Consider the following 137463-nt stretch of genomic DNA (forward strand, 5'->3'; position numbering starts at 1 on the left):
CTACTGTCCAGGGTGCCTGTGTATGGCTTCATGAGCCAGGGCATTAAGGGTAGGCTGGGTCCCCAAGGATAACTATAGGCATTTCAACATCCCCAACAGTTATTTTCTGGTCTGGGAAGTAAATCCCTTCCTGCAGCCGTTTAAACAGACCAGAGTTCCTGAAGACGTTAGCGTCATGAACCTTTCCCGGCCATCCCATGTTGATGTTGGTGAAATGTTCCTTGTGATCCACCAGTGCTTGCAGCACCATTTAAAAGTACTCCTTGTGGTTTATGTACTGGCTGCCCTGGTGGTCCGGTCCCAAGATAGGGATATGCGTTCCGTCTATAGCCCCACCACAGTTACGGAATCCCATTGCAACAAAGCCATCTAGTATGACCTGCACATTTCCCAGAGTCACTAACTTTGATAGCAGCAGCTCAGTGATTGCGTTGGCTACTTGCATCACAGCAACCCCCACAGTAGATTTGCCCACTCCAAATTGATTCCTGACTGACCGGTAGCTGTCTGGCGTTGCAAGTTTCCACAGGGCTATTGCCACTCGCTTGTGAACTGTGCGGGCTGCTCTCATCTTGGTATTCTTGTGCTTCAGGGAAAGCAAGTCACAAAGTTCCATGAAACTGCCCTTATGCATGCGAAAGTTTCGGAGCCACTGGGAATCATCCCAGACCTGCAACACTATGTGGTCCCATCACTCTGTGCTTGTTTCCTGGGCCCGGAATCGGCATTCCATGGCATGAGCCTGCCCCATTAACACCATTATCTCCAAATTGCGGGGGAACGCGGTTTGAGAGAAAAGTGTGTTCATGTCCTCATCACCGTGCTGCTGTCGCCTCCTCACCTGGTTTTTCAGGTGCTGGTTCTGCATACGCTGCACGATAATGCTCAAGGAGTTTACAATGATCATAACTGCTGTGGTGAGCTGAATGGGCTCCATGCTTGCTGTGCAATGGTGTCTGCTCCTGCTCGGGCAATCCAGGGAAAAGGGTGCAAAACAATTGTTTGCCGTTGGTCTGGCGGAGGGAGGGGCAACTGACAACATGGCTTACAGGGTTGTCTTACAGGGAATTAAAATCAACAAAGGGGGTGGCTTGGCGAGAAACAGAATGGCCCCCTCAAGGATAGAACTCAAAACTGGGTTTAGCAGGCTGTTGATTTCACGGAGGGAGGGAGGAGAAAATGAATACAAAACAAATCTGGTCTATTTCTAGTTTTGAGCTACTTCATCTATCTTTATACATCTTGCTGGCAGCAGTCTATGCAGTACGACCGCTAGCCATCATCATCTCCTGGGTGCTCGGCAGAAGACGATGCAGTATGACTGCTGGCCGTCGTCTTCTGCTGGCTGCAGATTAAAAGACAGTGCACTGCCGGTAGGACTGAGTTGCCATGAGATGAAACTTAAAAGGGAAATGACCTGGCTGAGTCACTCCCATGTTTGCCTAGGTGCCCATGATCTCATCGAGGTTGGGTAAAAGAGCACCCAGGACTACGTTGACGACGGCTACCAGTCATACTGCACTGTCTGCTGCCAAAAGGCAATAAACTGCTGCTGTATAGCAATGCAGTACCACGTCTGCCAGCACCCAGGAGACATACGGTGACGGTTAGCTGAGTGGGTTCCTTGCTGTGGTATGGTGTCTGCACAGGTAACTCAAGAAAAAAGGCGCAAAACAATTGTCTGCCCTTGCTTTCACAGAGGGAGGGAGGGGGGCCTGACGATATGTACCCAGAACTACCCACGACAATGTTTTAGCCCCATCAGGCACTGGGATTTCTACCTAGAATTCAATGGGTGGCGGAGACTGCGGGAACTGTGGGATAGCTACCCACAGTGCAACACTCCAGAAGTCGACGGTTGCCTCGGTACTGTGGACACACTCCACCGACTACATGCACTTAGAGCACTTGTGTGGGGACACACACAATCGACTGTATAAAAACGCTTTCAACAAAACCGACTTTTATAAATTCGACCTAATTTCGTAGTGTAGACAAGGCCAAAGGGACATATTAAACCATCAGGTAAATTTTTCAGTTTTTCTTGCCTTTTCTTTGCTGTAAACCAAGGCGTTGGGGTAGACAGTATCGTTCTGTTTTCTGAATCATTCCTGTTCATTTAGTGATAATAGCACATAAAACAGCCTGTACAGTGTCACAGTTCAGCACGGTCAAGCAAGCATAATTTCACAAAGCTCAAGATTATGGATGCCATGAATGAAACAGGGGTGCCAGCAAGAGAATGTTAATCATAAAGGAGAATGCTTCTGTTCACCTGTCAGTAGTCTGGCAATCGGTAGTGTTGGGAAAGGGAAAAAGTGATGAGTTTAATGGGGGGGGGGGGGTAAAAGCAGCTGGGGCTGCTGCCCCTTGTCCCTATCCCGCTCCTTGCTGTAACTTGAGAGGCTACGAATAACTGCCGGCAGGTGGCGCCCGTAGCTCAGCAGCCTGGACTCCGGGCTATTTATATCCCATGATTACAGTGCAGGGGCTCAGCTTTTCCAGCGACTTCGAAGGGGGTGGGGGGTAGAGAGGAAAACACCACCCCAGCCTCACTGTGTCCCTTCTGTCGCCATATTCTCCATGCAGATCTCCAGCAAGCAAGCACCCCGGCTCAGGGCAGCACGAAACTTCAACATCCCCTAAAAAATCCAGGCTTTAGTAAGGGGAGCACCTTCTAGGAGCTGCAGGGCAAGATGACTAACGTGTCCTATCACATCTCTAACCTCCTGGAGAAGATGACATCCACTGACAAAGATTTTAGGTAGGATCCCAGCTGCTGTTTGAGATTAGTTTGGGGGAGATCTCGTTAATCGCAACTCACTAGTTAGGGGTAGCAAGGTGCGTATCTGCAAACCCATACAAGGGAGAGATCTTGTTGACTGCAGCTAGTTCAACCCTCCTAGAGTAGAGAGGGGTTGTTTTATTAATTGCAGCTAGTACAAAACCCGAAAAAAGAGGAGGTGTCAATTGCAAAGTTCCTTAAGGGTCAGCTGCAATCAGTGCAATCTCCCCGCCCCCCAAAGGGTGAGGAATCTGCTGTATGTTCTGGGATTGATTAGTAAACACATGAATGCCCAAACGAAGGGCTCCGTGGTTGGTGGTGGGGAAACAAGCTAAGTTTTTTTTAGTTTATCTTACAAGTGGTTAGAGATTTTGCTCTTATTTTATAGAACTCTCTCCCTCTCAACCTCCACCCCCCCATGCCCGAATTGGGGCCTGAGGGGCACTGGACAGCAGCAGCTAGGGGAGAAAAAATCCTAATCAGCTGCTATTATCTGGGAAAATATCTGCTGTGTGTTCTGTGCTGTTCAAGAAAAATAAAAAGGCATATGAGGCCTTCTTTTAAAAGTAGTTGGATGGTGGTGGTCCCTCATCACTGGTTTATTTGTATGTGTTTGGAGGGGGGTGAACAAACCCACTTGGAGTTCAAATAAAGTAATAGTGTAGGACAGTGAATCATCAGTCATAAGCCACAAAAGTGAAGGGGAAAGTTGGTATGGAGTAACACATGTAGCTTTTATTGGCCTGAATAAATGATTAAGTAAAAGGGTAAGATATCCCAACCTGTTAAAGAGGAACTAAGGGTTACTATTATCAGGTAGTTAGGGGCCCAAAATACAGATTTTTTTTTATGTTAAAAACAGAATTTATTATTTTTTAAAATATGCGTCTACAACTTAAACATTGCAGCATTGTGCTAGAGAACCCTAAGTGAAGCTGACTAGAAGGAAACACGCAATTGTCTCTTTTAATTGTCCAAAAAGAGAGAAATACCTAAACTGAACAAATAGTTTAATAATGAGATAAGCAAATTAAAACAACTTCTATTTTAATAACCTCAGGGCCAAAACTATGCCGTAAGTGACTTCTGTTGGCATCAGTGGGATTTGTTCTAGAGTATCAAAGAGCAGATCTTAAAATAGAATTTGATCCTAAAATATTATTAGTAGCTTGTTCAGATTTTTAAAATGATTTTATTTTAATTAAAGGTCCTTTTAAATTAAGTAGTAATTGTCCTGTGTGTGTATCCTCTTACCATCCATTCATGCAGTTGGATTTTGAAATACTTCTTTAAGGAGTACTTTAATTTTATTGGTCATGGTTTTGTCATGTTTTATGTGCAGCATTTTGCCTTTGAAAAGTGTTTTATGGAACTGCAGTAAAGTGTAGCACATGTACCCAAGGATATGGATACAGTATTACAGGTTTTCGCTGTGCTCAAATCCTTTATTTTTAAACTATATTGGCATGTTGAGGAAATATTTTGTTTCCACTAAAATACTTCTCTAAATGGACCAAGATGCTCAGCTGCTTTTATTCTTTTGGGTATATATGTTTCTGGAAAGGCAAATAAACCTTGTTAGACTTTGGAGTCAGTGGTATTCAAGGTGCTCTATAAATAAAATGTAATAGGTGTGTTTAAAAAATGTGCTGATTCACTATGAAAGATTTTTACTCTATTGCAATTCTGCCAACTGTACCCCTGCCCCCAGCCAGAATGGGTAATGTTTATGCCAGATAGGAAGGTTTGAGGTACTTCATAAGAGAGAGGTTTTTTATTTTTATTTATAGTAGTATAACTTCTAGAAGACATGTCTACGTTTTTTGATGATAAAATGGATTTTTTTTTTCCCCCCAATGAAGCTGATGATAGAGCAGCTTCATTAGCTCTTATTCAGGATCTTTACATGTGTTGTCATGCTTTGTGCAGACTTCCAATTTAAAATGGAGCTAAATAGTCCTTGCTTAATCAAAAATAAAGTCAAATATTGTTTAAATTGTAGATCAGTAATTCCTTTAATTCTCTCATCTTCAATTTCTGGCTGGTGATCTAAGAGTCTCTTATCCCAGATGTAGTTATTTTGCTACTCAAGCACAGGCTTACACACCAAAGACATGGCAAAACTATTGCGGTAGCATTTTTAAATGCTGAACATGCTGATTGGAAGCTTGATTTTTAAAATGTAGCTTAAGCAGCTTGTGAAATGAAAGGGAGTTATTTCCATTTAGTCCCTTTTGGATATTTATCCATGTTATAAAATTACACTCACTAATAGGGAGCTGCAATTCTAAGGATTTTCTGAACCTGGAGGCCAAATATTTGGTTTCATTTGTGAAAAGATGTGCATCTGAAAGTCATCCATCTAGCTGAACGTTAAATCTAAATAACTAGTGGCAATAAGGAATAAAGTCATCATGAATGGCTGCTTCTCACATGTGGGATATGAGAAGGATCAGTATTGGGAACTGTGATGTAGATATTGATGATTTGGGGTACAGGTAGCCTGGAAAAATGTGTCTCTTGCACTAGTGCAGCTTCACTAGTGCGAGCAACAGTAGAAGCTGTAGCCTAGGTAGAGTGCCTTGTATCTCATAACCCGGGATGGTAAAAGAGCCTACATCCTGACTACAGTACAGCTTTCAATATTAGTAGCATTGGTGGGGCTACAGTGGTGCAGAAAAACACATTTTTTCAGTATAGATAAGGCCTCTAAGGAGGAAGTAAACAAGAGAGGAGGTTAAATTTTTTGATGATACAACAAACCATTCAGATTTTTGAAGAATAGAAGACACTCCAGAAGGAAATAAACAAACTGAGTGACTAGACTGAACAATAGAAGTTTAAATATAGCCTAGATCAGTATTTCTCAGTGACTGGCCCATGCGGCGCCAGTCCCTGGGATCTCCCTGGCACATTTTAGGAAGGCAACAAGCTGGTCCCTGGTATCAAAAAGGTTGAGAAACACTAGCCTAGATAACTTTAAAGTGCACTTCTAGTCTGAGGACTATTTTCCACTGAATGCATCCGACGAAGTGAGCTGTAGCCCACGACAGCTTATGCTCAAATAAATTGGTTAGTCTCTAAAGGTGCTACAAATCCTCCTTTTCTTTTTGCGGATACAGACTAACACGGCTGCTACGCTGAATGCTAGTCTGAGGAGTGATTATGTAAAAGTGGCACTTTCTTTCTCAAGAGATTTTCTCTCTGTGTAATCAGCATACTATCCGCTTGTTTGCGTGATTAAAATAAGTTTTTACTCTGTCAACTTTGCAAGAGAGTGAGCTAGCTTTTATTTTGTCTCCTGCATTATCAACAGAATTGTTAGCAAAGGTACAGTTGTCGGACCATCTTCTGCCCTCAGTTTTATAGTTGTGCCTCAGTGAAACTGAAGGCAGAATCTGGCTGTCAGAAGTTTTATGACTAGTAATGATGAGTAAGCTAGAAAGAGCCTATCTGGATTTTCAGATCCCAGGCTGACTTTTGCAGGACTGGCAATTAGAAAACACATTTTGTTCTCGTAACCCGAGACCATTCCATCTGGAAACATTGAGACAAAGTACATGTGGAATGCCACAATACCATTTTTGTAGAGTCATGTTTCAGAGCAGATCTGAGGGGAGAGAATAACTTAAAATTCTCCTGTGTCTTGTCTCACTTTGTTCTGAACTAGCTGAATTCTTTGCCACCAATTCCTTCTGCCTGAGTTCCCCCACTTGTCCAAACGGGGGATGGAGGAACTACTTTCTTAACTAATTCACAGGAGGGTTGTGAGGATTAATTAGTTAGTGTTTAAGTGCTTTCCATATTTGTGCCATGTGAATACTAAATTTTATCCTCTGCACTGATCTCTGTGAAATGTATCTGTGTTTACATACCGGTCAACCTATTGTTGATATTCTTTGTTTCAGATTTATGGCCACCAATGACCTGATGATGGAACTGCAGAAAGATTCCATAAAGCTGGATGAAGACAGTGAGAAGAAAGTTGTGAAAATGCTTTTAAAATTGCTTGAGGACAAAAACGGGGAGGTGCAGAACTTGGCTGTCAAGTGGTAAGAGCCTCTATATGGAGTAACACACATACTAGTAGCAATGAAACTGTCAAATAATCCAGAAAATTCTTTAGAATAGAGCCCTAGGTATACAGTGTCTTATAGCTTCCTTTCAGAGTAGCAGCCACGTTAGTCGTATTCGCAAAAAGAAAAGGAGGACTTGTGGCACCTTAGAGACTAACCAATTTATTTGCGCATAAGCTTTCGTGAGCTACAGCTCACTTCATCGGATGCATACTGTGGAAAGCATAGAAGATCTTTTTATACACCCATTTTTTTCATGCTTTGTGTGTATAAAAAGATCTCCTCTACTTTCCACAGTATACATCCGATGAAGTGAGCTGTAGCTCACGAAAGCTCATGCTCAGATAAATTGGTTAGTCAATAAGGTGCCACAAGTCCTCCTTTTCTTTTTGCGAATACAAACTAACATGGCTGTTACTCTGAACACTATAACAAGAGAGTGATCATTTAAGGTGAGCTATTACCAGCAGGAGAACGGGGTGGAGGTGGGGGAGCGGGAAACGTTTTGTAGTGATAATCAAGGTGGGCCATTTCCAGCAGTTGACAAGAACGTCTGAGGAACAGTGGGGGGTGGAGGGGGGGAATAAACATTGGGAAATAGTTTTACTTTGTGTAATGACCCATCCACTCCCAGTCTTTATTCGAGCCTAAGTTAATTGTATCCAGTTTGCAAATTAATTCCAATTCAGCAGTCTCTCGTTGGAGTCTGTTTTTGAAGTTTTTTTTGTTGAAGAATTGCAACTTTTAGGTCTGTAATCGAGTGACCAAAGAGATTGAAGTGTTCTCCAACTGGTTTATGAATGTTATAATTCTTGACGTCTGATTTGTGTCCATTTATTCTTTTACGTAGAGACTGTCCAGTTTGACCAATGTACATGGCAGAGGGGCATTGCTGGCACATGATGGCATATATCACATTGGTAGATGTGCAGGTGAACGAGTCTCTACATGCAACTACAGCATTTGCTCAAGAAACTTCCTGAAAAAGCACAAGATCAAATCCGTACAGACACACCCCTGGAACCCCGACCTGGGATATTCTATCTACTACCCAAGATCCATAAACCTGGAAATCCTGGGCGCCCCATCATCTCAGGCATTGGCACCCTGACAGCAGGATTGTCTGGCTATGTAGACTCCCTCCTCAGGCCCTACACTACCAGCACTCCCAGCTACCTTCGAGACACCACTGATTTCCTGAGGAAACTTCAATCCATCGGTGATCTTCCTGATAACACCATCCTGGCCGCTATGGATGTAGAAGCCCTCTACACCAACATTCCACACAAAGATGGACTACAAGCCGTCAAGAACACTATCCCCGATAATGTCACGGCTAACCTGGTGGCTGAACTTTGTGACTTTGTCCTTACCCATAACTATTTTACATTTGGGGACAATGTATACCTTCAGATCAGCGGCACTGCTATGGGTACCCGCATGGCCCCACAGTATGCCAACATTTTTATAGCTGATTTAGAACAACGCTTCCTCAGCTCTCGTCCCCTAAAGCCCCTACTCTACTTGCGCTATATTGATGACATCTTCATCATCTGGACCCATGGAAAAGAAGCCCTTGAGGAATTCCACCATGATTTCAACAATTTCCATCCCACCATCAACCTCAGCCTGGTCCAGTCCACACAAGAGATCCACTTTCTGGACACTACAGTGCTAATAAACAATGGTCACATAAACACCACCCTATACCGGAAACCTACTGACCGCTATTCCTACCTACGTGCCTCCAGCTTTCACCCTGACCATACCACACGATCCATCGTCTACAGCCAAGCTCTGCGATACAACCGCATTTGCTCCAACCCCTCAGACAGAGACAAACACCTACAAGATCTCTGTCAAGCTTTCTTACAACTACAATACCCACCTGCGGAAGTGAAGAAACAGATTGATAGAGCCAGAAGAGTTCCCAGAAGTTACCTACTACAGGACAGGCCTAACAAAGAAAATAACAGAACGCCACTAGCCGTCACCTTCAGCCCCCAACTAAAACCCCTCCAACGCATTATCAAGGATCTACAACCTATCCTAAAGGATGACCCAACACTCTCACAAATCTTGGGAGACAGGCCAGTCCTTGCCTACAGACAGCCCCGCAACCTGAAGCAAATACTCACCAACAACCACATACCACGCAACAGAACCACTAACCCAGGAACTTATCCTTGCAACAAAGCCCGTTGCCAATTGTGCCCACATATCTATTCAGGGGACACCATCACAGGGCCTAATAACATCAGCCACACTATCAGAGGCTCATTCACCTGCACATCCACCAATGTGATATATGCCATCATGTGCCAGCAATGCCCCTCTGCCATTTACATTGGTCAAACTGGACAGTCTCTACGTAAAAGAATAAATGGACACAAATCAGATGTCAAGAATTATAACATTCATAAACCAGTCGGAGAACACTTCAGTCTCTCTGGTCACGCAATCACAGACATGAAGGTCGCTATCTTAAAACAAAAAAACTTCAAATCCAGACTCCAGCGAGAAACTGCTGAATTGGAATTCATTTGCAAATTGGATACTATTAATTTAGGCTTAAATAGAGACTGGGAGTGGCTAAGTCATTATGCAAGGTAGCCTATTTCCCCTTGTTTTTTCCTACCCTCCCCCCCCCCCCCCAGACGTTCTGGTTAAACTTGGATTTAAACTTGGAGAGTGGTCAGTTTGGATGAGCTATTGCCAGCAGGAGAGTGAGTTTGTGTGTGTGTGTGTGTGTGTGTCCCCGGGAAAAAAAAAGGGGGGGGCGGGGGTGAGAGAGCCTGGATTTGTGCTGGAAATGGCCCACCTTGATTACCATGCACATTGTAGGGAGAGTGGTCACTTTGGATGAGCTATTGCCAGCAGGAGAGTGAGTTTGTGTGTGTGTTTTTTGGAGGGGGATGAGGGGGTGAGAGAACCTTGATTTGTGCAGGAAATGGCCCACCTTGATTATCATGCACATTGTGTAGAGAGTTGTCACTTTGGATGGGCTATTACCAGCAGGAGAGTGAGTTTGTGTGTGTGTGTGTGGGGGGGGGGGGTTGAGGGTGAGAAAACCTAGATTTGTGCTGGAAATGGCTCAACTTGATGATCACTTTAGATAAGCTATTACCAGCAGGACAGTGGGGTGGGAGGAGGTATTGTTTCATGTTCTCTGTGTGTATATAAAGTCTGCTGCAGTTTCCACGGTATGCATCCAATGAAGTGAGCTGTAGCTCACGAAAGCTCATGCTCAAATAAATTGGTTAGTCTCTAAGGTGCCACAAGTACTCCTTTTCTTTTTGAGTCTCTGAGAGTGTGACTGATGTGATTAGGCCCTATGATGGTGTCCCCTGAATAGATATGTGGACACATTTGGCAACGGGCTTTGTTGCAAGGATAGGTTCCTGGGTTAGTGGTTCTGTTGTGTGGTGTGTGGTTGCTGGTGAGCATTTGCTTCAGGTTTGGGGGCTGTCTGTAAGCAAGGACTGGCCTGTCTCCCAAGATCTGTGAGAGTGATGGGTCGTCCTTCAGGATAGGTTGTAGATTGAATCTTCCGTATGAATGCTTTCTGTCTGATAAAAGGCAGCGACAGTCTCTAGTTATGGTGAGAGATGTGTGGGTAGGGATGAATGTATAATAGTTTTGTAGGAACAGTAGATGAAACTATCGAAAGGCTTATATTGTAGATTTTGCCATATCTAAACTTGCATCTTTAAAATTTTATTTCTTCAGAGAGGGGTCCAGATAAAAAAAAAAAAAAAGTTTGCAAATGATACCAAGCTTGGAGGGGTTGCAAGTGCTTTGGAGGATAGGATTAAAATGACTTCCTAGGGAGGAGTACTGTAGAAAGGGATCTGGGGGGTCACAGTGGATCACAAGCTAAATATGAGTCAACAGTGTAACACTGTTGCAAAAAAAGAAAACATTCTGGGATGCATTAGCATAGGGGTTCTCAAACTGGGGATCGGGACCCCTCGGGGTGGTGAGGTTATTACATGGGGGAGGGAGGTCGCGATCTGTCAGCCTCTACCCCAAACTCCACTTTGCCTCCCGCATTTATAATGGTGTTAAATATATTTAAAAGTGTTTTTAATTTATAAGTGGGGGTCTGTCAAGGTTCCTCCCCCACTCTGAACTCTAGGGTACAGATGTGGGGACCTGCATGAAAAACCTCCTAAGCTTATCTTTACCAGCTTAGGTCAAAACTTCCCCAAGGTACAAAATATTCCACCCGTCGTCCTTGTACTGGCCGCTACCACCACCAAACTAATACTGGTTACTGGGGAAGAGCTGTTTGGATGCGTCCTTCCCCCCAAAATACTTCCCAAAACCTTGCACCCCACTTCCTGGACAAGGTTTGGTAAAAAGCCTCACCAATTTGCCTAGGTGACTACAGACCCAGACCCTTGGATCTTAAGAACAATGAACAATCCTCCCAACACTTGCACCCCCCCTTAAAAGCATTCAGTTTTTTACAAGACTTTTAATAAAAAATAGAAGTAAATAGGAATAAAGAAATCCCCCCTGTAAAATCAGGATGGTAGATATCTTACAGGGTAATTAGATTCGAAAACATAGAGAACCCCTCTAGGCAAAACCTTAAGTTACAAAAAAGATACACAGACAGAAATAGTTATTCTATTCAGCACAATTCTTTTCTCAGCCATTTAAAGAAATCATAATCGAACACATACCTAGCTAGATTACTTACTAAAAGTTCTAAGACTCCATTCCTGGTCTATCCCCGGCAAAGACCCAGCAGACAGACAGACACAGACCCTTTGTTTCTCTCTCTCCTCCCAGCTTTTGAAAGTATCTTGTCTCCTCATTGGTCATTTTGGTCAGGTGCCAGCGAGGTTACCTTTAGCTTCTTAACCCTTACAGGTGAGAGGAGCTTTCCCCTGGCCAGGAGGGATTTCAAAGGGGTTTACCCTTCCCTTTATATTTATGACAGGGTCGTACTCAGAGGCTTACTATGTGAAAGGGGTCACCAGTACAAAAGTTTGAGAACCACTGTATTAACAGGGGTGTTGTAAGCAAGACACAAGAAGTAATACTTCCACTCTACTCTGAACTGATTAGGTCTCAGCTGGAGTATTGTGTCCAATTCTGGGTGACACATTTCAGGAAAGATGTAGACAAATTGGAGTAAGTCCATAGAAGAGCAAAAAAATGATTAAAGGTCTAGAAAACATGAGCTATGAAGGACAATTGAAAAAATTGGGTTTGTTTTGTCTGGGGAAGAGAAGACTGATGGGGAACATAACAATTTTCAAGTACATAGAAGGTTGCTAACCTGGAGGAGGGAGAAAAATTGTTCTCGTTAATCTCTGAGGATAGGACAAGAAGCAGTGGTCTTAAACTGTAGCAAGGGCAGTTCAGGTTGGACATTAGGTTCCACCATTGGTTTTGTTCTTACAGGGTAGTTAAGCCCTGGAATAAATTGCTTAAGGAGGTTGTGGAATCTCTGTCACTGGAGATTTTAAAGAGCAGGTTAGACAAACACCTGTCAGGGATGGTCTAAATCTGTGATTCTCAACAAGGGGTACATGTACCCCTGCGGGTACGCGGAGGTCTTCCAGGAAGTACATCAGCTCATTTAGATTTTTGCCTAGGCCACATAAAAGCACTAGCAAAGTCAGTTCAAACTAAAATTTTATGCAGACAGTGATTTGTTTATACTTTTATGTATACTATATCAGCATGTCTCTCAGACTGTGGGCGAGTTCATTTTAATGGGGTCGCCAGTGTTAGACTCACTGGTGCCCAGGGCAGAAAGCCAAAGCCTGAGCCCTGCCATGCGGGGCTGAAGCCCAAGTTTTTAAGTGAGGTGAAACTTGGGGTACGCAAGACAGATCAGACTCCTGAAAGGGGTACAGTAGTCTGGAAAGGTTGAGAGCCCCTGGTCTAGATCCTACTTAGTCCTGCCTTGAGTACAGGGGACTGAACTAGAAGACTGCTCAAGGTCTCTTCCAGTCCTACGATTCTAGGATTCTGTGGTCAGTATCTTTAACAAGAGATTCCTTCGGATGCTGACAGTCTGGTTAGGCCCAACATCTGATCTGTGTGGCCTATACAGGGCACAGGACTGGGTTTCAGGAGACCTCTTGTCTCTTCCTGGATAGTCCGTGAGCTTTTTGTTTGATCCAGGCAAATCATGTAATTTCTGTGTCTTGGTTTCCCTATATGTAAAATAGGGATAACCGGTACTGTGAGATTCATGGACAAAAAGCGCTTACATTAGTGCTTATATTACTTTTCAAACTTTCGTATTTCAGAAGACTCATTTGGCTTCTAAATAGCTATTTTTGCCTCGATCACTGAATTAAAAAAAAAAAAAGTTCCTACCAAAAAACAGGCTACATGTGAGCTCACAGTGTTAACTTTAACAAATGCTTTATTCTGTCAGCAGGTCCATGCCCCACTCTGTCATGGTTCTGATACACCAAAAAGGAAATACATGTAGGTTCATACAGATTCTGCACAATTAGCATCACAACAAGGAAAAATACAAGGTTTGCCAAATAGACAAGGATAAAACACTGTAGGTAAAGATACTTTTTGTTTTTAGGCTTTCAGGGAATTTTATCTGCTATGGACAGTCACAAATATTGTAACAAAATACATAACAGTGACACTTTCTAATGTAAACATTCTTAATAGTCAGATTGTTTACATGATGAATTCTTAATCGAAGGGTCCCATTCAGTTGCCTTTGAAATCAAAGGGAATGTTACTTTTGCTTCAGTGGGAACCAGATCTGGCTCCACTTGTGTATCTGAATAAACTTTAGTAAGATTGGGATATGTTGATGGAGGCTACATGGTGCTGCGCAGGGTTTTGGACTCTCCGGAACAATTGGCACTCTTTCTTTATGAGCTAGATTCACAGCTGACTTTGATAAGAGTCCCAAGGAAACGGCAGTCATACGGTTTTACCATAATACAATGCAGGATACTAAGCCTAAAATTCCAGTCCCAGTTCATGTGAAGCATTACTATTCTTGAAAAATGAGTTTGTCTTACAAGTATTATCGACAGTAGCAAAAAGTGTGGCAAAGTAATCCTCTTTCTCTCACCATGTGCACGTAGTCATGTTTGTAGCCAATTGAGAGAATACTATTGCTGAGTGTTAAATCTCTGGGGGCTGGTCATCTATGTATTTTTACCTTGGAATAACATCTTGGCAGTGTTTCTTTAGAACCCTGTTGAGCAAGATGGCTGTACTGCACATCAACCTCCCCCTCCCCTGGCCAGCTGCTAAATTCTGATAAGTTTTGCACATGGAAAGCGCAAGGTATGTTTTACTCAGATTGGATGCCTGACTTTATAATAGAGGAAAGAGACCAAGTCTAGTCTCTGTATGGAAGATGGTGAGCACAAACAAGCACAGTGACCCCCTCTAACATTCTGCATCTGAACTGGAATTCAAAATGGCAGCAGCTGTTCTTGCATCAGACTGGGAGACTCCTTCACATTTAAAGATGCATACACAGAAAACAGTATGACCTCATCTTTCATGTACTACAGATTTCTTAATTGATAAACAGGTTACACAAAGGGGCATGTTATGGATTAAGTCCCCATACTATGCCCACAGGAAATACTAGAAAGTAGTTGGAGAACCTGATAGTTTAGCTTGTATTCAGGCCAAACTCCCATTGAAGTCCTTCCCCAAATAAAGCCTGCAGCATCTGGCTCATGGTGTTTCTCTGTAAACAAGATGCTCAATTCTGTGAGTTACTTTCCCAGTGAGTCCTGTGGAAGGTGGAAGAATGGCCTTGCAATTAAGGCACAGGACTAGGGGGTTCTCTTACTGATACTGCTGCTGACTTGTGTGAGCTTGAGCAAATCACTTACGCTATAAGAAGTACAATGTATTATTACTATTAGAGTTGGGCTAAACATATTTTCTGTGAATGTTCATTTCAATAAAAAATTGAATTTTCTTTGTTTGCATTCCTTTCTGTTTGTATTTTCTGAATGTTCTCTAAACCAGATTTGTTAGTGGAATGTTTGTGGAAACAACTAATTGTCATGACATAGTATAAAATATTCATGGAAGATGAATAATTTTAAATTCAGAAACTTGAAATCTGATTTGAAGAGTTACCTTCATCTGATTAGAGAACTGAGACGTTACCATGTTACTTGTCTAATCAAAACTAACTAACACAGCTCAAACTTTGAATATAAAATATTTGCAACTAACTGCTCGTAAACACCCTACTGGCAATTATTGCACATGTAATTTTGAATAGTGGATTCATTAGAGACAATCTCATGTTGTTACTGACATAAGAGAGGAAAATGAATACTGGATTTGGTTAATCAGCTCTTGTTCTTACACTGTACAGAGGCAGAGTTCTCAGTCCGCATAGCAGTGGGCAACAGGAGGTAAATTACACATGGAAATATTAATGTTATTTTTAGACTGGTCAGTTTTGGCACCTTTTAAAACATGACTATAGATTTCAGTGTTAAAAGAACTAACATGGCTGCCTTGTCATAATTCAGTCTATTAGCTATTAAACTGCACATTCAATTAAGAAAATCTTATTTGGTATAAATAACTTGCCCTCCCCCTCCATATTTCCAATAGACTAATTGATGTTCTCCACTATGGATCTGATAATGACTTTAATGGGTCTTTAGTGATTTAGTTGGTGTTGGTCCTGCTTTGAGCAGGGGGTTGGACTAGATGACCTCTCTCTCTCTTCCAATCCTAATCTTTTATGATTCCATTGACTTCAGTGGGCTTTGGATCAGACCCTATCTGATGTGCTAACTAGCTAGGAATATGAAGTATGATGAGTAGATTTCTGACAGACCATCTGACATCAGTTTTTGATTTTAAACATGTTTCAATAATGATGGTAGTGTTTGTGACATTAGATCTGGTGCCCCCCTTATCTTAAAGAAATCTGAAGGACTACATCTGAAATCCAACACCAACCAGATCATCCTTCCTTTTGACATGAAGTGTGGTTTCTAGACAATGGTTTTCTTCACATTTGGTCTGTCTTCTTTTTTCCTTCTGTAGTTTGGGCCCTTTGGTCAGCAAAGTGAAAGAATATCAGGTAGAAACTATTGTGGACTCTCTGTGTACAAACATGTTATCAGACAAGGAACAACTTCGGGATATCTCCAGCATTGGTCTGAAAACGGTCATTTCAGAGCTGCCTCCAGCGTCTACCGGTAAAATTCTTCCCTGAAATATGGTAAAATCTACTACAGCCTTTAGGAAGCAGAGTTCAGAACCTGTAGTTTTATGGGATTCCCTCTCCCCCAGCCCAGTGCTGTTAGTAATGGTGGGCACAGGCATAGGGAATTACAATGTAATGAATAAAGAGTTGAAGATGCTAATAAAATTGATTAAAGACAGGACTTGAAACAAAACCCTAGATCTGATCACCCGCAAAATGGGGGTGCTTGAAATGTGAACCTTCATCTTCTAACGTTTGCAACTGACCCCTGTCTGCATAATAGTCCGAAATCATAAACCCTGGATTCAAATGTTGTTGCTTGGGACCATCACTGAGAGAGTCTATACTAAAGTCTAGCAGGGCTGCTCACGGTCTGGTTCCCACAAATGGTGAATCTGATGTCTTCTGGATCTTAGCAGCACTGATATATTCACTACCTTTATGTACAGTCTGTTTCACTGCCTGTGTCTTTTTACTATTGACAGCCTCTCCAGGCTGCCTCTTTTGCCCAGTTTCTTTAGCCATGGCACAAAAAAAGCATACTGGGCTGGGTTTCCAGTAAACACAATAGTAGTTCTTCAATAATATATCTCTTAAGTGCACAGAGATTTGTGCTGTCTCTTCAGCAGTCTCTGTGCTTTGATGCCATCTCTCATGCATCTGGCAACTCCAAACACCCCCCCCACCCCCACTCTGCATAGCAGGAGCCAAAGCGGCATTGCTGTCTTTGACTTTGAGCTGGCAGTTGTACTGGATGGAATTATTTTTCATGCAGATAGCTTTCAAGCTCTGTTTACAAACGCTGCTAAATTTTAAATACTTGAGAGCCATAGTTTTAGAGACCTTTCATTTGTGTATGTCACACGAACTGAAATAGTCTTACTGTAGTAACTGGGAATAGATTACCTGAGCCTTCTTCCCAAGGGTTGGGCCCGGTACTCCATGTGCGGGGACAGAAGAGGGAGGAGGGGAGACTTCATCGCTTGCTGCTTTCACCTCTGACCCCACTGACATTGGTGCTCAAGTGTCGGATTGGGGTGGGGAGGTGATTGGGGCTGGAAAAAGTGGAGCCAGGAAGCAGGTCTTCCTGCAGCATGCTGCTCTCTAAACATACCCTCTCCATGCAGAAATTAATGATGTTCCTAGCAGCATTTACTTCTGTTCTGGGCCTGCACCCAACTGAGGGAGGTCATGGTATTTCCTGGGCAGAGGAACCAATGGGAGCATTGCTTTTCAGGCAGCCGTGTTACTTGGAGATGGAGGAGCCCAGGCATCACCAGGGAGAAGCAGCCTCCCTTTCCCACAAGGGTAGCATTAGTTGACCATTCCACTCCCTTAGTCTTCCTCTGGTGACTTTTTTTGACTGGGAGAGACCATTATGGCCAATAGTAACTTAGCCACCTGCTGTGGACGAGTCCACATGTATGCTGCTGTGCATTATAACCTCTGAGTATCAGGGAGGAAAAAGTGGTTTTGAAAACAAAAAGTTGACCAAAGGTCATCTCTTTTCTTAGGTTCCACAATGACAGCCAATGTGTGCAAAAAGATCACGGCCCAGCTAACTGGAGCCATTGGGAAACAAGAGGATGTATCTGTGCAGTTAGAGGCTCTTGACATCCTGTCAGATATGTTGAGCAGGTATGAAAGGATTTCCTCCAAGCAGCTGTGTATGGCAGGGGGGCTGCACAGTGTGTTTGCTTGTGATTTTTGTGTTACTTGGAGGACTAAAACATTAAAGGATTGGGATTGGTGCCAGTTGGGAAGTGTCTGGGCAGGTCTTATCACCTAGCTGAGCTAAGAGAATGTACATATGTATCCTTTTACACTTGGAAGGATACTGGTAACATTGCAGGATCATAAGAAACTTCTGGGGAGGTAGGAAGGAGAAGGGCAGAAAGAAGAAAAATTCTATTTTGGAACGTGTGATCTGGTCACACGGTTTCTTTAGCTAGCGGTTTCTCTTATTACATAACACAAGCATAATTCAGAATGACAGCACAGTGGGTAAACTTGTCAGCTGCAGTCAGGATTTTATCACCAAAAACACTGGGCCATGCAAAGACATGTTGTCAAAATCAAAATCTTGTTTCAGGGACAGGGGAAAAATGGATCCTCCCTGTCTTAGCCAGAGCAACTTTAGATTTAATCTAGAACACGCTGTTTGTTTTTTGCTAGAAATGTGCTTGTCCTCATTTATGTAGCTTTCTTTTTTTGCATTTCAGTTACGCCAGCTAAGGAGCCTTCATGCTGAAGATCTAATTTCTTGTGTGTGTGTTGCCTCTGTATTGCAGGTTAGGGGGGATGCTTTACACTTTTCATTCCTCTATCCTGAACTGCCTCCTTCCTCAGCTCAGGAGCCCCAGACTGGCTGTGCGTAAGAGAGCCATCATTGCTCTAGGCTATCTGGTCTTGACGTGCAATGGGAATATCTTCTCAGAACTCATGGAGCACTTGCTAGCTGAACTGAAGAGGAATGAGTCTACTTCTACCACTAGAACGTACATTCAGTGTATCGCGGGTATCAGCAGGCAGGCTGGGCACCGCACAGGTAGGTCCAGTAGCTTGGAATGATAGCTACAAAGACACATGCACACACATTACATTTTAAAACTGTTCCTATTTAGATATAAAAAGAAATATACTTATTTGTTTTTCTAGTGCACTAGTAGTTAGCACTCTGCAATTCGTTGCAGGGTTCCCACTTCTGGTTCTCAGATCTCCACCCAGACCTCAGGGGAGGGCACACTGGATCTCAGTGCTTGGCTGTGCTTCTATAGGGTCTTTCATTTCAAGATCTTGCAGGAGCACTTCCAAAACACTAATTAATTAATCCTCACAGCACCCCTTTTTGGAAGCTCAGCATTATTAACCTCATTTTACACATGACGAAATGGAGGCACAGAGTATTTGAGTGACTTGCCAGAGGTGCTATCCCATCTGGGATTACACCCCCAGAGTTCCTCAGACCATTAGATCATCTCTGTCTCTCCATAACTCCTTTGTATGAAAATGGGGTGGTTCTTCTGTTGAAATTGTTTGGCAGGCTGTTCACGACGCATAACCAGCGAGATCCAGGTAAAGAATGCTCTGCCTGGAACTGGCTGGCTGGTAACTAGGCTCTCACTTTACCAGTCAGCTCAAGTGGGAGCAATTTCCCCTGCTGTTTACTTTGTCTCTTTCAGGAGAGTATCTGGAGAAGATCATCCCATTAGTTGTTCGGTACTGTAACGTGGAGGATGATGAGCTGAGGGAATACTGCTTTCAGGCCTTCGAGTCTTTTGTGAGAAGGTGTGTGCCCTCGAGTAATCTGTGCTTTATTTCTATTTCATTGCCCTTCTCTGGGAAGTGCATGTGCAAAGGGGTCTGAGGAAAAACTAAGCTGAGTGGAATATTTTCCTAAATGCATTATTGTGGGAGACAAAGAGATACAATATCAGTCCAGTAACAAAATCCATCCTTACAAAGTTGGGCTATTCATATATCATCTTGAATGTACGAGGTATTTTACCAAATATGTGAGAGAATCGGTTCTTGACCCAGGAGTTTACAATGATATTTATAAATGATACGGGTATCGTAAGTGGCAGTTTAATACCCACTGTGACTGAACTTCACTTACTGCCGGTTCTTGGAGGACGTTTGAGTCCTTCAGATGACTGGGAAGGAGTTGGCTCAGACTTTTGATGTCCGTAGAAGGGGTGAGAGGTGGGAATGGTGCTTCTTGAGAAGGGACTGCTGTGCAGCAATCTTCATACACTAATTCTGGTGAGAAGGTTGGCCTTGAGGAGATGTGTTAGAGAGCTGCCTACATTTTCCTCCTCTCGGGGAAGGGGGTGGTGGACTGAACTTGTGGGGGGCATTGTTTTTTTGTTCTAAAGGGAGAACCTCTCAGGTAGTGGAGAATGAGAGTCTGAAGCTCACTTCTTGGAGTCTCACATGGGTACATGACCCTGCTTCATGCACTATGATGAAAGGGAAAATTTACTGTTGAATGCATTTCAATAATATGTGTGTATAGTTGTGTGAAACACTTTGGGATCTTGTGGGATGAATTATGGTGATGGATATAAAAATTACTTACCTCCCATTAATCTTAGGCTTTGTTTTTGTCTTGCTAGGTGTCCAAAGGAAATTGGCCCTCACATCCCTAGTGTGATGGGATTGTGCCTGAAGTACATTACTTATGACCCAAATTACAACTATGACAATGAGGAGGAGGAGGAAGAGGAGGAAATGATGGAAACTGAAAATGGGGAGGATGAAGAGCAAGGTGCCTGCTTGTGAGGATGACTATGATTAGTAGAACTGTTGACATAGTATCCAAGGGGTCCAGTTCTCCCCTCCGCACTCGCACTATGTGGCATTACCTTCTTCCCCACGATATCTGCATTGACCCAAACTAGTGTACAGCTGCTTAGTTCTGTCAGTGGCGTAATTCTAATGATTTCCAAACGTGGGACTTTACAGTTGTGTCTTTCCTGATCCACGTGTCACTGGCATCTCTTGTCATGGAAGGATGGCATTTGCTAGAACGGACACCATAAGCTAGCCTGGCAGAGAGCAAGACTGAAGAGCTGCTGCCTCTGGTGTTTGTGAGTGAATGCAGGTGTCTGTCACGGCATGCCCACAGTCCACCAGCCCTACCACTGGTGTATCTCGATTAGCTCCTGCTCTGCCGCTGTGATTGCCCAAATTCAAAACAATCCCCCCACCAAATGCCAGTGCTGGTTGCAGTCTGCTAAATGGTGCTCAGACTTCCGTTTCCTGCCTTTTGAGTGAGGCTATTTTATATGCATACTACAAGCAGGCAGGTGTCAACTCTATGTCTACACAGCAGCTGGGAGGGAACTTCCCAGCATGGATAGACAGACAATGCTAGCTCTGCTTGTGTGCTAAACATAGCAGTGTGACAGTGGTGGCGTAGGCAGCAGCTCAGGCTGGCCGCCTGAGTACATGCCCAGGAGGTCAGCTGGGATTGTATTCGGGTGGCTAGCCTCAGCCACCACTTGCATTGCTGCAGCCACACTGCAATTTTGAGGTGCTAGCTGAAGCAGAACTAGTGTGTATCTGTCTACCTGAGTTGGGAAGCACCCTCCCAGCTGCGTTGTAGACATTTCCTGGGGCTCTTGGACCCTCTCCTGATGGTCTTTTATTTATCTGGTGGAACTGGCGACTTTAATGCAGCTGCGTGTCTGTATTCCTACCTCGAGGGATTGTTTAGTGCTAGCAGCTCTGTCATGTGTGAAGAGGGGAACTCCTAGTAGCCAATATACAGATTTTGAATGCATCCTGCTGAGGCACTGCGTGCCAAACTCATACCCAAACAGTGCAGTGTAAAATAGTGAAACTAAATCCTAAAAATAAACAAGACCTTGCTACCTTTGGGCTGACCTTGGTTACAACTGACACTGCCTCTGATCCAGGTCTTTTTCAGTAGCTTCTTTTTAAAGGAGTGAGGTGAGGGATAGATTGAGGTGGGAGAGAATCAGTTTCATGCTCTAGGCTCAGGTCATATCAGTTGTACACTTAGTCCATTTCAGGTATTGAATGAGTTCCACAATGTGCCAGTTCTCTCACTGCACAGGGTGTCATGACTCAGAGCAGAAGCTAGAATAATTCAAATGGAAAGTAAGGCACGATTCAAATGTGTAATGGTGAGGGGAGTTAACCATTGGAACAGCATCCAAAGGGATATGATATCTTTTCGTTGCTTGGAGGCTTTGGATTGAGATTGGATGTCTTTCTAAAAGAGCTTCTCCTGCTCATCCACAAGTCATGGGGTAAAATGCAGAAATTGTGGAGTAAAGTGCTGTGACCTCTATTATGTATCATTATGGATGGGCCTAATGGTCACTTCTGGCCTTAAAATAAATGGAACTTGGGACCTTATCCCTCCTTCAAAACACAAGCCCTTACAACATGAGCTAAAGTGGACTCTCCAGTAGCTGTAGTTAACATTAGTGAGACCTTCAGGCACTAGAGGTCTACGGGATTGGATACGTAGTGAATCAATTAGACATTTTATCCACCACAAGGCAGCAGTGACACATACGAGCCACTATAATGCACTGGGTTCTGATGACTATCTGTGGAAATTGTCCAGAATAACCCAAATCTGATTTTTCCCAGAAACATTTTAATTATTGGCATCTGTTTATCTCATGTTAACTTTTGAGCTCGATAGGAGGAGAAATGACATGTGAGAGGGAAAGTCGGGGGCATGTGGTGATTCCCTACTTGTGTTTCTCTTGTAACTGGGTGTTTTTTTTCCCCCCACTGACTGTTTCCAGAGAGCGACGATGAGTACAGCGATGACGATGACATTAGCTGGAAAGTTCGCAGGTCTGCGGCTAAGTGCCTGGAAGCCATTGTCAGTACCCGGCACGACCTCCTTCAGGATTTCTACAAGACTCTGTCCCCGGTTTTGATAGGCAGATTCAAGGAAAGAGAGGAGAATGTCAAAGCTGACATCTTCTGTGCTTATATCGCTTTGCTGAAGCAAACGCTGCCCATACAAAGCTGGCTACATGCTTCAGATGCAGGAGGCAAGGAAGAGATACCCCTCACCATGCTTCAGAACCAGGTGAGTGAGAAAGTGGTAATAGGCCAGATTAAGTTGAATAGGAGTGAAAAGAACTGGAAGAAGTGCCATCAATAAATGTGTGCAATAGCTCAGCCAGGGAACATGGCTATCAGAAGGATCTTGACTCTTAGTAAGAGTAGTATAAGGAAGATGGAAAGCTTTCTCACCCCGCTTGCTTGATTCTTGGATTTATAGCCACATTTCAGAAGATCTGCTGTTTTCAGGTCATGTGTCCACTCCAGCTTTTCAGTAAGGTTGTAAAATTGTTGATGTCACATGGTCTGTGTCTACACACGGAATGGTTATGTGTTTTCTACTCTACCACTGGCAGAACGGTAACGCAATTTTCAAGCTGTAACTGAGTTCTGGAGTGGTAGTCTTGTTGTTTAGCTGGGATGGCCTAACTGTGACTGCATAAAGGGGTTAGCCAGTCCTCTTACCTCTCGGGTCATTGTGTGGGAGAACATTCCAAAGTGTATTATGCCATGTGAAATATTGACAGTCCTCTGTTCGTTGTGCCAAAAAACAGAGGCAGAATGGGATATCTGCCCAGGTTTACCCAGAATGGGCTCGTATTGTGCAGGATGGTAGGAGGGGACAGGCTCATAGGGTTGCGCCAGGAAAAATACATCTGTTTAATGTGTGGAGTCACGCGCACAAGCTGTAACCATGAACATGTCCCATCCTGGTTATACCTAATGTATCCCAGTTCTGTCTGTAGCATCTACTGTAGGCTACAGTTGAAATCATGCTAGCAACCGGGCTATACTGGGTGTTGAATTCGGTTCAAGCACTGTTCCAGCTAAACTGGTTTCAGACACTGTCTGGCCAGTGCCAACAGGGAGAGACTTTTTTAAACAATTGAGTTATCTAGAATTGTACTTAAGCATGGATGAAAGATCCATTTTACAACAGGGCTGTATCTACATTAACTGGTTTTGAGAAATCTCCCTCTGGTGCAGGTCCCCAGGTGACAGTAAGAGTGGGAGTGCAAGTGGAGTTGGTGCAATGGTTCAGAGCAGGTCTAGAAAACAGTGTGATCAAAATGCCAAAGCCTCATCAAGAATAGTTCTCTCACTGTTTTCTCATGAGTGGCAGTGCAATGGTGGAAGGTTTCCCAAGAAAAATCTAGAGTAGATGAGGTCTTGGAGGAGGGGGCAAACCCTGGTGTAACCAGATTTTTAGACCAAACAAAAATGTGCTGAAACAATTTTTCACTGACTGCATGGTTCTACAGTTTGGCTCTGGCCACTCAGCCCAGAATTATAGCACCTTTGAACCCCATAATGTCAGCTTCTTAACAGTTATTAAATTTGGTTAATTTCATAGTGTAGATAGGACCACAATGTTTAAATGGCTGATGCTAGTGTGCTCAGGGACAGTTTCCTTGACCATTGTAGACAGCTTTCCTTGCACATGAGGGAAAGGTCCCTATCTGATTCACCTACCTTCCCCACGCCCACCCTATGATTCTCTCACAAAAATATCAATCCATGCCAGACAGGGAAGCCATGCTAGAACTATTGTACCAACAGCCATTTCAACTGTGTTTCAGCAGGATGGTTAACACTAAGCTAATCATAGTGATTAGTGATGACCATGACTGTTGACTGCGCACAGGACGATAATGTGCTGTTAACTCTTGAAATGTGTACTTTAAAATTAGCCATAGCTGTAGCACGGTGACATGTTTATAATTGTTTGACTCCTGTAGCAGCAACAATAAACCAAAAGAGTGTCCTGAAGTGAACCAAGGGCCACTGAGTGGGATAATCTGTGCCAGTCATACCTGCAAACTGCTGCGAAGGGCTTTGCAGACACCAGTGTACCACCTCAGTCATTGTGTAAAATCCATCGTCTGTTGTGGCAATTGCTTCAGTTAAGCAGACATGTCCTTGTTCAGGAACTCATTGAATAAATTATTGCATAAACATATCAGATTTAGGCTATTAGAAGTCAGATAAATTTCGGATACAATGTATAGGTGTGGCAGAGCATTAACACTGTATCGGCTCTGATCATTACAGGAGCCATTAGCTAGTGTTTCATAATGTCTTTGTATGCTTGTGTTCTTGTAATTATGCAGGGTACATACTTCACTGTTAATTGAACTAAATAAATGTTAGAAGCAATGGCTTTTTTAAACCTATTTTTTAAATTCTGAAATACACTAATGGGGTATTGTCAACATAATTTCGCAACCTAGGAATCCCCAGACCAGACCAGGGCTCTATCTAGCCAGTATCCTGTCTCTGATTAATGGCCAGTCCCAGGTGCTTCAGAGGAAGATAAAAGAAACACGTAGTCAACTATTATGGTATAAGGTGCTCATGAGAAAACGCCTTGCTAGCCCACGTCAGTTAGCGGTTGTCTTTTACCCTGAAGCAGATGGATTTATATCCTTTCCAAAATGTAGTTTTCTGCCCATTTAATGTAACTGATGTAAATAAATTCTATATTTAAAAAAGAAAATATCAGTGTGGCTAATAACTTGTACCCAGTCCTGTAATTGGTTCTGTGTGGGTGGGCTTTGCTGGAGCTCTGCAGGAGTCCACTTGTTCAGATCTAATTGCAGGATCAGGTCCTTAAATTTATTTCAGGTTTAATATCTAACTTTTAACCTACTTTTCATCAGTTTGTTTAATTTTGCCTTTTGTTCAACTCAGACAGTTGAAACTTGACTGGTCAGTTTCACTTCCTTCTCCTTGTTAGAGAAGCATCCAAGCTGATCACTAAGCAATGCTGCTATGTTTTGAGGTTGTGGCACTAGAGGAGAAGCTTTGCCTTAAAATATTTTCATAGAATTAAAAAAAAAAACACTTAAAATATATGAATAGAAGAGTTTAAATAGCTACCCTATCACTCCACTCTCTCTCTCTCTCAGCCCCTAATTTACTCTCCAGAGTCTCCCTTTAATAAACCATTGAACGTATTCATTTTTGATTGCTCTCTCTTCTCACCCTGAATTATTAATGTGTGTAGCTAAGCTGGGTAAACTACTTTGCTAGTATAGCTCTGTGTCAAAAAGGCCATGGTTACCTATGAGGCTTTTTTTTTTTTTCTTTCCCTTCTTGCTTTCTAAAACTGCAGGTTCCAAACATAATCAAGGCCTTGCACAAGCAACTCAAGGAGAAAAGCATCAAATCAAGGCAAGGGTGCTTCAGTCTCCTTACAGAATTGGCCAATGTTCTTCCTGGATGCCTGGCAGATCACATCCCTGCATTAATGCCTGGTAAAACTGGTTTGTTGGCTGGGAAGTGGTAGGGAGTGGTTGTCTTAGTTTAAAGTTTCCACTTCCAGTGCTATAAGGTTTCTAAATGACGTGTGTTTCTCCTTCCTGCTTTTTTTTTTTTTTTTTTTTTAATTTCTGGATGTTTATAAACACTAAAAAGGCACAAAGAAAAGGAGGACTTGTGGCACCGTAGAGACTAACAAATTTATTTGAGCATAAGCTTTCATGAGCTACAGCTCACTTCATCGGATGCACAGTGTCTGTTCCTGCTGCTACTGAAACCAATTGACTTTGAGCTCAGGATTGGGGTCATAGTGGTGACATTTTCTATTTCTCTGTTAATCTCCTAGAACTTTTTAAAAATGTTTATTGGGGGAGGGTTTTATCTGCAGGCCCACAAGTTTTTTCACCTAACTTTCCTTCCTTGTAAATTAGTGAAGGGTGCACATCCAAGAATGTTGACATATTCATAACACTGAGGCCCTCCAAGACCTTGGGCTTGTCCTTACTGTAAATGTATGGGGAAACTGCCTTTTCAATATCCCCTGGCCCTGAGCATCCCATGACCTTCAATTCCTGTATGTTTACAAGAAACAACAGAAAATATGAACAATAAATTGCATTGGGGGTGGCGAGTGGGAGTCTTAGAAATACCTTACTAATGGCTCATCTGAAAAACAATTTTCAGACTATATCATAGAAGTTAGATATGGAAAAGACCCATTAGTGCATCCAGTCTATCTCCCTGCCAATGCAGGATTATTCTCTAAAGTACATTTTTCTAATATTTTTGTCCAGTCTAATTTGCAAAACCCAAGCAGTTGAGCTTCCACTCTTTTCTTTGAGACTTTCCACAGCTAGATGTCTCACTGGCAGGAGTTCCTGGTGTTCAGCCTAGATTTTCCATTTTCTTAATTTAATCTTATTACTTCTAGTTATAACGCTGTGTACCACACTAAATAATTCCTCCCCAGATCACCCTACAAATACTGACAGGTGGTTTTATAGCTATCCAGTTAAAGTGCTTGTAAAATACTTTTGTAGCTCTCCAGTGCAGCCACATGGCCTGGCTATATTCTGACTTGCCACTTGGCTGAAAACATAAACAGCTACTGCGAGAATGCGGGTATATCCAGTTATGGCTACACTAGGAGCTTTTGCCAGCAGAACTCTGTTGGTCAGGGGTGTGATGAGGTATAATCCCTTACTGACCTCGCTATGCTTCTACCAGTACAGATTGTTTTTCTTGTCGGGGGTGGCTTTACTATACTGGTACAAAGCATAGCTTTGCTGGTATAACTGCATCTACAGTAATAATGCTTTGTCAATATAGTATATTGGGATTCCTGTATTGGGGAAGCACTCCTAGTGTAGACATGACCTCAGTGGGGTGGAGCAAAGGAAATTATTTGGATTTGTATCCAACGATTTTAGAATTTTGTTTTTTAATCTTTGTGGAAATCATTTGAAGAAATAAGATAATATATGTTAATGTCTCCCCTGAACAGGTATTATTTTCTCCTTGGCCGATAAATCCAGCTCCTCCAACATGAGGATTGATACACTGTCTTTCCTTCATGTTCTTCTCTGCAATCACCAGCCAGAAGTATTTCATCCCCATATTAAGGCACTGCTACCTCCAGTTGTGTCCTGTATTGGGGACCCCTTTTATAAGATCACATCAGAAGCTTTGCTGGTCACTCAGCAGCTTGTGAAAGTTATTCGGCCCTTGGACAAATCTTGTACATTTGATGTCAAGCCGTTTGTGAAAGACCTTTTTTCTGGTACTCTGAAGAGACTGAAAGCTGCTGATATTGATCAGGAGGTGAAAGAACGGGCTATTTCTTGCATGGGACAGATCGTCTGCAATCTTGGAGACCATTTAAGTGGTGATCTCCCGCCAACTTTGAAGATTTTTCTAGAAAGGCTCAAAAATGAAATAACCAGACTAACAACAGTCAAAGCATTAACCTTAATTGCTAGTTCTCCACTGAAGATAGACTTAAGACCTATTCTAGGGGAAGGATTCCCCATTTTAGCTTCCTTCTTGCGAAAGAATCAACGTGCCTTGAAACTGAGTACTCTGACAGCTCTGGACATATTAATTAAGAACTACAGCGATAGCCTCAAGCCTGCCATGGTTGAGTCTGTGCTGACAGAGCTTCCTGCTTTAATTAGTGAGAATGATTTGCATGTTTCTCAGGTGGCTATCGTGTTCCTTACTACCTTAGCTAAGGTTTATCCATCTTCCTTATCCAAGATAAGTGGTTCAGTTCTTTCTGAACTCTTTCAGCTTGTCCACTCCCCTTTGCTACAAGGAGGAGCACTGAATGCCATAATAGACTTCTTTCAAGCTTTGGTTATAACAAAGACTGCTAACATGGGTTATGCAGAGCTGATGAAACAGCTAACAAGCCCCATACACTCAAGTCCTGGTGGGGCATCTGTGACCCTACATAAACAAGCCTATTACTCTGTAGCAAAGTGTGTGGCAGCCCTTTCATCAGCATGCCCAAAAGAAGCCACCAGGGTAGCAAGCCAGTTTATTCAAGATGTGAAGAACCCCAAGTCCAGTGCTGCTGTTAAAATGCTAGCCTTCCTTTCGCTGGCAGAGATGGGTCGCACCATGAACCTAAGTGCTCAGAAGGAGCTCAAAACAGTAATACTGGAAGCATTTGCCTCTCCCAGCGAAGAGGTGAAATCAGCAGCTTCCTATGCTCTGGGGAACATCAGTGCTGGAAATCTTAAGGAATATCTTCCCTTTATGCTGAAGGAAATTGGAAGTCAGCCCAAGAGACAATACTTACTACTCCATTCTCTAAAAGAAGTCATCAGCTCCTCCCCAGCAGATGGCCTCAAACCTTATGTGGAAGATATTTGGGCTCTGCTTTTCAACCATTGCGAGTGCACAGAGGAGGGGACACGAAATGTGGTTGCCGAATGCTTGGGGAAACTGGCCCTAGTGAATCCGTCCCAGCTGCTGCCCAGGCTGAAAAAGCAGCTGTCATCAGGTAATGGGAAGGACAAGGATTAGAATGGTAAAAGGCCTAGGGAAATGTTTTTGTTCGCTGCGTAAACATCTTCTACAGTCCTATCTTTTAATATCTTAATGTAGTATAGCTGTAGCTGGAGGGAGCAAAGCCAGGCTGGAGAGAAGATCAGCCAAAGATTAACCAAAAGAAGTGTTTCTGAAGAAGTGCAGAGTTGTGTGGTGCATGGTATTAATAAGGATGCTACAAGAATAGGAGGGCTGCGTGACAAGAGAATGCTTTGGAGGCCAGATTTGGACATGTGATGTGATGTGATCTGATCCAATATGGCATTCTCTATTCCTTTAGCTCTTGTACAAAAATAATCTTTCTTACATTTCCATTGAGCAGCATATTTTCTAACCCAAACACATGTAAAGAGTAGGGCTGTCAAGCAATTAAAAAAATTAATTGTGCGATTAAATAATAATAGAATACCATTTATAGAAATAGTTTTCGATATTTTCTACATATTTAAATATATTGATTTCCCTTACAACACAGAATACAAAGTGTACAGTGCTCACTTTATATTTATTTTTGATTACAAATTTTTGCACTGTAGAAAAACAAAAGTACTGTAATGGTATTTTTCAGTTCACCTAATACAAGTACTGTAGTGCAATTTCTTTATCATGAAAGTTGAACTTACAAATGTAGAATTAAGTACCAAAAAAACTGCATTCAAAAATAAAACAATGTAAAATTTTAGAGTCAACAAGTCCATTCAGTCCTACTTCTTGTTCAGCCAATCACTCAGACAAACACGTTTGTTAACATTTGCAGGAGAGAATGCTTCCTGCTTCTTGTTCACAATATCGCCTGAGAACAGGCATTTGCATGGTACTGTTGTAGCCAACATTGCAAGATATTTGTGCCAGATGCACTAAAGATTCATATGTCCCTTCATGCTTCATCTGCCATTCCAGAGGACATGCCTCCATGCTGATAACGGGTTCTGCCTGGTAACCATCCAAAGCAGTGCAGACTGACACATGTTAATTCTCATCATCTGAGTCAGATGCCACAAACAGAAGGTTGATTTTCTTTTTTGGTGGTTCGGGTTCTGTAGTTTTCCCATCAAAGTGTTGCTCTTTTAAGACTTCTGAAAGCATGCTCCACACCTCGTCCCTCTCAGATTTTGGAAGGCACTTCGGATTCTTAAACCTTGGGTCGAGTGCTGTAGCTATCTTTAGAAATCTCACACTGGTACCTTCTTTGCGTTTTGTCAAATCTGCAGTGAAAGCGTTCTTAAAACGAAAATGCTGGGTCATCATCCGAGACTGCTATAACATGAAATATATGGCAGAATGCAGGTAGAACAGAGCAGGAGACATACAATTCTCCCGCAAGGAGCTCAGCCACAAATTTAATTAATGCATTATTTTTTTAACAAGCATCATCAGCATGGAGTGGTGGCTGAAGCATGAAGGGGCATATGAATGTTTAGCATATCTGGCACGTAAATACCTTGGAATGCAAGTTACAAAAGTGCCATGCGAACGTCTCATCTCACTTTTAGGTGACATTGTAAATATGAAGCCGGCAGCATTATCTCTCATAAATGTAGACAAACTTGTTTGTCTTAGAGATTGGCTGAACAAGACGTAGGACTGAATGGACTTGTAGGCTCTAAAGCTTCACATTATTTTGTTTTTGAATGAAGTTATATAACAAAAACATCTACACTTTTAAGTTGCACTTTCACAATAAAGAGATTGCACTGCAGGACTTGATTGAGGTGAACTGAAAAAATACTATTTCTTTTGTTTGCCATTTTTACAATGCAAATATTTGTAATAAAAAATAACAATATAAAGTGAGCACTGTCTTTGTGTACTATTGTAATTGAAATCAATATATTTGAAAATGTAGAAAAACATTCAAAAATATTAAATTTCAATTGGTATTCTATTGTTTAACAGTATGATTAAAAGTCTGATTAATCATGATTTTTTAAAATCACGATTAATTGTTGTGAGTTAACTGCAATTAATCGACAGCCCTAGTAAAGAGCATACTGTGTAAATGTATACACCATTTTTTTTATGTTCCCTCTTTGTTGCAGGTTCCCCGCATGCACGAAGTACTGTAGTAACTGCAATCAAATTCACAATTTCTGATCAGCCACAGCCTATTGACGTACTTCTTAAAGGTTGCATAGGTGAGTTTCAATTCCTATAGAAATCTTGTGAGCTCTACGCATGAGGTCTGGTACACTATCAATGGCCCTACAACTGTCCTATTTTGTATTGCAAGTAAGATTTTTTTCAAATTGATTTGAGACTACATTTCTCTGGGGTTAAATTAGATGGAAAAAGATCTAGAGTTCCATGCTGAGGTTGCAGAGTGAGTGTTAGTAAATGTTCTGGTCTTCCTCCTTCAGGTATGTGTGTCACTCATGAATTTAGTGGAGAATTTAGTGATTCTGGCTTCAGACAAATGTCTTGTAAAATATTTCTTAGGTTGGACACCCAGATCCCTGTATCTCAGAGCTATTAAAGAGAAACTGCAAAAACTCTGCTTCCGAGACGTCTAGGCTGAGCATTGAAAAGAAACTCCTTCTAAAAATACTAAGGTTTCTACTTGGACTCTCAGATGAAGTCACTGGTGGCTTGCATCACACTGGTATTTCTGTACCCCTAATGTAACCTGTTGCCTCAAATAGTTTAAATCCTATCCCAAAAAAAGGAAGGGAAAATAGATCTAAATGCATCACTCTGTATAGGCTTTGCTTCTAGAGTTGCTTTTAATCATTGTGTATAAGATTTCTTCATATCCTGGCTCCTTCAAATATCTTATGTTACTCTGAGGATCAGCTGTAGGTAGATCTTGAAGAACTACAAAAACATTGCATTTAATGCTGTCAAACAAATTTTATGCTATTGTCCTGCAGGTGACTTCTTAAAGACTCTTCAGGATCCTGACTTGAATGTTCGACGTGTTGCTTTAGCCATGTTTAATTCTGCTGCTCACAATAAGCCTTCTTTAATCCGAGACATGCTGAACACTATCCTACCCCACTTATACAATGAAACTAAGATCAGAAGGGAACTGATACGGGAGGTATGTTACTAGTGCTGCTGCTTCATGACTTCTGCATGTCAATGTCTTGGTCAACATGGAATGGACATGAATATGCTGCGATGCTCTCATTAGCAAATAGTTGGGTGGAACCCCGGGGGCGTAGGTGGGTCGGAGAAGAACATGTATTAGGCATTAAGTTGGTCGCCCAGATGTGGCAGCGGGGAGCCTTCCCCACTGACAGCGTGACCAGGTGTATCATTTTTTCCTTTTAAGGTAGAAATGGGGCCATTCAAGCACACAGTGGATGATGGCCTTGATGTAAGGAAAGCTGCCTTTGAGTGCATGTACTCACTGTTGGAAAGCTGCCTTGACCGACTGGACATCTATGAATACTTGAACCACGTGGAGGATGGACTTAAGGATCATTATGACATTAGGGTAACTTCCTCTCCTTATCTGGTCAAGAGTAGTGGAAGTAACTGGTTTTGATCGTATTTACTACAGTGAAGGCCAGGGCTCAGATTGTGTCAATGTGTGGTGCTGCAGCACCCGGCACCTTTTTTATGCTGCCTTTTTGTTCTCTAGTATTTAGGCTTACTCTTATTTATTTATTTTTTTAAAAAGTTACTAGTTGTTACGGTTGCTGCACTGGCCTTGAAAACATAACTCACATGTAACCGATGTACTGATGTCTGCATCAGTTTGCAAAACCTGAAACAATGTGCTCTGAAAGGTGTGACGTGCCACACTCAAGGAAGGCCATATTGGTTTAAAAAACTGATCTGGTTTAGAGGGGAAGTGAAAGCAGCTATGAAATATAATATATAACAAATGGAAGAAAGGGGAATTTGATAGTAATGCATATAAATCAGAAGCTAGGAATTGTAGAAAATGTATAAGGGAAGCAAAGGGGCAGGAGAAATCTATTGCCAGCAGAATTAAGGACCATAAGAGAGAGTATTTTAAGTATATGAGGAACAAAAATAATTCTGACAATAGTACTGGTCCATTACTAGGCGGAAATGATAGTTCTCAATAATATTGCAGAAAAGACAGAAGTGTTTAATAAATATTTCTGTTCTGTATCTGAGGGGGAAAAAACAGATTGCCTCATCATACGATGGTGACGCTCTCTTCCTCTAGTATCTCTGGAGGATGTTAAACAGCAGCTTCTAAAGTCAGACATTTTGAAATCAGCAGGCCCAGATAACTTGTAAAGAGTTTTAAAGAGCTGGCTGTGGAGCTCACTGGATGGTAATGTTGATTTTCAATAAGCCTTGGAACACTGGGGAAGTTCCAGAAGACTGGAAAAAATACTAATGTTGTTCCAATTTTTCAAAAGGGTAAACAAGATGACCTGGGTAATTATGGGCCTGGCTCAAATTAAATGGACTGATAGGTCTTAAAATCTTACTGTAAACAGGGAATTGGCGAGTGGGTTTGTTTCCAGTGGGAGGTCCCAGAGGGGTCTGTTCTTGGCCCTACTCTACTTAACATTTTTATCAGTGACCTGAGAGAAAACCTAAAATTATCACTGATGAAGTTTGCAGATGACATTCGAAGGAGCGGTAAATAATGAAGAGGATAGGTCACTGATTCAGAGTGATCTGGATTGCTTGGTAAACTAGACACAAGCAAACAACATGTATTTTTAATACGGTTAAATGTATACACCTAGGGACAAAGAATGTGGGCCTTACTTATAGGGTGGAAGACCCTATCTTGGGAAGCAGTGACTCAGTAAAAGATTTGGAGGTCATGGTAGATCAGCTGAACGTGAGCTGCAAGTGTGAAGCTGTTGCTAAAAGAGCTAATGTGATCCTTGGATACATAAACGGGAATCTTGAGTAGGAGTAGAGAGGTTGTTTTATCTCTGTATTTGTCACTGGTGTGACCAGCTGCTGAAATACTGTGTTCTGTTCTGGCACTCACAGTTCAGGAAGGATGCTGAAAAATTGGACATGGTTCAGAGAAGAGCCACGAGAATGATTAAAAGATTAGAAAACATGCCTATAGTGATACAGACTCAAGGAGTTCAATCTATTTAGTTTAACAAAGAGAGGGTTAATGGGTGACTTGATTACAGTCTATAAGTACCTACATGGGGAACAAATATTTGATAATGGACTCTTCAATCTAGAAAAGTACACCTTTATCCTAATATAATGCGGGTTCGCATACAGCGTAGTAAAGCTCCAACACGCTGCTCTGAGCAGCATGTTAAGGGTGTCCAGGGGCTCTTCCCCCTTCCCCTCCAGGGTCTGGGAGGCAGGAGCTGTGGGAGGGCACATTTGGGAGCCCTGCAGTCCCAGAGTAGCCCGGGGGAGTAGTGGGGGGCCGGGAGTAGCCCGCTCCGCTTCCCTCGCCCGGCCCCAGCCGTCTCGCTCGGGGGAGAGGGCTTGGGGGAAGGGATTCCCTCTACCACCACCACTCACTGGCAGCGGAGCAACCCAGCCCCAGCCCGCTCCACTCCGTCAGCTCCCAGTCACGGCACTCCACTTCCAGCCACGTGTGGGGGGCGTCCTTTCCCCAACCTCCCCGCACTCACCAGTGGCAGGAAGCTGAGGGCTGCGGCTGGGAGGTGACGGAGTGGAGTGGGCTGGGGCTACGTTGCTCCGCTTTCCGCCATTGCCAGTGAGTGTCTGTCAGGGGATGGGGGGTGTGGATAGGGGTTGGCGCAGTCAGGGGACAGGGAGCAGGGTGGTGGAGTACTGGGGTGATTAGGGATGGGGGTCTCTGGAGGGGGCAGTCAGGGAACAAGGAACAGGGGAGCCAAAGCAAGTTCGATATAAAGCGGTCTCACCTATAATGCGGTGAGATTTTTTTTTTTTTTGTCTCCCGAGCACCATGATATATCGGGATAGAGGTGTATAATGCGATCCAGTGGCTGAAAGTTGAAGCTAGACAAATTCAGACTAGAAATAAGGCATACATTTTTAACAATGAGAGTAACCATTGGAACAATTTACCCAGGGTTGTGGTGGATTCTCTATCAATGACCATTTTAAATCCAAATTGTATGTCTTTTCTAAAAGATACACTTTAGGAATTATTTTGGGTAAGTTCTATGGTCTATGTTATACAGGAAGTCAGAGTAGATGATCACAGTGGTCCCTTCCTGCTTTGAAATCTGTGAATTTTGTGTGGATGCAATTGTACTAGAATAAAATGTTCAGACTGGTACAGCTTTTTAGAAATAAGCTACGCTTATGTAAACAGCTCTGTCCTCATTAGTTTTACCATTTGAACGATATGTAGTTCAAGCCGTACATATGAACATCTGAACAGTTTTTGATCCTTCTGTTATTCTTTTAGGGCTGGTCTACTCTCAATTTACTATCACTGGTATCTCTTATAGGCAAAGTGTGTAAGAGTACGACTATCTTTTCCCTCTGGCCCCCTTCAAATTTGACTTCTGCTGAGGGACAGATCCTGTAGTACTCAGTGGGGCAAAACACCCACTGATGTAAAAAGATTTTGCATGAGAGAAGTCTTAAGGGTTGCAGGATTTGACCTCTGTTTTTAAATACTCAGAAGGGCCCTGTGTATTCTGTAATGCTTTGGAATTTGATGCATACTTATTTTCTAGAATCGAAGCCTTTCTTTTGTCTAAAAGACATACCCCTTATGAGTGCAAAGAAAACTGTCCAACAGAGAACAATGCAACGTGATGCAGTGATTTCTGCCTGAAATTGTTGCAGTAGAGTACATGGGGACTCGATAGAAGGGTTCTGGGTTCGATGGGGATCTGAGAAATTTTAAATCAACCTTTTAAAAAAATCCTCTAGATGTTGACTTTCATCATGCTGGCTCGACTGTCCACGCTGTGTCCTAATGCAGTTCTACAAAGGCTAGAGCGATTGATTGAACCCCTGCGGGCAACCTGTTCTACTAAGGTAAGATTAAATGAAAGCTTCAGTTATCAGATATGTTGAGTGTCTGCAATTTTGGAAAAAAGTCAGTACTATGCTTGTGTGTGCAATAGAGATTTTCCAAGATCTCGAAAGTCTACAGCACCATTGCTTTGGCACTGTAGTCTGGGTCTTAATACCTGGTAAAAGCAAGAATTTCACATTTGTAATAAAACAAGAATTAAATGTTTCTGAAAGGTATGGTGCCTTAGACCATTTGTCAGAACTTGCTGAAAATGAGCCAATTTGGGGCATGCAATATCTAAAATATTTGTTATGGAATAGAATTTGTCAGAAGTTCTTAAAAACTAGAACTTTGCAGAAAATATTTAAAATAATAAATTGTACTGTGGTCTTGAGGTTAAGTTCAACCTACTTAAATCACAGTTTGCTTATTTCCATACTTGCAGTAAATAGCACTCAAGATCACTTTAGTTTTGAGACTTCAATTGTGGTTCTGCTCTTTAAAAAATGACTAAAAATAATGTGATGTTCCATGTTTATGGGCTTTGAAATATTTTCTAGATCAGACTTGCTCAGTTATTAAATAAAAGGATGGGTTTTCAAACCGCCATCCCTGCAAAGTCACTCTGGTCCTTTCAACTTGCATGTTGCAAACCGTAACTCCTATTCTACAATAGGAACTCTAACAGCTCTGCTGATGTGCAAGCCACAATAGAATCCCGCTCCCTCTCCCATAACTGTGTTGGCTTTGCAGGTGTAAAAAGAACTAATATAGAGCAAATTTATTTTCAGGAAAGTATTCAGCATGCATATAGCAGAGTGATGTTTAGTTGCCCTTTTTACCTAACTATAGACTTTACGGTGAAGAAACATTAAAACCAAGCAGTGAAACAGTAACCACAGCTACTAGATTTCATGTAATAGTATTAACTTCACATATAGGTGGAGCAATTATAATTGAGGTCACGAATACCTAGTCACATGGGCTGCCAATAGGAAATTTAGTTTTGTTGATTAGTTTGTCCAGGTGTATTGTACTGTACCTAGAATTTATTATTTTAGATGTGTAACTTAAACTGATGTATCTATATAGCACTTGCTAATGGAGGTGTGTAGGTATCAAGGCAGAAATAGCCTTTTGTGAATACACGTTCATAATCATAATGATAAAGTACAACTACTGTGGGCATTTTCAACAATGCTCATTGTCAGTTTAATTCTGATCTCTCTCAAATCAGTTATGTCCACATGGATTGCTTTTGAAAAACACCATGAATTCCTCTCCAGTTAGAAAATATCCCACCTGTCTCTCACTTTGACTGTGTACAGTCCTCGTGTGTATGTTCATCCTTTTCCAGACCCCATTTAAGGGCAGTGTTTTAAATTTTTTAGGTAAAAGCTGGTTCGGTGAAACAGGAATTTGAAAAGCAGGATGAACTGAAACGGTCAGCGATGAGGGCAGTAGCTGCTCTACTAACCATCCCTGAAGTAGAGAAAAGTCCAGTGATGGCTGAATTTGCTTCTCAAATCAGAGCCAATCCTGAAATGGCTTCACTCTATGAAAGCATTCAGAAGGATTCAGCTTCATTACCTACCACAGAATCAATGGATATGAATTAAAGTCCTCTGTATCCTTTCCCATATCACTCTCCTCCCCCCACAACAAGAATTGAAACAGATGCTGCATAGGCAGGAAGAAGAATGTCTCAAAGCTGGCCTAGCTTAAAAAAAAGGTGATGTGTTTTAAGAAAATGACAGCTAGTTCAGCTACAAGAGTCAGACTTCTGATTAAATTATAAGTTGGCAATGAGACTAAGGTTAAAAGGGCTGTGTGCTGCAAAGGGAGTGAAAAACAAGTATTAAATTATTCAGCATGTTATTAAAGGGCTTAAGTGAGGCTATCTACACTTATTACAATTCTTTACTAAAAAAATAGAAACTGTCTCTTGGAAGTTTCCCCCTGTTGTAGGACTTCTTGCACTATCATTTTGAATAAGGACAGTAGTTTAAAGGCAATTTAGTTTTCATTTTTTGCCATTACACATGCATTTCTATCCAAAATAACTTGTCTGCAGAAGGTCTATCCTTTTCACTAGACAACATTAGTTAAAAATTTAAGAGCAAATGTCCTGAAACTCAGAACGAGTTAAGTGGCAGTACCCCTGCCCTGTTTTTCAAAATTGAAAGATACCCTACACTAAGATATTAACTGTGTTTACTATAAACTGCACTTGAGCAGAATTTATCTTTCAAGCTTTACAGGTTTTCATTGTAGCTAAATTCTATTTTATTGATATTCTAATTTATGGCAGCAAAAGGCAAAGCAAGAACTTTGTACTGTACAAAGTAACAAAAGTCTTCCAAAATAGAATGGCATGTTTTAAATTTTCCACAAAAAGTATTTAATTTTTATATATGCACCAGTCTTTTCCTGCATTAAGTTACCAGCAGCGTTCCACTGGGTAACTAGACTCTTGGCTGTGACTGTCAGACACCAAAGCATTGATGTATTCCGAATTATAGTCAGTAGAACTGAAGAAATACAGCATACTGCTGTAGAAGAGACCTGCCTTCAGTATTCTGGTATCAGATATCTAGTGAAATAGTATAGGGCAACTATGAAGTTGCATGAATGTAAATTAGCTCTTTTGCACACCATACAAGAACTTATTGTCATTAGTTGTCTTGCTCAAATCCTGCCCTGCACAGGGAAAATTCTGTAACAGGAATAACAGATGGAGTAATGGCAAACCAGAGAATGAAGCCATAATACTTCTTGCAGCCATGGATTTGTAATCTTTCATTTCCTGTTTTTGACCGAGTGGTTAGTGTGAAACATTTTAACTGTCCTATTCACAGTGCAGAGTGAGACCTTTCCACTTGGTACAAGTGGCATCCTAGGAAAATAAAGATGTATTTTTGAAGCTGTATCTGCTCCTCTACTTCAATATTTAATAGAAGTAAAACACATTTAGTCAACCACAGCATTTTAGCTATGCTGCTCTTAGTCCCTGCCCCTCAAACTAGTGTAGGGATATGTATTCAGGTGACATTTCAGAAGACCATTAAAAAGGCTTATTCCTTTACTATTATTAAGTAAACGCAAAATGAGTGATGTCCCCTACATTCAGGAAGAGGAAATAATTCTCTGAAGATTGCATTCCAGATGCTATGCTCCAACACTGCAAGCTTCAGGTGCAGGTATCCCATCTTGTAGTTAGAGCAGAATCTTTACTTTGCTCTAAAGCATTAGGTGTATTCACTCTACTAGCAAAGAATAATACCTGTTAATGGATGCAAGTCATCTATACACAGTATAGAGTTGCAGCATCACTCAATTTAAAAAAAAAAAAGCTATACACTTTTTTGAATGCATACTTCCAAACTTCTTAACTACAAGAACTTGCTAAGATTGCAGGCAAGTGCCCAAATCAGGAATATTTATACTAGTCTTAACCATACAGCATGGTGTACTACTATACTTCCTGGAATATTAGTGTTCCTTAACAGAAGGAGCAGTGGGGCAATTCAAGGGGTGCTGTGCTCCCATTCCCTTTTCAGCTTCTTACTGTATTTAAATTCAACATGCTCAGCATAGTTTCTCCACCCCCCATGGAACAGGAAGTGAACTGGCAGTTTAGAAATGCTCTAGCCAAAGTGTAACAGTACTGAGTATAGTAGCCCCTCCCCCCACATTAGCAGCCTCATTTTGAAGTCAATAAGCTTTCTACACTTACACTATGAAAAAGACTAATTCAGTACCAGTGCAACTTCACACCATAGTTATAGTGCAGTTCCTTCCCTCCATCTTTTTAAGAACAGCACCAAGGGAAAACTGACACACTCAGTCTGCCTTTAATCTCACTTTTTCACTAGTATTTTATAGGGAGATCAGCTTTATTGATATCTGGTCTGATAAAGACTTAATACAACCATTCAACACACACCACCACATTGTGGATTTTTGTATTTTATTAAATACAGTTACACAAAGGAGGAGCCCATTTATTCATTTTCCTCACTGCGCAGTCTGGCATTTGGATTGGTGATCTTGATAGCAAGCTGAGCTGCTCGCTCTACAATTACCTTGCGGTTCTTGGAGGAAACATTGTGAGCAATCTCTGCACAATAAGACCTATTAAAATATGGATAGAGAATCAATATTTCAGCAGCATAAAGCAGGCCAATATTCAATTCACAGTCTAGGAAAAAAGATCTCCCCCTTTAAGCAACACAAGAATGGAAACATTGAGTTAAGTGTGCATGCATTCTGTTGGGAAAGAACAAGCAAGCAGCTCTAAGTAAAAATAAATATTTGAAGAACCAAATATAGCATTAATTGGTGTCCAATGAGAATTAATGATTTAGGCAGTTAGAAATAAACAGCTTAAAGTGTACACAGTGCCTCTTGTGAGACACTCCTCTGCAACATTCTTCTGGACTATTTATAACTAGGACTAAATAGGCTTAAATTTGAATGTAAACATTAAATCTAAATTCTGAAACACCATGTTAATTAAAGATCAGTTTAGGTTTTAAGCTGGTATTTTAGCAAAATCTACAAGTTTAACAGCCCACAAACATTCCACTTGCACTTCGTTTCCTTTCTCATCTGTCTACTGCAGTAGATGAACTCTTGTAGTAGGACAGTGTGTCAAATCACATGATATTAGTACCAGCTTCCTGATCCCAAGTAGCAACACACTCCCCATCTCTGCTACCGAACTGTCTACAGTTCTCTTCTTCAAATGTCAACTGCATTTTCTTCTCCTGATCCCATTTCTCTGTATTATCCCTATAACATCCTAGGGTCAAGTTACTGCTGGAATAAGGCAGCACAGATCCAATGAAAACAGCTAAGTTGCATCCACTCATGCCAGTTGCAACTCAGGCCCTACCACCAATAATTCCAGCTCAGTTTAGTTACAGCAAAATGTAATCGGTAGTGAGAAAATGCAATTCAAAATATACCAGGGACCAAATAGGTTTCCTACAATACACAAAAGTCAGATGCATTTACAAGGGTAAAAGGTGACTGTTTAAACAATTAAGTTTGACATTTTATAAAGCCTCTATTAGCTAGTACATATGCCTATGATCTTCTGCTTGTGCAATTTTTAGCAAATATTATATTAAGAAAAATGCAAGCACATGATTCCTAAATCAATACTGTCTTTCCAGCACCTAAATGTCAAGTTAATGAAAGTAAATCCATCTGCCTAGTACTATTTCCTAGGATGCTGCTGCAGCAGTTTGTAGACATTGAAATATTCAGCACATTGCCAAAGCAGACCCTGACTTTGATGTGATATTAAAACCAAATCATGATACTTAGCTATCGTTACAGTTAATAAGTTTAAGTACTGAAATAAGTTAAAAGGAAGGTTGTTGTATCCCCATCACTGGAATTTTTAAAGAACAGATTAACTAGGCCTTTCCTGACAGTGGTTTCTCTATACTTGGTCCTGCTCAGCACTAGTTAGTGAGGACTACACGACTTCTCCAGGGCCCCTCCACCCTACATTTTTATGGTTCTATAATGTAGTTACTCAGGAAACCTGTCTCACAGGAATAAGATCAATCTACAAAAAGCAGAGTTTAGGGTTTGTTTAATCAAAGGTCAAAATTACTTCTAGCCTTTGAATGTTTGATCATAAAATGATCTTCTCCTAAAGGCTGAAGACGATGCACTGTACTTAAATAGAATGTTTAACATCCCAGGAAGAGGACATGATTGAAGGGGAAACAAGAAGGCAGGTACAGCCAAGATTCTGTTTTTAATCAAGGTGTTCTCAACCTCTCTCCACCTAGGACCCCAAAACTCAAATACAACCTTGATTTTTAACCTCAATTCCCAAAATCCTTTATGGTCAAATCTTACAGTCCTTTGGTGTTCGAAAAAGAACTGTGGTATTACAGGAACAGCAAGAAACCATGGCTTGGTTTTGAGTTGGAGGGTGAAGGCTGGTCAGCAAGTTGATATTGCTGAGGGACAGGAATGCTGTACAAGGGTAGTTAGAGCAGTTGCGGGGTAGGGCTAGTTTAGTTTCATCCCCTCCCACATTCTGCTCCAGTAAAGTTCCACTTAGAAATGTCAAGGAGTCAAATACTTTGACAAGCAGGACTACATGTTCATCCTCTTATTCATAGGTCAGTAGTGTTCAAAGGCCTCCAAACATGATTGAGGCCCCAATGAGCCAAGGCCCTGAATAACGGCATGGTGCTTCCTGGGAGCAAAGCATGGTATAGATGGGCAAGAAGAGGGAGTAGCTCCAGCAAGAGGCAAAGGCAGGAGGAAGAGAGAACAGATCATCTCACTCGGGCTTAAAAATCTAGCAGTTTCTAACTATTTCACTAGATCTCTCCCCTCCCTTGCAACCTGCCCGGACTCCTGCTCCCCACCCCGCCCCTTGAGAACCTTGATTTTGATCACAAAATTACAACAGAACTGAAGTGTAAACCTGCATCACAGAATACCAGGGTAGGTTAAGAGATCTTTCCCAACTTACTTGTTACTCATCATCAGCACCTCAAGTTCTTTGACATTGTGGACCAAAAACTTTTTGAATCCGGTGGGCAGCATATGTTTCGTCTTTCTATTGCTACCATAGCCAATGTTGGGCATCAAGATTTGGCCCTTGAACCTCCTGCGAGCTCGGTTATCGATACCTCTTGGTTTACGCCAGTTGCGCTAGGGAAATGCACGGAAGTTTTAAGAATACAATTGCACAATCATGAAGAATAAATGCAAAGATTCAGGGTGGACGTGGTCTTTTTCATTCAAACATTTCTCATCCTACAACATTACAAGCACATCTGCAAGGAACCTCTACCATAGTGTTATTAAAGAAAATCCACATTTCTGATTCTTGATAATTAAAGGTACTTTTTATGTTTTACTTCATAACAGCTCCTAAATATAATCACGCCTCAGACTTTAAGATTTAAACACTCCAATTTTTTTTTTGGTCAGAGGGATGCATACCTTGATCTTGACATAGCGATCTGATTGATGGCGGATGAACTTCTTGGTTCTCTTCTTGACGATCTTAGGTTTCACCAGGGGTCGGAGGGCAGGCATGGTGTCTAAAATAGATAAAACAGGGATAAGAAAGAACACAAAACAAGATGGCAATAAGTTATCTCAACCAAACCTGTAGCAGATTGCCTTCCATTAACTAGCCACTTCCAAAGCTAGTAATGGAATGGGTATTCCTCTGCAGTAGTTCTCCCTCCTGCTTCCGAAGCTGGAAGAGTACTGAAAGCTCTCCAGATGCGGTCCCGGGGAGGTCCCATTTTGCTCACACAAGTCAAAATTATTTGGGAATAAAATGTCTTTGCAAGTCATGTCATATAGACCTTCAACAAGATGTTTTTAGGAGCTTAATTCCCAAATGATCCTGCCCATCCTCCCAATTCTGTGGTTGTTGCTGGACTCCTTCCAATTTGTGCCCAAACTGCTGAGTCAAAAAGCCATCCTTGCAGCACGTACTAGTCTCCATTCCATACAAACTAGAAAAGAAAATATAATCTTGCACCCCATCCCAGCTAGAGCTCTTCAGCATCACCTCAGCAGATGCTATTTCAACTTGAGTTGTCCACTGAAGAACTTTTTGGTTTCTCCTATGCAATGCAATAACTCCCTCTAGCATTGACCCTCAAGGGCTTTCCCTTACCCACAGCAAGGCTCCCACTTCCACTGGCCAACACAGAGGCTTATGCAACCACTTTAAATTGGGATTTCCAGTGCGATCTTGGTTGACTACCGGTGAACGATGCTCAGCTAGGATGTTCAGCACAGTAGTATAAAGAGAGTAGATGAGTGACCGCGCGGCCGTCACTCGTGTGAGTAAATTGCCACTCAGAGGGAGGAGGGCATTTGGGGGGGATCCTACAGCCAAGCCCTTGTGCTGGTTTGTAGGTTTCCATTACGCCTCGCTCCCCCACGCCCCAAGCAGTTCTCTTGCTACCGGGTTTCCAGGCGCGCAGCCGAGGCGACGCTGGAGCCCCTGCGGGGGTGGGGGGGACAATGCCCCGCTTCCCCAAGCTGCAGCCCCGGCGCCCCCAGAATTCAGAGAACCCCGCCCCCGTCCACCCCTCCCCCGTCTGGCCCAGAGCGGGGAGAAGGAAGAAAGCTCCGGTCACCAGCGCCGGGGGGTCGCCTGCTCTACTCCCTGCTTTCCCCCAGGGCCGGCGAGCGAGGCCACCCCTTCGGCCGCGGAGCCCAGAACTCGCCCCTCCCGGCGCGGCCCCCCCACAGCCCCAAGCTCGCCAACCCCCCTTTCCCTGGATCCCGAACCCGGCTCCGCGGCCGCAATAATCCACCCCCGCCGGGAAATACCCCGGCGCGCTAAAGCAGGGGGCCGCCAACGGGCCTCGGGAGACTGCAGGGCCAGGCTAGCAGGTCCCCCAGGCACCGATGGCGACGGATCCGGGCGGGCGCGGGACTTACCAGTTGGTAATGGCGGCCACCCTGAGAGGCAGCGCCGCTGAGAGAGAGCGAGCGGAAGAGCGCGCGGGCTGATGAGGTGACTCCTGAAGGTCCTGGCAGGCCAGATCCCTGATCACGACCCAGAAAGGGGGAATCTGAACCAGCCTCCTAACCGTGATAACTACGCTGGTTAGATGAAGACCAAAGAGTATTTATTTCAGAGCATAACAGTTGTTAAAATGACTCGTAGTTTTTCTACAATAATAGCAACTATAATCTGCCAGGACCTGTCCCAAACAACTTCCGTCAACGGCATCGGCAACGGCCAGAGGAGCGAGAATGAAGCTACTTCCGCCAGTACTGATACAACTGTCTGAGGGCCATCTAGTGGCAGGTTTCGGATACTGCAGATTTGATGCCACATGGCACCCAAGGGCAGATTACTGAGCTTTTTTGGCTGTATTAATTTATTTACTTTTTTCATTTCATTAACACTGTTTTTTTCCTGCGTCTTCAAGGGAAATTGTCAGGTAACAAAGCTCCAAATATGGATTGTTGGTTGCATAAAATGTTGCTTTACAAAATCAATATTTTATAATAATGTAATACTAATAGAGATACCCATAGCAACTCTTCACGATGTATTTTCTATTAATATAAAGTATTTTTCTTAGGTTTCTGGGGAAGTTTCCAGATAAAATATTTCTTAAATGTCTGTTTCTTGCTAGTGTTGTCAACTTTTGCTGTTTTTATCACAGGTCACAAACTGTGGTGTTTTTCTCAAAGCTCTCCCTGTAGGCAATGTTTAATTTTCTGCGTTTTACTTAGGTTTCAGTCCTCCTGCAACTGGATCTAAGTGGATCATGCAATTAGTAATATTTCTGGACAGGATGTAAAACTAAGCTGGGAAGTTTTGGCTGCCCTGGTGATTAAAAACCACCTGGCACTTATGACAAGACTAGCTCTTCACCCTGAGGATATAACCAAATCTAGGTACAATAACTGCATTCTGTGTTCCTACATTGCCCTTGCAATTCTAGTTTTTAAAATGTATCCCTTAGTTCCCTTCCTAAAAATAGGCTTTGGGATAATTTGACAGTCACTACAGGTTACCAGCAAAGGAAGAAATTGGTATTTTTCTAATAATTTTACTTTAGGGTGAGGTTACCCTATATGGCTACCCTATAAGTCCATAGGGCCACAGGAGGTAGTTTGCTGCCTCTCTTATGGCATGCACCTAGGAGGTCCAGGTACCTACTGTGATAGGGCTAAACCATAAAATGAAATGAATCAATGGATTCTAAACAGGGACTCAAGTGGGGCTCTGTTGAGTGGATGTACTTTTAGAGAACCCTGGGACTAGAATGTTCTTAAAACTTTCAATGGTATATCAAGTCTTTGGGAACATATTTTATCTGTTTATATCTTTTCCTTCAGAATCCCATTTATACCCTTGCTAAGCTTGTTTGAGGATTCTATCATATTTTTGTAAGATCCTGTTTCTATCCTCTCCTGTCGAGATATTCTAGTTCTAGGTTCCAGTCTTGCAAGCACCTATGTATCTGTTTTAACTTTAAACTCCTGAGTAGACTCCTGGAAGTTAATGGGACTACTCTTGTGCTTAAAGTTCAGTATCTGCATAAAGGGGGCCCTAATTATGGCTTTAAGCTCTGTGTGGAGCAGGGGTTATTTGAGGAGCACAGACTGAGAAGTTGTAAAGACTACCACACCAACCTGCTTGCTGGTGCATTTCAGTAGTAGCAGATGATGCCTGCAAAGCACTCTGGGATCTCTTGGGATGTTATACTTTGTAATTTTCTGTTAAAATAGCAGTACACCACTGGTCATTTGCTCCTGGTCCCAAATCTCCCCAGCAGTGCTGCTGATCGCCAGTTAACGTTCCACTCAAGCCCAATCAGTATTAACACATGCTGGCGCATTCTCTTGAATTTTACTTGGGTCACTCAGCAATGAACTAGGTGCATTCAACCTGCTCAGCAGACATCACCGTTAGAATTTTAAACTCTGAAAGTTTCCAATGTGACTAGTGATTTAACAATTTGAATAAACCCATTTATTGTTTCATATGTTCAAAGGCCAGAAGGGGCCATTGTGATCATCTACTCTGACCTCTTACACAGCACAGGCCAGTGACCTTTTCCAAGATCATTCTTAGAGCAGATCTTTTTTTTAAAAAAAAAAATCCATCATGTACATTGTATTTTATGAATAAAGCCATCACTTAATGTAAAAAACAACCTTGATCTTTATTTTTGAGGCATTTTTGTAACTACACTTTTCTGATTGCTTTCAGAGTAGCAGCCGTTGTTAGTCTGTATTTGCAAAAAGAAAAGGAGTACTAGTGGCACCTTAGAGACTAACCAATTTATTTGAGCATGAGCTTTCGTGAGCTACAGCTCACTTCATCGGATGCATTCAGTGGAAAATACAGTAAGGAGATTTATATACACACAGAACATGAAAAAATGGGTGTTATCATACACATCTCTCCTTACAATGTGTATAACACCCATTTTTTCATGTTCTGTGTGTATATAAATCTCCCCACTGTATTTTCCACTGAATGCATCCGATGAAGTGAGCTGTAGCTCACGAAAGCTCATGCTCAAATAAATTGGTTAGTCTCTAAGGTGCCACTAGTACTCCTTTACTTTTCTGATTGACACCAGCTATTCACAGTACTGTGAGGTGCGTAACATTCACTGTTCTAAAGTTTTTCTATTTACTAACTAGCCTGTTCATAAATATTTTCAAGGAAAGATCTTTATGCCTGGAACTGTCTGGTTAAATTTTATACAGCATAGCTAAATAACCATAATCCATGTTACTGAGAGATCTCCATAAATTCCATTTGGCTGCTACATGTACTGTGTTTTGAAGAAAGAAGATACAGTTCAAAATGAATTGCTAAAACATGCATTCCGTATAGTATGAAAACTCTGCGTCAGAACCTGCTGTTGAAAAATGTTTTAAAATAAACTTTCCTTCCCTGTGGGATTTGCTTTTTCTTTTCTGTTGTTGTTGCAGGGGCAGAGTGGGCAAGGAGAGGAGAAAGGTACATTTATTTATTTATATCTATATTTATATTTAAATCTTTCATCAGTCTGTTAAATTAAATTGGGGTCACTACCCCCATCTCTGGCTGAGCAGGTGGCAGTTAAAGATCCCATCATTCTCTCAAAGGGGCCGGGATAAGACCAGTGTCCCAACAACCAGTGTTCCTTCTCTCATCGTCTAGTGTCCTCAAGCTGTGTGAGAATTAGCAGGTTTCAAGTGTTGGTCCATCGAGACATTTTTATCACGGAAACCGAAATCCTTCTGAACAGGTACAGTGTGGGCAGCAGGAAGGCAAGTTTCCCCTGCCCTTCCACACCCATGTGCCTTGACCCTGACCTCTATGGGTGTGACAGGTTAGTTTAGTCACCATCATGGTCCACTCACTCTTCCATCCCAAGGCTGCCAATAAGCGGGGCTAGTTGTGATGGCATTTTTTATGATTTGGACCTATCTGCTGGTGGAAACTAGACTAAGACTTGCCAAGTGCATTTTACATGGGTCACCAAAGAGCTGGATTTGAATCACAGGAACAGAGGAATTGCCAGATTCAGTCAGATCTGAGTGTAGTATCCTGTCTTGGACAGGTTTCAGAGTAGCAGCCGTGTTAGTCTGTATTCGCAAAAAGAAAAGGAGTACTAGTGGCACCTTAGAGACTAACTAATTTATTTGAGCATAAGCTTTCGTGAGCTACAGTATCTCACAAAAGCTTGTGCTCAAATAAATTGGTTAGTCTTTAAGGTGCCACAAGTACTCCTTTTCTGTCTGTCTTGGACAGTGGCTACTACCAGACGCTTCAGTGGAAAGTGCAAGAAACTCTGCAGTAGATGGATGTGTAATAATCTGACCCCCAAATTAGGTTTTATCCTGATCCTTAATAGTTAGAATTTGTTTTCTGTCTTGAAGCATGAGGTTAATATCTCTCCCAGAATTTTTATTTAGCATTAACTATTATAAGTCTAGTTATTCTTGTTATCTTTGAGTGCTCCATCCCTTTTTGAATCTTACTACATTCTTAGCCTAAACAATGTCTTGTGGTGACGAGTTCCACAGTCTAATATTATCAGTTTTGAATTTGCCACCTTTCAGTTTCATTGAATACCCCCAGGTCTTGTGTTATGAGTCACAAGGAACAGAAACTTGCCAATCTAGAAGTGAACTGCTCTGTATTTCATTGTCTATCAAGTCCCCCATAACTTTGGGAATGCATACTTTTATAGCTTTATATTGCTTATGATGGTGGCCTAAGTCCATGGAGGTGACTGTGGGATCACAATGCTTTCATTATGCATAGTATTACTGTCCCAGACAACATCAATACTTTTGAGTCTCAGTATTTCCATAGGTCACGTATCCCTGGTCACTGATTGGCCAGCTGCGGTGTGGGTTGTAGATGCCAGGATAGACAGGTGGTGTTGGACGAACATAGCTGAACAGGGCATGCTCCTGATTAGGCTCTATCTGTGGGAGATAAATACGCAGCTTGTCCAGAAGGTGACCTGGCCAGAAGTTATTGTCGTGAGACTTGTAGCTCAGATTGGACCACTTCACGTGCAGACGTCTGAAAAATATGAGCTAAATAATCAATAACATATTTTTATAATGCCTTTCACTTAAAGAAACCAAAATGCTCAATTAATTATATTCATTGTCCAGGGATTTCTTTAGCCATCACTGAAATACAGCCAGTTGTGGGGTGGAATGTGGCAGCTGTTTAACAGGAACATGGCAGAACAGCTCAGGATAGAAAGTGGCAGAGAGCCACAGACTGAAATAAAACCATAGTCATGGGTGGCAGGTATCATAGGTTGGGGGAGGCTGTGCCTCCCCAAACAGCCTGCTGTGGCCCCGGCCATGCTCTTCTCCCATTCCCCTCCTGCAGTGCCTGACGCTCTGCCCTGGCCCAGGCTGGCTGGGGCTGGGCAGCCTGCTGCAAAGACTTGGGGCAGCTGGCGCTGGGGCTGTGCTGCCCACCTAGAGCTCGGACTGTGCCACCGGCAGCCAGGCGCTGGTGGCGCTGCGGCCGTGCCACCCAGCGCTTTGGGGCTGGGGCACTGCGTCTGTGCTGCCCAGTGGCCCAGTGCTGGGGGTGCTCTGGGCTCCTGTGGGGAAAGGGGGCTACCCTCCCCCAATGGCTGGGTCACTGGCCACCCATGACCACAGTAAAAATGCAGGTAGAATTATATTAAATTATATGTATTTATAACCCACCATATGGCCACCCATATTCTGGTACAAATGCATCTACATCTGAGGTTATAGCAATATACCTACTCTGTAAAACTATACCAGTATAACTGGTAAAACTCTCCCATACTGACAAGGCTTCAGAACTCCAGTAGCTTCTGATGAAAGCTGTGTCTGACTGGTTGTTGGGAAAAAGTGTTCTTGAAGCCAGCCTAGCTATTGGTTGTCTCTGCTTCACTGTTATATATGGAGTAAACCATTCTCTGCACAGACCTTGTTAACTGTTCATAATCCTCAAATGACATCCAGCTGCCTCTGTGTGCCTTCCGCTTTCCATGCATTCTAGCAGGGAAGATAAAACAGGAATCGTTTCAAACTGTGAATACACTTTTTGGTAGAGATCTCAACCAACAGACTGGAAGCTCATTGGGGAAAATTCCCTTGTCTTTCTACTTGTCTGTAAATTATCAGGTGTATCCATGGAGCTACGTAAATAATAATGCAGTGGGAAAAGATTCTGAATAAGTAATTGTACATGTGCTACACGTTCTGTTCAGGTTTTCACCATCATCATAGTACATAGGAATACTTAACATCTGTATAGCACTTGGTAAGTTCAAGGCACTGTACAGACATCAATGAAGCAATCCTCCCATCGCCCCTATGAGGTAGGTGAGTAAATAGCACTAGCCCCTTTGTACAGATGACAACACACATTGACACCAGGGCAACCACACTGCCTTCAGTGCAACCGTGTCAGTGTAACTGAGAGGAGAATCTGGGTCACTCACTGTCATGATCTTATCAGAGGCTGCCCCCAAATGTATTTCATCCCACTACAGATACATACCATATTCGGTGCTCTATTGTGTCTCGCCAGAAGGGCCAGCAAAATGAGGTTTGGGTAAAGAAGAATGAATCACAAAATGGCAGCAGGAGTATTTCGACGCATTGAATCTGATTCTTCTCTTACTTACATTCACGTAAGTAGTTGACTTCAGTGGAGTTACACTGTTGTCAAACCAGTGTCAGTAACAGGAGAATTGGGCATAGTGTGTGTGACTTTCCCTTGTGTCTCATGGACACTGGAACACAGGGCCAGCAGTGGAAACTGCTTGCTGCATACCTAAAGCAAACATGGTCATCTGCTATAGCAGTGGTTTTCAAACTGCAGATCGTGACCCAGTACTGGGTCATGGAATGGAAGGCACTGGATCGCGGCGGCTCTGGTCAGCACCGCCGACTGGGCCATTAAAAGTCCCGTCGGCGGTTCTGCCTGGCTAAGGCAGACTATTCCCTATCTGTTCTGACACTGCGCTGTGCCTCGGAAGCGGCCAGCAGCAGGTCCGGCTCCTAGATGGGGGGGCCACTGGGCTCCGTGCGTGGCCTCTGCCCCGAACACTGGCTCCGCATTCCCATTGTCTGGTTCCCAGCCAATGGGAGTGTGTGTGCGGGGGGAGGCGGGGGACGCTGCCTGCGGGTGAGAGCCTTCCGGAGCCACTTGTGCACTTCTGCCTAGGAGCCAGGCCAGCTGCTGGCCGCTTCCAGGGCACAGTATGGTCTGTGGTGCCAGGGCAGGCAGGAAGCCTGCCTGTGCACCCCTGCTGCGCTGCTGACCGGGAGCCACCCGAGGTAAACCTGCGCCCCAATCCCCTGCCCCAGCCCTGAGCTCCCTCCAAACCCGGAGCCCCTTCCTGCACCCCAAACCCCTCATCCCTGGCCCCACCCCAGAGCCTGCACCCAGAGCCCTGACCCCTCCCACACCCTAATGCCCTGCCCCAGCCCAGACCCCCCACACACACCCTGAACCCCCCATTCCTGGCCCCACCCCGCAGCGCTCAGCCCTGTACCCCAACCCTCTGCCCCAGCCCTGAGCTCCCTCCCAAACCCCTCATCCCCAGCTCTGTTGGGTCATGGGCATCAACAATTTTCTTCAACTGGGTCACCAAAAAAAAAGTTTGAAAACCACCGTGCTATAGTGTAGACATGCCCTGGAAGAGACACTTGAGCTAGTGGAGGAAAATTCTCATTCCCCACCAAAACCAACAACTTTTGTTTGCTTGCCTAACCCTCCAAAAAGCCTGAAGCCTGCCTACTGATGTTGTACAAGCATCCCTTTTAAATATTATTAAACTAAGACTGGGGCACCATTGTGTTAGCATTTGACATACGCCAAGTCTCTGCTCCAAAGATCTTACATTCTAAATAGACAAAGGACAAGAAGAGAAACAAAGAAACAGAAAAAGTGAAGTGATTTGCTCAAGGTCACACAGCAGATCAGTGGCAGAAATTGGAAAAGAACCCTGGTCTCCTGACTTCCAGTCCAGCGTTTTAGCCACTAGGCCATGCTGCTGCTTGGAGATAAGTCGCTATAGTTTATAGCCCACTACATGGTCCACTACAGTAGAAACTCTTTGAACAAACCCATTTTTGGCATCCCCTTTTAATGCATTTCTTAATTCTTGTTTGCTTAAAAGCAGTCGTCTTTGGTGGTGACTCCCATCCGTTGTTGTGTAGGGACCCCCTGGCTGTCTGATCTTCCGCACGTATGCTCCTTCTTTTATTATTTTGTCTCCTGGGTACAGCAGGGCTGTCAGGAAAGAACACAGTTAAAAACAAAGCCATAATAACTGTATGGCACATGACCTGCTAAACGTTTTGAATGGATTATGAGCTCGCTGAAGTGAGGGACTAACTGAAATGTGTTGAGTCTGGCGTAGTGCAGGCAGACCCCGTGCAAGCTTAACCTACAGAGCTCTCCCAATGCTCTTCAATCCTGACCTGCAGCACTCCCGCTATTCCAGTCCTGCTCCATCCCACATGTGCCAGACCATCTCTTGTCTTCACCTGCGGTATCTCTTGCTCTGCTGAGCTGGAATCTCCTAACACTGCTCTACCCCAGGAGCCTCAATCCTGATCTGGAGCACCCCTTGCTATTCCAATCCTGCCCTAGCTCTCTCAATGTATTTTAATCCTAACCAGCAGCATCCACTGCTAGACCAGTCCTGTTGCTGTACACGGAACTGCAAATACCCCTCATTCTTCACCTATCTACTTAAGCGTCTGTTTCCCACTCTAAAATAAGAGCCATGCATTTGGGCTGGCGAGCAAAGCTTAGCCTGAATTGTTCTGAGGTAGCACATTTACACCAAGCCCAAGGTTTTGCCTTACCTTTTTCCAGGACCTTTTCGGTAAGTGGAATGTTATATTCTTTGCATAATTTGAGACACTGCAGATAGACCATGTAGCAGGTCCTTCGATGCTTGTCCGTTATTTCCCCCATTTCACTATCCATTGTAGATGGCAAGCAATGTTCATCAATGGCCTTGTTTCCAGATCTCACCAGCCGACAGCATTCCAGCCATTGTATTGGGTTGACCTTCGCCTGCAAGTAAATGGCAGGTCCCCATTAGTGTAGCTGGATAGAACATTTTCATGGCCAAAGGTCTAAGTGAATCCCTGGTGTAATTCCACTCACCTCAGTGAAGTTACGCTAGGGATGAATGTGGCTCATAAGGCACCATTTGTGTGTACAATGGAATTCTGTGCATGCAACATGGGTCACACTGTTTTCATGAGCACAGGCACCGGTTTGTGGATGAAATCCATCTTGGGTAGAGGGCCAGTACAAGGCCCATGCACACTCATATCCTGCATAAGCCCCATTTCAAGTGGTGCATTAGTTGTCTGCACAGGAGTGAATTGCACAAGAGTTTGCACTAGAAAACATTGTGGTCCTATTTTTCGGAGATCTTTTGAAAAACTGAGCCTTATAGTTTTGTTCCCCTTGCTCTTGGAATGTCTTTAGCATTAATTTCCATTACAATGTGTGCCCTGGAGATTCATCAGACCTGGGAGGTGAGATTGTTAGTTTCAGAAGGTGCAAACAGCTGGGCCAATGCACCCTGGTTTTTTTGTTTGTTTGTTTTTTTTAAGAACCTCTCCCAGCAGCAGTGCTACCTAGTGGTTACAGCACACAGTGCTGGGAGCCAGAACTCACTTTTTTGAGTTCTATTCCAACTCTGCTACTGACTCATTGTAAGTCCTGCTGTGGGATATATAGAAAACAAGACAGGACAAAGTACTTGCAGATATCCCATAGGGACTAATCCTGTTTTGGTGAGCAGATGGAGTAGAAAAGATGACCTGGATGGACTTTCCATTCTGGGGATGTGTAGCTCACGAAAGCTCATGCTCAAATAAATTGGTTAGTCTCTAAGGTGCCACAAGTACTCCTTTTCTTTTTGCGAATACAGACTAACACGGCTGTTACTCTGAAACCTTAAATTTAGCGGTGCCTCTCTTTACCCCTCTGTAAGAAAAGGAATAAAATGCCTATACCTCAGAGTGCTGGAGTCAAAATTAATTGTTTATAAAGGGAGAGCGTCAGATAGAAGGTGCTACATACAGAAGGGCAAAAGATTACTGATCAATAATATTCACATTAAAAGCCCTTGGTTTGATTTGTTTTTTCTAAACTGCTATTTCATCCTCAATCTATCAGACACATGGGAAGGCCTGAAATGCAAAGCATAAGTAAATGAATAATTTCTCTGCAGATATGCAGTACCTTCTCCCATCGTTTCCTCTCTCTGCATCTCTTCCCAACCTCCTCCATTTCCTCATAGCTCAGAGGTCTCTGATTCGGCTTGGTGTGGATAAGAGGAACTTCTAACAGCGTTAATTTTGCTCCAGGTTTACTAGGAGCAAGTGGCTGTGTCTCTTTGGTTTTGCCAGCAGCAGATGCTGGACGACTAACACTTTTAGAAAGAGCTTTTTGGGTGTGAAGCCGGGGACATGCTGTAGATTAACAAGAAATGAAGACATTATCTTAGCATGTAGCGGAAAATAAACTTCTGAACTGATCAGAACTCATGAAAGAATGAACTGTGCTTTCTGTGCAAATTTGAGTTAGCAACAGGCTTAGACTGGAACCCTGGATACCAACAGCCTTGAGCTTTGGATCCAGATTTGTTGCCAGACCCGCATTTTACAGCTGAACCCACCTTTAGTTTGAAATGATTCCTTGAAGTGCTTTATTAAAAAGTCTTGAAAGTAAATCTTCCTGGATTTATGTTGACCCTCCTCCCCCGCCACCTTTACAAATGATAACACTTGATTCACAAGAGCTTTACAAAAGAGGATGTGTCATTTATCCACATTTTATACATAGGGAAACTGAGATACAGAGAAGCAGACTGACTTTTACAAGTAAATCTCTGCTGGGGCCAAAATCCAGATCCCCTGATTCCCAATCTCGCAGCTGGACTATGTTACCGCCCACCTTTATTTGAGAGAGAATTTGTTTGACATTAGATAACATTGATCGTACAGCACTGTTTCCCAAAGTGCCCACTGCAAGGAGGACTAGCTGGGGGCAGAGGGAGTGGAGAGACCAGAACTAGCTTGAGGGAGGATGAGGGGGCAGAGGGTGGCAAGAGCTCTCCATTATTCTCCAGACTCTGACTCTCAACTTTCTGTTAAAAAAAAAGGGAGTCTCTCGCTGTTATGGTTTCAGAGAAAACCATCAAAATGTGACCCAAACATAACCGACGCAGGGATGTCTGCCTGAAGTAGCAGGGAGCCTGAAACAATAGCTCTGCTGCGTGAGCTGCTTTGTTCGGTTCAGTGGCTGCTCGTTCAGAAGCCAAGAATGATGCCTTAAATGTCAATATTGTTAACCATTTAAAAGCACGTAAGAAAAGAGAGGGAGGATCATATTATGAAGACTTAAAATAAGGGGAGCCCTTTAACGACACATGGCAGAGATGGAAAGTGGCGTGGTGTCTGATTTCATTTTCCTAAATGAAAGCTCAACTTGCAAATGCTTGGCAAATGCTGCCTTCTGTCACATTCCTTCAGAATCAGACCTTTGTTTCCCAACAACAGTGGTAGAGATAGGTCTGAACTGGGGGAGAACTAAATTGAAACCCTCCAAATAAGTGTTTGTAGGAAACATCTGAGCACAGGACTTGGTGTGAGGCACCCTGAGTTCTGTTCCCAGCTCCAACACTGACTCACCACTGGGCCTTGGGCAAGTCACTTAACCTCTCTGTGCCTCAGTTTACTCAGCTATACAATACAAATAAAGATGCTTACCCCAGTGGGATATTTGTCTTTAATCCTATTACTTTAATAATACTGTGGCCTTCTCTAGTGTCTTTCCTCTGAGGCTCTCAAAGCACTTTAGAAATATAAATTAATTGCTCTGAGGAATAAGTTAATGTTTGCAGGGTATTTTGAAGCTGTAAAGTGCTATGTATTTATCAGCACTTCTAGGTATTTCTCCTTTTACCTCTTGACTGGTGAGACTGTAGCATAAGGTAACACGTGCACCGGGACAAGCTTTCACGTAGAGATGAGCCAAGGAGGTTGGGTTTTGGTTTTGCAAAACCAGGGGTGGCTTGAATCTTGGTTCCATTCTATCCAAACCCCCAGAGTTTGAGTGGAAAGGTATTTGTGTAAAAGGTTCTAGTTTTCAGCCATCTGGCTGGAGGGGGCCAAGAATGTCAACCAAATTCTGGAAGGGATATTAAACTTAGGGTTTAAGCAAATCTCTATTAGTGACCAGGATGAGACCTAATGTGGGGGGCAGATTATCCCACATCTGCTACTGCGGGGATCTTACACGTCATCTGAAGCATCTGGTGCTGCCCATTGTCAGAGACAGGATGTTGTACTAAATGGACCTGGGATTGGACCCATTGTGGCGATTCCCATGCTCCTAAGAATGAAGAATAATTTTCCTACCGCGGGTTCCTTTTTCTTACCTGTTTTTGCCTCCCCAGGTTGTTTCGTCTGATCTCTCATTGTGTCCAACCATATATTTTGACATTCAACCAGATCGTCACTGGTTATATAATTCCCACGTTTTGAAGAAGTAAGGAAGATGATCACATCTTCCAGGTCATTGTCACTGATAGGGACTTTGGCCTGTAAAAAGAAAAAATTTCAAATGTGATCACAATAAGATTGAAGGCTGCCATAAAGCCCTAGGGACCAGTTCTGCAGTTCCTCCGTGTGCACTACTACTATGGTACTGAAAGATGGTGCAGCCTGGTGGCTGGAGAATCACAGAAATGTAGGGCTGAAGAGATCTCAAGAAGTCATCAAGTCCCGCTCCCTGTGCTGTGGCAGGACCATATAAAGCTAGACCATCCCTGACTTTCCAGTGATGGGATTCTACAATCTCCCTTGAACCCTATTCCAGACATTAACTATCCTTAAAGTTAGAATTTTTTTTCTAATATCTAACCTGAATCTCCCTTGCTGCAGATTAAGCCCATTACCTATGGGAATTAAGATCCATGGGTTCTAGTCCCAGCTTTGCCACTGAGAGGCTGGGTGGCCTTGGGCAAGTCACTTTGGCCTTCAGTTTCTCCATCTGCCAAATGTATATTGTTACTATACATATTAGAGTTGTATCTAATGGCACCATCTGAGATCAAGACTCTGTTGTGGTAGGCACCGTACACATACATTGTAAATGACAGTCTACAGACAAAGGGTGGTATAAAAAGGTGAAGTGACTTACTCAAGTCACACAGCAGGTCCGCAAGACAGCCATGAATAGAACTTGGGTGTCTGGAGTCCAATCCAGTGCCCTCCCCACTGGACTACACTGCCTCTCCATTCACACACTTACCTCACAGCTTGGATTGTGAGGCTTAATTAATGGTCTGTAAAGCATCTTGAGCTCCCTCAGAGTGAAGGAAGCTATATTATCACTGTTATGGAAATCAACAGCAGATCTGAACACAGGGCAGAATCTGAATCGGCCTGTGAGTTTCTTTTGGACAATGTGGCTGTGGATTTCGTCCTCAACTGGGATTCACTCTATCTGGGTTGTGGAGTAAAATCTCTGCAGATTAATTCCCCATAGATCATTTCTAAAATCAGTGTAACCACAGCGAGGGGAGGACCTGTCGTTGTAAGATCAGCCCTTATCATTGGCTTCAGGGGAGCTACTCTAGAGTTACACTGACAGAATTGGGTCAGAATTTCAGCCTTATATTCTTAACCTGTTTTCTGCATACCCCCTTGATAACTTTAATGAAGTCTGATCTCATGAACCGCTTCTTGTCCTTATCCGCCTTCCTGAATAAGTCCACCATCTTGAGCTTTTGTTTGTGCAGAAGGTTATGCAGTGTGATGAGGGACTGGGGATAGGGAGCGTTGATAAGGGGGATGACTCCTCTTTGAGGAGGCAGGTCGTGCTTTGGCAGCAGGGTCTGGAAGAGATTGAAGAATAATCATGAGATCAGTTTCATCCTAATGAGAAATTCAGTCAGGTTTCCTGGCTCAGGACATAGAAATGTGAAGAGTGTAAACTGATGGAGCATCAGCTGGTATAAATCGGTACAGCTCCATTGACATTAATGGAGTTATATTGATTTACACCAGTAAAGGACCTAGCCCTGGCATGTTCCAGGATGACCTTATTTTGGATTCAGTCTTTCCTCACCCTGACTAGAGGCCATATAATCTCCTCTGCCTCCATGGGCAGAGGCAACTGGAGTCCAGGAGGCCTCTGTCCTGGAGACCCACAAGAGGGAAGTGCTTCCTCTGCAGTACTGTTCCACATTTACCCCTGCCCCCAACACTGCCCAAGTCACTCCATGAGGACTACGCGTAGTGTAGGTGGTGCTGATGGGAGAGGTAGGGCCAGCTATAGAAAGCTCTGAACTTCCTGGATGCCCAGAGGGGGTAGTGGGGAGGAATTCAGCAGCACCAACCTGCAGGGTCTTTCACCCCAGGGTTTTCACTATAATTACTGCAAAAGCTGCATTGCCAGGGCACCATAAGGATACAGGGGAGCAGGGAGTTAGTACAGAGGAACTTCAGATGGACTGCCCTGTGCTCTGTCGATCTGCAGCTTTAATGGATGGAGCTTTCAGCTAATTCCAGGAGAGTGCAGCTGCTGCCCCCAAAGGTAGAATTTCAGAGAAACTCCTCCAGTGCAGCCTGGCTGAATTACCTCTTCCTATGCAGAAGTAACTAGTCTCCAGGGGAACAATCTGAATAGGTTGGTAGTATAATTTTCTCACTTTCTGTAATCTTACTGATGAGAATCTGCAAGGATACCTGACTGATACTAGCACCTATAGAAAGAGAACGGACCTGACTGCCCTCCAATCTCCCTCTGTTTAGCTACAGTTGTTAAATTCAAATGACCAGTGTAAGAGTGAGGTGTGACTTCCAAGGGCTGCAGTGCAGTAATTCAAAGGACAGAGGAATGAGGCATACACTTACTTCAAGATTTTTGGTCGCAGCTAACTGCCTTTTAGCCTTCCTCACTGCTCTGCAGTCTTGTAAGTTTTCCAGGACTCTATCTTCTTGCTCGGAGGTGCAAAGTTTTTGACGTAGCCATTTTTCAACATCCACAAGGCTATCCAATTGAGACCGGAGCTTTCTCCTTTCCGTTATCCAAGCTTCCAGCTTTGGTAGATCATCTGCCTCTGAAGGTTCTTCTGGCATGCGGGGACAGCTTTCTACCTCAGTGTGCACTTGCCAGGCAGCGGCTTCCTCCTTTTCGTCGATGGCAGTGGTCTGAATGGGTTTTGAACCAGCAGAAGCTGGTCTTACCATCAGAGGTGCGATAATAATGCGTCGTCTGGATTTGGGTGGCCCAAATATACTTGGTTTCACTTTAAAGAAAAACTTTGGATACAAATCTCTGAGTCTGTATTGTTTAAAACAGTGCTGTAAGACCAGTTCCGGCTTGACGCTGGTAGTGTCTTTGAGCAAATCTTCCCCAGTCATGGTGTCCCCTTAACTAAAACCAAATGGAATTGTTTCAAAATTCAGTGTTAATTTTGCTTCGGAATATGTGTGGGATCGTTAAAAAAATGACAATGAGCTGAAATCACATATGACCTTCCAAAGCTAAGATGAAATAATACATGATACAATAAAAAGGAACCTAGATGGACACTACTGTGCAGACAATGCTAAGGCCTCCTTATAATAAAATATAAGAAATTAATCATTTGACATTTACATTGCCCCTTTCAGAGCATGGGACGGGGACTCAGGAGACTTGGGTTCAATTCCTGGCTCTGCCTCTGACCTGCTGGGTGACACCTGTAAAATGGGGATAATAATACTGAACTACTTGTAAACCACTTTGAGATCTATGGATGAAAAGTGCAATGGGAAAGCTTGGTATTATAACTATTTCATCAGAAGAGAGGTTGGGGAAGAGTGTCAATATGAAGTTAGAAATGGGCTGGTCTTGTATTATTCTATAGTTTTAGTCCAGTAAAAGACTGCTTTAAACACAGTAATTCATCACACAACAGGCTCCTGAACCCTGGAATCTCTCTAGTCCTGATTTGTGTTTATTAGCATTCACAAAGTATAGGGCATGACATCACAACCCTGGAAGAGGCTCCGGTTATCACGCTAATTTTCTAGTGCTTCATATTGCTTTAGAACAAGTGTAAGAGGTAGCATGCTCCTTGTTATTTGATATGTATGCATGCGTTTCCTGCAGCCACCAGCAAAATGAAATTTGCTTCACTTTATAACATATTAAGCCGCTTCGTCAAGAACCAGATCAGCCAGCTGGGTGTTGCTAATGGCAAGCCGACAACCTCAAGCTGCTGATGGAATTGTTTAAAACGCGGGACTGGACAGCAGGCACTCCTATGCTGAGGCTGGAGTGAGTGACAGCTGCTAAGGTCGCTGCTGTAGCCATCAGACCCAGCATCTCAAGCTAAACCATCTCAGCAGAGTCAAGCCAAAGTGGACCGGCTCTGAGCGAGAAAGGGCTGCCAATGGGCGTGGCGTTGGCACCTTCGCCTTCCCATGCAGCCGCAAAACGGGCCGGGCCAGAGCCCTGTCCTACCTGGCTGCTCCCAGAACAGGCTGGCTGTGCCGCTCCGCGGGCGGGCCAAGTCCGCACCCAGCTCCACCGCGCCGCCCCGTGGGCAGGGAGCGAGGGAAGGCGCCGTTCGCAGGGGGCCCCCCAAGGCTGCCCCGGAGCTCAGGTGGCCGCGGCTGCCCCTCTCAGGGGCACGGGGCGGGAGCAGGACCCCGGGTTCTCCCACGTGCACGTTCGTTGGCGCAGAGCCTGGGAAATGTTGCAGTTTGGAGACCATAGCAACGGCCCCGCGGCCCGGCTCCTGATTGGCTGAGGAGGGATCGGCCTGGAGGTCGTGTCGGCCACGCGTCGCTCTCCCCAGCCCCTGGGCTGGCCGGGAGCAGCGGGAGTCCGCTGGCTGGGACCCCTCAGTTGAGACAGCCCCCTCCCGCTTTGGGCATGGCGAAGGGACCCCTGCCTGGGGCATCCCCAGGGCTGTGAGGCCTCAGGTTCCACGCTCCCTGCCCCGGACACGGTCCCTGCCCAGCGGGGCCCCTTTACACCGCTCCGAGTATTGCCCCAGTCTGAGACTATGCATCAAAACTCCAGTTCTCGCGGCAGCGCAGTCCTGCCGTCTGCATGGAGATGGGTGTGAGCCTTGTTTATAATGACCGAGGAGCACATAGTCAAAGGCTTTTCCCAGCCGAGGGATTTGGCATTTTATTAATATCTATAACGCATAGCTTCTCCACCAAGTCACAATAGCAGCCAGAGAGGAGGGGGCAGTCCCTGCAGTTGCAAACAGTTGTTTTCACTTCATACTGTACTCTTTTGGTGAAGGGGAAAAACGAATCTCCAGTACATGTTAATTTAATGACCAAGTCTGAATGGGTGAATCATTCGTTGCCTGCGTAAGGCCTCTCAACGGATGTTAAGTCTGTTAACTTTCTGGACCGAATACCTACTATAATTATATGTATTGCTGGGCTCTGTTGGTCAGAGTTTTAAGGTCACCATCTCCAGAACATGTGGACTCCAGAATCCCTTTGGATAGAAAAGTATCTTTTATGCTATGTTGTTGTTTTAAATAAAGAGTTAATGGTAACCTTTAAAAGAGCCCCCAAATGTTTATATTATATTCTTCTTAAAATATCCCCCACTTAAATAAATCCTGCTTTTCTTGGCATTGTACCTTCATATACTATGAAGGTACATATACTATGAAGGTACAAACAGTTAGATATTGCAAAAACTACTAAATAAAACAATTACCAAGTATACAACAGATGTGGAAGTCTAGAGAGGTGGTTAAAGCAGGGGACCAGGAGTCAGGAGAAAGAGGGTTCCATTCTGTTGTACATTAAGGAGTCATGGTATGGCCTTGGGTAAATCATTAAGGGCTTGATTTTCTGATGTGCTGAGCATCTCACCTCCCACTGAAGTCAGTGGGAGCTGCATGTGTCCAGCACCTTTGAAAGTCAGAACATTAACCTCTCTCCATCTCATTCTTTCCATCTGTAAAATGGGTCAAAAATACACACCCAGTTTGAGATGCATAGATTAAAGCTGCACTCTATGTATAGTTCATTAGATGCTTCACAGGGTGAAGGCATTATGGATTAGATTCAAATGCAGAGCTTCCACCCAGTCCTTGCACCAACCTTTACATGTTGTGTACATACTTTTGTAATTATAGATTCATCTTTAGGACCTGTTTGACTCCTTTAAATATGGCAAATATAAATTCAGAAACAAGGATTTTACAGCAGCTCAGGTGTTAAAAAAATCGTATTTAAAAATAAGGCCCATTAATCAATATCCCACTAGGTTAGGCCCCACTGAAGTCCTGTTCTGGACCTGATTTTGTGAAGTGTTTGACTTCAGTGGGAGTTAGTTAGTGATCTGATTTCTGCAGGATCAGGCCCACAGTATGCTAAAAGAAAGGCACTACCTTTCTGGATGATAGCAAGAAATGATGAAAACTAGTCTATCGAGTTAATCGCTAGTGAGCAGTAAAAACAAAAAAAATTATCAAAGGACGAGTAGTTAGCAGGGCTGTAAGAATGTACAAGGTGTCAAAGTCCTGCTCAGCATGAATACAAAACTGGTGATAGTCACAAGTCAGCTGCAGGAAGCTCTTTAAAAGTTAGCAGTTAGGGGCTGATCTTGCAAACCTAACACCAAGCCTAGTGAATACTACCATGAATAGCCCGGTTACAGTCAATGAGGTTATTCAGTAGTAAAGCAGAAGTGGACTGATCCAAAATCCATTAAGTCTTTCCTTTAACTCCAGTGAACATCGGATTAGACCCTAAACTTGTAGCTGCTGCAGGATCAGGCCCTTAGCTTGCAAAGTTAGCAATGGGAGTTTAAGGGTTCTAAGGACCTGCCCTCTTCTCTTCTGGGATCCTTTGACTTGATTACTCACAAGTAGCCAAAAAAAAGGAGTTGGATGTTTCTGTCCCATCACTAGATAGGTCAGAATCAATACTTATTTGGCAAAATAAATAATTAATAACACTTGGATTTCTATGGTAAGGTAGCATGGTGTTAGTTAGTTAGGTGAAAGTATGATATCACTTTAGTGTTTGCAGCACTAACAAATTAAAATACTTATAAAAAATAAATAAAAAACTTATCAAAATTTATTTTAAAATATCAATGTTTATCAGCTTTTAATTACAATGATTATGTGGGTTTGAAAACATGTTAAACACAATCAAATATTGGAATTAAGCACTCAATGATCAGAACTAAAAATGTGTAAAGAGAATATAGGATGTTTCCATTTCATCTGTACATATAGCCAAGAGCAAGGTGTTAAGTACCAAAAAGTGAAGTTATATAAAAACATATCTGCATTTTTCAATTAAGACTCATTTTTTCATGGTTTTCCCAGAGCCATGCTTGGTATGTATTTAACTTGTGATCTTGTGGATGTACCTGAAAGAGAAGGAAGGCATCAGAACTAATGTTTTTAATAAAAATGTCTTCTATAAAAATCTCTTGCAGTACTGAAACATCTGCCTGGAATATCTCCACCCCCAGCTCGGAGCCTACTTTATAGTTTAGGGGTATTTCAGCATGCTGATACATAAAAGATCTAAGCATGCATGTTCTTGAAATGCGGGAGTAAGTACTAATCATGCATGAAGCACCACTTGGATCAACTGAGACGGCAAGTCACACAATAACCTTGCTAAATGGAGTACAGCTGCTGTTTGCAACCATCTGTAAACAAGAGAAGAGCCTAGTGAGGATTTTGGGTTGCAGTAGAGGGAGGAGAGGCAAGTCAGAGCAGATGCTATGCTCTTGCAGACGAATAAAATAGGAGGTACCCTGACACATCACAGAGACCACTACCAATATCAAGATGGGGAAAAAAAAAATCTCACAACCGATCCAAGAAACGTAAAAGGAAACTGAAGGGGGTGACTTGTGTCAGACTGACAACATCTTGTAATATCCTGGACAAACTTTATGGAATTAAGCTAAACTTTACTGAATAAGGCTTAATACCTTTTGGACTCCATTAAAATTAAAATGTATGTACCTTCTCTTGTAGGAGGAAAATGCTAATGTATTTCCTTCATCATCACCCAAAGGGCCGGATTTCCAATTAGGCACATAGCTAGGGGCACCGGTGTTCTAGGGGAGCCTAACCTCTCTAAAACTGTGTGCAACACAAAAGATCAGCTGTAGGCAGGGGGGCCGCTGAAGATGCTGTGCCTACGGGTGCGTAAGGTATAAATCCAGCCCTGAATCCCCTGGGAGAAGTATGCATATACTAATTCAAACTTGATTTTCCATGGATGAAACAGACAAAGTGTTTCTAGATAAATATCCTGTTTATAAACTGGCTCACAGCCTTCTTCCTGATCCAGCAAAAAGACAGGACTTCTAGTCCGTGAAGGGCCCCAATCCTCAGAGGATTGGAAGGACTTGGCCTACTGAGGCCCTACATGACCGTGTGCTCTTTGAGCTGAAGCTGCGATGATGGGGTTTGGAAGGTCTGCTCCAGCCAGAGCCCATGTTAGTGTTGGCATGGTCTATGGTAAGCCTATTAGCGTGCACGTAGGTTCTTGTATTGTTTTTAATGTTTTCTCTATAGTGCTTTTAGTTTAAGAAAAAAATAAGCTTGCATAGAACTGTGTGGTAACTTATAACTACTGACAAACAGAAAAGGAGTACTTGTGGCACCTTAGAGACTAACCAATTTATTTATATTGACAAACACTCTGTTATCAATCTGCTTGGTCAGATACTCCCTGAAGAAGGAAGCAGGTGTGCTTGAGCAGCCTGCCTCTGCTGGCAATAACACAGTAAAAGGCAAGGAACTGTGCAGCCTGGAAATAATCTGGTCAAAAGAGAGAGAAAGACGCAGGTCTCCATCTATGACAGGTAATGGCTGGGAAGCTGGAAGCCTGAGTAGTACATGCCCTTGCTGGACCACTGAGACAACTGGGTGCCCTGAACTGAGACAACTATCATTAGCCTTTAGGTGCCTCCTTGCACACCCAGGCACAATTGTAGGACTAGCTCTTGGGGCTATTCACATCAATATGGACTTGCAGGATCAGGCCCATAAACAATTCAGTCTATGAACACTTCTTAATTAAAGTTGACAGATGATTTCTACTCTATTTTATTTTTAATCCACATCATTATATAAGGCTTGATCCAAGGTCTAACTAAGTCAATGGAACCCAGTGCGTTCAATGAGCATTGGATCTGGCCCTTAGAGAATGACAACGTCACTTACCTCCTTCCATTCATTGACACAGAAGATTCTGTATGAATCATTGCCATACTTTCCAATCCCATGCAGCTCAATAGGATACCTCCATTGCTTTGTCAGATACTCATCTAGAGAATATAACCCCATACTTCACCAGGTTAACATGTAGAGAAATGTGCCTCAGAAAATATTACAAGAAAACATTGGTAACTCACTGTAAAACTGGAAAAATCCCATTTTTAAATTAAAACATCCAAATCCCCAGTTTAGACTCTTTTAAACTCTATAATTTTAACTAAATGTATTACATTAGTAACAGGTGAAAAAGGAATGATTTCTAAGCAACCCTCACTGTGGAAGACAGCTTTAAATGACTACATAGCAAAATCTACACAGTAATGTCTGTATTTTAAACATTAAAATACAGAAAATACTGTAGTATCTCATTGCAAAACATATCAACCTTGCTGATACTAATGAAGTTTTTAATTCTGATAGTCATCTCAAACCAAGGGCCTGCTCCTCCATTACACATGTTGTTGTATCTTTGGAACACTGAAGGAAAATCACAGAGCTGGGGTTTATAATGCCACTTTCTTACTGACATCAGTTTAGACTGCTCTACGCAGACATGTTCAAAAGAAACTACCTGAAAATTTGATAATGGTCTTCGCTCTGAGTTCGTAGAGGCCAAGAGGTTTAAGCAACTCTGACATTTCTTTCCAGTCTGCAGTTCTTGCTACCTCAGGGGAAGGATATTTCTCCAGAAACTCCCAGAGCACAGGTATTGCCATCTTACCTAGGCAAAGGTAATATGTTGTGAAGAGAAAGGCTACATAGTAACTTCCTCTCTGTGACTATCCGAAGTATGCATTCTGAATGTTGTTGATGAGGAAGATGCAAATTATTTAAAGTTGTTTATACTAATATACCTTAAGATAGTATTATTTAATCCTTTCAATATTGTAATGAAAAACTTAGTAGCTAAGGCCCTGATCTTTCAACAGTCCCTAACAACCACATCAGACCCAAACTCAGCATTTACATAAGCCGATGCAACTCAGACTGTGAAACTGGTATATAGAGGTTAAGCTTCAGATCATATCATATACCTATTTACCTGAGGTCTTATTGAGAAATATGGTTGCAATGAGGAGCTTCCATGGATCATGAAAGAGCGTTTCCTGGACCAAATTAAATGGAGACCGAGGAGGAGTCCATTTCCTGAAGGCCTTCCTTCTTGGTGGGCTTGGAGCTACACACAAAGAAAATATGGGAAACTTTACTGAGCAGTAAAAGGTTGATTTCTCCCCTCCCCCATTCTTTTAAGAGACATTGGAGCAGACTCACCCCCCCACGCTCCCACTAACGCACGGAGAGAGGGTAGAGAGTTTATTACTCCTGTGTTATGACACTGCAGGCTAGCCTAGCCCTGTGGGTTGCCCTAATTTGCACCTATATTTCTATGGGTGCAGAATTGCCAGGGCAAAGGTCTGCTCAAACCATACTCACCCTCATTCCGTCCCCAGAATGTCTCCTGCACCCAGGGTCACTCTGGAGGTAGTACAGAACTAGCTTGGCATCTGGATGTAGAGATCATCTACATCCAGAGGTTCCCTGTAACTGGGGCTGTTCTCTGGGGAGAAGGGGCCTTACAGCTACCATAAATTCCCTTAGCATCAACTAAGTACAGAGCAGGTAGCAGATGTGTGGGCTTCACTTCTGATACAGAGTAACAGCCTTAATGGGTAAAAAGGTAGCTCAGTCTCAGAGCCCATTCAATCTGCAACTTCTCTGCTGAGACAGTCACCAAGAATGCCAGTTAATGCAAAATGTGATGGTGGTTTGTGCAATATGGACACCTGTCTGCTAGGTTTAAAATGAGACAACAAAAATCCTCTCACGTAGGCCACAATGGTGGTACCTCTCAGATTAGTAATGACCAGGTCTGGATCTGAGCTACTGATATAAAAGTGAAATGCTCCATACCCCCATTACTAATCTCTTAAACCTTCCAATCCCCCCAAAACACAGCTTTCTTTCCCACAGAGAATACTATACCTTCTTTACTGTATTTACTAGAAAAATATGGACTGGTTTTCCTTCTCTCTACTTGTGTTCTTGGGATATAATCTTCTAAAAAGAAAAAAATACCTGGAATTATCGCTATTAAAATTCAAAGGAAATGAATGTGAAATGGAAAACAGATTTTTTTTTAAACTTTTCATGAATCAATTTCCTCTTTATCTTGGGGTGGGAACAAGAACTTTTATTGGCACTACTGTATGTAAATGAGAATTAGTTCCGCTCTGATATCTATCAATATTTCAGAATCTGTTAAAAAAAAAAATCTTCAAATGACAAACCCTTAACAAAAGTAGTCATATCTCAGTGAGTCAATAGATGCTGCACAGGTATAACTGAGGGCAGAATCAATGAACTATTATACTAACCTCAGAATTAAATTAAACAAGGTTAGTTGTATTTCTTGAATCAAAACCTGGCCACTTTTGCAGTAATTTAAGAAGTTAATTGACATTTGGAGAGTAGTGATCATTGTTACATTAAATCAGAGAAAGTGATGGTGTAATTTCTAAATGTGAATAAATCTACTTCCTTGGCTTGAACTGGTTGGTTCACAGCATTTAGCTACTATAATATCTGATGCTCTGTATGGTAAATATGATAAACAGATTAGACAGACTCCAGGCAAGCAGATTTAGAAAGTTCTAACCATACCCAGTCACGGAGTAGGCAGGCCTGAAACAAACACTCCTTTTTTGTAATTGGTTTGGAAGTATCCCTGATGGAATTTTAGAACAGTGCTCTGCTCTGAAATGTATATACCTTGCAGCATTTTCACTGATGTAAAGCTTTTCTTGTCACAAGGCTGTGAAATGCTAATGTCTGTTTCAGTGCCAGGTTTGAAATCCTGGTTACCCGAATTTACCCAATCCTTCTTATTCGCAAATGCACTCAATCCTTGTCTTTCTGCAATATTCTTGTCAGATTTCATAGCAGCTACATCATCAGAACTCTTCTCTGCACATCCTAACTCTCCCATGGTTCTTGACTCCGTTTCTGAGAGAGCAGTTACTGGTCCAAGATGCATCTCTGATTGTGATTCTGAAGTCATTATTTCATCCTTTGAGAGTGTGTTTGCTTTTCCAGTATCTGTGGGGTTTAAGTTTTGATTGTCTATTCTGCCTCTATCAGAAACACAAACATCTTTCTTTCGCCGGAATTTTTTGATTTGGCTGCCCTCAGCCTCTTGTTTATTACATGATGCTTTTCTCTGCCTTTTATTTTGGCTGTGATCTGAATTCCTCTTTTCTGAGCCCTTTCTAGCTTTCTTAATTTGAGCCCTTCTTCCAACTGCTCCTTTTTCTTTGACCTTTATGCAACAGTCCTTTGGCTTAATGTCTTTAATGACCAAGTCCTCCCTGGCCTGCAGATGGATGGAAATGTTTTCCAGCTGTTCATTACTGGTCTGCAGCTCCACAACTTTAAGTTCTTCTTTACTACTTTGCACACTACGATCTTGTGCTTTACTGTTACATTCTTTATTCTGTAATCTTAGTCCCACAGCTTCTGCACCGAATCCTTTGGCTCTTGATCGAGTTTTGCTCTGAACAGGAGCAGTAAAGTCAAAATCTTCTGGTTTAAGAACAGTTTCTCCATTTTTACTAAAATATGCCACAAGTGCACATTTGGATCTTAACTTTGCTCCTTGAGGACTATGAAATGAAAGAAAGTTAAATGATCAATGGTTATAGTTTCCAATCCTTGCTCTTAAAACAAACAAAACTGCACCTTACATTTCTGGAAAAAAAAAAAAAAGCCAAAAATGTTACCTGCATTTTCCAAAAAATAATCTCTCAATATTTTTTTTAAACGCTGAATATCTTTTAGACAAGCCTTCTATCAAAAATATTCATACAAAGAATAATTTACAAGTAATAATACTTTATACTTTCATTTAAGTATATTAAAGTATTTTACAGCCTCATGCTACCGTTATGAACATGTAAATATTTTTATTTACAGATTTCCATAATATTAGTATGAAGTACCAAGAAGTTAAATGACTTGCCCTAAGTCAGATTCAAAGGCTCCTGAAATCAACAGGAGTCTATTGACTTCAGTGGGTTTTGGATCAGTCCCAGAATAAATCTGGGCGAGGACTGGAACAGAACAAGGACACTTGACTCCTAGGCTCTGCAACACTTACTCTTCACTAAGCAACCAGCAGAATAAGTCTATGTGACATACACTGTTTTTACTTATTATACAGCTTTAATTTCAAGATTTGCATCAAATATTACCTGATGAAATAAACATCATATTTCCCTGCAGTTTTGCCTGACTGTCGTTGCTTTGTGATCTTCTCCCATCCATCTGGAATGTTTTTGAGACATCTAGAAGCCACTTCTGACACAGCAGCTGCATCTTCTTTGCACTGGAGTGTGTTTTCTGCTATGGTCTCAGTACCTTCAATCTGTAGACCAAAATATTCTCTTGTCTCTGTCACTAATTCTTTCCCCTCTTTTTTTGTTTTCTTTCCAATTTGCATGTTACTTTTGTCACTGAAAGCAAATGTAAAACAAAATGATAGAAATAGATCTGTCTGGAACTATTCATAACTACAATATTTCAAGAGCTGCAGAGATTTGGAAAAAAAATTAACTGAAAATAATGAAGGTATTAGCTGGCCTGTTGGAAATATTTGTGCACTGTTCTGTGTGAGACTTTGCCTCTTCTTCACTGGGACACTAGATGCTGGGAGAGCTATGGAAACAGCATGATCAGCCTCTCTCCCATGTGGAACACAAATATTTGCAATCTATACTATGTTTTACATATTGGACTTCAAGTTAACATGAGGAATGCTTTGTCCTGTATTTCAGCAATAACCATACTGAAGATCACAGTCTGGAATACATATGTGTGACTTTGTACTGTATATAATCATGTGCCATAAACGAACCACAGTAGAATGTTAGCCTTTAAAAATAAGCTTCCAAGTGCATTTTTCATGTTCTTTATTTCTTTGAAACATAAATGGCCACCTTAATTAGAGCCCACATAGATAAGTAACATACCGTAACGTATACATTACTAGGGCTGCCACCTGGCAGGTTTTGAACTGCCCTAGCTGATTTTTGTACTGTAGTGCCTTGTCAGTTTAACGTACAGGGCAGGGAGGAAAGGACATGTTAGAGTGCTCTACAATTCACCACCCCAGTTGTCTGGACTGTGGCACCATATTAGGATAAGGTAAGAAAAATGATAAAACAACACAAAAATACACGTTTGTGTAAATTGTTATCTAAAACATATTAGTAATGATTAGCTAGAGTCTGGAGTAGGACCCTTTTTGCTGAGGGGAGCAGGGACGGCGAATGACCAGTTTTTTATATCTAAGAATTGAAAACCCTACACGTTACTATCTGACTATATTAAATGTGTGTTCTTCTCACATGGACTGAGGGGGAAGGAGTGCCTCACATTGCTTAACACCAACTCCTCAACCCCCTTAACTGGGGAGTGCGCCAGTGGAGCCTTGTGCAAGAAGGACGGTGACGGAGCTTTGAAAAGACTGAGGCGGTTCACCCACCCCAGAAGGGGAGTAATGAAGCTGCTTTTGTGAATCTGTATCTTGGTTTAATCATAAAGTTGTTTATATGTCTGGGGCCACTTAAGTGTTATGATTGCTAAATCGGTGCAACATAGCAGAAAACGACTCCACAGCAGTAGGTCTCAGAACCTTATACCTGTCCCAACCCTAGCCCAGGGCCCTCAGCCAGCTGAAACCCAGCCCAACAGTCATCAGTGGCAGCAGGGATATAACTCAGATCCTCTTGTACCAGGCCCCGCCATTCAAGCTAAATGAGACTCTCCCAGAGTGCAGCACCATAGAGCATATGACACATAGCTGAGCAGTTCCAGTTCAGTGGCGCTCTCTAGTTGAGACTTTGTGGCCAGCACACAGAGCCAAGCTGGCAGGGCACTAAACAGGGCCCACAGCGACCGACATACCCACGCAGTACTGGGTTTCACATACCGCACCATGCCCTGCGACGTCACCAGCATGTGACATCATCACGCCCTATGACGTCACCGCACCACGCTCTGTGACATAACCTCCCTGTGGCGTCACCGCACCATGCTGCAGGAGCCCACGTTGTGGAGAAGGACCACTCTGAGGGAACAGACCGCGGCCTAGCCCTTCTGAAAGGCCTCTGGACCTCCTGTTGCTATAGTAACTTTACCTGCCCTCTTGCCCGCGTACTTCCGGAGCCGCCATAGCTGAAGCACCTCCCATGTCACGTGCAGGTATGTCATTCCTGCCCGCACTGCGCAAATGCATAGCTAGCGCACGCCCCCGCAGAGCTTCTCGCCAATAGACGATCCCGCCAAGGGCGCGCAGAAGTTCTCCCGCGAGAACAGTCCCGACACAGACCCATTCCGTCTCTTGCGCATGCGTATTCCAGGCACAGTCCCGCAGAGAGCTCCACGCTTGCGCAGTACTTCCCCCCTCGCGCAAGCGCAGTGCCTATGGGACGCAGCGTTCTTGGCGCATGCGCAATCCTGGTTCAACGTTTGCGTCTCTATCCTTTCCCTTTCCACCTCCTCGCGTCGTGCCGGTTGATTCCAAGCAAAGGGCTTTGGGGTTAGTGCGCATGCGCGTTGCCTGGGGAAGGTTGGGGGAGCTTTAATCTTGTGTAAATAAACAAACAGCAGCCAGGGAAGGGGGAGAGGCAGGGCACCGCCAGCGGTGCCGCGACACAGCAGAGGGGGCTGAGAGAGGGCGGCAGGCAGGCAGGAACACGGGCACACACAGGCGGGGCGGGGCACGGCACGGCACGCTGAGGGGATGAAGCGGTAGTTAGGGGTAGACGGGACAGGGCCGGCGGCGAGGGACGGGGTGCTGGGGAGAGAGGGCAGGGCGGGCGGCGAGGCTGGGGAGAGAGGGCAGGGACGGGGTGCTGGGGAGAGAGGGCAGGGCCGGCGGCGAGGGACGGGGTGCTGGGGAGAGAGGGCAGGGCGGGCGGTGAGGGACGGGGTGCTGGGGAGAGAGGGCAGGGCGGGCGGTGAGGCTGGGGAGAGAGGGCAGGGACGGGGTGCTGGGGAGAGAGGGCAGGGCCGGCGGCGAGGGACGGGGTGTTAGTAGGAGAGGGAGGAATGAGGGCTGCACTGACCTGGAGGGATAAGGCCGAACAATGGTAAGAGGCTGAGTATGGTTTATGTTTAGTATTTTCACAGCATCCCAAAGCACATTGGGCACTTTATGGGGCAAATGGAAAGATGTGGCCCCTGCCCTGGGGAGCTCATGGCCTAATAAGGAATGTGAGGGGGGATGGCAGGGACCTATTTTTTGATTTGCCCCAGCGGAGGGTTTAGGGTGAGGGTCACTGCAGGATGGGTATGCTCATAATCTGATCAGGCATATTACATCTTTGTCAGTCCGTTTTTATTTAATAGTAAATTTCTTATCAATTTAAAACCTCACAATCTCTATGAACCAGTAAGATCTCATGGGTTCTTATTGGGGCCAGGAGAGCAGCAGCCTGTGGTTTATAACCGTGGTTACTAATGTCAATGGGAGACATGGAAGAAACATCAAATATGAGTCCAATGGGGATGGTTTAGTAAATTAAGCATTAAGTATGGAATATACAGAGTTCCCAGAATTCCGAGTTGTGGGTTCCTGAGGGGTAGGGATGTGAAGGGTGGGAGGATGCAATTTTACCCCTTCATTTAAAGAAAGATAAATTGAATTCCAGGTAGTTTACTCTGTGGGTGGTTTTCCAAACTGTGGTTCTTTTTGCTCTGTGTGCACGTTAAAGATCACTCCACACTTTTTTTCTAAGAGTGCTTTCAGTGTGCTTGCCCAGACTTCTCCATAGGGAGGGTAAAGGGTGGCTTTGCTAAACCAATAAGTGGTTAATTTCTCCAGTGCAGTATATACAAGTGGTAGGAAGTGCTTTGGAAGAAAATGCCCTCCCACCTCCAACCAATACTATTTTATTGTATATTGGCAACTTTTTGAAGTTCTGTGTCATTGTGTTGTACTAAACTGTGCTATGGTAGGATTGTCCTCCTGGAAACCAACTGTATATCTCAGGAAAACTTTACTGAGGAATAAATACAGATCATTTATTCCACCTCTCCAGCCCCTATCCCTCCCAACACCAAGTGACAGCAAGGTTAAATATGGGGCCACCTTTCTATTTTGATTGTTTCTTCATCACTGAACAAGAATCTGTTTTTATTTCCATATAACCAACAAAATGCGTACTGTAGCTTGTATATAGTTGGTTCTCATAAACTATAGGTAATATGATGTCAATAGTAAAGTCTGAATAACACAAGGTCTTCCCTATTTTAATGGCCCAGATCTTGCAACTGCATATGCATGATCACAAGTGTCTGTCTACGAGGGTGCAGTTGCAGGTTAGTGACCTGGTCCTACAGTTGGATCTGTGTAAGCATACTTCTGTGCCTGGACAAAGCCAATTGCAGGATGGTGGTCTGGTTTGGAGAACTCCTTATTGCATGTGGGGAAAGCATCATAAAGCTGTTCGACTTCTAGAATTTTCCCCTAAGTTAGATATGTTCTGAGGTGTGTAATAAATTCTATTAAATTAAATCTTTACTCCTTTTTTAATGGCATTTAAACAAGGTTGGAAATAGAAAGTGTGTTTTCTGGGTATTTCTTGTAATATTTAGTGTTCTGTCCTTAATTTTCCCTTTTTGTCTCACTGTCCAGTATATATGATCTTGCCTTTAAACCTGATGGAACTCAGCTGATAATTGCAGCAGGAAACAGATTGCTGGTAGGAGATTGTTTACTCCTCTCCACACCATACCACCTGAATCTAACAATAATAATACAGTAACTCCCCACTTAACGTCCTCTTGCTTAACGTTGTTTCGATCTTACGTCCCTGCTCAGTTACAGGACATGCTTCATTTAAAGTTGTCCAATGCTTCGCTATAACGTCATTTGACTGTCTGCTTTCTCCACAGCTGTAGCCTCCCATCAGCTCCCCTACGTGCCCACCAGCACCTCCGGCCCGCTGGCAGACCCCGTGGATCAGCACCTTCCCCCTCCCTCCCCTGCCTCCTGCCCATGGCAGTCAGCTGGCCTGTAGACTTCAGGAGGCAGGGGAGGGAGGGGGAGCCTGCGTGCCACAGGCAGGAGGCAGGGGGGAGGAGCGAGGACCTGGTGTGTGGAGTAAAGGGGGAGGAGGGAGGGAGGGAAGAAGTGGGTTAAGGGTGGGGACTTGGGGGAAAGGGTGGAGTGGGTGGGCCGAGGGTTGAGTCCCCCGCCCCTGGTGCTTGCACAGTAGGGGAAGCTGCTGCTGCACAACGTGCTTCTTGCGTACAGCACCTTCAGTCTCCTTGCCTGCCTCAGCGTCTCCAGTGCCAGTGGGCTGTGTGTGTGTGTGTGGGCGGGGGACGGGGGGTAAGGTGGGGGCACCTCCCAACTATAGTACTGTACAGTATGGCAAAAAAAAAAAATTCCCTGGAACCTAACCCCCCCATTTACATTCATTCTTATGGGGAAATTGGATTCGCTTAACATCGTTTCGCTTAAAGTTGCATTTTTCAGGAACATAACTACAACATTAAGTGAGGAGTTACTGTATATATTTTAAAAGACCCCAAAATATAGCTGTGGAACATTATATAAACTGTAGCAATATTTTTGGGGTCTTTGAAAATTTCTTACTAATCTCTTTAATGGGGGCTTTTTCATGTGACTTTTTCTACAGTTTAAAAAGATAGTTTTTGACATAGGGAGGGAATGGGTTGTTTTGAAACAGGCAGGCCAAGTGGGTATCTGAAAACAGCATATGAATTGAACGACTTTCATATAAATGATTCAGTAACCTCTATTGTCCTTACATGTAATGCCTGCTTCTCAGTGCATAGAAAGAGGCAAGTATGTTCTAGTATTTTAAAAGGATGCCATCAATTTAAACTGTAGTCATTTTTAAAAGACAAGTTAAAAGTAGTTTCACGTACTACACCTGTTTCAAAATCTCCCTGCCAAATTTTGTCATATAATTGCATTTTCCTGTTTTTTAAAAAACAATTATCTCCTTTTGCTGTGTGGACTTAAATAGGGGAAACTAACGAACTATCCATGAGAAATAGTGACATTGACTTTGTACAAAGTCTTGTTAAATAAGCAAAGTTTACAAACACTTATTTTGCCTCAAATCTTGTTTAGTTCTAATTATTCTAGTTCCCATGGAGCTTGTTGAAGGATTGGGGTCTTTACACTTTCCTTTTATTGATACAGGTGTATGATACATCTGATGGAACCTTAATTCAGCCCTTGAAAGGTCACAAGGACACAGTGTACTGTGTGGCTTATGCTAAAGACGGTAGGTGACACCTTTGGGCTTCTTAGCTTCCGTCTTTGTGTTAGTTTGTAGAAAGCATGGTAATTGGCCTCATCCCTTTCTTGTTGTAAATTTAAAATTAGGAATGTTAAGGTAGTTTTAATAATAATACTTTGCATTTAAACACTGCCTTTTATCTCAGGGTCTCAAAGCACTTTACAAATATTAGCTGCAGAAGAAAGTACTGTTCTCTGGATATTAAAAACATAGGCCGCAATCCTGCAGTTGATACTACGAATAGAGACCCATGTACCCCATGAACTTTAGTGGGGCTCTGTGTGAAAGCAGAGGTCTACCTGTACAGCATTCCATTGTAGTCAGTAGTATTTCATGTGGGTGCAGAAGTGCAACCATATGGAGTCACTAGCAGGACTGGACCCATACTTACACGATCCTGTAGCGCTCAGACATCTACAAAGTACTTCCTTTTTATTATTTTGCTAAGATGAGTGTTTTTGGAGTAAACGTGATGATTAAATGTGTGGATGTTTTGTTTTAAAATATTATTAATCCCTAGGCAAGCGTTTTGCATCTGGCTCTGCTGACAAAAGTGTAATAATTTGGACTTCAAAGTTAGAAGGAATTCTGAAATACACGTAAGTGAACCCATTCACTTCATTGCTTCCTTTAAATACATACTTTGGTTATGGACTTCTGCTGTTAATATAAGTGAGTGATGCTAGGAGAGTTGAAGGAATGTGAACTAGGGTCAGAGAAGAATCTAGTAGAGAGAGGAGAAATGAGGGAGGAGAGCAGTCAAGATATAGAAAGATATTTGAGAGGGTTAGGAAAGCAGTTAAGAGAATGAGGGAGCAGTGGGAGGGCTAGATAAAGCATTGGTGTTACTCTTGTGAAGACATTGCAGGGCTGAAGGAGCACCAGAGAGCCTCTCTCACTGTGTTAAAAGGCTGCAGGAGTTCAAGAAGAGCAGAGGAGTGTCAGGAGAGTGTTGGGGAGCCATATTCTGCCTTTGTCTCAACAGGAGTTATGTGTACTGCATGTCCAAGACATGAGCCTGGTCTTGTAAAATAAGCCAAATTAGAATAGTTTTATTTGAAGCCCAATCCAAAGGTGGTTGCTAGTACTTGCCTCCACCAAGAAGTTCCATCTTTTTCTGCCCTGCTTTATTTGTGTGCATACGGAATTCTCTTGGGGTTTTTCATTAGATTAATACTAGTCTTCCACAAGTCATTAAGAAATATAGATATGTAATTGTTGGTATCTTACATCTTCAAATCCAAATTCTGCTTTTTGATAAGTTTGAATGATTCTTGTTGAAGTCATTGAGAGAGATGCGCGCATACATATTATGGAAAAATTTGGCTAATAACATTTATTTCTTTCACAGTGCTTCCCAAACCAATATCCACCTATGCCCTCGTAGCAATGCAGCCAGTTCTTGATGAAACCTCCATTTAGAGACTGCTTAATTTAAAAAAAGTTTATTTTAACTTAGTTTAATTACATGTTAATTTGACATAGTGTAACTTTGATCTGTTTTTATGCAATATTTGTCCTCTAAGCGTGGCTTTAAGATAGAAAATGTGGCATTTAAAACAAAAGATTTGTTTGAAACGTGATGATTTCTTTGTTCTAGGCATAATGATTCTATACAGTGTGTTTCATACAATCCTGTTACTCACCAACTGGCATCCTGCTCCTCCAGTGATTTTGGTATGTCTTCTTCCTCTTTGATGTTTTTCATTGAGCCAGTAAACATTATTAAAATGAGAGAATTAAACATTAGTAAGCCAGTAATGTATAGGTACAGTTTTTTTCTTTTCTGTGACGAAGAAATGGAGAAATAAAATGTTACTCCTCCACTATGGAGTATACAAATGAAAATTTAGAAAATACCTTGTTTAGCATAATTTAATATTTTACTTTTAAAATCACTGCCCCTCAGTTGGAAAAGGGTTATGAACTCCAGTGCCTTCAGGTGTGTTATCTTATGGTGATATGATTTTTCAATAGTACTATTTTTTTTGCCCCGCTTTAAGAAATATTTCATTGTAGTTTTTATATTTAGATGTTTATTCCCCACTCCTTCCATATGTGAATAAACAGCACCTGTTCAAAACATTGACCTTTCCCAACACTGAGTAAAATCTTGGCCCCTTTAAAATCAGCTTCCCTTTTTTTTTCCTAATCTGAATGCTGCTTGTAATGATGAACTTAGTCGGTTTCTTGGGGGCTGTTTTGTTTTGTTTTTAAGGCTTGTGGTCTCCTGAGCAGAAGTCAGTCTCCAAACATAAATCAAGCAGTAAAATCACCTGCTGTAGGTAAGTTTGAAGCACTAGATGTGTCATTCAGATTGTTTTTTCCTTTTATGAATAAAAATATGACAATAAAGAGAAGTATATGTCATTAAATTTATGCAGAAGCTATGATTAGGGGCATGAACTGGGAGTTTATAGAACAGATTACAGCAGAACCAAAGGTTCCTATATCACGCCATCCTCATCACTATAGTATCTGAGCACCTTCCACTGGTACAATAAGCAGCATCTGTTACATACTCTTTGTTCTTTCTCTCATCCTCTTCCTGGGGGGAAGAGTATGTGTGCAGTGTACCTTTTTTTTCAATTGTATTGTTTCTCACTTGCAATGACAAGCAGTGTGATCTTGAGCAAGACAGTTAAACTTTCTGTTCCTTTCTTTATCCATTGATACAGTAATAACCTCCTGGAGGTGCTGCTGAGACTTATTAATATTTGTAGAGTACTTTGTGATCCTCAGGTGAAAGATTATATATAGATATATAAAAAAATTAGACTTTTTTGTGGTGTGTGGGGCAACCAGATGATGATAAAGCCCAATCCTGATATTTGATGCTTATAAGTTAACTTTATATTAATAATACAGAAACACTTATACATAGTCCTAGGGGAATTCTGTGCCACTGCATGCACACAGAATTCATGTACCCTGCATATTTCTTTGCTTCCCTGCAGAAAAATGACTTTCTGATGGGGAAGCAAAGGGAAGCCACAAGAGCAGCAACGCACCCCTCCCCAGCAGCGCATGTCATTTTGGGCACCCAGAGCAGCCGGCAAAGAGGCAAATCACTGCGGGGGGGAGGAGAGTTGGGGATGCCCTAGCCAGTGGCTCCTTCCCTGTGCTGGGCTCAACTGCTAGTGCTGGCTGGGCTTGGCTGGGGGTGGGGGAGGATGGTACTTCCTCTTCAAGGAGCAGCTAGGGCCAGGCCGGGCTGGGTCAGACCCACCCACAGAAACCTCCCCTGGCTGCAGGAAGCTCTGCACTGCCCTCTTTCCCCCTGCTTCCTGCCCCCATTGCTCCTCAGCCGCTGGGGGGAGGGATCAGTGTATGGGAGATGCTCCCCATCCACCCAGCCCTCATGCATCCGGACTCCCCATACCCAGAACCTCGCATGGAGAACCCTCCCACTGAGCCTCACCCCCTGCCTCCAGAATCCCCCATCCTGCACCCAGACCAGCCTCTACTGTACCCTCTGCACTCGAACCCCAACCCTGATGAGCCCTGTCCACTCTGATGAGCCCCACACACTCGGACCCCCACCCCACTGAGCTCCAACCAGCTGAACCCCAACCCACCTTCACCTGTACCACCTTGCAGAATTCCATTGTCCCTGCATGCGGAACTCCCCAACGAGCCACTGTGTATCCAGATCCCCACACACCTGGATCCCCCACTGAGCCACCACCACCGATATTGCCCCACACAGGACCCTCTCACCCCACACCTGGATCCCCCCATGTTAAACCTGTCCAGATTTGGATCCTGCCGAGCTTAGTCTGCCTGCCCACATCTGGTGTGCCTGGCATGGTGGGGCAGGGCCCGGGGGTGTTTCTGGGGCAGGCCCAGCTCTTGCACTGTGTCAGGGTTGGGCGCAGCCTCACAGCCAAGTTTGTGTCCCAGGGGTTGGAGGTGCAGCAGGGTGATCTCCCACCTTCGTTCAGCCAGTTGCCTGTGCTCCCTACTTCCATGCTGGAGCCTCTACAATTATTTATTGATAACATTTTGCAGAATTTTAAAATATTGTGTGCAGAATTTGTATTTTTTTGACACAGACTTTTTAATTTTTTGGCACATAATTCCCTTAGGAGTAGTAATATATAGCACTGTAAAGCATGAAAATTTATAAATATACACATGGTTTAACATATCTCCTGCAAAAGCTTGCAGTCTCAAACAAGACCATGCACTACAGCAGTGGTTCTCAAACTTTAGCAACCCAAGGACCCCCATTTTGATTTAAAATTTTTCAGGAACCCCGAAGCCCCCCTGCTCAGCCCTTGCCTCGTCCCCTTCTCTGAGTCCCTGCCCCCTTCTCACTCCATCCCCACTCCCTCTGTCACTTGCTCTCTCTCCTTGTCACCAGTCTAGGGCAGGGGGTTGGGGTGCAGGAGGGGTAGCAGGCTCTGGGAGGGAGTTTGGGTGCAGGAAGGGGTGTGGGGTCTGGGAGGGAGTTTGGATGCAGGGTACAGGCCCTGGGCTGGGGCAGAGGGTTGGGGTGCAGGCAGGGGTGAGGGGTGCAGGCTCCGGCTGGGTGGCACTTACCTCTGGCAGCTTCCGAAAGCGACTGTCACATCCCTCTGGCAGCGGCTCCTAGGTGTGGGGGTGTGTCTCTGCTGCCCCCGCAGGCACTGCCCCTGCAGCTCCCATTGGCCATAGTTTCTGGCCAATGGGAGCTGTGGAGTCGGCGCTTGAGCCGGGGGCAGCACATGGAGACCCCCTGCTCCCCCCAGGGGGCCGCAGGAATGCTCTGGCCGCTTCCAGGAGCAGTGCGGAGCCAGGGCAGGCAGGGAGCCTGCCTTAGCCCTGCTGCGCTGCTGGAATTTTAGCATGCAGGAGGCGCTGGGAGGGGAGGGGCGGATTTGATCAGTGGGGTCCATGGACCCCAGTTTGAGAAACGATGCACTACAGTTCAAGTAAGGGAAGGTGAGGAGAAAGAGATAGGAAGGATTGATGATAATGTGTTTTAAGGAAGCATTTGAAAGAGTAGATGGAGGGCAATTGGCAAACTGGTAACTGTTCTACCTGCAGAGGCAGCATCATTGTCAGTTTTAAGGAAGTGATGTATTTGATCTGGGGGCAAAAGGATACACTCAACTGGTAAAGTCAGGGGAAATAATAAAATAATACCTACCGCTTAGGTAGTGCTTTTCATCAGTAGATCTCAAAGCACTTTACAAAGGAGATATCATTTTTTCAATTTTACTGATGGGGAAACTGAGACACAGAGCATTGAAGTGACTTACTCAACGTCACGTAAGAGGCCAGTAGTGGAGCTGGGAGTAGAACACAGGTCTCCTGAGTTCCAGTCCAGTGCTCTGTATGCTAAACATCACTATTGTCTCTTCTATGTGATCACTATTCTGAATGAAGATTATACAATGGTGTGGTATGTGGACACACAATCTTCACAAATAATGTAGATGTAACTTTCCATCATGTGTTAGCAGCTGATATCTCTTTTTTCTCTTTATTCTTGCATTTATTTTTCACCTAGGTGTAACAAAGAATTTCTCCCTAGGTTGCATGTTCCTGCTATAAATATGAATGTGACTATACAGTGCTGCAGGGTAAATGGCTAAATTCAAGTACTCTTTCTCCTTACGTAGAGACACATTCTAAACTATCATCCGCTGGTTCAGTATACTGTACTTTTAGTAGTTTCCTCTATGGCATGCTGCTTTTTCTTTTCGTTATCAGCTGGACAAATGATGGCCAATACCTCGCTTTGGGGATGTTCAATGGCATTGTCAGCATAAGGAATAAAAATGGTGAAGAGAAAGTCAAAATAGAACGTCCAGGCGGCTCTTTATCTCCAGTATCGTCAATTTGCTGGAATCCATCAAGGTAAACCTCTTAAGTCCATCCCTTTTGTGCTGAACAGATAATCTTTGTTTTATTGATTCCTGACATCACAGCATGGCCAGGCCATTATGCTTCTTCCTTAAGTGGGTTTCTTCTGCATTTTACTTAGGGCTGGTCTACACTATGGGGTGGGATCAATCTAAGTTACGTAACTTCAGCTACGTGAATAACGTAGCTGAAGTCAACATACTTGGATCTAATTACCGTGGTGTGTCAACGGGAGACACTCACGAAAGCTTATGCTCAAATAAATTTGTTAGCCTCTAAGGTGCCACAAGTACTCCTTTTCTTTTTGCAAATACAGACTAACACGGTTGCTACTCTGAAAGCTCTCCTGTTGATTCCCCTTGCGCTTCTCGTTGAGGTGGACAAGATAAATCGACCCCCGCTGGATTGATCGCTGGCTGTAGATCTGGCTGGTAGTGTAGACAAGCCCTCAGAGTCCTGAGGCTTGTCACTGGTGACTAGCTTGTCACATCTGTAAAAATCTGGAGTTACTCCGTAGAAGAAAATGGAGTTACTCTGAATTTAGACTGGTGTAAATGAGATGAGGATTAGGTCCATTTTTTCTCCCAATCCTACTCTTCCTTCACTTTGCCTTTGTTATAGGAGTCCCTCAGTGACACATCAAAATCCATGTGTGTTACTTCTGCTTGAAGAAGGCTTTGCCCCATCTCTTGACTGACCCAGAAGGGGTTTCACAAACTTCATTGGTGCAGATTTTTATCTTTTTTTCCCCTTTGGTTTTCTCACTGCTATCTGCAGTTCAAAATGGAGTGCATTTTGACTAAGATGGATAGTTGGCAACTTGAGTTTTAAGATCAAGTGCCCCATCTCCCTGAGACTTGTATCTGGGATAAACTGAGATTCCTGTGGAACAAGGTACACCTATTTCTAGACATCAGCTGCCTCCTACCAGGCTGCCTGTTTTTTTTTTAATTATAGAGTTGCACTGTTTTGATCACACTAATTGAGATGCTGGAACACATTAATGGTGGGTGCATCTCTTTGATGGCTATATATAGCAATTGTACTTTATTGTCTTTTTTGATAAGTGGAAAAACTGGGTGCAAAATCAGCTTGGATACCAGGAAAGATGGCGTGGTTTTTCATTTGTGTATTTTTATGCAGTGAAGTTTCTTAGAATAATAGATTTTGAAATGATAGTTTCACTGTAGTTATAGGGAATGTGAATGAACAATTAATATTACAGTAGGTGGGAGAATTTCTGGAATCATAGAGCAAGTGAGGAAGAGGAGGAGTCAGTCCACAACTACTTAGAGGAAATACCAGTTTTGAAGTCCAGCACGTGCAGTAGTCAGGGTAGTGAGACAGAGGAAGAAGAACATGAGGAAGAGGAGAGCCCTAGGGACACCAGCTCGTGAGTGAAACTTCAAGGGAATAAAATTTACTGTTCTATAGACAACGTAGACATTTACATTTATGTCTCAATTTATATATGTAATTATTTATTTCTCCTCTCTGTCTTCTACCAATGAACTTCAGCCCTTATCTGAAGGAAACACCTCTAGGAATGAGAAGATATCTCAGTCTCTAGAGCCCATAGATTCTGATGAGACTGCCAATTGCAACAGTAGTAATACTGAGCAGGATCTTTTATGAGACTGATTTCTTTTTTATTCTTAGTGTCAGGTTTGTGCAGCAGTTTCTTCAGATAGTTGAACGCATTTTATAGATTATAAAAACTAAGTGTATGTAATTAACAAATCAAAACAAATAATCAAAACTCAAAGAACCCCAAAATCCATAAGGCCAAATTCAGTGCTGGTGTGTGTGTGGGTGGGTTTCTGTTGACTAGATGGAGCTGCATCTTTTTTTTTGTGTGCCAGCAGTGAATTTAGTCCCACAATTTTTAAACCATAATAAACAATTTACTTACAGCCCATCCCTGCTCCCTACCAATCTTAAATATCATCTTTGCTCTCCCTCAGGCAAAGGAATGGGAGGAGTGATGGTCTTTGTGTGGTGTCCTAAGGTGAACAAACTCTCAGACCAGCAGTAATAATAATACCTAGCTGTTTTATATAGTACTGTTCATCAGTAGATCTCAAAGGACTTTACAAAGGAGTATCACCCCCATTTTACAGATGGGGAAACTAAGACACAGAGAAGTGACTTGCTCAAGGTCACCCAGCAGGCCTGTTGCAGAGATGGGAATAGAACCCAGGTTTCCTGAGTTTGAGTCCAGGGCTCTATCCATTAAAGGACACTACCAAATTCCAGGGTGGAGGCCCTTCTCCGAGAATGCTCTGCTACCAGCTTCCAAGGACAAAATTTTGTTCTTGATTATATTCATGTAAATCAGGTGCATCTCCACTCAGGCCCATTGACTTTGGATTTACACCACTGTAGCTGAGATCAGAATATGGCCACAGATATTTAAGTCCAGGGGCTCTTAGCTAATCAGCCTTGGCTGATCATAATTGCAGTGGAAGTACATGAAATGATGTATTAAGTCTTTGGAGGCAAACAGTCCATGGCATAGTGATGTGTTGGGAGGAAATGGTGGACTCTCTTCTGTGTCGTCCCGTGTCGTCTCGTCCCCCCAAAGCTGTCTGTTGTCTGGCTACAAAAAAAGTTCAGTAATATTCTAGTTAGGGTGGATATGTTTGCTTTTCTCTCAATTTTTGTGCCTTTTTTTTAAAAAAATCATTATTTGCTAAATGTAGTCTGACATCCTGCTTATTTTTTGTCTGTAGCTTTTATTAGTTTTATACAGAAATCACTGCTGCGCACTGCATGTCTTAATTGTCTGTTTCTTCTACATATTAGAGATGAACACAATGACATCTTAGCTGTAGCAGACTGGGGTCAAAGGCTTTCCTTTTTTCAGCTCAGTGGCAAACAGGTAAGTTGAAGCTTAATGCTTTGGAAAGTGCATTCGTATTTACCCTCAGGAGGAGCTGAATATTTTTGATCATATTCTGTATATACATTGTGTCTTGTATACTGCTGTTTTATAAGGGTAATTACTCTAAGCTTTTGACCATCCTCTTTTCCAGCTCCAGCGTCTCCCAACCCAACAGAGACACTTTCTGTCACTTCTTCTAGTTTTGCAGACATTTGTGACAGTTTACTGGCCCAGATCCTGAGCTGCAGCTTTGGAGTCCTTGGTACAGTTCAGGAGAAGGAGACTCATTAATGTTTTATAAATCACCCTGATTCTGAGCAGACCTGTGTGGGGCTAGGCTGGTTCTCAGTTGCAATTTAGAGCAGCTTCTGAGGGCTATTACAACTGTCAGCTGTTGCTGGATATAGGAAAGTCTTTGCCACTAGCTGAAGGGGTGGTGGTATCATAGGAGCCTGTATGATAGAACTTTGGCACCTGAGGATCCCTGTACACTGGGGAGATCCTCTTGCTAGTTTCCAACTACTTTTCATGACTCAGAAAACATGAAATGACCATTTTCTTTGATCTCTATATTGTGTCTTGTAGATTGGGAAGGACAGGGTGCTGAATTTTGACCCCTGCTGTATTAGCTATTTTTCCAAAGGAGAATATATATTAATGGGAGGCTCAGATAAGCAAGTATCTCTCTACACGAAGGATGGAGTGCGTCTCGGTACCATAGGGGATCAGAGCAGCTGGGTGTGGACATGTAAAGTTAAACCAGACTCCAATTATGTGGTAAGAGGGGACATTTTATCGCTTTTCTCTTAGATCTTAGATACATATGGTAGGACCACAGTTTTCAAACTTGAGTACCTAAATTTACTCAAATCCTTACTGAGGCAGCTAAATACAAGTGGCCTAATTTTTAGATGTTGCTGAGTACGCACATTCAACTCCCATTGAAGTTAAAAATAGTCATGGAGAAATGTATCCTGGGCTACAAGAAGGTGATAAATGGGGATAAAGCTTAGTGGCCTACATAAGACATTTACTACATTTTATTTTTAAAATGGTAGCTGATTTATTTAAAAATAATTTTGATGATATATATGAAACAGGGTGACTGTAGAGGCTGTGCAATAGGATAACTGGAAGTAGATGTGCAAGTAGGCTGTTCCTCGTTCAGAATTTCTACTAATGAGCCTTGTGGAGAATGTGTGGAGAACCTTTTGGGGCAATATATACTCTAATCTGTCAGTGGCAGAACTGCTTTTGAAATCAGTAGGCCGAGAGTGGTGATTTAAAAAAAAAAAAAAAAAAAGTAAGTGTCCCATGATTTAAGGCTGTGATTTAGTCATGGAGATCACTGAAGTAATGGAATCTATGACTTTCAAAGACCTCCGTACTCCAGCCAGTGCCGGCTGGGAGCTGCAGTGCCCCCTGCGGAGGCAGGGGGAGCCCTGCAGCTTTCAGCCTCGACTCTGGGCCACAATAGGCGGCAGGGGACCCCCATTGCTCTCTGCCTCCACGGGCAGCAAGGGGACCACTGCTCCCCACCAGCAGCAGGAGGGATCCTCGCTGCTCCCATCCACTGCAGGCATTAAGGAGGACCCAGAGGCAAGGGGGAATCCCTGTTGCTCCTGGTGGCCGCAGAAGGCAGGGGGGGACCCAATGGCAGGAGGAATCCCCGCTGCTCCTGACCACTCCAGGCAGCAGGGGGATCTGCAACTTCCAACTGGCACAGGTGGCAGAGGGGAATCCCTAGAGCTCCTGGCCCCCAGGAGCTAGGCAGGGGGGACTCCCACAGTTTGAAGCTGCCAGTCGAAGGGGACCCTGGAGCTCTGTCTCCCCCTCCCCCCCCTCCCCCCCAGGTCCCCAGACTACCCATTTTGTCGTGGGTATTTTTAGTAAAAGTCAAGGACAGATCACAGGTTTCCGTGAATTTTTCATTATTGCCCATGACTTGTCCGTGACTTTTCGTAAAAATATCCATGACAAAAACTTAACCTTATTTGTGATCATATAGGATTTCATCCTGGATCATTAAGTCGATGGAAGTTTTGCCACTGAATACAGTGTGAGCATGATCAGGGCTAAAGTCAGTATGCTGTTTTGGTGAATGTAATGTAAGGGATTTAGCGTTCATTTAAATGTCATGCATTTTTATTAGGGCTGTCAAGCGATTAAAAAAATGAATTGTGATTCATCATAAAATTAATTGGATTGTTAATCAGAGTACCATTTATTTAAAAATTTTCAAATATATTGATTTCAATTACAACACAGAATACAAAGTGTACAGTGCTCACTTTATTTGTAATCAAAAATAAATATATTGGCACTGTAAAACACAAAAGCAATAGTATTTTTCTATTCCCCCATTACAAGTACTGTAGTTCAGTCTCTTTTTAACATGGAAGTTGAACTTACAAACGTAGAATTATGTACAGAAAACCTCTGCATTCACAAATAAAGCAGTGTAAAACTTTAGTGCCTACAAGTCCACTCAGTCCTACTTCTTGTTCAGCCAGTCGCTCAGACAGACTAGTTTGTTTACATTTGCAGGAGATAATGCTGCTTGCTTCTTGTTTCAGTGTCACCTGAAAGTGAGAACAGGCATTCACATGGCACTGTTGTAGCTGGTGTCACAAGATATTTACATGCCAGATATGGTAAAGATTCGTATGTCCCTTCATGCTTCAATCAGCATTCCAGAGGACATGCATCCATGCTGATGATGGGTTCTGCTCGATAATGATCCAAAGCAGTGTGGACCTGTACATGTTCATTTTCATCATCTGAGTCAGATGCCACCAGCAGGTTGATTTTCTTTTTTGGTGGTTCGGGTTCTGTAGTTTCCCCATCAGAGTGTTGCTCTTTTAAGACTTCTGAAAGCATGCTCCACACCTCATCCCTCTCAGATTTTGGAAGGCACTTCAGGTGCTTAAACCTTGGGTTGAGTGCTGTAGCTATCTTTAGAAATCTCACATTGGTAACTTCTTCACGTTTTGTCAAATATGCAGTGAAAGTGTTCTTAAAATGAACATGTGCTAGATCATCATCTGAGGCTGCTATGACATGAATATATGGCAGAATGCAGGTAAAACGGAGCAGGAGACATAGAATTCTCCCCCAAGGAGTTCAGTCACAAATTTAATTAACGCGTTTTTTTTAACAAGTGTTATCAGCATTGAAGCATGTCCTCTGTCGTGGTGGCTGAAGCATGAAGGGGCATATAAATGTTTAGCATATCTGTCACATAAATACCTTGCAATGCCGGCTACAAAAGTGCCATGTGAATGCCTGTTCGCACTTTCAGGTGACATTGTAAATAAGAAGAGGGCAGCATTATCTCCTGTAAATGTAAACAAACTTGTTTGTCTTAGCAATTGGCTTAGCAAGAAATAGGACTGAGTGGACTTGTACGCTCTAAAGATTTATGTTGTTTTGTTTTTGAGTGCAGTTATATAACAAAAAAAATCCACTTTGTAAGTTGCACTTTCACGATAGAGATTGCACTACAGTACTTATATGAGGTGAATTGAAAAATACTTTTATTTTGTTTTTACAGTGCAAATATTTGTAATTAAAAATAATATAAAGTGACCACTGTATACCTTGTATTCTGTGTTGTAATTGAAATCAATATATTTGAAAATGTAGAAAAACATCAAAAACATTTAATACGTTTCAATTAGTATTCTGTTATTTAACAATGCGATTAAAACTGCGATTAATCGCGATTAATTTTGAGTTAACTGTGATTAATCAACAGCCCTAATTTTTATGCATGATTTTTGTACTTGCTTATAAGTTATCATTGGTTGACACGTGTAGTTTTTGAGATCATTCTTCTTGTATGAGTTTTTGAGATCTTTCTCCTTATGTTCAGGCGATAGGGTGCCAGGATGGAACAATTTCCTTTTATCAGCTGATTTTCAGTACAGTCCATGGACTCTATAAAGATCGTTATGCTTACAGGGACAGCATGACTGATGTTATTGTCCAGCACCTAATTACTGAGCAAAAAGGTAGTGTTGCACTTATATTGAAGTCTTGGCTTCATTTTCATTATTATTTTTATTAATAGCTGTTAGCATGTTCAAATGTATGGTCCCTGTCTCGTGGAACTTCCTGTCTTTGATAAACACTGATGGTAAGGTTGAGGCATACAGCTCATGGGGTGAAAATGCAAACATGAAATGGAGCAAATATTTCTGGAGGATCAGCACAGAAGGACTTAATGGAAGAAGTGGGGATTTGAAAGGTCATTAGGAGGGGGAAGAGCTATTAAAATAGTCAGTCTCTCTCTCTCTCGGTGGTTCTTATTAACAGCATCAAAGACTTGTGCTAATATTTTCTAAGCACAATTTTTAAAAATATTCTCACCCCGTTTCCTAACAGGGAAGGGACAATGGAACATACATCATAGTACATCATTCACAAGTAATGAATGGTAGTAACTTGTGACCTACTGCTAACCAGTGGCATGTATGGGTAGCTTATACCTGCCTTGGAGCCACAGACTCTATTTTAGTAGGGTTGACTGTTCAGTGTAGAAATATTTTGTAAGGATTAAATTGTAATCGTGGTTTAACATGGTACTAAATGATTTCAGTTTCATTCACCCCACAACTTACTATGTTTTCTTATGTTCTTTCTTTTCAGTTAGAATAAAATGCAGAGAGCTTGTAAAGAAAATTGCAATCTACAAAAACAGATTAGCAATCCAGCTGCCAGACAAAATCCTGATTTATGAATTATATTCAGATGACTCCTCAGACATGCATTACCGTGTGAAGGAAAAGATTGCAAAGAAATTTGAATGCAATTTGCTGGTTGTATGTTCAGATCACATTATCTTATGCCAGGTACATACTTGAAAGTTAAACATAGTCTTGATAAGTAAGAGAAGGGTACACGTGTTTGAAGGGGATGGCAGAATAGGGTTAGCATAGTGAAAAAACTGTAATGGATTATGCAGTTAGGCAATTGAATGTGTACTGTAATGTAATCTCAGACCAGTTAAACAGCTGCTGTGTCTCATTTCACTGATGGCCGTGTTTTAGTAAAATGATCTCTGGGATGAAAGGTGCTAGAAAAGGGTTTTTTGATATTCTGCTTGATGCCATCAGAAATCTTTAAAAATATATTTTGTCTGCTAGATTGATGTTACATATATTTCGCAGTCTTTTGTTTTGTATGTACATATGTAGACGTATATCTGGATAGATGTGAACACATTCCACTAAAGTGGCATGATTTTCTATTTACCAGTATGTAGTTTATTGTATATCACAGAATTGTTTATCTTTTTAGGAGAAAAGACTACAGTGCCTCTCATTTAATGGTTTTAAAGAGCGTGAGTGGCTGATGGAGTCTCTCATTCGTTACATTAAAGTAATTGGAGGCCCTTCAGGAAGAGAAGGCCTCTTAGTAGGTCTGAAGAATGGCCAGGTGACTGACTTCTCTCTTTTTAAGTACAGAGCAAAATCTGTTTTACTGTTTTGAGGAGAACAGAAATACATAGGGCTGACCACAGAAGCAACAAAAACTTTTATAACCTGAATTCCATGGGCTCAGGCTGAGCCTAATCCTGAATCAAAAAATGCATTTATTTGTATCTCTCGCCTGTGGGCTCACGTTCTTTCTTTTTAGCTGCTCACTTGTAGGTTACCCTGGAAGACAAAAACATTGCTCCCCATTGCCCATGCTTCATAGGTGGACCTCAAGAGAAGTGTGTATACAGAAAAGGGCTCTCTACACTTCGCTGACAACCCCACTACAGCTGACTCCCCCAATAAGAAATGGACCTTTGGCATTTGTCATATAGCAATTTTATGATGATCACTGTCAATCAGACAAGTTCATGCATAATTCTACACTGAAACCATATTGAATGCAGAGAATAATACAAAAGATATTTGTATATAAAGGTGCTTAGTTTCTTTGTAAATTAAGCATACATTTAATACTTCCTTGCAGAGTATCCATTTGATGGGTTTCCACTTAATACAGTAGAAAATCAATGGGATAACCATGTGACCATGAGATAGTAAAATTGTGTGTCAGATGGCACTGTGGCTTAAGAGGTTTCCTGAAGAGTAGTTAGTAGCTGCTGTTGGACCTCAGGACCAGCAGAAGAATATGAGTGGTAAATATTGGTGTCCCACGATTTATCTGTTTAATGGGATCCCCTGTCTTGCTTTTCAAAGTCAATGAACTTCCATCAGTCTTCATATTATATTTAAAAGAAATGGAGCAATATAAGTAGCATATTTAGCTTTAGTTTGCTTACAGAGCACACATAAAGTTTGATGCTATCCAAACCCTTATATTACCAAAACTTTACATCCCACCTTCTGAATACCAGATTTAGGGAAGGATAGAGAATCTGGCAGAAATGGATACAGTAAAAATTGTAACATCGATTGTAGGCTGTTCAGTAGTTTAATTGCCTAAAATACACTATTATATTATCATTGAGGCTATCCTTTTTCTTTCATGGAGGTTGCAGAAGTCACGGAATCTGTGACTTCTGTAACCTTCATGAATTCAGCCCCAGCAGCCGGGAGCTGCAGGGTCCCCCCGCTGCCCACAGTTGCCGGGAGCTTCGGGGTACTCCTGCCAGCCAACGGGGATACCCCGCAGATCCCGGCCACCATGGGCAATGGGGGCCCCCGAAGCTCCTGAACACTGTGGGCAGCAAGGGGACCCCAGAGCTCGAGGGGGAACCCTAGTAATTGCGGGCAGCGGGGAGACCCTGGAGCTGCCCACTCTCTGCAGACAGTGTGGAGACCCTGCAGCTGAGCTCCCAATTTTGTCATGAATATTTTTAGTAAAAGTTTCGGACAGGTCATGAGCTTCTGTGAATTTTTCTTTATTGCCCATGACCTGTCCATGACTTTTACTAAAAATATCTGTGACAAAATCTTAGCCTTAATTATCATTATTAACAAATGTTTATATAGTACTGTATGTGTTCTAATGTTAATAAATTAGTTATAAAAAATGGAATAATACCATATCTGAGTTAGTTAATGGGGAAACTGTAGTCTGTCATACAACACAAGTGACAGTGGAGGCTGTTTCTTTGTAGTTCTGGAGTTACATACAGCATAGAGGTTACAAAGAGGGTGCAGCATGGCAAGTATTTAAATATTTAGGTTGTTACCATATGTAGTCTTTGTTCTATTTATATTTATGCTCATCACCATAGTATAAGTGCATTAATGTAATGTTTTACAGGTAGAATGACACAGAATCTAGGTTGTCTCACATATTTTGTTTACGTTAGTTTGCAATCTAGAACACTGTAAAGAAGCAAGGGTATAAACCTTTGAAAGCATTTTCAAACTGCTTTAGTTCTTACATATATTTAATATTTTAATATTTCTTCATAATATGTAATCACAGTTCTGTTTTCAACAGCAGAGTTAATATGCACTATTCTGTTTCTAATTTTGGTAACTGCAACTTTGACTGACTGACTTTGACTTCAAATATGTCCAGATTCTGAAGATATTTGTGGACAATCTTTTTGCAATTGTCCTGTTGAAGCAATCCACAGCTGTGCGCTGTCTGGATATGAGTGCATCCCGAAACAAGTTGGCAGTGGTAGATGAAAATGACACCTGTCTAGTATATGATATTCATACCAAAGAGCTGCTGTTCCAGGTAACAAATCAAAACCTTTAAGTGTTTGTAAAAAAGAGAGAAACTTGCTAGGGAATCAGAATATGATTTTTGTTTCTTACATGTAGATAATGTCCTTAATAATTTATACAAATCCTAAATAGATCAACTGTGGAATGTTGTAGATATTAATACATTGTGCCCCTTTCAGAGAGTGTTGTCTAATGAGTAGGGTAGGGAGTGGAAGAGGGAGCCAGGAGATTTGTGTTCTTTACTCACCTCGTCCATGCACTTGCTCTATGATCTTTAGAAAGTCACTTGGGGCCATGTAATGTTCCCTTTGGATTATTGAAGTCAGCAGGGGTCTTGCTGTTGATTTCAGTGGGAGCAGGATTAGACCTTAAATCACTTTCTGCCTCAGTTTTGCCCAATATAAAAGGGGATAATACTTCCCTGATAGGGAATTTAACATAGTCCCTCTATGAGGCTTAATCCATTAATGTTAGTAAAGTATTTTCAGGTAGATCCTTGCATAGAAAGCATGAAGTATTATTAAGATAGGACCTAGGAGATTCTTTTTATGACAGAAAGCAGAAATAACGATTAAATGATTCTGATAGCTAGGAACAAGTGTCCATTTGTGGAAGGATTTTAATTTAATGTATGAGTAAAGGTGATGAGCAAGATATAGGTGATGAGCAAGATATATAAGAACCATATTGGACAAAATTATTGCAATTTAATAAGCATAAAGCAAGTGCTGTAAAAATGCGGCAATATTTGTAACTTTTAAGTACCAGTATATTCCTAAACATAAAGAACTAGTGTAAAAACCACATTTATACAGGTTATAACATAATCAATTGTCGTAGCTGAAGGCCATATATTGCTTAGGGGAAAAGATCTAATTTTGTCGCACAGTAATTTAATCAACCATATAATATGCTCATTAGGAACCCAATGCTAATAGCGTGGCTTGGAATACACAGTGTGAGGATATGCTTTGCTTTTCCGGAGGGGGTTACCTCAACATCAAAGCTAGTAACTTTCCTGTCCATCAGCAAAAACTTCAAGGCTTTGTTGTGGGATACAATGGCTCCAAGATTTTCTGTCTTCATGTTTTTTCTATGTCGGCTGTTGAAGTTCCTCAGGTAAATTTTAATCTAATTAACCCATTTTTGTGTTTTCTCAACAACATGGTTTAAAAAAATGAAAAAAATGTTTCTGAAACTTGTCCATTTCATATTACCAGAATCAATGTAATCTAAACTCCTAGCGTATTCAGATCTGTCAACACTGTCTAGTTCCTTTTGTGTGAGCTGTGTAAAGTTTAGAACAGTTGGACTCATTAATTTTAAGTGTCTTGAGTTTTTCCGTCTCTTTTGCTGAAGTGCACTCTCGTATTATCATAGTTGTCCCCCCATTTTGTTTACAAATCCATTAAATTTAAAAGCACTGAACCACAATGACAATGTGGTTCTGTACAAACTTATTTTGCCTACAGTTTCTGCACATCTTCCCCCCCACACACACACACACATTTTTCCATGTTATTTTTCAAATGTCCATGTTCTACCCATGCCATGTACCCTCTCATTAACTACCTGCTGTTGCTCCTTTTGGATATGTTTAGGCAATATTTAAGTGGTATGAAATGTTCTAAGCTGTAGGTGTATCCAGTTTGTAATAGATTTGTAGATTCTGTGTCAATTGGCAGAGTGATTCTTCCTGCTTTATGGGAAGGACCATGAACAATGGAAGTGTTAATATAGCTAGTGGGGTATTAAGAATATAAAAACTGATTTGCCCTTGGACACAAGAAATGCAGTCTTGTTTTCATCTTGTTTACATGTTTTCATCTACTTAACAATGGCTTAAAAATGAACACCGAAACCAAAAAATGGGAGAATCAGGGCAGGCACTGGACGTGATCCTGCATTTCTTATGCGCCCAAAACTCATCGGCATCGTTTGGAGTTGTGGATGAGTGAGGAATGCAATACATCGATACTTGTACTGAATTGGTAGGATCTCAGACCCTAGCAAACAGTGCCCTCAGGACAAAAGGGATTGGAATTCAGTTATCCTATTCTGTATTGTACTTACGTTGGAGAAGGATGACTGAATTCACAGATTTCAGAGTAGCAGCTGTGTTAGTCTGTATCCACAAAAATAAAAGGAGTACTTGTGGCACCTTAGAGACTAACAAATTTATTTGAGCATAAGCTTTCATGAGCTACAGCTCACTTCATCGGATGCATTCAGTGGAAAATAGAGTGGGGAGATTTATATACACAGAGAACATGAAACAATGGGTGTTACCATACACACTGTAAAGAGAGTGATCAGGTAAGGTGAGCTATTAGCGGGTGGAAGGGACCTTTTGTAGTGATAATCAAGGTGGGCCATTTCCAGCAGTTGACAAGAATGTCTGAGGAACAGTGTGGGGCGGCGGGAATAAACATGGAGAAATAGTTTTACTTTGTGTAATGACACATCCACTCCCAGTCTTTATTAATTGTATCCAGTTTGCAAATTAATTCCAATTCAGCAGTCTCTTGCTGGAGTCTGTTTGTTTTTGAAGTTTTTTTTGTTGAATTGCCACTTTTAGGTCTGTAATCAAATGACCAAAGAGATTGAAGTGCTCTCCGACTGGTTTTTGAATGTTATAGTTCTTGACATCTGATTTGTGTCCATTTATTCTTTTACGTAGAGACTGTCCATTTTGACCAATGTACATGGCAGAGGGGCATTGCTGGCACATGATGGCATATATCACATTGGTAGATGTGCAGGTGAACAAGCCTCTGATAGTGTGGCTGATGTGATTAGGCCCTATGATGTCCACATATTTATTCAGGGGACACAGTTGGCAATGGGCTTTGTTGCAAGGATGGGTTCCTGGGTTAGTGGTTCTGTAGTGGAGGCCCAAAAAAGAAAATAACAGAACGCCACTAGCCATCACCTTCAGCCCCCAACTAAAACCTCTCCAACGTATCATCAAGGATCTACAACCTATCCTGAAGGACGACCCATCACTCTCACAGATCTTGGGAGACAGGCCAATCCTTGCTTACAGACAGCCCCCCAACCTGAAGCAAATACTCACCAGCAACCACACAGCAGAACCACTAACCCAGGAACCCATCCTTGCAACAAAAGTACTCATGCCACAAGTACTCCTTTTATTTTTATGAATTCACAGAATAAATCACTGTATTATTGTCAAAAGTATCATTATACCTTGTACATTCTTTTGTTTATAATACAGAAAAATAGATTGGTTACATAGTGGGTTTGTAACTGTTAGGGTTGGAAAATGAGCAATTTATCCACTAAATACATTAATATATCTCAATATTTTGTTTTTGATAAATGTTTCTCAATGGAAATCCTCAGTCTGCTCCTATGTATCAATACCTGGAACGGAAAATGTTCAAAGAAGCCTATCAGATTGCTTGTTTAGGAGTAACTGACACTGACTGGAAAGAGCTGGCTATGGAGGCCTTAGAAGGTCTGGAGTTTGAAACTGCTAAAAAGGTAAAGCATTTATTTCTTTGTGAAACAGGAATTTTGAAATTTCCTATTAACACATGATTGGAGTGAAAAGTGATGCACATACAATGCAATATCTTCATATTTAACCTTTCTATTAGATACATGAACCATAGCTCCTGGTGATATAACATACTTTTTCTATTTTTTTTAATATGAAGTATCAACTCAAGATCTTATGCACATCATGAAAGCCAAACTATGATGCTTCATTTTTGTTCTTGTCAAAAACATGCAGAATAGCTAATGCCTACACTAAAGAAAACTTGATTTTATATTTTTGGCTATTTAAACCCATAAAGAAAAACTTCAAAAACATTCCATTTCAACTCTAGAAATGAGTTTAATAATAACTCAGGAAACAGTATTGCAACAAGAAAAAGGAATCAGGATTTAGTGTTTGTGTTTTTCACTAGGTGGCAGCAAAGAATTGCATCGCTGAAATGAATCTGTCGTCTCCTAGTTTTTGTCCTGTAATACTCTGCTGCTAATATTCCTATTCTTTTGTCTCCCTCCTACTTAAAGCATGCCACTTTGAAAGTGGAGACTGTACTTTCTTTATGTTGGTTGCTCACTCAGTTCTTTGCAGATAGTGTGGCATTGCCACATATTTTCTTTCTTCCTGCTGGAGTAGCCCTGTGTTTGGGAATGGCCTCTCTAAAATGGCAGATGCTGGAGTATGTTTTCCATGGAGTAAAGTCTTTGTACCACCTTCTGTCAAACAAAAGGGGCAAAAGAAATACAGTGCCATGAATATAATATGAAACACAAAATTATTTTAAAAATACACAGGAAGTGGCATATAATCACAGGCGTCCTTTACATAGTGACACAAGATTTTGTAGGAAGCTAAACATTTTAATTTTTCATTTTCTCATAAATGGAGGCATTGGACTATACTTTTTCTGTGCAACTTTATAGATTTTATGCAAATAGTTGTTCTTAAAATGAAGACGTTTTCAGTGCCTCCCTGGAAGGTGAGTACTGTCATCATCTTAGAATTAGAGCTGATTAACCTGAACAAAGGCAGCTTCTAGAAAATCTGACATTAAAGATTCGTTCTTTCTCATTTGATCTTGTCCGCAGAATATATATTCCTCCTAAGCATTTAATTGGTTAGAGGTCTGGAACGTCCCAATGTCGGAAGAGTTTAATTTCTTGGTTTTATTGTAGGTCAAAAGTAAGTGCTAAATTGCTGTAACTGAACTCCATCCTCTTTGGAACCCTCCTTCAGGTAGTTGAAGGCTGCTGTCAAATCCCTCCCTCACTCTTCTCTTCTGCAGACTAAATAACCCCCAGTTCCCTGAGCCTCTCCTCATAAGTCATGTGCTCCAGCCCCCAATCACTTTTGTTGCCCTCCACTGGACTCTCTCCAATTTGTCCACATCCGTTCTGTAGTGAGGGGACCAAAACTGGACGCAATACTCCAGGTGTGGCCTCACCAGTGTTAAATAGAGGGGAATAATCACTTCCCTCGATCTGCTGACAATGCTCCCACTAATACAGCCCAATATGCCATTGGCCTTCTTGGCAACGAGAGCACACTGCTGACTCATATCCAGCTTCTCGTCCACTGTAATCCCCAGGTCCTTTTCTGCAGAACTGCTGCTTAGCCAGTCAGTCCCCAGCCTGTAGCGGTGCATGGGATTCTTCCTAAGTACAAGACTCTCTGCACTTTTCCTTGTTGAACCTCATTAGATTTCTTTTGGCCCAATCCTCCAATTTGTCTAGGTCACTCTTGGCCCTATCCCTACCCTCCAGCTTATCTACCTCTCCCCCCAGCTTAGTGTCATCTGCAAACTTGCTGAGGGTGCAATAAATCCCATCATTCAGATCATTGATAAAGATGTTGAACAAAACCAGCCCCAGGACCGACCCCTGGGGCACTCCACTTGATACTGGCTGCAGCTAGACATCAAGATAAATATATTGTTGTCTCTCCTGATGTTATTTCCACAACTTGATTTATATAGAACACAAAATCAATTAACTTGCTGGCCAATAAAGTGGCTACTTTTTTCTTTTCTTTTTCCTTTAACAGGCATTTACCAGAGTACGAGATCTTCGGTATCTAGAACTGATCAGCAGCATTGAGGTAAAACAAAGAATGTTAAATATAATATAACATGTAAAAGCATACATTAAGCTTAAGTAAGCTACTTTGGAACAATTTTCTGTAGAATCAGTATTCCTGATTATTAAAGGAATGATGGATGTATGAAAAGTGAAAAATGCTGATTTTAAGGTGTTAAGTCAAATTCCCAATCATATGACTGAAACTTGTTGAAAAAATATGAAGAGGAAAGTAAACTGTATGAGAACATTGAAACCTTATTAAGAAAAATCATAGAAAGCTTCTATATCCAATTAACTGTTATACTACTGTAGACTGTTGTAGCACTGTTCAGGGCACTTTACAAGCATAAATTAATTAAACCTTACCCCACCCACTGGAGACAGGCAATTATTATTCTCTCTCTTGCAGATAGGAAAACTGGCATAGAGAGGTAAAATGACTTGCTCACGGTCACATGACATGTCAGTGACCACTGGAAATAGAATTTAGGATTCCTGACTTCCAAGTCCGTGGGAGAAGTGGAAACACTTTCTGGCCACCTCCATCCTCTTTCCTTTCTACACATACTGTTCCTGATCCTATCCAGAGTATTACAGCATTGCAGTTCGTATTTATGTGATTAGCAGTCTTTCCCTTTTAAACAAACATAGGCTTACCTTTTAGTTTCCTTGACACAGTTCCTTCATAGAAATAGTTCTGGTCTGCTGCATCACTGCTTACTCTTGCTTGTAGTTTATGGGGACTCCATTGCAGGTTTGTAAGGGGGTAACTGAGCACATTAATTGCATTAATATGAAGCATTCCTCACACCAATGACACCTTCCTCTGTGATTGGGGACATTAGGTAATGCAAGTGCCAAACTCTAAACCGGGCAAGCTCACTGAAGAATTCTGAAAGATCTGAATTCTGAAAGACTTAATATGTAAAAACTCTTTTGATTATTCCTTTTTACCCAAATTGTATAAACGAAACTTTCAGCACCAGTCAAATAAATATCAGCACAGTTACAATCAGAGGATCATAGTTGTTATCTGCTTTGGCAGTGCTGGGTTGAATTTATACAACAGGGTGAAGGATTTTGCCCCCTATAATGTAGCTTATTATGGAAGTCATGTTCTTATATGTTACACAAAGCAGACTAATATACATTTCCAAGGGCTAAATCCTCAGCAGAAGTAAATTGGCTTAGCTCCATTGGAGTCAGTGGAGGCCAGATCCCCAGCTGAATGTCTGGATTATAATTTTATAAATCTAGATGCTCACACCCTAAATTTTCAAAGAGGTATAAATTTGCCACACAACTTGTGTTTATGTGAAACCTATATTACAGAATGCAGCTTAATTCTGTTCAAAATGTTGGGGACATACATAAAACAATTAGTTAATATCTAAAAAGTAGGCATGCTTTAATTTGAATTGGCGTGCTTTTAAAAAAAAAAAAATGGGTCCAGGTGAACGGATAAAGAAAAATGGACAAAATAGAAAACTACATACCTTTTCTTGGACCCATAAAATGTTCTGAAAGCCGTTTCAGGGAATTGCATTAACTATATTATGACTTCCAATTAAAGGATCACAATTTGATTCACTATCTAGTATATCCCTACAGCCTGTTTTTGGATATACTGAGGTACAGTTTCATCACTGTAATGGGAATTATCCAGATAGTATGCATTAAGGAAATTGTGTGAGTAAAGTCTTGTGCACTGCACTGAAAATTGCCCCCACTGAATGCTATGTATCTTACATGTGACTCCATGAGCATAGGGAGAGACAATTGGCCGAAGGATAAAAGGTTTATAAGTGGAGCATTTATTTTAAATGACCTAAATACACTTAAATCCCCCTGTCTGTCTCTGCAGAAATGAGAGATAAAATAAGACTTTGAAGAGTTAAAGATGACCAAGGTGTTCTGGCCAACCATTCTTCTCAATTAAAATAACTTTTGAATGATGAAACTTGTGTGTAATAAGAAAAGGAGTACTTGTGGCACCTTAGAGACTAACCAATTTATTTGAGCATAAGCTTTCGTGAGCTACAGCTCACTTCATCGGATGCTGAAGTGAGCTGTAGCTCACGAAAGCTTATGCTCAATAAATTGGTTAGTCTCTAAGGTGCCACAAGTACTCCTTTTCTTTTTGCGAATACAGACTAACATGGCTGTTACTCTGAAACTTGTGTGTAATGTTGCTATGGTCTTTGTTTTTAAAGGCAGTTGAGATACCTAGAGTAGGTATCATACAATGTAGATATTGTTTATATTCTAGTAGTGTACACTCAGCCACCCACCTAACTACCTAACCCCCAAACGCTTATGATCCATAGTACCCAAACCAGTTTTTTTCTCTGGTAGCTGGACACATGTTTCATGATAGGAGGCAATCAATTATAACAACTCTCATCTCTCAGCTTGAATCTGTTTCATTGAATACATATGTTCAAACTCTTGGAGGTTTTTTTTAGATTATACTGTGCGTTGATTTTGAAGTTCTTAGTTGAAATTTTCTTCTCTTAGGTAATAGGATTTCAGCCAGCTTGTATGTTATGCCCAATGCCACGTATCAATTAAATGTGCTGGGGTAGGCCTGATGCAAAGCATGAATTATTTAATTTTTTTAAAATTGGCATTTTTATGGTACTCGCTATGGTAATGCACTAGCAATACAGAATGTGAGCCTTAATTTTAAGGAATAGAAAATGCTACTTTTTTTAGTGTTCCCAATTGTAATATTTGATGATCAAATATTGAATATATTCTAAAATGTAAGCAGACAGTTATTGACCTCTAGAAATTTCTTCATGGATTTGTATGGATTTAAACATCTGCTTAAATGCTTTGCTGAATTGACACTTTAATTGGCAGGAGAATATATGCAGCTGTTTCCAAAGTTATTGAACGTATCTGTGTCTGGTAATGGGCTTTTATGCATGATGGACACACTGTATTACTGGCCATTTCTGATTCACTGGCAGGTTCATACTTTGTGAGGCTGTTTGTGACCTACAGTACCATTGTTAGGTCATTTTTGTGCCTTTTCTGAGCATATATTGCTAGTTTGGCCAGATTTTGTTTTGAGTTGATTTAGTAAATTTCCACTAGAGAAAATGGTGGATTCTATCAAATAGCAGTATTTTGAACTTCCATATGAAATATGTAAAAATTAGTTTAGTTTCCATCATGTTTTATCCTTCTATTTTATTTTGTCCTTAATTTTAACTATGATGGGATTTAATCTGTTAATTGTAAAGAATTTCTACCAGAAATCTAGAAGACCTAATTACTGTATCTTATTAATAGTTAAAATAGTCAGCCTAATAGTTTAACTTTTCAGTGGCTGTTTCCAACCTGTGTTCTGCCTGTAGCTATCTAGAATATTTCCTGTCCTAATTTTTTCCAGGAGAGGAAGAAGCGTGGAGAGAGTAACAATGAGCTATTTCTAGCAGATGTTTATGCCTACCAGGGAAAATTCCATGAGGCAGCTAAACTATACAGAAAAAGTGGACATGAGAGCCTCGCTCTTGATATGTACACTGATTTACGCATGTTTGATTATGCAAAGGTAATGAATGTTTTCAACTGAGTATTTAAATATAGAAGTATTAACATAATGCTAATGCAACTATAAACATTTACAAAGTATGGTTCTACTCTGAAAAGTACTGTGTAAAAATTTGTGAGGGGGTCCATGTTTATTGCCACAGATCAAATTTGTTTGGTTTACAAGTGGGAAAAAAAAGGGCCTCTCCTTTATAAAAACCCTGTACACTGTGACCCCTTTCTAAAATGGAATCTGCAGATGCAGCAGTGCTGTGTTCTGTATTTTCTCCAATATGCTGCCCATGAAGCTGTTTTAGCTTTTCAGTGGGTGATTTTATCACATCCCCTGGATGTTACCATGGGTGTGTTTTGTTTTTCCCCCATATGATTGGATGGAATGATAAATAGAAAATTATGTAGTTAAGGCCTAGAGTTAATTTTTATGTCTCTTGCCTTCTTTCATGTTAATTTTACTGGAAAGAGCCCTTTATCCTTAGTTTTTACTCCTTTTAAGAGTAATTGATTGGTACATGCAGAAATTAGTGAATCTACCTGTCACTAATTCACCTTTGTACTTTACTTTAAGAAAATTCTTTTAAATCTTTTTTTTTCTTTCAGTTTGATCTTGAGTTAATGTGTAGCTCTTATGGTTGTTTTTCTCTAACATGTTTTGCAAAGGGCACAGTGTACTAATCTAGTTCATCTTTGTTTACCCGAAAATTTGCTTCCCCAGATTAAATCTGTTTTTTCATTTTTTTTTTTAAATGCATTCCCATACAGAAATAAATTGTACACAGTTTGAAAAAAGTGGCATTTTTATGTGGTGATAAGAAAGCTTTCAAGTTTTATATACTATTTTCTTATCAAAATCCCTGAGAATGAGTGAATGAGTACACTGTTTAGTCTCATTCGTCACTCATCACAGCCTTATTCTATACACCACAGGACAAAGACTTTACTATGACACACATATAAACTATATGAAGCTCATGGAAAAAAAAATTCTCTAACAGGTTGTGGAGTCTGTTCTAAAACACTGTGGAGGGCTTTGCTTGTGGAAGTCTGACTGCCACTATTTTTGGCTGCAGAGTTTTGGCTCTTCAGAAACATAAATCTAATTCATAGACTAAAAGTTTCCCATCACTGCTCCTATGAATCTTTTTGATTCTTGGCAATAATCATTGCCACTTAATTAATACAGAGTAAAAAGTCCTGTCCTTCCTATCGAGAATAATTCCACGTAGAAGAAAATAAATTTACTTAACAGCATATGAAGAAAGCCCATAGATCGGTGGTTCTCAACTCTGGTCCACCGCTTGTTCAGGGAAAGCTGCTGGTGCGCTGGGCCCATTTGTTTACCTGCCGTGTCCGCAGGTTCGGCCAATCGCGGCTCCCACTGGCCACGGTTTGCTGCTCCAGGCCAGTGGGGGCTGCGGGAAGTAGCATGGGCTGAGGGATGTGCTGGCCGCCCTTCCCGCAACCTGGAGCAGCGAGCTGTGGCCAGTGGGAGCCACGATCAACTGAACCTGCGGACGCCGCAGGTAAACAAACCGGCCCGGCACGCCAGGGGCTTTCCCTGAACAAGCGGTGGACCAGAGTTGAGAACCACTGCCATAGATGATGGTACAAAGATGAGGGCTCTGAATGGAGAACTTCCTTGCTTGCCAGTTATCCTTTCATGGAAATGTGATTTTTATGCCTGCCATCATTAAGCATTAGTAGGTTCTGGCTCCTTATGACTGAAAATGACCACTGATTGGCCAGAGCTAGAAAACCAGTACTATGTGCGGAGTTCAGGAAAACTTTTGAAAATGTGGCCGTAAGCATTTCATCATAATGTCAGATCACAATTTATTGAAAATTCACAAATAATTATCTGCAGCTCAGGAAACTGAACTTTATGTTTCTAATATATTTCAGTGATCTGAGCTAGAACTCAAATTACACCAGACAAAATATTGTTTCACTCGTATCTATGCTTTGGTTTCTTAATGTTCAAACAAGATGAAGTGATCTTTGTAGCTCTTATCTTCAGCAGAATTGTGGGTGCATCTTAAGCAGAATCAATTTGTGCAAAATGTTACTGGCCTATGTTCCACGTGCAAAGATATTATATAAAAATCATAATTATTCCCCTTTTGGATGGCTTGCTCAGGAAAGGTACTCAGTTGGTCTTGTGACTCTGGTAAAGTTCTCCTTTGGTGGTTCAGATTTTCCATTGCCTCAGGATCTGCCAGAGGATTGTTTTTTCTTTTCTCCCCCTTCCTTGCCCATCTACATGCACCAAAATTTTTTACCTCTCAAGTGATATTTATGATTACAAGAGGGCTGTTGTAATATACAGTAGCCTATTTTGTTAACAGCCAGAGGTTGCCTTAATCTGTCTTGCAATATTCAGGTGTGCTTTATCTGGCACATTAATTTCAACTAATGTTGTTGTAAAGGGTCCTAGTGCCCGGGCTTTATTCCTAGCAGAGGAGATTCATCAATCAATCATTAGTATTTCTAGAGTGGTCATCATTGTAGTATCTATGTGTAGTATCTAGAGATGGCATTTGCATGATTATGTAAGAGATTCAACTAGACCAGTATTTCAGAGTTCAACTAATTTATGAGCAGTTATAATGCTGTCCATGTAAAAAGGTCATCATTAAAATATTATATCATATGTCATTGCAAGATTATCAATTATATTTGTTGAAGAGAAGATTCCAACCTCTGATGGCCTTGTGACTGGCCATCCCGAGGCTAAGCACTCGAGATTAAGATGTGCCATTACTAATCCAACAAGGAATGGATTTATTTTCAGAATTAAAGTATGCCTTCATGGCCAGCAAAGGAGACTTTGGTAACTCTTGGATTTGACCTGACTGAACTGTTTTGAGAGCAGTACTACTTCCTTTTGAGTCTCTCTGGCAGGTTCCTAAGGAACAGGCAAAAATAAAATTTTACGTCCCTTTCAGTGGGGAAGGTCAGTCAGCAGAGTGAGAGAACTTTCTATGAAAGCAAATGGGTGTGTATACATTACCTCTGAACAGAGGCACACTTCTATATAATCCTTCCTTTGGTCTTCTTGGGGTGTCCCATCTTCTCTGATTTGAATTTGATTTGGATTGGAGATGTATCTTCACTTATTTTATACAATCCCAAGTGCATTAGTTAATGATTAATAATTCCTGCCTTCAGATTTGTGCATAGTGCTCTGTGTACTGTGATTTTAGCTGAGGAGGCAGTCGTATTAAAAAAAATAACTTGATATGGAAAAACAAAACTTAACAAGCTTTAGAATTAGAACCATGACACAATGTTTGCTACAGAAAGCTTAATCCAGAATGTTATCTGTTGCACTTCCTCAGGATTTCCTTGGGTCCGGAGATCCCAAAGACACTAAGATGCTAATTACAAAACAAGCAGACTGGGCCAAGAATATCAATGAACCAAAAGCAGCAGTGGAGATGTACATTTCTGCAGGCGAGCACATGAAGGCCATAGAAATCAGTGGAGACCATGGCTGGGTTGATATGTATGTTTTAGCTCTGTCTCAGAGATACAGATCACAGTGTCTAATGTGAAGTTTAGTGCATTCTGCAGAATCTTAAAGAAAAAGAAATCTTACTGGCTTTGCTCTCTTTTTGGCTTCCATATGTTGACTGCAGTATAGCATCACCTATACTTTAGTTATAGTAGATGAACTTTCATTGTGTTAGAAAAGTTACTTGGGTATAGAGGGTAAGGACATGGATATATTACAAAATGAGTGGATAAAACAGTGCAGGGATATGCAAGGATTTATCTGTGAGATGAGAATGTTCCCAAAATGTGCACATCCCGGGTCTCTTCAGTATAACCTTCACAGTAGTGCACAACTTCTCATGTGTACTTGCCTCTTTCTTTTGTTTTAAACTATGAAAGGATAATAATCGAGGACTCAGAACTCCTGGGGTAAAATCCTGTCTCCTTTTGAAGTCCGTGGCAAAAATCCCATTGACTTCAGTGGGGCCAAGATTTCACCCCTGGTTCTAGTCCTAGCTCTGCTGCTGACTTGCTTTGTGATCTTGGACAAGTCACTTAACCTTTCTGTTTCTCTGTTTATCCATCTGTAAAATTGGGGTAATATTGACTGGACACTGATTTGGATGTTGAGTGAGATTTGTATAGGACCTAGTTCCACAACTCCTATTCATATGACTGCGTGATGGAGTAGTCTAATCCAATTGAAATCACTACTCACAGGAGTAAGGAATTACACACTGTCGCAAGAACTGGTCTTGCGTTTGCAAAGCCTTTTGAGCACCCATTGAATGCTGCTCAATAAGTTCATAGTTTAATGTCATCAATATAGTAACTTCTAAATGATAACCTATTGAAATATTTCTATTTTTTCAATGTAATAAGTATGCAGAATGAAAAATGCTGCTACTAAAGCAAGTGCATTTCTTTTGCTGTCTCTAGGCTAATCGATATAGCTCGGAAATTGGATAAAGCTGAGCGCGAACCTTTGTCAAAATGTGCCTACTATTTTAAGAGACTTGACAATCATGGTTATGCAGCAGAAACCTACATGAAGATAGGTGACCTAAAGGCCCTGGTACATCTCCACGTGGAAACTCAGCGTTGGGAAGAAGTAAGAATACCCTGATATCCAAACTTAGATGTTTAGAATTGCTATTTCATATTGCCTCCAAATGCATCTGGTCTTAAAGGTTTATATACAGCTTACACAGTATTTTGGTAAGTTACATTGGAAAATACACTAATGTGGTATTTTTAGGAGAGTGAGCTATGAAAACATTACAGTTTCATACATCATCAGCTACAGGGTTTCCTTCCACTCTTTTTAACTCTTTCATAATCTAAGTACAGTTAAAAATCATACTTTAAAATAATTCTTCTCTAGTGTTTCAGTAATGAAAATTGCATGGTAGTTAGAGCCCAGGACAAGGAATTGGGACACTGGACAAAGAGTTAGGACACTGGTTTCTTTTCCATGCTCTTCCACAGACTTCCTACCTGATCTTGAGCAAATCACTTGGGCCTAGATTATCAAAAGTGGTCTCTATTTCTGGATGTCCTGGTTGAGAGTCTTTTGGCTCGATTTTCAGAATTGCTGAGCACCCACTGCTATCACTGGCTTCAGCTGGAGTTGTGGATGCTCAGTGCCTTTGAAAATCAGACTGTAAGTATCAAGTTGGGCACCAAAAATTATTCGCCACTCTTGGAAAATGTAGGCTTAAATCCTTTGTGCTTCACTCTTTTTTTTTTTTTTTCGTCTGTAAAATCAGGATGAGACTAATACTTCCCTACTGATGAGGGTGTCTCTGGGTATTTTTGACTAATATTTAAGCATATGTCTGTTTTGTAAATGTGATACGCTCTACATGACACAAAATTGTGAGACAAATGCATGACAGGTCAAGGAGAATAATGAAATTTTTAACATGAGAACATAAGAATGGCCATACTGGGACAGACCAGTGGTCCAGCTAGCCCAGTATTCTGAGTGGCCAGTGCCAGATGCTTCAGAGGAAATGAACAGAACAGGGCAATTATCGAATTATCCACCTCTGTCATCCAGTCCAAGCTTCTGGCAGTCAGAGGCTTAGGGGCACCCAGAGCATGTGGTTGCATCCCTGTCCATCTCGGCTACTAGCCATTGATGGATCTATCCTCCATGAATGTATCTAATTCTTTTTTGAACCCAGTTATACTTTTGGCCTTCCCAACATCCCCTGGCGATGAGTTCTACAGGTTGACTGTGCATTGTGTAAAGAAGTAATTTCTTGTGTTTTGTTGTTTAACCTGCTGCCTATTAATTTCTTTGCCTATTATTCACTTTCTCCACACCATTCATGATTGTATAGACCTCTGTCATATCCCCCTTAGTCATCTCTTTTCTAAGATGAACAGACCCAGTCCTTTTAATCTCTCCTCATGTGGAAGCTGTTCCATACTCTTACCTGTTTTTGTTGCCCTTATCTATACTTTCTCCAATTCTAATATCTTTTATGAGATGGGGTGACCCAATCTGCATGAAGTATTTCAAGGTTTGGCACGCCATGGATTTATATAGTGGCATTATGATATTTTCTGTCTTATTATCTATCCCGTTCCTGTTGGTTCATCACATTGTTAGCTTTTTTAGACTGTCGCTGCACATTGAGCAGATTTTTCAGAGAACCATCCACGATGACTCCAAGATCTCTTTCTTGAGTGGTAGCAGCTAATTCAGACCCTATCATTTTGTATGTATAGTTGGGATTATGTTTTCCAGTGTGCATTGCTTTGCACTTATCAGCACTGAATTTCATCTGCCATTTTGGTGCCCCCAGTTACGCAGTTTTGTGAGATCCCTTTGTAACTCTTCTCAGTCAGCTTTGGACTTAACTATTTTGAGTAATTTTGTATTATCTGCAAGCTTTCCCAACTCACTATTTACCCCCTTTTTCCAGATCATTTATGAATATGTTGAACAGCACTGGTCCCAGTACAGATCCCTAGGTGACCCTGCTGTTTACCTCTCTTCATTGTGAAAACTGACCATTTATTTCTACCCTTTGTTTCCTATCTTTTGACCAATTACTAAAAGACCTTCCCTTTTATCTCATGACTGCTTACTTTGCTTGAGAGCCTTTGGTAAAGAACATTGTCAAAAGCTTTCTGAAAGTCCAAGTAACTGTATCCACTGGATCACCCTTGTCCACATGTTTGTTGAGCCCCTCAAAGAATTATAAAAGATTGGTGAGGCATGATTTCCTTTTACAAAAGCGGTGTTGACTCTTCTCCAACATATTATGTTCATCTGTATGTCTGATTCTGTTCTTTACTGTAGTTTCAACCAATTTGCCTGGTACTGAAGTTATGCTTACTGGCCTGTAATTGCCCAGATAGCCTCTGTCGTGTTTTTTAAAAATCAGCGTTACAGTAGCTATCCTCCAGTCATTTGGTACAGAGGCTGATTTAAGCAACAGGTTATGTACCACAGTTACAGTAGAACCTCAAAAATACAAACACCAGAGTCATGGACTGACTGATCAACCGGACACCATGTGAAACTGGAAGTAACCAATCAGGCAGCAGCAGAGACCCCCCCCCCAAAAAAAGGCAAACACTGTACTGTGCCTGTATTGCATCTTAAATGTAGGCACATCTGGGCTGCCTGTCCCCACCCCTACTCCACCTCGTGCGGGGCACCCACGTACAGCTAGGAAGTGAAGATGCTGAGATTAGCAGGCAAAGCTGTGAGCCCTTGCTGTTCACCCAAGGCAGCCAGAGCAGGAGCAGCACTGAGGTCTGTGCTGCTTTCCTGTAAGCCAGGGTGCTGTTTTCAAACCCCTGCCCCCGCTGGGGCGGGGCACTGTTTTCAAAACACACACATGCCCCGCTGGGAGGGGGACGTGCTATTTTCACCCCCTCTACCCTAGCCAGGAGGGGGACACAAGGTTGCCCAGGCCAGGGAAGGAAGCTGCATAGCTACCTCGAGGTGTCCGTAACTCTGAGGTGCCACTGTAGTAATTCTGCAGTTTCATATTTGAGTTCCTTCAGAAATCTTGGGTGAATACCATCTTGTCCTGATGACTTATTACTGTTTACTTTATCAGTTTGTTTCAAAACCAGCTCTATTGACACCTCAATCTGGGACTGTTCCTCAGATTTGTTAACTAAGAAGAGTGGCTCAGGTATGGGAATCTCTCATCCTCTGCTGTGAAGACCAATGCAAAGAATTCATTTATCTTCTCCAAAATGGCCTTGTCTTCCTTAAGTGCTTCTTTAACACTTAAGTTTGGCCCCACTGATTGTTTGGCAGAGTTCCTGATTCTGACATACTTAAAATGTTTTTTCGCAATTAGTTTTCTGTCTTTTGCTAGTTGCTCTTTGGATTCTTTTTTGGTCTGCCTAATTAAACTTTCACACTTGGCTTGGCAGAGTGTATGCTCCTGTCTATTTTTCGCAGTATGATTTGACTTCCAATTTTTAAAGGATGTCCTTTTTAACTAAAATTTTCACAATGTGGATTATTATTTTGGGCTGTGTTGTTTTAGTAATTCTGAAAGTGACGTTTCACTGAAATTTCCTCTGTATACTCTGGATCTGGTGAATTTACACTTTCCTGGTGTGGACTTTTGATCCTATAATCAGATTTATATTTAGGAAAGCCCAGCTGACTTCATTAGGACAGCACTTGGTTACAGGGGTCTACTTACACATATGCATTGCAGAATTGGGGGCCATGGTTTGTACTGGCAGTCTTGTTTTTGGTTATGGGTTTGTTTGTTTTTAACATGACGTATATGCTAGGCTGTTAGGTGCTTTTGAAAATTTTATCCTCAGAAATGTAGGTGCTTAAGTCCCATTGAAACGCTCAGTGGGACTTAGACGCTTAAGTCACATAGGTGCTTTTGAAATTGTTATGCATAGTCTGATTGTTCAGTGCACATGTCAATACTTATTTTTATTGAATATATTTTCTAAAAAAGCAATACATTGTATTGTTCTGTGAAACCCACTCCATCCCCTAAATAATTGATTGTTTTCAGGTTTTCCACAGGTTTCTGTAGTTCAGAAGCTGGACTGTTACTAAGTATAGCTTCTTCTTCACAGCTGTTGATTGATTGCCTTTCTTTTAAAATACATTAATTTTGAGTTTCCTGGAGAAAATACTGGTTGGAATTTTCATCCTTCTGTATAAATGATATTTGTATTGTGAATTTTATTTAAACAAAAGGATTTATCTCATGCACTATTCAGAACTCACTTAAACCATGCAATATTTTATTAATGAATTTATTCTGTACCTTAGGCCTTTGCTTTGAGTGAAAAGCATCCTGAATTTAAAGATGATGTCTATGTCCCTTATGCTCAGTGGTTGGCAGAGAATGATAGATTTGAAGAGGCCCAAAAAGGTAGGACTGTACATGAGTTATATGCTGGTAGCGTGCAAAATTTGCTAAGCATTTTCCAAATGCTGAAGATAAAATCTCTGCCCTGGAGAACTGTCAATCTGTAGAATACAAACCTTTTAAAGGGTGAGATAACTGGAGAATACGTATGTTCTTGCTGATCACAGGAGGTTGTATTCTGATTGTCAGAGAGGTCTTATTATTTGGTAAGAAATATAACAAACTTAACAAAACAATAGCATCTATAAAAAAGGCTATAATTCTGGATTTTCTTTCCCAGTTTGTGCTTGAGTATAGAACAAACACCAAAAGAAGGCATGAGCCCTGCCCTTGAATGTAGGTAGTATGTAGTTCATACAAGAAGGAGCATCAGTCTTGCTTATGAAATTCCTTGCTTCTTATGGATTTATATCATAAAATATTATCGGCATGTAGTATTTGTAAAATATACATTTACCAAGTGGGAATTCAGGACTGAACTTCAGTTGCTGCACAGGAGCCAATGTAAAGAAACCCTGTTAATAAATAGTATATACTGTGGGGTTTTCTGCCTCTTTAGATTCTTTGATACTATAGTGTTAAGCATTGTAAGAGTGCTGCCTTGAAATATTACCTGAGGTTATGTCTGTACTTTAGTGGCTACAGTGGTACAGCTACTGTGCTGCAGGTGTGCTGCTGTAGTGGAGACACTTTCTACATCTATGGAAGAGGTTTTTCCATGAGTGTAGTTAATCCACCTCTCCGAAAGGTGGTAGCTAGTTTGATGGAAGAATTCTTCGACCTACGGGGGGGAGTTAGGTTGTCCTAACTACATCACACAGGGTGTAAAATTTTTCACAGCCCTGAACGGCTAGATTGATCTAATTTTTAGCTGTAGACCAGGCCTTAGAAGGTTTGAATTTTGACTTGATCCCATAGTGTTCAGCAGTTTCCCCTGTTCACAAATGTCTGATCATCAGGATGATGATTTTGCTCTGTCCAAATTTTTTTTTAAAAGTAACTAGCCTCGCGCTACTTATGTACATGGTAGTTGTATTTCCTACATCATGTCCTGACACAATACAAAAGCCAAAAAGTACTTGCAGATACTTCTATTTTCCATTAGTCACTACTTTCAAAAATAGAAAAATACCAGTGTAGTCCTTTTCATCCTGTTCCAGCTTTGATGAATATCCTGTTGTTATTTTTAAAAAATATCAGTTAATTGATATAATCACACTGTAAAATCTTCTTTGCTTTGGTCTCCTTTGTAGCATTCCACAAGGCTGGCAGACAGAGTGAGGCCGTAAAAGTGCTGGAACAGCTAACTCACAATGCTGTGGTAGAAAGCCGATTTAATGATGCAGCATATTATTACTGGATGCTCTCCATGCAGTGTTTAGATATAGCCCAAGGTAAGTAAACACAAGCAAGTTCAAATTTGTTACCTGCTCATGCATGCATATAAACATTGAATGAACCGTGACGGCTTGATTAAAACCTCTTGCTCGCTCACTAATTGTGCTATATACTAATCTGCTATACTAATACTATATACTGCACTGTATTGTAATTCAACATTATATCGTAATTCTATCTCTCTAGTCTGTGTGCTTATAAAAATCCAAGATAAGTCTAATTTTTAAATCAAGGTGGGGTCACATCCATGTCTCCTAATTCCACAATATATCCCCTAGCCCCTTTTCTGCGCCTCACACCTGGGATAAAGTGATGACTGGAGGGCTAAATAATAATAAAACATGATCTTATAGTGTAGTCTACTCCTAATATTTAAATGTGGATGAGATTAACTGGGGAGACACTTCATGAATTATTTTAGCCAGCCAAAGAAGAAAGTTAGTGTTCATTAGTTCTCTGCTTCTAAATCAGTTGCACTGGAGGAGAGGTGAAGATGAGGTGTAGATGAGTGTTGATGGAAACAAGAGATTGATGGTCTGTTGCCTTGCACTGTGTGGACAAGAGTGATCCAGTGGATATAGTTTACTTGGACTTTCAGAAAGCATCACAGTTTTGCTAATGCATGATAGTGCTGATCTATAGCCCTTCATACGCTGTACAGACACTGCAAATGGTTTTATTGTTTAGTAGTACATTAATGTGGATAAAAGGAATGAAATTAAACTCATTTTACTTTAACCTCAAAAGATGTGGATCAGGTTTCTAGTGGTGGAAGGCTAATATGTTCCACCTCTAACTAAGCCATTAACCTCTGGCTGTGTTAAAACCACTTGCCATACCATCGTGCATCTTAATGTGCTTTATGTTAAAGAAGAAAGTTGCACATAAAATGGCAAAATTATATAATCCATATTTTGTAGCACACTTGGTCAGGTATATTAATCTATTGGAAGTGGTAACGCTGCAACCATGTTGTATTGTGATCTTTCTAGCTGAGTAATACTCTTGTGTTTTAGTATAGAATGACCAGAGGTGTAATTACTTTCCCTCCCACAGAGAACGAACAGCAGAAGACTGAAATGTTACAGAAGTTTCACCACTTCCAGCACTTGGCAGAACTTTATCATGTCTATCACTCTATTCACAGATACACTGTAAGATATTTTCACTAGCAGTTGTATTGTTTGCTTAGCTGGTACATTTTCTGCAAATAATTCAGGAATAATTAGGAACAATTAATTACTTGTAAAGTAAATACTGAATGGATGCTGGTGTCACTGCAATGATCTAATTTTGGTTTCGGGGTTTTTTTTGCCCTGTGTTATACCGTACTGAATGTACTGCCATTCCACCCCTCAAACTACCTTTCTGTGACACAGAAAGAGCCTCTGCAGAGAGATGCTCTGCAGCACACAGTGGATGTGGACTTGAAGGCTTTCTTTCACCACCCCATCTGCATACTGATTCCACTGTGTTCTGGGCCCATTACTCCTACGGAGGAGGTTGGGACAGGATTATCCTTTAAGTGCTTTCTCTCCCTTTCCTTTTTTCTTCAGTGGCAAAGATGAGCTTTGGAGAGAGGGGCATGCAAAATCCAATTGTTGTCTTTTCTCCATTTCTCCCATTGTTGTGACTGTGTGAAAAGCACAGTGTAGTGTCTGAGATGACGGAAGTAATTTGATGCTTAGTGATATGAAGTGTTCCTTTTCTAGCTTAGAAATTTTTTAATGTTCTTTTTACCACAGGAAGAGCCCTTCAGTTTCCATTTGCCTGAAACACTCTTCAATATTTCCAGGTTTTTACTTCACAGCCTAACCAAGGAGACTCCGCTGGGCATCTCTAAAGTGTATCCTTGCAATGCAAAGCAAAATTCAAAAATTATCATATGAATTGAAGGGAATCCTTGGCACCAATCAGTGATGCATAGTCTTACTATTAGGGTATTCTTGTTCCTGGTTTTAGGGGTTCCCATGCTGTTCCTCTGTTAGATAAAATAAATGTGGGGCTGTCTTTAATCCCTGAGATGATGATCTACACCTCAGAATTATCACACACTTAGGCACATCTAGCCATACGTGCATACATTAGAAGAGGTTATCATAAACTATCAAACATGTTGCTCACCTTTGTAAGAGGAGTGCCTTCCAAGATGCAAGTCTCCAAACACAATGTGTGGCTGTAAATATTGACAGTGCAGGAGCCACAAGTTGAAAGGCATTGGGAAAGAAACTCTGAATGTGATTGCTTCTAAATGTTAGATTCTGATTCTCCTCAGACTAATGTAGCTGTGTGTTTCTAAATGGTAGATTCTCATTCTCATTTTCAGGTCTGATGTAGCTGTGTGCCATGTACAAGACCAATTTTTTCATGGCTTCATTAACAAATTTATTTGCTGCATCTCTTCAAAGTCCTCCACAAACGACATATGAGTCCCACTGAAACATATCTGTTTCTGCACTGGACAATAGCAATTAAAAGAAGTCAGGGCAGTTCAGTGAATAAGGCAGTTAAGTGGGAGTCAGGACACCTGTGTTCCACTTCTGTCTTTTCCATTTGCTTGCTTTGTAACCTTGGATAAGTCATTTTCTTTCTCTGTGCCTCTCTTTCCTCATCTGTAAACTATGTAGAATAGTATTATTGTCCCCAAAGTGCTTAGAATTTAGAGTGTTTAATCCATACATCTCTGCTTATTTGTTACCCCCTGGGGTGCACACTAAATAAGGGGGAGGTGACATTTTGGTATAAGACATGGAAGCAAGATCCTGAAAAAGTGCCATGGGATCTGAAATATCCACATGGTGCCAACAGGATTCTGATGTTTCAGATTATCGGTTTGTGGGATGGTCCTTACAAGCATTAGTGTTGGTGGGGTCAGAATATTAACTGAAGCTTTGTTATCCACAGGCCAGTTCCTTATCTCTCTAAAAATCACTCGCTCTGGTATTTTAGCAGTCCGCTCACATTTTGTTTATGTAAACACATTTATGTGAACAGATTTCTTTAGTTAAGGCCTTTTAAAGTATTGGCATTTGTTGTGCTTCAGTGCATAAAAGTAACTGATTAAAAGTAACTGTGGTTTTTCCTGAATGCTACATATACGTTTGTTCCTTAATTTGATTATAGCAATACATTATTTGCACTAGCAAAGCAGAGTAAAGCTCTGGGTGCATATAAATTGGCCCGTCATGCCTATGACAAGTTGCAGGGACTGCAGATCCCAGCTAGATTTCAAAAATCAATTGAGCTGGGCAGCCTGACAATTCGATCCAAGCCATTCCATGACAGTGAAGTAAGTTCTGATGTATATTATTTGAGTTATTAGTATTTGACCTGATACGAGAGGCTACTTTGTCATACACACAAAGATGCTTACAATGGATTATGCACAGATTTGCAGTAATTACATTTCTGCAGGAAACAAAAATCCTCTCACCATTATTCGCCATGTCAGACTTTCTCTCCCTCTTCATTCCTAATGAAAATGAGACCTGTCTGTATGGACAAGTTCCTTCTTCACTCTCTGATCTCATATCCCCCTATTTCCCTGGCTACTCTCTCTGTTCCTTCAAGCTTCATCATCCCTCAATTCCATATGCACTTACTCCTCAGAGTGCTTACTTGGGTCTTTCTCTATGTCTGTCTACAGTTGGAGGTCACTTGTGCTTGCCCCATCTACTAGAGTTCCTCTCTCCAACCCTTTGAATGGCTTTCCTTCCTCAAATCTTGCTTTAAAACCTTCTTTTTTTTCTTTAGCTGAGGTGTGACCGCAGTGTTCTATAAAACTGTTTTTGATGGGGTGCTCACTAAAACAAATTGTACTGTGAAAATGCTTAACTGCAAATGAACATGCTTCTTGCCATCTGCAATAATGTAAACACAGTAAGACCATTGAAATCCATAGAGCTGCCTAAGATAATTGTGCAGTTTAGAAAAAACAGAAATGCATGAATCAAAGGACCTAAATTTGATCGAACTTCTGAGCAAAAAGAATTGCTTCAGTAACTTTTAGTCATACTTTTGGCATTGTGTATGTGGCCCAGGACTCTGCTGCAGCAGAAGCAAACAAAAGTGCATCAGAAGAGTGGTAAAACATCTATTTTTAATGGGAAAACTTGCAGTTTTATTGAGAGAAGGAAAAAATATTTGCAAAAGTTAAAAGGCTTGATTTCACCATTGTTATACTCCAGTTTTTTGCTGCTCTGTGAACTCTGTTGGTGTCAAACTGGAGCAGTGCAGTGTGTCCTAATCAGACTCTGTGTTCAGAATGGTCTGTTTGCAATTACGCTGCTTTGTGTGTGTCTGTCTTTGCAGGAGCTTGTACCCTTGTGTTATAGGTGCTCCACCAACAACCCCTTGCTAAATAATCTGGGGAATGTGTGCATTAACTGCAGACAGCCCTTCGTCTTCTCTGCTTCATCTTACGGTGCGTTGGAATATAAAAATTGGTTTTACTTTCCATGCAGATAAGTCTGTGCTTTCTCCAAAGGCTCAGCTAGTTGGTGTTAATTGTACACTATCAATATTTAATCAGTAGGTTGGTGCCCAATAAATTCAGCCACCCTAACATTTCCTGTGTAATGTCACTTGGGGAAATAAATCTTTTTCTTTAGTGTTGCTGGCACTGAATTAGTGCCACATCCCACTCCAGAGATGATGCATTTTATTGGTGGAGGAGAGCACCAGTTTTCTAGGCAATTAGTCCCTTTCTGAATAGAACAGTTTCTGGTGTCCAAGACTATGAGAGATTTTTTTTGCTGCAAAATAGCCACTGGTTTGCTTCTGATGCCCTGGCAGTATTGAATGCATTACTTTGTGGTGAGGCACCAGGAAGATATGAGGCACTTTATTAACCCATCCTTTAAGAAGCTTTATTTTCTGGACATGATATATTAAGTTGAATAATGCCACTGTAGAGATCTGAGGACACATATATCTTTAAAAGACTTAGGCAAAGCCTGCTAGAGATATTCTGAGTTCTTGCAGGTAACTGCTCTCTCCTTTTCTACGTGTCCTTTAGAAGTATTGCATCTGGTGGAGTTCTATTTGGAAGAAGGGATCACTGATGAAGAAGCTGTAGCTCTTATTGATCTGGAAGCACCAAGGTTAAATAAGAGAGAGGATAAATGGCAAGAGATGGCAAGTGATGGTATCCTTTCAATCCAGAACACACTCTGGTTTTCTTAGGGAAAGAGTGGCAGTTTGGAAGACAGAGTTTTTTGTTGTGGGTTGTTGGGTATTTTTGGATTTGTTATGCTTTTGTTGCATTTTAATCTGCTTCTCTCTTATGACTAGGGGACAGATTCGTTGCTGACATAAGTGGGTACAATTCCATTGCATATTTCTTTTTCAGTTGCTGTTTCAACTAAAAAAGTATGGGTATATTAACCAATCCTGGTAATTTTAGAAGGTTTTCTTTTAGAAAAATCAGTTTCATAACCTTGTCAAATATTGTTAGGTTAAAAATAATACTGTTTACTTATTTTCAAGTAACTTTTTTACTTTCTATAAAGGATGGGAGGGCTATCCATTATTCTCCTCTTGTATCACAGTGTTCTATCTTTCTTGCTGAGGAAGAACTGTATTGGGCTCCCTTTGAAGCCTGTCGTTTATTTTGTAGAATCCTATATTGCTGTGGCACACAATGGTGCCAATTGTAGTTGGGGCCTGATAGTAGTAGATACAATACAAATACACAAGACGACATGGTCTATGCCTCAGAGACATGGTCTGTGCCTTTAAAATAGGTTGCCTAAAGTGAGGTGTTAGATGTTTATAGGAGGGTAGGGGAATGGAGGATGAGGGTACTACTAAGGTCACATGCATTTATGTAGTTTAGTTACTGCTAGTAACTTGGTGGTTTTAAGCTCTGCTGTTCCACAGCAATTGCTATTTAGTGAGGCGTGGCACTCCATTCTTCCTGGGGAAGAGTAAGTTTCTTCTGCAGCTCTGTCTCATATAATCTAGGGATTACTCCAGGGGTATCTGAGTACTCCCAGCCTGCCTGACATGATGGGCGTTGGGTGGAGCAAGGAGTGAGAGCCCTACTACTAAGCCATAAGACAAGTCCTATGAGTGCTAAGATAAGAGGATTTGATTTTGTGGGTGTCCTTGTTTCTTCCATAACAAACCTCTCTAGGAGCACAGAGGCTGAGATTTGATGACAACACAGACATTATCGAAGAGGATGATCCCTTTACAGCAAAATTGAGTTTTGAGGTGAGGATACCTCATTTGGGTTTTCAAATGTTGCTGCTCTTGAGGCTGAAGATTGTTGAGGAGAAAGCAAACCCAGGGTGACTCTACCTGCAAATGTTCTTTCCATGCTATCATATCTCCTTCTGAGCTGGCATCCCACAGTTCCTTCCTTGTGACCATTTACCGATTAGTAGCAGGTCTCAACAGACCACAGCCTCTCCAACTCCTTTACAAAGTGTTACAGTGTTCTGCAGACCCCCGCAAGAAATGGAGGAAAGTGGGTAACTGGGAGGCTAGGAGCAGCAGTTGAGGAGAATGGTATCTTTCTCATACAAAGTGATTAGTCCACAGAAAAGAAAAACCTGGAGAACCACTTATTCTATCTGAATGTCTTTTTTAAGTAAACTGTCTCTCTCTGGCCTCATCATCATCAATGGAAAAATAGTCTCCTGGGATGCCTACCCACCCACTCACTGCAGAAACACATTTAAAAATTATGATGTTTTCTGCATACTGTAGTTTTATGTGACGTGATTTAAAAAATCAAACTCCGAAGTTAGTTTGAACAGCCCTTTACTTTTTTTCATAGTAGCGGGTGTACATAACACCCAGATATAAACATGCCCAAGAGAGAGCCTCTAAGCAAGACATCCAGGGTATAAAATGTGCAGGATATTCATATATAGGCAGTCCATGTTACTGTAGTGTAAATCTGATAACTATAGTTACTCTGAATTTACACTGATGTAACAGAGAACATCAGCTGGCCAAGATTGTTAAACAAGGCCTGGTGGTATTATTGCTGTTATTATTTGTATTATATTAGTGCCTGGGGAGCCCTAAACAACATCAGGATTCCATTGTGTTACATGTTTTTACAAATGTAAGTAATAGATAGTTCCTGCCTTGAAGAGCTTTTGGTCTAAACAGACCAGACAGATGAAAGATGCAGGGGAAAGAATATAACATACGAGCAGATGATCAGTGTGATAGTTTGCAAATACCATGTTAGTTCCACAATATTTTTATTTCCTCATTATTTATTTGGATGGGCATTTGTTGGGAAGAGATTGAGATGAGGCAAATGAAGGGAGAAGAGACGTTGCAGAGAGGGGAGGTAGAGGGACAGGGATAAGAGGAATGCGGAAAGGAGAAGAGGGAGCAGTATTAAGAGTAGGTGGCATGAGGCAAAGAAACTCAATAGAGCTGGAGCAAACAGCCAGTCAGCATGGGAGAGAATGTCTGGAGAAAAAGCTGTAGACAGCAGTGGGGCTTTGATGTCATATTTGTGCATAATGTCCCTGCTCAGCTTGAGTTTCTGGTGGACTCCTCCAAGGAGTTTCTTTATACCCCAGTTTTAGATGGCTGGGGCAGGGGTGAGTCCATCTGGAGTCTGGTGTTCCAGCAAGCGGCAGGGGGACTGTCCTCTAGATAGCTCAGGGTCTGGGTGGGTGCAGTTAAGAATAGACATTTTCAGGGAAGTTTTTGTAAATGGCTTTTTTTTCCTTTTAAATAAAAAATTGTGTTGATGGGAATGAGTGAAGCACAGTGAAAATACCTTTACTCACATCTTGCTTACTCCCACTGAGGACAGTGAGAAAACTGCCATTGACTTCAGTGGGAGCAGAATCCATGCCTATTCTGTGTTAGCACTTTCTACTGAGTAATAACACTCCGCTCTTTGTCATCTTTAAAACACTTTGCAATTGTTAAGCTTCATTCTTTTTTAAATGCTGCAGCAAGGAGGCTCAGAATTTGTTCCTGTGATAGTGAATCGTGCAGTTCTCCGGTCAATGAGCCGGAGGGATGTCCTGATTAAACGCTGGCCAAAGCCATTACAGTGGCAATACTTCCGGTCCTTGCTACCAGACGCTTCCATTACCATGTGTCCAACATGCTTTCAGGTATAAGTAATGTTTTCATTGGGGTCTTTGAAAACTCATTCCTAATGAGAAGCTAATTGAAATGACCCTGATACTTTAATTTCTAACCCTCGATACATACCTTCTGAAGTCCTGAATAGTAAATAAAGAGAGCAAAATGCCCTGTGCTATATACAGAGAGGATAGGCCTTGCCAGAAGGGCTGGCTTCAGAATAGCTTGTGGTAACTGAATTTGTAGAATGAAGTATTTGGGGACTGCACAGTGATGGCAAGAATTGTAGCCACTCAAGAAGTCCTAAAGTGAACTAAAAGAAGGGAAACATTGATTTTTTTTCTCTGCCTTTCTAACCTTATAGCCTGGTTTAGTGGGGGCATTCAGCAAGTAAAATGATTTTTTTTCTTTGTAGTTCCCCCACTGCAGGTATGTTTTCTTCAAAATATTCAATAGTTTGGATATTTTTGGTTATGTGGAAGCAGAGAAAGCATCCTAAAGTCCACCCTCCTTTCTCACAGAGCAGTTGGGTTTCACTGGTTGGGTGAACTGACTTCCATAGCCTCCACACTTCTTTAATGAAATATTTGCTCTTATATTCCAAATTATAGCTGTTACAAACAGCTGTAAATTACTTGTTATTGTGGAAACATGAACTCTGTTGTAACAGTAGCATCAGGTATTCTGAGCCCTAGCAAAACCATTCCATCTCAGTTTCCTTTTCCTAGATGTGAGCCAGTAACAGTGTAATAGATAACGCCTAAATCTGTTCCTAATTCACAGATGTTTCATTCAGAGGATTATGAGCTCCTGGTGCTCCAGCATAACTGTTGTCCATACTGTCGGAGAAGAATTGATGAGTCAAACCAGTGAAAAAGATCCATCCAAGAGATCTTTCTGCTATCACAGTGAAATGCATTGCAAACTAATCAAGCTTTCTTAACAGTTTGGTTATGTTGTTACATATATTTTCTCACTCTGTGTATGTTTCATAAGCAGTGGAAAAAGAGAAACTGTTAAATGTCACGTTGTGTCCTATCCAAATGAAATTTTATTTTTATGAGCAATGTAATTACAGAATTTCTATTTATTGCTCTTTGTTTTGTATATAACCACAGAGCCAAATGGGAAAAAAATGTACATATATATTTTTAAGGAAAATTCCAGTTTTACTTTCAAGTGTCCTATGTTTATCATGGCAACCTGCCAGTGTGCCACAGATTCGATAGGAATGTTTTAGGGTGAGATTCAGCCTTGAGATAATTCAGTTGACCTCATTGATTTTGCCCCTCTTTATGCCAGGGCTGAATTTGGTCCTTAATATGTACTTGGTTGTTGACAGAACTTGAAATAAAAAGGGGAAGTTTTTGCATCAGTGTTTTATTTTCTTTTGAGCATTTGCTGCAGTCTTTCTCTGAAATGGAATTTCCCAATGGGAATGTACCTTTTATATCGTTTTGGCAGAGAATAGCATTACATTTAGGAGCTCTTACACATATTGACTCACACGTTAATGAACACATGATTAAAACCCTAGTGTGGACAAAGCAAGTTGTAGTTTTAATATGTGTCAACTGGTCAAGGTAAACCCTAACCTCCCCACCAGGTTTTACATAGACCAGCTAACACATTTCAAATCAAGTCACCATGTCTGCTGGGATTTTAGTATGTGTTAGCCAATGTGTATTAAAAACTCACCTTTTTTCCTAGTGAAAAAATAAAAGCCATTCATCAGGTGTAATGAATATATTGGAGGGTTCATGAAACCGATTCATCAGGTGTAATGAATATATTGGAGGGTTCATGAAATGTGCCAGCTTGACAGGCATGGAAGGTAAAGGCTGGCCCCTATTTAGCCACAGAACAGGTACATTATGGGCTTGTCTTCGCTGCAAAATTAACTCTGGCTCTTGCTCAGGTGTTGTTCCTAACCTGGCTTCCATTTAAACACACAACCTCGGGCCCAAGTATGGTGCTGATTTTAATTTTAATCCAGGCTAGCTGGCCCATCCTGGGGGAAAGGCTAAAGCCCGAGCGCATTTTACACTCAGGCTGGTAATCCACCCACTTTTCAGGGAGTGCACAGGCTAAACCATTCAGGTACTGGTAGCTTTCCAGTGCCATCCTACAGTTTCCCCTGTGTGCCCAGGACAGACAAGTTCTCCCACAATCCACTGGGAAAGAATCATAGAGCAGCACAACTTACTGTAGCGCTAAGAACCATGTGATATGACCCCAGAAGTCCTAGAGCCTCATACAGGTATGTGCACAAGGGTGGACTAAAAACTCAACCATGGCTTCACAGTGTGGTTGCTCACGTCTGGGCTAGGCTAGTGCAGGTGCTGATCACCTGAGTTAACTCTGCAGTGAAGATGTGCCCTAAGAGTAGTTGCTGTGCAATCTTTCTCCACCACTATGTTTCAACCCTCACCTGTGGGGAGCAATTCTAGGAGGAGAGAAAGTAGTTCATCTTGCATTCCTGTTCGGTCCTCTGCTTTTCTGCTAATACTGCCCTATAGGACGCTAACTGAGGGAATGATTTTTCATTATGTGTATACTGCACCAACCTAATAGTTGGACTTCAGAATAGGCTACTGAACAAGCAGTTAGCTGGTAACAACTATGGGTAGGTAACCACTTGGGCTGAATTTGAGCGAGTGACCTAGAAGTGATAGGTTTCTTCATTATTTTTAGTCAAATGTAGATAACGGGTAAGAGTATGCACACAGTATACATGGTTATTATAATCATGCCTACCACAAGTTTCCCTGTGTTTTCAAAGGAATATGATATTCATCTTTGCTTACTGTCCTAAACTGTTGGACAGTGTTTCTGCATGCTGTTAAACAGCTACCACAGAGGCAGCTGAATTTCAGTGGTGATTGAAATGATTTCTATGTGTACTTTAAATTGCTCTAAAAAGTGACTAAAAAAAAAAATAGCTTCAATGGGCTTCCATATGCCTGTGAATCTGGATCAAATTTTGTTTGACACTTTAAAAAAATATGCTGTTCTGACTTGTAAATATACTGATCTAAAAGTCCCGACCTTGCTTGCTTGCTTGCTTGTAAATTACTGTATGCAATGAAGACTGCAGTTGGAATTAATAAACCGTTCTGTTTGATACGGGAGCCAGAATTAGAATCTAGCTCGTTTTCCCATAATTGTGTTGGTTTTGCAAAGCCAACAGGAGTGAAAAGCAGTAAAAATAAGTAGCTATGATTTGTAATGACAGGCGAGGAAAATGTTTTGAGCACAGAGGTTTCCCTTTTTTACAGACCCACTTTTCTGACCGTAGATGCATTTTATGTTTGAAAAGCGCTTTTTGTTGCCTTCTGGAGGAAAGATGCTGTGTAAAAGTAAGTCATGATGTGTAAATAAATGTTAGGGCCAATGTATTATGAATTTTTAAACTACTGTAGTAGTCCCAATTTGCCCTGTGACATTGAAGCTGTTCTTATGTAACTTCAGCATCTTCTGACAATAACACATCATGATAATTCTATTTTTAGAGTTTTATCAGCTCACAAGATGGTACCAAAAATGACCTTTCCTCCTCTGCGTCCCTTCAGCCACTTACCCTTCACTAGACCTGGTGTGGATAGCAGCATAGACCACTTTCTGGAACTTGTCCTATGCTTGTTCTTTTATCCTACTATTACTTGCCTTCGCTATCTGTGACGCGCTTCAGGCTCTAAGCTGTGGACAGCAGTTGCAATCTCAGCAATGGCTTACTGCATCAAAGCTTAATGTGACAAATTTGAATATTTGGAAGGATAAACCTTTAATCCTACTGTGTGCCCAGGTATATGTGCTAACAAGTACGTTGGTGCTTAGATAACTACAATACAACTTGAAAGTAGCTTTGGAAACAAGAAAAGTTCATAGAGGTGGAGTTTTTGGAATGGGTAATATATTAGAGAGGACATGGTGTTTGCATATAAGTGTATAGAAAGACTGTCTCCTCATCTATACAAATGTCACAAGTGTGCATTTTCCTAGTTCAAGTACTATATTATATGCACCCTAGTCTTCCTCTGATATTGTGAGGCATTCCAGTTCCCATGATGGTAGGACACTGTTGTCAATGACAAGCTGGGTGGGGTAATATCTTTTCTTGGACAAACTTCTGTTGGTGAAAGAGACAAGCTACGCAGAGCTCTTCTTCAGGTCTGGGGAAAGTGACAGCTAGATACAAGGTGGAACAGATTATTTAGCATAAATAGTTAACACATCTATTTTCGAACATTTATGACCATGAGACATTCCCCTCGTGCACTGAAGTTTTCCATGCATGGTCTATCCTGAGACCAAATGTTTGTGCACCTCCTGGATGTAAAACTTGAGCAAAATCCCTCCACTGACTCTTTAACCTAAGGGCTAGAGTTTGAAGCTGATGCAGGAGGAAGTCTGTTTACTCCATTTTCCCAACTAAACTGTATATACTATGCTAACCCAGTTATAAGGGCTTGGGTTGGAGAAATAAGACTAGGATGGGACACAGGCATTGCCCAGCATCCTAGCTCTAGCCAAAATTGCTGTATGGCCTTGAGCTAGTCATGCCCCCTCTGAGCCTCTACTTCCCTATCTGTAAAACTGGGGAGATGATCCTGGTCTAGCTGACTGGAGTGGTGAGAATTAGTGAATGTTTATATAGCACTCTGAATGTTAAGGGCTAAGTTTATATTGTTTACCACTAACAAAATGTAATAAAAAGGCAGAGGAAAAAAATAGATTTTTGGGTTTAAGTAGTAGGAATAATGGTGGTATGATACTTGAGAGAATTGCATTCTCCATAAGAGATTCTCTCTCTACTGTTAACTTCAGTGTTTTCATCCCCCCTTCACATACTGTCCCATGGACGCTGTAGACCTAAAAACAACCAATGTCTAATTACATTTTTTCAGTCTAAATAATTACTTTATTCTCAGTGTACTGAGAGGGAAAACAGAGAAGCATGGACCATCTGGGAGTTTCAAACAGCAGATTCCCCTGTAGCTATCGTTGCCTTATCAATTTAGTAAGTTGATGCTTCAGAAAGGTTTCAGAGTGATAGTTCAAGAGATTGAAGTCCCCTGACTTCCTGCAGAGCAAACAGAACATTAGCATTAGTTCTGTGAGAGTTGCTACATGGCCCTGCCAAATGTGCACCTCACCCCTGAGCAAGAGGGAGATGGGAATTATTATTTGCTAAACCCTGCCCCTGGTACTGTAGAAATAGCAAATAAAGACAAGCTTTGCCAGAAGGAGTTGAGAAGATGACACAACAGGAGACCCAGAGACAGGTGTTAATGTTTCACTTTTTCATTTCTCCCATTATCACAAAATATTAGGGCAGCCAAGGCAGGTGGCTGATGTAGGCTAAAGGTTGTAGGCATCATAGAACAACTAGCTCAGTCAGTCCTTGGCCTCTCTGCTGTCAAGACTCCAGCTGGGATGCCAGTTATGAAGCAGCTATCTGGCTGCCTGGAACTATGCTGAGACTGCCATCTCATTTCACATGGGCCACAGACCAGCTTTCAGACGATAACAGGGCTTGGGCCAAGCTCCAGTTGGTAACCTAGAGTTCAAAGGCTGCATATCCCATTATCAGTTCCCTGAGTCATTCAGCCTCCACCCCACCGTACATAATGTGGTTTTTACATCAAGTTATGCATTCCTTTGAGGAGGAGAAAAAGGGCTCAAAGCTCATCCCTGCAACCTGCCTCCACCGTGGTAGCACATCAAGAAAGTGCAATACGGACACTGGACATGCTTACAATAGGAAATACTTACTACACACCTACCCCTGCTGATAATTATATTTCAGCTTTCTCTAGTGCTTTCCACCTAAGCAACCCAATGGCTGTTCTGCAGCCATTAATAAATTGAATGTCACAACACCCCTGGGAAGTAGAGAAATATTATGATCCCCATCACACAGCTGGGGCAACAGGGCACAGAGCAGCTACTGCCCATGAAAATGACCTATCATTTGAGTACCTCTGTTGTCTGACTGCCCTGCTTTAGCTATGTGGGATCCAGCTTTCAGAAGTGCTGAAAACTACCAGTCCAGGGGAAGTCAATGCAAGCTACTGGTGATCAGCCCTACATCTCTAAATGGGGTACCCAAAAATGGAGAGACCTGATCTTGGCGATCAGTTCTGAAAATTTGCACCTCAGTGAATTGCGTAAGGCCACGCAGCAAGCACGAGGCAGAGCTGGGACCAGAAGCAGAGGTTATACTGGTTTTCCCTCTATTCTGTACGTGATATCTCTGTGTGTGTTATAGATTAACAAAGGGACTTAGGTGTGGTGATGCTGAGCATTGCCCCACCACACTCTTAGGCAGCTACAAAATTGCTGGCATCTAGGCTCCTTTTTCTATGAATGGGGAGAAACAGCACCTCAGAATGGGACCCACAAAAACACTAGGGGGTCCCTGTTTAAGCTAGCCAATGAGAGATACCGAGCCTAGACATCCATGCTAGGCACCTAAAGCCAAACTCCCCCTGGCTGGGATTCTCAGCTGCCAACCCCCTCTTGAGGTTACACACTTAGGTCATTTTAGCAAGAAGCCAGGGGAAGAGAGTTGGGAGGAGGAGGAGCACCACCCTTTTAACTATTAGCCCAGTGGTTAGATTACTCACCTGTAGGGTTGCCATCTGTGAGGTACAAGAGATTGAGATCGCCAGGATGGTCCTGAGCCTATAAAACTGGACAGCTGGCAGTGTGTACTGAGCACCCTGTACAGTTTTCCCAGGACAGCTACTTCAAAAAAGGGGTGGTCCTGGGAAAAGGTGGCAACCTTACTCACTGGGATGTGGGACACCCCTGGTTTGTCCACTTCCTCACCTGAGTGGGCGAAGGGATTAACTTTGATCCACCATCTCTTAGACGAGTGCTTGAACCACTGTGTAATGGGATAGCCAGATGGCTGGGGAGGGGACTCCCTCACTCTTTCTGTTGAAGCGATTCCACTTTGGCTAAATAATGAAAGGCCCATTGGGCCAGAGAGAGAGCATGCAAACATGAGAAAGACTCTGTAGCCCTCTGGCTAGCGCAAAGGAGATTGAGGATCCAGTCCCTCTCCTCCAATGACTTCTTAAAATTATTTATCCACAGTGGAACAGCTTTGACAGGAGACTGAGAGATCGCCATCTCAAAATAGCCCATAGCCCCATGGCGAACGCACTCTCCTGCAAGATGGCAGCTTATAGTTCAAATCCCTTCTTTCCCCCTCAAGTGGAGGAATTTAAACTGGCGGTCTCCCACAACCCAGGTGAGTACCCTCCAGTTGGCTAAAAGTCATGAAGGGTCTCGTCCTCTGCTGCCATCTTGTGTAAGCTCACCCATAGAGGGACTGAGCCATAGATGAGCTCAGACCATGCTTACTGGATCCAGTCCTGCAGGTGAGTTAGGTGGAGAAATGCCTATTTCCCCCTCATTCATGCCTGGCTCTGGGGCTTAGGTGTCGGGACACTTGGCATGGGTCTGTGGTGCCTATGCCCAGAAGTGAAAATATTGATGCCACAGTATGCATCCAATGAAGTGAGCTGTAGCTCACGAAAGCTTGTGTTCAAATAAATTGGTTAGTCTCTAAGGTGCCATAAGGTGCCACAAGTACTTCCTTTCCTTTTTATTGATGCCTTGGGAATTTTTATTGCAAAAACTTAGGTGCCAAGTGAGTTTAGGGTTTGGTGGCTGCTGATTGGATGTTTTGGGAATCCCAGTGGGGCCTCATGCTAAAATTTAGGCAATGGAAGTGATAGTTAAGTGCCTAAGTCCTTTTGTGAATCTAGCCATACAAGTTCAATATTCTCTGGTAACCATTTTGCAACCCAGAAACAGGTGTCACCATAACACCTTCCTCGGAAAGCCAATTAACAGTTGAAATCCTAGCTTGGATTATTATGATCAATAATACCATAAGCCTTAATCATGCTGACACTGATGTTGGAAGCTTACCCAAGGTGGCACTTTATAAAGGCTGCAGTACTGAGAATAGTATAGCCAGCTTCTGCTCAAATGTTAATAAGGAGGTGAATTTCAAGAGGGGAGCCTCAAAGGAAGCAAAACTTACTTGTAAGACCAAAAATACCTCTGGAACTGCAACCATGAATGGAACAGAGGGGCCAAATTTCTATGTGCCCATGTCCAACAAGACAGGGATAGTACGGAGTCCATTTGAGTATCCTCAGTACTACCTAGCTGACCCGTGGAAGTTCTCTGTACTGTCTGCTTACATGTTTCTGCTGATTCTTCTTGGCTTCCCTGTCAACTTCCTGACTCTGTATGTCACCATCCAACACAAGAAACTCCGGACACCCCTCAACTACATCCTTTTGAACCTGGCCTTTGCTAACCTCTTCATGGTCTTTGGAGGATTCACCACCACCATGTACACCTCAATGCATGGCTATTTTATCTTTGGGACAACTGGCTGCAACATTGAAGGCTTCTTTGCTACACTGGGTGGTAAGTTTTCTACATGTGTAAATAACCAATGCTTACCTTAAACCTTAGTCCATCCTGAGCTTTGCTGTACATTGGGCTACCCACATGTGCCATCCTTGCCTGTCAACTGGCCTTCTCTCCAAATCTTCCCATTTCATGTTGAGGTGCTTGATGTCATTCAGAACTGTTCGCTTCCATGTTATTCACTGTCTTCATCTTTCTTCTTGCGTTTTCTGGCTTCCATTCAAGAGCGGTATTTGGTGTAAATAATCAAGAGGCAATTTTAAAATCTCCGCCTTTTGGGTCTCCCTCAAGATTTTAGGAAAGAGAGATAAATCAGATCATTTCAGTGTGCACTCTAAAGGGCAGCTGGAATAGAGAGGTGTAAATAACCAAGAGGCAATTTTAAAATCTCCGCCTTTTGGGTTTCCCTCAAGATTTAGGAAAGAGAGATAAATCAGATCATTTCAGTGTGCACTCTAAAGGGCAGCTGGAATAGAGAAACTGCATTGTAATTTGGACTAATTTAACGTTGTGATATTTCAAGGCAGGAAATAAATGGGGGAGAAGAAATAAAGCACCATGATTTTCTGCCTTCTTTTAGCACTTTGGGGGAAGTTTAGCTAGTGAGTATCCTGAAAAATGTAGAGTTTAGGATTGACAAGTGACCTGCAACAGATTTTAAAATGTTCAGTTTGTATGCTTTTTGTCTTGTTCTTTTAACCTTAGAAATAACAAATCTGGTTTTCCCTGGTGTTGCCTGAGGACTTTCTGAGAATCTCAGATCATGTCTGTTGTGAACTCTCATTGAAGAGGCAGGGTTATTTAGCCTTTAACAAAGTCATCCTTTCTTCCAATATCAATCAGGCTTTAGGCTAAACTGTGGGACTAAAAAACCCTTCCCCTCTCAGTTCAGTTCAGTTTTCAGATATCTGTCTTGTGAGGTCATTTTATCAGTTCTCCAGTTACCATATAGTCTTCGTGTGTAGACAAGACTACATCTATGACAAAATAAACAAGCAGGAAAAAGAAATACGGCTGTTGTGACAACAACCTTTCCAGCCTTCTTTATCCATTGTAAAGAAGGCGAAGAGGACACAAGCCCAATTTCCCTTCCATTATAGGTCACCTTTTAAATGCCCTTACTAATAGAGCTCCTGAACTGAGAGGTGCTGAGCCGTGGGTGGAAATCAGTGGGAATTGTCAGTGCTCATTACCTCTTGGAATCTGGCTCATGGATTTTTTAAGTAGAGATACAAATGTGGAGAGGAGAGATTGGGCTCATCCATGTGATAGGATGATGCAGTAGGGCACAAAACACTAGCAAAATGATGGGTACAATGATCAATAGTAGAATAAGATACTTGTGTGTTCCTTACTATATTTTAATTCATATCTGTGATACTAACATTCCTTGAAACCTTACCTGGATTTCTTTGCCATTTAGAGACTTCAGTGGAAATCATAACATAAGAATTAATCCAACCTCAGTCACCAGATCTAGGAATTATTTTGGAGAAGTTCTATGGCCTATGCTATGCAGGAGGTCAGATTAGATTATCACAATGGTCCCTTCTAGCCTTAGAATCAATAAAAAGGACTCATTTACATGGCTATGTGTTTTCTTTTTCTTCTGTTGTTGGTAACGGTCTATGTGTGCCTCTCTCTCTTTCTCTCTCTTTTACAGGTGAAATAGCTCTGTGGTCCCTAGTCGTCTTGGCCATTGAAAGATATGTGGTAGTCTGCAAGCCCATGAGCAACTTCCGATTTAGTGAGACCCATGCCCTCATGGGTATCATTTTCACCTGGGTCATGGCCCTGGCCTGTTCTGCTCCTCCATTGTTTGGATGGTCTAGGTATGGACTGAACATTTTCTGAAATGATGCCCCAGCTAGCATGGTGTTAGCAGCAGTTAATGAGGTGTTTTACGTATTTCTGTAGCAGCATTCCAAGTAAAGCAACCTCATTCACCAGTTCAAGGGCAGACACTAATCTCATTGGTTTAACTGCAGGTACATCCCAGAGGGCTTGCAGTGCTCATGTGGAATTGATTATTACACTCTGAAACCTGAGGTCCACAATGAATCTTTTGTCGTCTACATGTTTGTGGTTCATTTCCTCATTCCATTGATCATCATTTCCTTCTGTTATGGGCGCCTGGTTTGCACTGTTAAAGAGGTAGGTAGACCTGTTAGAGATGACCAAAAACCTGCATCTGAAGCCTATTCTCCCCTACCCCAAATACTGGGAGATTTCAGATCCAGATCTGAACTCTGCAGCTGGCTCCATCCCTGTAGTGAAATGAACCATAACCCCAGAGCTAATCAACCCTGATATTTGGGGAGCTAGGGTGATGTGAATTTGATGTTTGTAGCTCATCACACCCCTAAACCCTTCACAAACTCCCTGGACAGTCAATTTCAGCATGTCTCCCAGATACTCCTGGGGGAATTCTGCACCACTGCACACGTGCAGAATTCATGTCCCCCGCAGATTTCTTTCCTCCCCCATAGAAAATGGTGGGGAAGCAAATGGAAGCTGTAAGAGCGGTCACATGCCCCTCCCCAGCAGCACGGGTGCATCATTTCGGGCTCCTGGAGCAGCTGGTGGAGAGGTAAATCACCACAGGGGGGTGGGGGCAGGGCTGGGGATGCCCCTGCTGGTGGCTCCTACCCTGTGCCGGACTCAGCTGCTAGTTCCACCTGGGCTAGGGGTGAGGAAGGACAGAATTTCCTACTTCTTCCCCTGCAAGGAGCAGCCGGGGCTAGGGCTGGGACCGGGTCAGACCCACTCCCACAAACCTCCCCCAGCTCCCGGAGCTCTGGACCCTCCACCTGCTTCCTGCCCCCTTGGCTCCTCAGAAGCAGGGGGAGGGGTCACTATACAGGGAGCTGCTCCCCTGTCTGCCCAGCTCTCTGTGCATCTGGACCGCCCCCAAAATTCTCCCCTGCATCTGGACCCTGCATCTGCACCCAGCCCCCCACTCCACTGAGCCCCAACCAGCTGGACACAGACTTTCACCCCACCAAGCGCCATTCCTCCAGCATCCGGACTCCAACCCCACTGAACCCCCACACCCAGACCCCCCTTGCCGAGCTCCATCCCCCAACACCAGACCCCCACCCCGCTGAGCCCCAGCTACTTTCACCAGGAACTCTCTGCAGAGTCCCATTGCCCTTGCACCCAGAACCCAACAGTGAGCCCCTGTGCATCCAGATCCCCCCCTGAGCTGCCTGCACCCAGATTGCCCCACACAGAACCCTCTCACCCCACACCTGGATCCCTCCACACTAAGCCCCTCCACACGTGGATCCTGCTGGGCTGAGCCTGCCTGCCCACACTGGGATTGGGGGCCAAGGCTGGGCATGCATGTGAGACTCTATCCCTCTCACTTACTATCTTGGTGCACCTGGTTTGGAGGGACAGGGCTCCGGGGTTTCTGGGGCAGGCCTGGCCCTTGCACTGTGTCAGGGTCAGGTGCAGCCTCGCCACCAAGTCCATGTCCCAACCGGGGCTGCAGGGTGATCTCCCGCCTCCATGCAGCCGGTGGCCTGTGCTCCCCGCTGCCACGCTGGAGCCTCCACATTTATTTATTGACAAAATATGCAGAATTTTAAAATATTATGTGTAGAATTTTTATATTTTTAGTGCAGAATTCCCTCAGGAGTACCCAATCTATCCCCTGCAGCACCATCATCATTTCAGTGGTCTTATCTCTTTAGGCTGCAGCTCAGCAACAGGAATCAGCCACCACTCAGAAAGCTGAGAGAGAAGTTACTCGCATGGTCATCATCATGGTTATTGCGTTCCTCATTTGCTGGGTCCCCTATGCCAGCGTCGCTTTCCACATTTTCACCCACCAGGGATCTGACTTTGGCCCTGTCTTCATGACCATCCCAGCTTTCTTTGCCAAGAGCTCTGCTATCTACAACCCAGTGATTTACATTGTAATGAACAAACAGGTAAGTGGCAAATCTCTGGTCTTCTTCTTTATTTATTTATTAATTTCTTAATAGCTAACAGAAAGTTATAGCACTTAGATCGTATTTTTAAAGCTCTTTTTTGCTCAATGTGGCACAAGTGGAGCTTTTTCAAGGCAATTTTGGTTCTGTCATAAAAAGGGACGTTTAATCATTGTGTTGCTATCCTTTAGTATTACATAAATCTACTGAACGCAACTGGAAGTCATAAGGACTGTCTATTTGAAATGATCAATGCACTGATTTAGTTAAATATCTAGGACTGTATTCTGTTCTCAGTTACAATGGTGCAACCATTTTGATTCAGTAGATATGTACTAGTCTAACAGAGCCAATAATAAGAATACTCAGTAAGGTTAAGGTAATCCTGAACAGAAGCTGTAGCTAGCTCTAGGAAGTGGGAAAGGTTAAGCACATAAATTTGGCAGAGCGAATAAATCATTGGTCTAGCAAGTCTACTATTCTACCTCCAATAATGAGCAGCACCTGGCACTTTAGGGCAACTTAGTCCACAAAAAGCCTTCCCAAAATGCACTTGGCCATCTGTGCAATGCTATATCAGGAGCAGAAATTCCTTCCAGATCCCTGGTATGATCATCTCATACTGCAAAACATGAGCTTTGGTTACCCTTTTTTTTTTTTTTTAGTATTTTTTTATTATTTTAATCGAATATTGAGCTGTTAACAAATTGTGATCTTTCAAGGGTCAACTTATGCTTGCCTCACTCAGATGAGAAGCCCCATTCACTTCAACAGGATTGTTCAGCTAAGGGATCCAATGCAAGTCCCACTGGCGATAAGTCTTTCCACTGACTTCAGTGGGAGTTAGATTGTTCCCAAGGTGTGCAGACTTTTACAAGGACATATCAATAGACCTGAACTGGTCTAATCCGGGAGCATCTTCATAAGCCACAGTTCCTTGAATTTCCCCCCTCATTGCTTTAGTCAAAAATCCCTCCCGGTGCATTACTGATGCATTTAATGTAAGGATATTCACAATGTGTAGGGTTGGCTGACGGTTGTCACACTGCCTGCATCGGCTGGTTACCTCTGCTGCCATTGTTTTCTTTTCTAGTTCCGTAACTGCATGATCACCACCATTTGCTGTGGAAAGAACCTGCTCGGTGACGACGACGCTTCTGCTGGCACCAGGACAGAGACTTCCTCAGTCTCCACCAGCCAGGTTTCTCCTGCATAGATTCCTCATGGAAGCTGCTGATCTCAGAGCTGGCATGCCTTGTCAGCAAGGATGCGCAAGTCCCATTTGCATGCATGTAGTCGTGTCCACCATCACCACCGCCTGCATGTGATTCACAGTTAACCCAGCAGAATGGACTTTTCAGTTCTCATAATAGAAATCATTTGAACAAGTTTGTACATATTTTTTTTAATTAAATACAAAGGGCTAGCTCCTCAGCTGGTGTAAATGTGTGTATACCCATTGACTTGTATTGTGTTATCCCCATTTACACTGACCAAACATCTGGGTCACGATCCTTAGCTTCATACAGAGGGGCGAATGTTCTCCTTTCACAGAATGGAAAAGATGAGTAAGGCTGCAGCCTTGTGGATTCATCCCTACCATGGCATCTGTTCTGGATGCGAACCACAGGGGCCATGGTTAGGAAAGCCCATAGTAAAGAGCCAAGATACAGCAATCTAGCAGGGGATGAGGTATACCCGTGTTACAAAGCTGGGCTCAGTGGGGGTGCATGAAACCTAGTGAGCACTGGCTAGGGTTGCCACCTCTCCGGGTTTTTACCTGGACAATCTGATTTTTGGCTTCTGTGTCCGGGTGCCATATAGAATTGCCAGGTGCAAAGTCCAGTCAAAAAGGGGACCAGGCAGTGTCTGGTCAGATGTACTGACCAGACACCACAAATCTGGTTACTGCAAGGCAGGGGAAAGCACCTGGTCATTAACCCACACCAGCTCCTGCTCAGCTGGGGCCATCTCCTACCTCCAGGAGGCTCCTTGTCAGGTTGCTGCAGCTCCCGTCCCAGCCTTAGAGCAGAGGGAGCCCAGCTGGGGTAGATGAGGGGTGGGGGAGAAGAGGGAGGTGGAGACGATCCAGCAAGTGGTGGGGGAAGGAGCGAACGACAGGGGCGGGGCCTTGGGGAGAACAGGCAGAGCAGGAGCGGGGATTTGGGGGGAAGAGGTGGAGAAGGGGCTGGGGAAGAAGTGGAGAAGGGGGCAGGGCCTTGAGGGTCTGGTTACCAGCAGTTAGAAAGGTAGCAACCCTAGTGCCAGTGACATTTAAAGGGTTACAATGTTACAATTTAACCATTAAATAGAATAATGAATAATCTTGGGGAGGATTCTGGTCTTTCCCCTGCTGCACACATAAACTCCCCTGCACACAACCAATTAGCTATGCGGTGCACAAGGAATAGGATTTAAACCGTAAGCAACAGCTGATTTGCAGTGTCTTTGCCGTAGCATGTGACATTATATTTCCATGGTAACATATATAGTCATTTGGCTTCTCCCTGACTCCTCCTACATGTCCATAGACCACACCCCTATAGTTTGAGCTCTTTATGGTCCTCCTGTGGTTCACCTACCAATTTTCAGCTGTAATTTGATTTGACATCGCACCAAGTAAGAGGTTTTGGCCAAGGCTTGTGCTTTTTGAGGATTGATTGGTGGCAAATTGCTACGCTTTTCTTCACTTCATAGCAAGCAAGCCAGGGGAGCATATGGCCCAGAGATTTCAACATATGTTTAAAGCGCTAAAAGATGGCATAATGCAATTGTACCAATGTTCTTTATTTTTATTTTTAGCTCAGTTATACAAATAAGATGTTTTTCTTGCCCTTCTGTTATCAACATTTGAAACTATTCTTGTATAGTATATCTTCTCCAATTTCTAATTCTATGCAGCTTTGCAAGATCTGATAGAGAAGGTCTATAGAAACTATGCAAGTTAAACCTTTAATAAAGAGCAATTTGCAAGTACAAGTCTCTCGTTATTTATTTTTAATTGATACTTCTACATAGTCAGTGAAATCTGAAGATCAAAGGTTCATGATCATTCCGTGGTTAGGTTGAAGGCTCATTCATATGCTCAGAATCTGAAATATTTTTTTTGGTAGGAAAGAAAAGGAAGGGTTTTTTTGTTTGTTTTTTTTTAGTTGTCCAGTTATACTTTCCTCTACAGGAATAATGGAAGAGCTTAGGATGGCTGACAATAAACCTTGCAGTTTTGACAGAGTCATGGGGCTGCTGATATATCCAAGGGAGTGGAGGTGGTTACTCTGAGCTGTTTTTGTGTCTGATTAAACACATCACATCTAGAGCTGGAGGAGAAATAGTTTTCCTGTCCCATGAACCTTTTTGAGATTTCGAACAATTTTCCTATCCCCAAAAGGTCAAACTCTTGAACATTTTCATGAACCAAAAATTGAAGAAAAATTCAGTGTTGGGTCAATTGAAATATTTCATTTGATAATTTCAAAGCATTTTGTTTCTATTTTGACTATTTAAAATTTGTTACAAGTTTTTTTTAGCTTTAATTAGCTTGAATGTGGAAACAAAAAGCCATTTTCAAACCAGGAAACCGGAAATTTTTGTTTCAAAAACGTTGAACCAGGAGTTTCCAACAACTTGGAAACTTCTTTTTTTCAAAACATTTTTTGAATTGAAAACGTTATCTGAGCTGACTCTTTCCTGAGGGAAGTTTTGGCTTTGATGAATCAGCATTTTTTGGATGAAAAAAACATTTAATTAATAATTTCCCAGCCAGCTCTAAGCACACCTTTTTCTGCCATGACTCTGCTTTTCTGATTTCATAAAGTGGTTCTGCTCCAATGTTAACTGGAAAGTTTAGTTTCTTTTGCTCATATTGAGACAAATATTTTTGACGCGCTAGCAAATACAGAGATGATATGGCCCTAATTCTCAGGTAAATAGTTTATTCCTCCAATCAGAGTGAAGTTAGCAACAGCATCAGGTAGCCAACTCACTGCCATGTTTAGCCACAGAACCACCTGGGTCACAGCAGTGTAGCCTTCCCCTAGCCTGCTCTATATATGTGCCCTGGCACTGGCCTGGACGGATGGCTGGAAGGGGTAAAAGAGTAATTCAACCAGATACTGCAGAAAATTCTTTCCTGGGTAACTCGGATCCCACCCCATCTAATATCCCATCACAGGCCATTGGGCCTATTTACCATGAATATTTAATTACCAAAACCATGTTATCCCATCATACCATCTCCTCCATAAACTTATCGAGTTTAATCTTAAAGCCAGATAGATCTTTTGCCCCCACTGCTTCCCTTAGAAGGCTATTCCAAAACTTCACTAAAGTCTTATAACCATTCCTGTAAAAACTCCCAAAGGATTATGTAAGAATATTTTTATTGATCCCAGAAATGCAGCCATCTCTAGTGTGAAACACTGAGTCTATTTAACAGCTAACAGCAACACTGCACAACAATTTAAACCAGAAAGTGAAGAAGCACAGAAACTGGGGTGAAGGGGAGGGGAATATGTGTACGGAGAATGTAATGACCCAGATTGAATTTGGCCAGGACACTGGAATTAAAGCCCAGAATCTTTACAAAAACAAAACAAAACCCACCAGGGGTTCCTTAGTGACCACCAATTATCAGTTTTATATCTCATTGACAAGACAGTAAGTACCTCCTACAGCACAATTCCCCCATCATTCTGCTGCAGAATCAGCTCAGGTGGAGGGAAGAGAGCTAGAAACACCCAGTGGAAGAGAACTAGAGCAAAACGTTGTAGGCATCAGAACATCTCAGATATTAACATCTGACTTTCTTATTGTGGACGAGCAGAGCTTATTCTTTAATTTCAGCAGAAAGACCCAAGTGAGGGATGAAGTGATAGTTCTGCTCACTGTACAGCAGGTAAGTCCTCTAGGGAGCAGACCCTGGCTTCTTTAAGAACACCTGCAATGCTAGCTTGGAAGAATCATTTGCTCCATCCATCACTAGTGAACAAAGACTCTTTTTTTCTCCCCTCTTTGATTTACGGAACCTCTTTGTTTTTCCTTTAAAAACTGAGTGAAGTTAGTGCTTATGAAAACGAGGGGCTGAACAGCACTAGCTTGAGCCAGTTAAAGACGAGGCCTGCCCAGTAAAGGTTTCTCTCGCAGTCCTGCCAGTGTACTTCTGCCCTGACCTCAGCATCCCTTGCTGTTCCAATCCAGGGTCCTGGAGCACATAGCCTGCCAAAATGCATGAACATGAGGCTAGCAAGCTCATGTGAGGACTAATCCTGTGTGGGGCTGAGTGCCTCCTGTGAGGTGCCCAGGGCCTTGCATGTCTGCTGACGTTAGTGGTAGGAAATGGTACTCAGCAGGCTCAGGTCCCTTGTGCCCTAAAGCAGGATGAGAACACAGACCACCAGGAATGCGTGATGAATCTGGGTGCTCTACTCTGTGGCTTCATCCAGCCTAGGGAAGCCTTTTCACAAACAATCCGTTGCTCACTCTCTATTTCCTTGATTTTGCTGCTGACTCAGTCATGCAATGCCAGGTGGGTTGCCAGGTGTCCGGTTTTCAATCAGAACACCCGGTCGAAAAGGGACCCTCCCCAGCCCGGTGTAAATGAGCAAGTGAGTGAGGGTGGGGGAGAGCGAGTGATGGAGTGAGAGGGGATGGAGTGAGTGGTCTGGGGCCTGAGAGAAGGAGCGGGGCAAGGGTGTTCGGTTTTGTGCAAATAGAAAGTT

General features: G+C 42.1%; 6 protein-coding genes and 1 non-coding gene across 18 annotated transcripts; 3 read left to right on the forward strand and 4 right to left on the reverse strand.

Annotated features, from left to right (window-relative positions):
- The first annotated feature begins 2482 nt into the window (after positions 1-2482).
- LOC140914124 (cullin-associated NEDD8-dissociated protein 1) lies at positions 2483-44951 on the forward strand. Of its 6 annotated transcripts, none has more exons than XM_073351241.2 (15): positions 2483-2764; positions 6694-6837; positions 15901-16055; positions 17578-17701; positions 18355-18611; positions 19246-19351; positions 20182-20333; positions 22354-22646; positions 25737-25878; positions 27387-28889; positions 30976-31071; positions 31804-31973; positions 32208-32372; positions 35723-35830; positions 37202-44951. In XM_073351241.2, the coding sequence occupies exons 1-15, from the start codon at positions 2697-2699 to the stop codon at positions 37427-37429; spliced, it is 3711 nt and encodes a 1236-aa protein (XP_073207342.1). In that variant the 5' UTR covers positions 2483-2696; the 3' UTR covers positions 37430-44951. The 6 variants fall into 6 exon arrangements, with proteins under 6 accessions (XP_073207342.1, XP_073207346.1, XP_073207347.1 ...); XM_073351242.1 differs by lacking the exon at positions 2483-2764 and adding an exon at positions 5946-6341 and having other exon boundaries at positions 37202-38737; XM_073351244.2 differs by lacking the exon at positions 2483-2764 and adding an exon at positions 14059-14154 and having other exon boundaries at positions 6751-6837; positions 37202-38737.
- RPL32 (ribosomal protein L32) lies at positions 39764-44370 on the reverse strand. The gene is made up of 4 exons (XM_073351248.1): positions 44262-44370; positions 42795-42895; positions 42319-42500; positions 39764-39944 (listed from the first exon to the last, which is right to left on the reverse strand). Exons 2-4 carry the CDS (start codon positions 42888-42890, stop codon positions 39815-39817), a joined length of 408 nt encoding a protein of 135 aa, XP_073207349.1. The 5' UTR covers positions 42891-42895; positions 44262-44370; the 3' UTR covers positions 39764-39814.
- LOC140915430 (small nucleolar RNA SNORA7) lies at positions 42962-43101 on the reverse strand. The gene has a single exon (XR_012160167.1). It is a non-coding gene; the product is annotated as a small nucleolar RNA SNORA7 (small nucleolar RNA).
- Positions 44952-48051: 3100 nt separating the features above from the next.
- EFCAB12 (EF-hand calcium binding domain 12) lies at positions 48052-60558 on the reverse strand. The gene is made up of 9 exons (XM_073351249.2): positions 60352-60558; positions 58755-59277; positions 57539-57733; positions 56273-56435; positions 54073-54302; positions 52674-52887; positions 51927-52092; positions 49776-49844; positions 48052-48876 (listed from the first exon to the last, which is right to left on the reverse strand). The coding sequence occupies exons 2-9, from the start codon at positions 59262-59264 to the stop codon at positions 48630-48632; spliced, it is 1794 nt and encodes a 597-aa protein (XP_073207350.1). The 5' UTR covers positions 59265-59277; positions 60352-60558; the 3' UTR covers positions 48052-48629.
- Positions 60559-62961: 2403 nt separating this feature from the next.
- MBD4 (methyl-CpG binding domain 4, DNA glycosylase) lies at positions 62962-71540 on the reverse strand. 2 transcript variants are annotated; one of them, XM_073351253.2, is made up of 8 exons: positions 71317-71540; positions 69370-69630; positions 67892-68781; positions 67106-67180; positions 66165-66299; positions 65694-65843; positions 65069-65172; positions 62962-63249 (listed from the first exon to the last, which is right to left on the reverse strand). In XM_073351253.2, exons 1-8 carry the CDS (start codon positions 71412-71414, stop codon positions 63172-63174), a joined length of 1791 nt encoding a protein of 596 aa, XP_073207354.1. In that variant the 5' UTR covers positions 71415-71540; the 3' UTR covers positions 62962-63171. The 2 variants fall into 2 exon arrangements, with proteins under 2 accessions (XP_073207354.1, XP_073207355.1); XM_073351254.1 differs by lacking the exon at positions 71317-71540 and adding an exon at positions 71109-71310.
- Positions 71541-71655: 115 nt separating this feature from the next.
- On the forward strand, positions 71656-120723 carry IFT122 (intraflagellar transport 122). 6 transcript variants are annotated; one of them, XM_073351250.2, is made up of 30 exons: positions 71656-71717; positions 73818-73884; positions 75360-75444; positions 75980-76058; positions 77060-77136; positions 77678-77744; positions 81160-81306; positions 82538-82705; positions 84118-84193; positions 84782-84973; positions 88071-88209; positions 88847-89049; positions 89498-89635; positions 91691-91855; positions 92767-92964; positions 95212-95352; positions 97409-97462; positions 100844-101005; positions 104340-104506; positions 105436-105607; positions 109781-109883; positions 111134-111274; positions 112335-112432; positions 113024-113124; positions 114402-114567; positions 115590-115701; positions 116296-116424; positions 117415-117494; positions 119213-119377; positions 120132-120723. In XM_073351250.2, exons 7-30 carry the CDS (start codon positions 81194-81196, stop codon positions 120219-120221), a joined length of 3273 nt encoding a protein of 1090 aa, XP_073207351.1. In that variant the 5' UTR covers positions 71656-71717; positions 73818-73884; positions 75360-75444; positions 75980-76058; positions 77060-77136; positions 77678-77744; positions 81160-81193; the 3' UTR covers positions 120222-120723. The 6 variants fall into 6 exon arrangements, 3 of the variants coding, with proteins under 3 accessions (XP_073207351.1, XP_073207352.1, XP_073207353.1); XM_073351251.2 differs by lacking the exon at positions 71656-71717 and adding an exon at positions 72174-72270; XR_012159779.2 differs by lacking the exons at positions 71656-71717; positions 120132-120723 and adding an exon at positions 72174-72270 and having other exon boundaries at positions 116296-116414; positions 119213-119301.
- A 6721-nt stretch (positions 120724-127444) lies between these two features.
- On the forward strand, positions 127445-132962 carry RHO (rhodopsin). Its single transcript, XM_073351255.1, has 5 exons — positions 127445-127805; positions 129472-129640; positions 129797-129962; positions 131507-131746; positions 132840-132962. The coding sequence occupies exons 1-5, from the start codon at positions 127445-127447 to the stop codon at positions 132960-132962; spliced, it is 1059 nt and encodes a 352-aa protein (XP_073207356.1).
- The last annotated feature ends 4501 nt before the right edge of the window (positions 132963-137463 follow it).

This window comes from Lepidochelys kempii, chromosome 7 (genome assembly GCF_965140285.1).
Source record: "Lepidochelys kempii isolate rLepKem1 chromosome 7, rLepKem1.hap1, whole genome shotgun sequence".
Taxonomy (NCBI): domain Eukaryota; kingdom Metazoa; phylum Chordata; order Testudines; family Cheloniidae; genus Lepidochelys; species Lepidochelys kempii.

What these genes read in the sequence shown, in the direction of transcription:
- RHO (XM_073351255.1), top strand. Translation starts at nt 127,445, where the DNA reads ATGAATGGAACAGAGGGGCCAAATTTCTATGTGCCCATGTCCAACAAG. An exon ending in CCATTGTTTGGATGGTCTAG is followed by an intron (nt 129,641 to 129,796) that starts GTATGGACTGAA and finishes GTTTAACTGCAG; the next exon opens with GTACATCCCAGAGGGCTTGC. An exon ending in TGGTTTGCACTGTTAAAGAG is followed by an intron (nt 129,963 to 131,506) that starts GTAGGTAGACCT and finishes TTATCTCTTTAG; the next exon opens with GCTGCAGCTCAGCAACAGGA.
- IFT122 (XM_073351251.2), top strand. Translation starts at nt 72,230, where the DNA reads ATGAGGGCTGCACTGACCTGGAGGGATAAGGCCGAACAATG. An exon ending in AGTTTGAAACTGCTAAAAAG is followed by an intron (nt 95,353 to 97,408) that starts GTAAAGCATTTA and finishes TTCCTTTAACAG; the next exon opens with GCATTTACCAGAGTACGAGA. An exon ending in AACTGATCAGCAGCATTGAG is followed by an intron (nt 97,463 to 100,843) that starts GTAAAACAAAGA and finishes AATTTTTTCCAG; the next exon opens with GAGAGGAAGAAGCGTGGAGA.
- LOC140914124 (XM_073351241.2), top strand. Translation starts at nt 2,697, where the DNA reads ATGACTAACGTGTCCTATCACATCTCTAACCTCCTGGAGAAGATGACA. An exon ending in GAAAAAGCAGCTGTCATCAG is followed by an intron (nt 28,890 to 30,975) that starts GTAATGGGAAGG and finishes TCTTTGTTGCAG; the next exon opens with GTTCCCCGCATGCACGAAGT. An exon ending in GGGCAACCTGTTCTACTAAG is followed by an intron (nt 35,831 to 37,201) that starts GTAAGATTAAAT and finishes TAAATTTTTTAG; the next exon opens with GTAAAAGCTGGTTCGGTGAA.
- RPL32 (XM_073351248.1), bottom strand. Translation starts at nt 42,890, where the DNA reads ATGCCTGCCCTCCGACCCCTGGTGAAACCTAAGATCGTCAAGAAGAGA. An exon ending in ATCGCTATGTCAAGATCAAG is followed by an intron (nt 42,501 to 42,794) that starts GTATGCATCCCT and finishes GCATTTCCCTAG; the next exon opens with CGCAACTGGCGTAAACCAAG. An exon ending in GTGCTGATGATGAGTAACAA is followed by an intron (nt 39,945 to 42,318) that starts GTAAGTTGGGAA and finishes ATATTTTAATAG; the next exon opens with GTCTTATTGTGCAGAGATTG.
- MBD4 (XM_073351253.2), bottom strand. Translation starts at nt 71,414, where the DNA reads ATGCATTTGCGCAGTGCGGGCAGGAATGACATACCTGCACGTGACATG. An exon ending in GTACGCGGGCAAGAGGGCAG is followed by an intron (nt 69,631 to 71,316) that starts GTAAAGTTACTA and finishes ATTTGCTTTCAG; the next exon opens with TGACAAAAGTAACATGCAAA. An exon ending in GTGTCAATGAATGGAAGGAG is followed by an intron (nt 63,250 to 65,068) that starts GTAAGTGACGTT and finishes CTTCTCTTTCAG; the next exon opens with GTACATCCACAAGATCACAA.
- EFCAB12 (XM_073351249.2), bottom strand. Translation starts at nt 59,264, where the DNA reads ATGACTGGGGAAGATTTGCTCAAAGACACTACCAGCGTCAAGCCGGAA. An exon ending in CTGCGACCAAAAATCTTGAA is followed by an intron (nt 57,734 to 58,754) that starts GTAAGTGTATGC and finishes AATCTCTTCCAG; the next exon opens with ACCCTGCTGCCAAAGCACGA. An exon ending in TCATTAAAGTTATCAAGGGG is followed by an intron (nt 56,436 to 57,538) that starts GTATGCAGAAAA and finishes TTCTTTTTACAG; the next exon opens with GCCAAAGTCCCTATCAGTGA.